The sequence below is a fragment of the Ambystoma mexicanum genome, chromosome 2q (genome assembly GCF_040938575.1).
Source record: "Ambystoma mexicanum isolate Mex_15411 chromosome 2q, UKY_AmexF1_1, whole genome shotgun sequence".
In the NCBI taxonomy this organism is placed as follows: Eukaryota; Metazoa; Chordata; class Amphibia; order Caudata; family Ambystomatidae; genus Ambystoma; species Ambystoma mexicanum.
The window spans coordinates 421,651,889-421,796,067 of NC_090924.1; the positions used below are offsets into that span (position 1 = coordinate 421,651,889).

The window sequence follows — 144,179 nt, forward strand, 5'->3', positions numbered from 1 at the left end:
TGGGTTCCATCGTCAAGTTGAGGATGATGATGTAGGTGGGGAGAAGGGATGAGGTTGATTGCAATTGCAAATGTTTAGACCTTGTAGGTTCATTGTTTAAAGTTGATATGTTTGAATTAAAAAACAGTGCAGACTGCTCCTTGAGTACATAATATGGTCACATCCTGGGGTTAGCCCGGTAATGAGTGGGCCTCAACTGTGCATACTCCAGGCATGGTAGAAACTGATATTACATTTATGTCGTGGAACATCCAAGGGCTCAACCACCCTATTAAGGCGTGAAAGGTCACTGCATACATGAACAGGCAGGCTCCTAAAGTTATGATGCTACAGGAGACGCACGCCATGGGGGCCTTTATTACTCATTTGCTAAGGCATGGGGCCCACAGCGCTGTTACACCAAATACTCGTCACTGCCACAGGGAGTTTTGACACTAATACATATATCCATACCATTCCAAGAGACCAAGCGTAGCATTGACCCACGGGGCAGATATGTCATTCTATGGGGTGAACTTGCAGGTGTCACCACTGCTCTGGTAAATATTTATGGCCCTAACGTTGATGATCCTCAGTTCTATAGCCAGATATTAGATATCCTACTGGGGAATCGCCACTCACACGTTATCTGGTGGGACTAAAACCTGATATTAGATTGTGTCATGGACAGATTGAGGGCTTCACAGCAGGACCTGACCAACGAGGGCCGGATGCTGTTAAATGTGTCAATGCACCTCGGCTTGATGGATGCATGCCGAGTGCGTAACCCAACCACGCGTGAATACACATTCTACTCAACAGTTCATGATGCACACACGAGAATAGATTACTGGCTAATTCCCACCTCATTCATGTCAGAGGTAGAAGAGTTAGGATTCTGCCCCACACAATTTCAGATCATTTCCCCATCATTTTGACACTGAAATGGAGCGGACACGCCACACCATGTCCACTTTGGCAAATGCCCCCTACATGCCTGGCAGACCCAGTTTTCCATGAGGAGCTGCACAGTGGGCGGTGGAATTTTTCAAAGGAATGACGGGACTGTGCGGCAACACGGCGCGGTCTGGGAAGCCTTCAAAGTATGCATTAAGGGGGTGGTCATCTCCATGGCTTCGGGGGCATTAAAGGAAACTAGGCGTGAAATGGGAAGGGTGGAAACTGATCTTAAAAAACTGGAAGTAGAATATGGTAACACAAAAGATCGAGCACTTCTTGGTTGCATCAAAGGGAATCTTTTGAAGTTCAGGGAACTTGCCGACAGGGAGGTTCAACTGCTCTATTATCCTTTATGCGCGAGAAGGCTTGGCGAGGCAGATAAACCGTGACGCCAACTGGTGCACGTGGTCAAAAATGAGATCAGCGGGCAACACATTACTGGAATTCTTAGTTCTACCGGAACTACCCTGAATACCCCTGAAGCAATGAATAACAAATTCTTTAGGTTCTATGAAACCTTATATTCCAAATCAGACGACTGCTCATCCATAGAACTCGAGGCATACTTAGATGAGATACTGCTTACGATGCTCTCAGTGGAGGCCCGACTGGCCATTAACCACTGATGAGATAATTGAAGCCTTTAAATTGCTTTCCTCTGGCAAGGCTCCCAGCCCCAACGGTCTAGGCATGAAACCAAACAAAGAACTGAGCTCCACACTTGCTCCCAACTTACTGCGCATATAGGAGGAGTCGCTTCATACTGGCAGACTTCCCCCTTCCCTCTCGGAAACAGTGATTACAGTACTACTGAAACCTAATAAGCATGCTGCCAACATGGGCTCATATAGACCATTGTCCCTAATTAACTAAGACACAAAGATATTTGCCAAACTACTGGCCACTAGACTCCTTCCACACATGACAAGGCTAGAGCACTCTGATCAGTCAGGGTTTATTCCCAGGCGGTCGACAGCATTTAATTTGCAATGACTTTATCTCACAACTCAACCCGAATGCACAAGCGGTGGTGGCCTCACTGGACGCGGAGAAAGCTTTCGATTCGGTCTCTTGGCAATTCCCGTTCTCAGTATTACGGCGTATGGGGCTGGGAGATTTCTTTGTTCAATGCATTCGCTTGTTGTATGCCTCTCCAGCTGCTAGGGTCCTGCTTGGACGTGGCATGAGACAAGGTTGCCCGCTATCCCCGTTATTGTTTGCACTCACCATAGAACCTCTAGCGTGCATCATGCGCCTCAAACATATACATCGAGGCTTACGCATGACCGGACCAACTCACATTATATCACTCTATGCTGATGATTCGTTACTATATATAGGAAACGCAGCTACAAACCTCGCCCCAATCTTGCACAAGGTCCGCAAATTCGCTATCTATTTGGGATACCATATTAATGAAGCCAAATCTGAGCTGTTTCCTTTAAATGAAGCCACCATTCCCCCACCAGATCTGGCAGGACTTAGATGAGTCCAGGATAAAATTAAGTACTTGGGCATAATGGTGACACGCCAACACCACTCATTATTAATTGAAAACCACGAAAAGTATATGAAAATACTGGCAGACAAAGTGAATTTGTGGGCTAGGCTTTCAATCTCACTATGCGGTAGGCTGTCCCTTTTAAAAATGATTGTGGTCCCCAAACTATTAAACTACTTCACTAATATACCTACTTGGCCGGGGCGCCCATTCTTTGATAAACTGCGGTCACTGGGTCTGAGGTTCATATGGGATGCTGGAACACTGCAGATGGGTTGGAAAGCCATGACCAGACCAAATGAACAGGGGGGGCTTTAAGCCCCGGACTTCGAGTTGTACTATGAAGTTGCGCAAGCACAGTACGCCAGGTACTGGTATTCCCCACATGATCGACCACTACACACGGGTTTGGAAGAATATTCCCCAGCTAGCCTACGCACAATAGTTTTGGCCAATCAACACACGGACACTTGCACATTTGATCCGGTTTGCACGGCTGTGGACACCACCAAGCCCTACATTGGGTCAATCTTGCTCTGGAATAGTCCATGACTCCCCCCGACTTATGATAAGACTATTCAGAGGGGGTGGGATCCTGATAACACTTTGACATTACATGATCTATTCCCAGAGGGATCCCTTGTCACACATGCAGACCTCTCTGAAAAACTGGGCATTGGTTCCTTTAAAATATATATTGCAATATTATAGAATAAACTCTTCAATGTTATAGAATAAGAGCAGCAATCAGGGGGTGCTGGCAAACATTTCTCAACGAACCTGAGTGTAAGCTACTGGGGACGGTGGTAACAGGCGGGAACCCTAGAGGGCTGGTCTCTAGATTATATAAGAAATACCAAGAAGCACTGAAGCAACCCCAGAAAGCCAAAGAAAAATGGGAAACAGATTTAGGTACTCCGTTGGACGATACTCAGTGGATCTGGTGGTGTCACCTAACTAAGGAGGTATCCCTCATTGCTAGACACAGACTCATTCAATTTAAGATACTCAATAGAACAGCAGCTGTATTAAGTTCAACGCAGATGTAGCCAATTCACATCATATGCATTGGAACTGCCCTCGGGTAGCCCAATTTTGCCAGGAGGTTTCTAATCGTTTACAGGAATTCACAGGTGTGCCCCCTTCTCTGTCACTCCCAAAATACATATTTGGAGATATAGGAAAGATAACTTTTAAATTGAGACGCCTCTTTAACCTTGGATGCTTAGTGGTCAAAAAATGCATATTGCTTAAGTGGAATTCTGGAACCGCTGCTGACATTGGTATGTGGGTCAGAGAAATGACATATGTTAATGAGTGTGAAGAGGCCTAGGTTTCACTTGTTACATCGAGCTGCAGACCTAAGGACATATGGGAGCCATTCCGAGATTACTGAAGTAAACGAAGAACTGTTCAATGACAACCATGCAGAGAGCAAATGTGTTAAGATATGTTGGTCGCACCATGCCTACATATGCGGGTAGTATAACCCTAGAATGATGTAAATACTGCAATATTGTCGATCATTGTCTCTAAGGATGTGTGTTCTGCCCTTCACTAAAATAAAGTATTTTTTTTTAAAAGAAGCTGTTCTTCTACCTGTACTGGGAGAGGAAGAGGAAGATACAGTACATTCCTTTAAGCTGGTACAAGTATGAACTGATGATGGTGCTTGGGTTTTGAGAGAAACACAGCAGTTTATGAAGAATTTGATGGCCTTCACTAAGCATCATAATCTCTGCTTAGAATGGGTCCCGTTTTGTGTGTGTGTATTGCATTTCCTGGAGAGTGCGGGTGAGTGGGGCATCTGCTTTATATTATTTCCCGTCCATCCAGAGTAACATCAGAATATTATCGACACACTTTTTATAGCTAAAGCAAATATAGTAGTTGATATTAGTCAAAGATTGGAACTCGAAGTGGAAGATTAGCAGGGTTAAAGGCGATTTCTAAAGGTCACGGAAGGTGATGGGGCTAATGGCTGGAAAAAGGGAGAGCGCGATCATTTTGAACAGGTTTTTAGGGAAAAGGGGAGCCAGTTCTGACAGTGTCCTCCTGGGTGTTGCCTGTGAACTGAGGGTGCTCAAGCACAATCTGGTGGAGGATAGTGTCAAAGGCAAGATAGTGCCAAAGGCCATAGGCCCAAAATGTGCTGCACTATTGCCTCAGAGGCATGGCATCCATTAATTTCCAAGTTCTTACCATTTCACTATAAAGAATGCAACCTGATGGATTATCAGTGAATACCATCACATGTTGTGTGCCCTCGTGGTAAAGTGATGAAGGTTCTCTCAGCTGCCAGTCCCAAGATGGCCACCTCTCTTTAGCGATTAACACCAGGTCAGTTGGAAGAGCAGTTCCTTTAGATCAGGGCCAAATTCTCTAGGAACCAAGTTTTATTGTGTCATGCTTCAGACCTCTGATCTATGTTGCACCCGCTCCCGCGCCAGATCATCTCCCACTCTATCATTCTGTTTTATACACGCCTGGTCAGGGACACCTCTTGCAGCTCGCCACAGGACTGAGCAACTGCTCTTCTCCTTGTGTCTCTGGCCACACTGTCACGATTCTGGCACCACTGGGTACACATGGAGTCTCTGAAATCAGTCGATTGCATGATACTGTGGCAGACAACAGTTGCTACTCATTGAAATGATTTCTGTCACCATGAGAGGAGGCGGGCACCTTAGGCAACCAAAGCCTTAAAGTGACTTCAAAAGGGCATCAAAATAGTAAACATGCATTGCATGTTTACAATGCTTTGGCAAGCAACGTTTACAATGTATTCCCGTGGAATTTGCCTGCTTTTACCTGGTGTAAAAAGCAGTCGGTCTCCATAAGAGTATAAAGCATTTACCCAGCATCAAAATTTCATACTGGCGTAACTGGCACGTTTGCATGGCAGAGGGTAGAGGGGTGGCATAAACGAGAATTACATTTCATACCCCCTCTCTGCCATGCAAATGAATGAAAATGGGGGAAAGAGTAAGAAGCATGCGTAACATTTTTACAAATGCATTTTATGCATGCTCTTTGCTCTACCCTGGAAGGTGCATGGCCCTTCATCGTATAAAAAACAAGTCATTCCGCTAATGTTCTAACATTCCTGAACAAAAGGCCTAATTTTATAGGTCGAGGTTACATGTATACGTGCAAACATGTCCCCTGTAGGCACTTTATTCATTTTGCACTACAAACTACAAAACAAAGGTGCAAATTCCTGGGTGATCACCTTTATAACATTTCTTTTCACTTCGTAGTGCACATTGAGTAAATTCTACCTGATATTGCGTATGACAAAAGGTGTTTAAAATTGATTGCAATCAAATATGCTTGCTTTTAGGGTCTGTAGAAAGCACCCGAGTTCCAGAGGAATACAAAACATGTATGCAACCATGAAATTGCAATGCTGGTGCACATGTCTGTGCATGTGTATGATGGCGTCGATGTTGGTGCTGACAATGCTAATTTCGTTCCATGCCCCCTCTCCGCCATGAAAATGAATGGAATGTAGAGTAAAAATCATGCATACAAATTCGATGCATGCATTTTACCTATTCACTTCATTCCACTCCAGAAGGAGCATCATCTCCAAAGTGTTCAGAGTTAGGATCAAGAACTTGTCATGTGCAAGGCCAACATCATGACTGTCGGAGATGGAAAATTAAAATCAAATACTGCCACCCCACTTGGTGACTTCCTGACACACTTCTTGCTTCTTATTTCTGCATCCTGAACCAGCAGTTGGACTTTATCATTATCTCGGCAGCCCCCCTCCAGAAAGGCTCATTATGTCACACACCCATTGTGGCACTGAGACGGAAGACACTCTTTCTTTCTGCCTCCTTTTCATATGCATTCAGTCTACTGCCACTAGCATCATTCACCTTTCCCTATGCTGCCACGTCTAGAACATGTTGCCTTTCTCTATTTCGAAGCATGTCGCCGTGTACGTGCACTGCGCAGTAGCAGAAGGAGAATCTGGTCATCCTGAGGGGGAGCAAGAGGGAGAGTAGGGCGTGCTGAAGGTGACAGGGGGATGTGGGGGAGTAGCATTCCACAGATGCAGCAGGTTAGTCTGTAAGGGTGAAGGTAATATCAGCAGGGTTTTAAGGTGGAACTATAGTTTGAGGTGGTCGCAAAGGAAAGGAAGAAAAGGAGAGCAGTGCTGTGATGCTGTGAGGCAGTTGACGAATATGGTCCACTTTCTGATTCACAACACTGCTGATTGATACCAGAGTACTTCTAAGATAACTCTTCAAAAGCACTGAGCGAGGGAAAGAGGTAAAGATCCCTTTAACTAGACTAACATATATATATATATTTTTTTTAATTAAATCTGTTAATATGCATTGGACACAAACAGTCTGCATTTTAAAGGCCTGTATTGTGTTGGGGTACCCCTGCCAACATGCCTGAATTGCCAGCAACTGATGTGTTTAATAGTAATCCACTCGCATTTGAGCATTAGTCCTGAAATATATGTCTCAAGCATACTACCTTTACCCATCGAGAGGGTCTACGTGCATCCGGATGAAGTGCCATCAGGGATTTCATTGAGCTGGGATCCCCAAGTACAACAAAGAAGGCCTTGGTGGGGGATCTGGGGGGCAGCTGCAGTGACCCTGGAGTGCCTGCAGCTGTTAACAGAGATGCCGCAAACCCAGCTCCAATTACGGAAAGAGCGGGCTCCAGGAGTGGATCCAGGAGCCCCGCAAGAGGGCTTGAGGGTGACCGGGCAGTGATCGGGTGATGATCAGTGAGGGGCATTGATGCGCTCCCTCCCCCTGGGGTCTGGCAGAGAGCGCTTGAAGAGGCACAATGTGCGGCGCTCTGCCTGCTGTGCGTGGTGGTGCGGTCCTGACGAGCCTACATGGGTGAGCGAGGTACGTGCCCGGCTACGGCAATGACAGACCGGCCTAATGGTATGATGAGATCCTGGTCGGGCATCTGTGGGGTGTAATTGAGGCCTGGCTGCTTCGCAACCTCAGGGTGGACAACTGGGGATGCAGGGAAGAGCTGACTCAAGATAAGACAGATTTGTGACCGCATCTGCCCTCACCTTTGCAAGCACTCACAAGCCAAAGCAGGGGCTACGAAAAGAGACCCTCACAGTCTACTCCAGTCTAACTGACCGCCTCAATTACAATTTCAGTAAGACCCACCACTGGCCCTGCCAGCTGCGACATGGTGACCACAGAGGGGGAAAGGGAGAGCTAATACGTCAGAGGGCAGCCTGATTTGATCCACCAGAGGAAGTTGTGAGACCCTCAGTGTCACCACTGTGCGTTGCAAATGGCATTCTTAGGAATAATTAAGCAATTGAAATACAATACAGTGCTGCAGGCCAACTTTTCTTTCTGGATTGTTGCTAACATCTTGTGACATGGCTGAGGTTGGCACTGATCTGTAGCTTTGTTCACTGGCCTACACACACACACGTATTGTCACACAGCCTGATCTTAAGAAGCTGTCCCTCTCTGCAGACAGGGTGCATACCGTACTCCTGGCGCTGGCGAACCCTGTCTCTTAATATGTAAATGCCAAACGATTCTCCCTCTTTAAGACCCAAGCAAATGAAGATGTACAATTTGCCACAAAGCTGTGTTGTGCACCGCAGTTGCTAGGTGCTGAGGGTATGGTGCTCCAAATCCAGTCACTAAGATTGGATGTCCTAGCTCCAATAAGTGCCTGGAGATTGGTGATTCAATGCACTTTGTGTGTTTTTGCAGCGGGGTCCGTCACACCTGAGATCTGCCTTCCTTTCTATCTGCTGCAGGAGCAGCAGGAGCCGCTTCTGCCTATGACTCCTAGCACCTCGCAACATCTCGGCTACATCCCACTCAGCTAGGAATTACCTGCCACCCTTCGCCCACCCCTATAATCGCCCTGTCTCTGCTTTTTCACCCCGGTCTGTGTGGCTGAATCATCAGCACACTGACAGGGGCTGCTAAAACCTTCTGGGAAGCAGTGTTTACCCCCCTAAAATTGGCTTGAAGGAAGCTACCCTCCCTGTCTTCAGCAACCTGGGATGTCTCATGCACCTGAATTGTCTGCAAATGTCTCGCTGCTAGGCCACCTGGTGAGTTTCTTGTGCATTGTGCATTTTCTCTGTACTTTGCAGTTTCTCCGTCTCTTTCTCTCTGTCCCTTTCCATCTCTCTGTTTTCTCCTTCCATGGTACTCTCCATCTCTACCATTTACTCTAACTGCTACTGTATCACCTATCCTACCTCTCTCAAAATGTGAAAGGAAAAGGTTAAAAAAACATCTCCTGGTCTCCAATCCAGGCCTGCCCATTGCTGAGACCTATGTCAATGTTTCGTCCAAGCAGACTGTCATAGACATCCTCTTGGTTGCTCCCGCGTCAGACCTATGGACTCCCCACAAGGTCTCTGTCCTCTCCAATTAATGATGGCACCAGATGGGAGGTAGTCTTGTCACGCTTCTCATCCTCTAGGTGCATCATTCATTTCTATCAAAATGGCACTGTCATGACCCAGGGCTCTTAGCCCAACCTCCTCCTTCTTGATAGGTGTCTTCCGTCTCTCACCAATGTCCTCCCCTCTCTTGCCACACCTCCATCTGCCACCCCTCCTGCCCCTTCTCCTCCACCAATGGGTGTATCACATATCTGTATACCTCCTCCGAAGACCTTTGAAGGTGGCAACCAGCTTCACCTAGCCACCCTCAACTATCCCTCTGTTGTTAAACACTCCTCTCATATCTATATCCTTCTTCAAGACTTTGACCTTGGCGTTCTTGCTCTCACTGAGACATGGTTCACTACCAGCTCTTTCACTGCTTTTGGCACACTCCTCCCTAATGTCTACAAAATCCTCTCTAAGCCCAGCCATATTCGACCTGGAGGCAGAGTGGCCTTGATCTTCTCTGAATGGGTTGCTGCTACTATCATTCCCACTCAGACCTACTCTTCCTTCGAATGCCTCATCTGCAGGCTTGGTGTCTCTCCAACCCTCTCGTGACTCTTGCCACTATCTACAGGGCCCCTGCTCTGGTCTCCCTCTTCCTCTCGGAGTGGTCTGACCTTACCTCTTCTTTTCTTGCCTCCATCTCCAAGCTTCTCTTCATCAGAGATTTCAACATTCACCTCGGCACTCTTGGCTTGGCCACTGGTCTCTTCCCCAGCCTCTGTGACTTTCTTTCCCTCAGCATTCATCCCTCAGGTCCGACACACTCAACCGGACATACCTTTGAGGCTCTCATACAGCAGACATCCCTATCTCCAACCCTCTCACTACACCTCTCTCCTGGTCTGACCATGCTCGCTTGTCCTCTCACTTGGATCTCTTAGGTCCCCCAGCTAAATCTCTGCCTGCACTACCAGTCTCCTTCTTTGTCATTCGACTGATGAAGCGAGTGTCAGTTGCTGCTTTTGACGCCACATTCATTCACCCGCCTGCCACAGACCCACACACTGACTCTGCCTATGCTAATCTTCACCCCTCTTTCACCTAACATAGTGTGTGGACATTCCTTTGTGGGGGCTTTGGTGAAACACAGTACTTAAGAACCAGCCTCCATCACCTCCTGAAAGCATAAACCTGGCTGTTGGTCCATTGCTACCAAATTGAGAGCCTTGTTGTGGTGTTCTGTGCCTTTTACTGAACCATATAGAAGGCAGAAGTACAGATACCCTCTCCAATCTTTACATATATGAATTTAGGAGGTATACCTCAGGCCTCAATAATACATCAATGAATTTAGGTACATTTTCCGTCACTCATCCAATGCCTCTTACAATGGATTGAACCGTTGGTAATATATCAAAGGCTTTATGTACTTTGGGCAAGAAGTAAATAGCTGGAATAGTGCGATGTTCTTGTATAAGACAAGATCTTTCATCATCCGTTAACATTTGTAACCTATACCATTCATAATTAATTCCCGTCCTAGTGTAATGGTATTGTTAAAAAAAATCATAATTGCTTATTTTATAACATCGTGGTATTGAGAGATATTTGTTAGCCATTAGAATATAATCCGTTTTGTTTAGGATAACAATGCTACCTCCCTCATCAGATTCTTTGATGATGATATCATCATAGGTTTGTAATCTTTGGAGAGCTAATTTCTCTGTATGGGAAATGTTAGATTGCGGACTGTGCACGGACTGTGCACAATATTATGCCCACCAGGATAGGCCCTATTCCTAATAGTGGCGGTAATCGCGCTCAATTAATATCCTTGGCACCCAGCACCAGCATATGGCCAGCTGGCTTTGAAGCATTCCTACCAGCAGTTCCACCACCGCTGGAACACAAGCGCTCAGGCATGCTACGATGCGCTTTACTGAACATTCGGTCCCTCGTGGCTCATGCAATGGACTCTTATGACCTTCTTGCCCAGGAGGATCTGGACCTTCTCTATATCACTGAGACATGGCTCAGGGAGACATCGGGCCCAGCCATTTTTCAGGCTCTCCCTGACAAGTAAGCCATAGCACACGTCGACCGTACAGCCCCCAATCCTGGGGTTGGGGTAGCCCTGATTTACAAAAGCATATATAGAACCAGGAGTTTAGTTCCTAAACACTCACTGAAAATGGAGTGCATTCTCACTTGTAACTGTATCTCTCCTACTTGTACCCTTACAGTACTATTAGTATATTGCCCTCCTGGGAATGACACCGCATTTTATACTGACTTCCCTGCATTTGTTCTGGAACTGCTTGTGAAATACCCTGGCCTAGTTACTCTGGGTGATATCAATCTCCCCACAAATCAGGCATCTATAAAATCTGTCACAAAGTTCCTTGTGCTTATGGCGGACCTAGGTCTCCCTCAGGGGGTCATGACCTCCACTCATAAGGGCGGCACTATACTGGATTTTATTTTCTCCCCGACTATGTTTTTTTAATATAGCGGCCCCTGTCCCCATACTATGGTCAGATCACTTTATGGTCCCATTTTCCACTGCTGAAAAAAGCCCTCCCATTGAGCCTAGGAAACCACTCATTCTGAAACGCAGCTGGACTAGGGTTGAAAAACCGGAACTCTGTGCAGCAGTAATGTGATCTGTACTTTATCCACATTGGAAGCAGCCTTCCTAACTACTGCCAACACCCTGGCCCCGATTAAACTACCAAAACAGCGTGACCATCCTCCTGAGCCATGGTTTTCCCGAGGCTTAAAAGAAAGTAAGCTTTGCTGCAGGCAAGCGGAAAGGAAATGGCACCAACACTACCTGCTTGAATGCAAGTTACTCTATCGTAATATGTGTGCCACATATCATAGCGACATAGTAAATGCCAAACATATTTACTTTGGTCAGTTGGTAGATAAGGCCATAAAGAAACACAAAGCCCTGTTCAGCCTCGTCCAATCTTTGTCCACACCTAAAACTGGACACAATGCGCCCCCCCCAGGAGCTATGCAACGCCATCTCCGCTTGTTTTGTGGAAAAAATCACTACCATCCGCAATACCATTAAAGCCGACGCTCAGCTAATCACAAAGGTCCCTGCGGCAACCATACCTCCCCATACGTCAGGATCCTGGTCCACCTTCCCTCACTTCTCCAATACGGATGTGTTATCCGCTATTCTAAAACCCAAATCTGCTTCGCCGGACAATGCCATACCTCTGGCCCTTTTGCAGGAGTCATCGCCTGATATTATCAATTCTATTACCTCTGCCGTTAACATCTCCTTCATGACAGGGGTGATACCAGGCTCTCTTAAACACGCCCTGGTCATCCCTCTGCTAAAAAAGCCCTCACTCGACCCTGAGGTGCTGGCCAACAACCGCCTGATTTCTCTCCTCCCTTTCCTGATGAAGGTTCTGGAGGCATTGGTGTCTCCTCTTCTCTCAGCTTTCCTGGAGTCCTCCCATTTTCTGGACCCTTTTCAATCTGGTTTTCAGCCTGGCAGAGGCACTGAGTCAGTAATTAACTCTGTCATGGACGATCTGCTCTGTTTGGCCGATCAGGGCGGTGTCAGGGCAGTCCTGTTATTAGATCTTCCGGCTGCCTTCGACACTGTCGACCATGCCCTTCTTATCTCCCAGCTCTTTGAGGCCAGAATTGATGGCCAAGTGCTAAAATGGTTCATTGCATTCCTGGCAGATCGTTCACAATCTGTGTCTCTCCGCCTTTCCTCTCTGTCCCAGTTCACCTATCTTGCGGCGTCCTTCAGGGATCAGCTTTGCCCCTATTTTATTTAATATCTATATACGATATCTCCTGTTCCTCATAGCCTCTCATGGGCTCTGCTTTTACTCCTACGCGGATGACACCCAGATTCTGGTTCACCTCGATCTTACCAAAACCGAAACGGCATCTCGCCTTAAGCACTGCCTTGAGGAACTTGGCATCTGGATGTCACAAAACTGGTTGAAACTTAACGGTAGTAAAACCAAGGTTCTTGTGGTAGGCACGTCCAATCCACAATCCTTCTGGACCACTGAGTTTTGGCTTCCCTCCCTCGGTCCTCTTCCTTTACCAGTATCATGAGTACGCAACCTTGGTGTGCGGTTCTCAGCTGCTCTGACTATGGACGAACAGCACAGTGAGGTATGTAAATCCGGCCACTTTAATTTAGGATCCTTCGTAATGTCCTTCTGTTTATCCCGGCCATTAACCAGGCTCCAGTAGTTGCAGCTCTGGTGCTGAGCGTGCTGGATTATTGTAACTTGCTTTATTTTGCGTAATCTGATCACCTGATAGGACGGCTTTATCTCATGCAGAATGCTGTGGCTCGTTACATTCTACATCCACCTTTTGGTGCCCACATGACCCCTTTGTTGCGCCAGCTGCACTGGCTGCCAGTTGCCCAATGAATTGTGTTTAAATCAATGTGCATGGTGCATTGGGCCTTTTATGGCGTTAGAGCCGAATAGTTGCAGGCCAAATTCACTCGTTATCAACCCACTCGTGCCCTTTGCTTTGAAGGGTTGTGTCGACTGTCGGTACCTTGCTTTAGATTTGCTCGCAAAGGTGGCCGTGCATTCTCGGTATCAGTAGCTAAGGAATTGAATAATCTGCATCTATCCTTGCGTGAGACTATCGACCATTTCACTTTTCGGTGCAACCTGAAAACGTTACTGTTTTAACTTAAGTTCCTGGTCATCTGCTGGCTTTCTTCTCCACCTCTCTCCTAGCGCCCTGATGCCTACGGGTGCCAGTGCGCTCTATAAATCTTAATAACATAAAATAACATAGCATGAGGTCAATTTATTAAACTGAGCTTTTTATTCCTATACTGTTTAAAATAAATTATTTATTTTCATCATCTCCTAATTAAATTTCCTGGACCCATACCAAAAGGGCCCAAAGTCCACCTGGCATTTTGACACTCTCTCCAAATCTTCTTTAAATTATACTAAATGCTGCTACATTATTGCCACATATAATAAAAATGTCTCCTTTTCTTTCTTTTTTAGTGAGTCATGTTCCTAAAGAAACACCATGTAGAGGAGGAGCAAAGTACCCCCACCCCAACCACTTCACCTATATTGCCTATCTGTTGGGAGCCAGAGTGTGAAAACCATGCAGTACCATTAGGGATACCAATACCTAGAAGATTCCTGGAAGCAAGGTTCCCATTGAGAAAACCATAATGGCCAAACAAGGAAATATGATGGGCCATTTGAATAAAATTCCAGAAGAAGCAGAGCAAATTAATGGTCAAGATGACTGGTGACATCAAACAGAGTCGAGCTGACGTGAATTAAGATGATGCAGAAGACAAGAGAATGAGGATATTCTATAAGGCATCAAGAAAGCAATAAGGATAAGTCACATCTCGGGCTCAAGGTGAAGAAGCTTATGCCACAGGAACAATGAAGATGTCAAGTTATTTTGCACTTGTACAGATGCAAAGAAACACAAGCAGACAAAATATTCTTAAGGCTATCTTATAGTGAATAGATTGCGGCAAGCGCCAACGTACATATATGTGTATGATCAAGTGAAGGAAGAATTCCACTATGCATTTTTGCAGTGCTGGACAATAAAAAGGAGGCCTAATTTCTAGTGTGTCACAGTTAAAAAAACACTGAATTACAAAATGAATCTCAGAAAGGCGAGACTGGATGAGCCCAGAAAGCCAAGGTCTTATCAAACTGGAGTAAGCTGACATTGGATACAAATCGTGTGAAAGAACAAAACTCCTGTTCAGAGGGCATAGACAAAACAAGAAGACGTCAGAGGTCTATTAAAAAAATAGTATTTGAATACACTGAAAGCTCGATTCCATGGTCTTCAGTCACGTGGAAGGATGAAATTGGAAGAGCTAGATGGTCACACCTACGTATGAGGGATGAGCATGCCTTCACTCCCCTGAATTCTCCAGAGCTAAGAACACTCTCAAGGACAAGTTCAAAGCCCTAATTGACAGCAGACCACTAAGGTGATGATGAACGATTATGTTAATTGGTGGGAAGCTCTGCTAAAAGCGAGCTCACCAGCACCTGGATGGCCAGCCTGCATACTGCTAGACCTAGGTGGAAAAGTACTGACGAAGGTTAAAGTGCCAACCAATTGTAGATGACCACGTAATTAGGGGGTCCTATAGTTTATGTAACCAATGGGACGTCGTACATTTAGTGACGTTCCTAGTGGCCATTTTGAAGGGAGGATTTAGATGCCTCACCTGATGTTGAGTAACCAATTACTTACTCACACTTTTTTAGACTAGTATAGAACACGTACTTAGATGTTCACTAAGAACCTATCACTGTTATGCGTAGGTTTTTGTAGTTTGCCGCAGAGGATGATGTTGGTACCACGTAGCTTAATGACAAGTTTTTAGTACATAAGCTAAGTTTTTTATAATACTCATTGAGTAAGAGGAGCAAGAGGATCGAGTGTGATCGTTGATGTTCCTTGTACTCCTTGTTTTAGATAATTGCTATTAAAACAGTTATCTTTTTGCCAATTACCTGAGTCATTTTGTTTATTGATGTATGAATAAAATCTCCATCCACATCCATCTACTGGGTAATTGCTACTCATCTTAAAGGAGCAAATCTTTTTCGTTTTTTAGTAGACACGGGTGCAACAATCTCGTGTGTACGAGAGGGGACATTTTCGATGTCTGGCAATGCCATGAGTATTCAAGAGTTCACAGGAGCTACAAGTAGAGATCCTTTCACTGAAGAATTACCAGTCTCTATAGGAGAGTGTGACATGTCGGTGCCATTGCTATACTTGAGGCAGACACCTGTTAACATATTGAGTCGAGATTTAATGACCAAGTTGAACATGACAATTTAATTTACTGATGAAGGCATAATGTGTTCAACTCCAGGAATGCAATATTTAAACATAAGTGAATTTATTATGGCATTCACAAGACAAGTGTCCGTGCGTGCAGTTCCATTGGAACCTAAAGTTTTCCATTATGGGGTACATATTCTGTTAACATGGCTACCAGGCCTGTGGGCAGGACTATGAGAATACCTGATGAGTTCATATTTCGACCCAGAATGCCTATGCTTGAAGAAGAGGGACGTGTTTTTCCCTTAGAATTGCAAGCAACCATAGTGTGGGGAGAAATAGCTTTGCTTGATGGAAATGACGATGAAGGCAGACGATGGTGTACGATTATTGCCATCAGGGCAGGGTGCAGATTAACTGATGTCACAGATGAAGATTTGTTCATTGATCATCCCTCTGATAGGTAGTGTTTGAAATGAGTATGACTTATTGGGTAAGAGCAATTAGATGAGAGGTTCCACAGAAAATTATGACAGCACAGAAACGTCCTGAGTATTGTGATGAAGGCATAGCTAAAGTGCCAGTGTGATTATGGACCACAGGCCCCTATGATGTAGGCCTGCTAAAGGGGGTTGGAGAAGATTAAATTGAAACCAGGAGCAATTTTACCTCGAGCACAGCAGTATCCGATGTCTCGAGAGGTAGATGAAGGCATTTTCAAGACAATGGGGGTCATTACGAGTTTTAAGGTAGCCATGGTGCTAAAAGCACCATGGCTGCCTCCAAACTTGTGTCCTGGTCCGTGGTGGTGCAATAGGGATTTACCAGGACATTCCGACCTTGGCGGACCTGGTAAGTCCCCATTCTGAATACATTCCCCATTCCCATTCAAGCCCCCATAGGGCTCAATGGGAATTGGAAAGGAGCAAATAACGGGCCCGCAAATAGCGGGCTCGTTATTAGCTGCTTGGTCCGTTAGCGGCTCCCGCTAAGGGACCTTGAAATGCGGCGGTAGGGGGTTACCGGTGCCGCTAACCCCCTACCACCATACTCGGAATGAGTCCCAATGTCTGCCATGATGGAGTAGGTAGCTTGGTGATGTCAGAGTCGCGATGAAATACAGCGGTGTACCCTATGAAAAAAATCTAAGGGGGGTCGTGGAGACTAATTCAAGATTGAAGGCTGATTAACCAGATTGTAGAAGCCGAGTTCCCTCTAGTTCCTAATCCGGCTACAATCTTGTGTAATATGCCTGTTGGCGCACAATATTTTACTGTGATTGACTTGAAAAATGTGTTTTTCTCAATCCCATTGCACAAAGACTCGCAGGATCTGACATCATTTACTTTTAGATAGACTAAGTTAAAAAGCACTCGTTTGCCTCAAGGGTATTGTGAGTCTCCATCGATTTTCAATAGAGTCCTCCAGATGGAGTTAAGCAATATTGATCTGGAAAGCATTGTGTAGCAATATGTAGATGACATTTTAGTTTGCAGCACCTCAGAGGAAGAGTGTAGACGTGATTCTGTTCATCTTATGATCACACTTGCTGATAAAGGATATAAAGTTGACAAAGAGAAGTTGCAGTATTGTCAACAAGAAGTGTTGTACATAGGGCAATCAATCTCACATGAAGGAAAGAAGGTTACTCCTGAAAGAGCTGAGGCGATTTTAAAAACAGTAAAGCCACAGATGATAAACACATGCAAAGATTTTTGGGATTATGCAACTATGGTAGAGCATAGGATTTTGACTACAGCTCGTACATAAGGCCTTTATTACAGGCTTAATGAAGGCACAGGCAACGCAGGAGAAAATTGTGTGGACTGAAAACATGGAGGAAGGGTTTGATGAATTGAAAAAAGCAATTTGCACGGCTCCAGTTTTAGGGATTCCCAATTATGCTGAGGAATTCTTTTTATTCTCACACACGGATGGTACTGTTATGACAGCAGTCCGCATGCAGAGTACCACATTGGGGTACAAGCCCCTTGCGTATTACAGTGGTATTTTAGACCCAGTAATGAGGGGTCATTTTCCTTGTGGACAATCTTTGGCATCAGCTGTGTTCGCCATTGAGAAGATTGCAAGCATAGTGATGGGATGTTCTATGATGTTATTTGTTGATCATGCATTATTTGCGCTTTTGAAGAAACCAAAAGGCACGTTGACATCTCAAAGGGCTTCTGCCTACGAGGTGGTATATCAAATCCGGCGATTAAAATAGTCTGATGCAGAATAGCGAATCCTGCCATGTTTATAGCTGAACCACTGGCAGAATGGTGACCCTGTGCACGACTGTGCAAATTGCAAAAATTTCTATGATGAGATCCTTCCAATAAAAGAAAATGCATTAGCAGGGGGAGAAATTGTTTTTATTGATGGTTCTTCAAGAATCGATCAAGATAACGGACTGAGATATACGGGTGCTGCTGTGGTGAAGCACACAGCCGATGGGAAGTTTTGGGTACTTGTGCCTACCCAATTGCCATCTCATTATTCAGCATAGGCTGCGGAAATATTGGTGATGATACTTGCACTCGAGAAACATGCAGATCATGATATAACAGTGTACAGTGATACCGCCTACTTGACGTCGCCGGTTCAACGCAGGTCTAGCACGTTGGAAAAGGAGGGGCTACCTCTGAGTTTATGGCACTCCAGTGCAGCATGCCACCTTATTGGATAGGCTTATCAAAGCACAACTCCCAGTAGGCATCACAGTCACTGAATGCGCATCTCACACTAAAAGGACAGATTTTATCTCACGTGGAAATCAAGCAGCTGATGATGAGGCCAAGCAGCTGCGCATTCAGATTCTAGTATGATGAATGTTGATACACCTTATGTAAATGAAAGTATGGTAGCAATGATGAGTATGCCCAAACATTATATTGATTTGTCTAGGACAGAGTTAATAGAGGTTCAGGGGGAAGCACCCCAAGATGAAAAAGACTTGTGGACGCAAAGGGGGTATTCTTTAAACCCCTCTTAACCATTGTGGCGACAAGACAGCACTGGTAAACCAGTGATGGCCGTAGCCTTATTGAGGGTGGCGCTGGAACAGCTACACTACCCTGCGCACACATCTAGAGAGAATCTCGCTGCAACTATTGCAGACGATTGGTTTGTACCAAATTTGTTAGAACACCTTGCATTCTATGTAGTGAATTGCATCATTTGCCAAAATGTTACCGCTGGGCACACACTGTGCACAATTAGGGGAGTTACTCCAAGACCCAATGGCCCCTTTCAGCATTTGCATATCGACTATGTTGACATGCTGCAAGTATGCAATGGATATAGATACATGATTGTAGTAGTTTGTCCTTTTTCAAGGTGGATTGAAGCTGGTCTGTGCACACACCCAGATTTCACCTGTGCAGCAAAAATCTTAGTACGGGAAGTGTTTCCTAGATGGGGAATATGTCAAGTATTGAGATCAGGTAATGGTTCGCATTTTGTGATCCAAATCTTTGAATGGATAAACGTGTTGCTTGGTATAAAGCACAAGTTTTCCTCAGCTTATCATCCACAAGGAAATGGAATATGCGAGAGGCTCAATGGCTTGCTTAAAGAATGAACAGCCAAGTTGAAGCTTACCTTGAAGAAAGGGTGGTTGCATTGCCTACCACTGGCATTATATGCATTGAGGAACCAACCAGGTTTGGACCACCATCTCACCCCCATGATATAGTGACAGGCAAGCGAATGAGGATACCCCTCACATCTCCATCCAGAGTAAGAAATGATGCCCAGCCGACTGCAGAACTGTTAGGAATGGAGTTACGTGATTACCTTACCTGCATGAGTTCAATTATCTCTGTCATTTCAGATCAGCTATGGCGAAAAGGGTGTGGGGCAGTACAGAACACAGAAGGAGATGCTTCAACAAGTGGATTGCAGAACTTTGTGTTCCCAAACTTTTCCCCTGAGATGCGGTCCTCGTGCGTAATTTCACAATAAAATGGTACGAACCCCACTTCACTGGCCCTTTCATCGTAGAAGACGTCACGCCGTCTGCACTCAAAGTGCAAGGCAGACGTGCTTGGATTTTCTTGGGTGACATCAAGATCTATGCTGGAGAAACCCCTCTACCCCCACGCCCATCGGAAGCAAGCATCAGGGAAGAACCTCAGCACGTACAGTCTAGGTCTATGATGAGGAAGAAGGACGCAGAAGCTGTCGAGTAAAGGCAAAGTGTTCATTGGACTGTGGCTTGTTTTGAACACTCTGTGCAGTCATTGAAGGGTTAAGGAAAGATCTTTGTTCTTAAGCCACAGAAAGTTGGTAGCTTTGGACTGAGGCATGCTTAAGCCTTGATAAGAAGAGAGTATGCCAAATCTCATTTTGTTTTCGACAACTGGAGGAGGGTACAATACCCTGACTCATTTATCACTGAGTTCCTGTTTCGATTTGCAGATGGTGGTTCCCAATGGCAACTTTTCACGGATCATATTTGAAGTTTTCTTATTTGTTCTACGCACATATCCTGCAATTGCAGCGAGAATTACTAGCGTTTATGTTTTCCTGTAAGATCCTAAGAATGGTTCGATCAGAAAGAGACTGCTCACTGTGATCATTGAGCAAGTTCTCCAGCTACTTGAGTACAGTGGGGAAAGTGCAAATGCCTCTATAAGCTGATAATGCAAATAGACTGGTCGGTTTGGTCTTCTCCTACTTGAATGAAGTATGCCCACAGCTTGTTAATAGACACACCGATGTCCAAACCTTCCTAAGGGATCCAATAAACAATGCAGCACTAAACGAAATCTTGAGAGACATCATACAAGTAAATACCTATTCCGAGAGAACTCTGAGGTCAGAGTGAAACTTTCCTTCGAGGGACAGATCGAGAGGTTGCTGGTTAAAAAGAACTTTTGTTTGATGCTGAAAGAAGTTCAGCATGTCATCTGGACTAAGACAGATTTGAGGCATCGACTGGGAACTGGTGTATGTTATTGAACTCATTCAGTAAGCAGACAGATTGGTCGAGGACAAGTTGTTGAAGCAAGTCAGCAGCATCCAGAAGCGGTACATAATGTTGCCATATTAAAGACAATGTTTTATTCCTTAGAAAATAAAGATGGGTAATATTAGTAGCAACATTGTCATGCCAGATCCTGAGATACATCCACGTTGTGTACAAAGTTGATGCTTTAAATTCTCTTACCTCTGTATTATCTATGCTTGCATTCTGTTCATAATAATACTGCTTTCACTCACAGTGTGTTTGTCCTATTATATAGATGTACATGGAGCTAAGATTCCTGAGAGTCTTCCTGAGCAGAAAAAGGATACAAAAGTGGCAACTACTAGGCAGCCTGGGCCCTATGTAGTTATCCCTGTCACAAAGATTGATGGAAAATCACCAGAGTCTGAGGTAAATGTCACTAACTATCGTACTCGTGCCAAAAGTGTCTTAGAGGTCATTTCTGGACACCAGAAACAGGCCCTACAGGAGAGACAAAGAAAAGGGTTGTTGAAAAGTGAACCTACTGCAGAAGTACACCTGAATGTTCCTATGATTGATCCAAAAAAGAATAGTTATGCTGACATACTTCATGAAATAATTATGGAAGGTCACAAGAGAAGAATGTGATCTGAGAGGGATGCCAGGGAGGATCATACTGAGTTAAATGATTACCTGAACAGTACAGCACATTTGAGGAATAACCTCTGTTATCAACATATGAAGGAAGTGGGAAAAAGAACAAACCTCAAAGGAGGAGTGCTTTGCGTGTGCACTGTTACCTTAAAGTATGAGGAAATCCAGGATTTTCATAGCCATTGAAAAGATGTCCAGACAGCACATTGTCTGTCGCATGTAGCACTTTGGTCCACAAGAGGCCAGTTCTTGGGCCAAGATGCCTATCTCAAATGGGCAACTGAATGGACAGATCCCGATGAAGATGATTATGTGTAATACTCAAAGACAAGGGACAGAGCTCAGACAAAGAATCATGTGATCAGGTACGAGAGGCCTGGAGTAAAAGGAGCTGGAATCAGATGGGAGGTGAACAGAATACTTGAAAGTCCAGGGGAATCTACAGAAGACATTTGAAAATAGAAAAACAGAGGACAGATGCAGATCTGGGGATCAGTGCTTTCTCCAGATGGATGGGAAGAAGGAGTGGTAGTATGCAGAGCCTGGGTAATAATTGGATTCTATAAAGAGACAGTTGACATAGCGCAAAATGTATGCAAGCCATTATGGCCAAGACTTGCTAAACTAATGACTTGGGTCAAAGATGGAGGAGGACCCTTGCAGATAGTACCGTTGGAGAGTGCAAAACTGTGCTTCAGAAACAATGGCACAAGGAAGATGGGAGAAAATCAGAACTGTGGACAAATCTTCGATGTACCAGGAATGCAGATTGGGACAGCAAGGATAATGGATCACTACTGGGCTTGTGGAGCCAGAGCTTATATAAGGTTGCTAGAAAATTGGGGAGGACTTTTCTCAATAGTGAATGTTCATGTTCTAGCTTTGGTGATTCCAAAAAGTGACCTGAATCTTGACAGTTTCCCAAAAGCAATTGCTCACATGAGAAAGAAGAGATCTGTGGAGATGATAAGAAGAATAAATAGAGAGAACTATTTCTCAGCAAAGTCTATAGAAGCTTTTGATACCATACCATATGAACACAGGCTGTTCAGCCAAACCTCATCAGTTTTTACAATAATCTTCATGCCGAGAATCCAGGTTGAAGCAAATACCAAATGGCTGCAGATTACCAGATGGGAATTGCTACAGACGATCAACACACCATAAAGGGATTCAATGCTATCAGAGAAGAGATGAGAGCCATATGACTGATGACACTCCACAACAGATATGTTTTTGGACATGATCACAGCTATGGATGGAGGTATTTGTGCAAAAATCGGAGAATCATGTTGCGTGTTCATACCTTCTCATGACGACGAGAATGGTACCCTGACGGATGTCATAGACATGCTGACAAAGCTACACGGTCAGATGATAGATGAAGTAGAAGACATTGCTGATGACTGCTGGTTCAGAACCCTTTTCTCTCGGGTCCCACAATGGATGGCAGACATTTTCAAATTCCTTGGAGCCCTGATAATAATGATATTGCTTAGATTTTGTATGATCAAGATAATAATCTCACAATGCAAAACGATTGCAAAGAAAGCCATAGGGATGAAGATCATGATCGATGTTGAACCAGGATGGAAGGCCAAAGACCTGACAGATGAAGAAATCAGAGACTTTGTGAAGGCCAGCATCCATGCACCTGAGGGGATGAAGTTCCTGTATCCAATGAATCATAAGAAATATTTGGGAAGATGGATTTACTGCAGTCCAACGGGACAATGCAGCCTCATGACATGGAACAAAGATGAGCATATCAAATCAGCAGGATGCCTGAAGGGAGTCAAAAAAAATATGGACACCTAAGAAGTGGTTCTTCATGAATGTTTGGATGTGAAGGATGATGAGAGAGTGGTGGATAAATCGTCCAGAGGGGGGAGTGTAGAGGAGGAGCCAAGTACCCCCACTCCAACCACTTCACCTATATTGCCTATCTGTTGGGAGCCATAGTGTGAAAACCGTGCAGTGGCATTAGGGATACCAATACCTAGAAGAATCCTGGAAGCAAGGTTCCAATTGAGAAAACCATACCTGCATACAAGAAAATAGGATGGCTATTTGAATAAAAGTCCGGAAGAAGCAGAGCAAATGAATGGTGAAGATGAATGGTGACATCACACAGAGTCGAGCTGGCGTAAATAAGAGGATGCAGAAGACAAGAGAATCAGGATATTCTATAAGGCATGATCCCAGGAAGCCATGGTCTTATCAAACTGGAGTAAGATGACTTTGTATACAAATCATGTGAAGGAACAAAACTCCTGTTCAGAAGGCATAGACAAAACAAGAAGACTTCAGAGGTCTATTAAAAAACTGTATTTTAATACACTGAAAGCTCAATTCCGTGGACTTCAGTCATGTGGAAGGATGAAATTGGCTAGACGGTCACACCTATGCATGAGGGCAGAGCATGCCTTCACTCCCCTGAATTCTCCATAGCTAAGAACACTCTCAAGGACAAGTTCAATGTCCTGATTGACAGCAGACCACTAAGGTGATAATGGACGATTATGTTAATTGGTGGGAAACTCTGCTAAAGGCGAGCTCACCAGCACCTGGATGGCCAGCATGCATGCTGCTACTGATGAAGGTTAAAGTGCCAACCAATTGTAGAGGACCACGTAATCAGGGGTCCTATAGTTTGTATAACCAATGGAATGTTGTACATTTAGTGATGTTCATAGTGGCCATTTTGAAGGGATGGCTTAATTGACTCACCTGATGTTAAGTAACTAATTACATACTCACACTTTTTTAGACTGCTATAGAACATATACTTAGATGTTCACTAAGAGCCAGTCACTGTTACTCGTAGATTTTTGTAGTTTGCCACGTAGGATGCTGTTAGTACCACTTTGGATAAACATCAGTAATTATGAGTTTTTAGTAAATAAGCTACGTTTTTTATAATACTCATTGAGTAAGAGGAGCAAGAGGATCGAGTGTGATCGTTGATGTTCGTTGTACTCCCTGTTTTAGATAATTGCTATTAAAACAGTTATCTTTTTTGGCAACTACCTGAGTCATTTCAGTAATGATTTATGAATATAATCTGCATCCCCATCCATGTCCAGGGTAATTGCTACTCATCTTAAAGGGCTGGGTTTTCCAATTCAACCACTTCATACTTCATTAAGCTTTATCCAAATTAATTGTCATCTGTTAATCAACCTGGATCTTTTTATGCGAACCATTACTGTCCTCCATGATCCGCCCTTTTTGTCTTATTTCCTTCAAGCATTTTCATTCTCCCTTCGATTATGGCTGCTTTTTAATTTCATTGGGGTCCCCTGTCCCCCCTCTTTGTTCATAAATATCTGTGGTCTAAAACGAAATTCATCACATATTCTCACCACTATTCTCCACTATGCCATGCAGCTATCTACAATAATGTGCTTTCATTACACCAATGAAGGCCACTGGTTCTACCAGAAATGTCTCATAGGACCTCTTGCCCTATACAAACCACTATAAACTCACCCATATTCAAATGGTGCATTCCCAAAGCAGAACACACTTTCCCTTAATCACCTAAATAAAATCATTGTGTTTTAGGCTTTGCCATCCAATCCAATCCTTTCCTCAAACACAGGAAGGTGCCTGTTGCAAATATACCAAAAATGCATTAGAACACACTTTCCTCCAGAGACTACTATTTCATCACAGAACAAGAAAACGGCATTTATAGTCTTCAACAAAACTCTAAATTTTTCTAATAATCATTCAATACCTCTATGTCTTTACTGCATGGACATACAGTCCTAATGTCCACCAATAGAACAAATATTGTTTTCCATTTGTCATATGAATTTTCTGCACTCCTTGAGGCTTAATGCAACTAACAATCTTGAACACGTTAACAGGCCGATTCATGGAATTAATGTACACTGAAAATGTCCGCGCAAGCGTACAAAAGCATGCGAAACCCGCGCACAGCGATTCATGGAAGTCCGTGCGTGTGTAAATCCATGGATGTGTGCTATAATCCTGCGTGGCGCACGCTGGCGCACACGTCTTCAAACAACGTGCGCTACGCGCACAGCGAAAGCACACATAGCGCAGCGCACACAACAAAAGTAGGCGTAACACGGGGCGTAACACGCGGAACGGGGAACACCGCCTGAAAATGTGGGCATCAAGGGGGAAGTACAGGAGGCAAATGCGCAGAACGTCCACACGCGCGCCCACAACACGTATTCATGGAATCGAACGGGGCTAACGAGTGCGTCAAAAAAGACGCACTAATCCGGAAACACGTACGCCAGCAGGAAGCAGGCGTACTGGACCCGCGCAGCATAAACGTGCGCGCAAACAGCAAACAAGCTCAGACGCTAAGATGAATATACCATTCCTCGCAGCAGTGGTCGTGGGATACCGCAGGAGGAGGAGGATAGTCAGGGCCAGAATTTGTACACCCAGAACCAGCCTTTTTGGGATGCCTGATGACCAGGTGTATGGGAGGTACAGGTTTCCACCTCACATAATACTCGACCTGGTGAGTGAGTGGGAGGATGACCTCACATCACCCACCCTGTGCTCCCAAGCACTGAGCCCCTTGGAAAAGGTGCTCAATGTACTGCACTTCTTGGCCACTGGTGCATTTCAGCGGACAAGTGCCATAGTGGGGGTGGGTGTCACAGGCCACGCAGTCACGCTGCCTGCACCAGGTGTTGGCCATCATGACTGCACACCCATCAGTCCGCAGGCACATATACCTGCCCAGAACACCTGCAGAAAGGCAGGCTGTCATCCAGGATTTTTACGGGGTGGCACACTTCCACAAAGTGGTAGGTGCCATTGACTGCACCCATGTGGCTCTACGTCCTCCCAGGGCAACTGAGCACATCTACAGAAACCGCAAGCACTGGCATTCCATCAATGTGCAGGTAGGATGTGATGCCAAGGGAATCATCACCTCAGCATATGCCAACTATCCAGAGTCCACCCATGACAGTTTCATTTACAGAATGTCAACCCTAAACCAGGACCTAGAAGCTGGGCGGCATGGCGATACATGGCTGCTTGGTGAGTATAAGTGCCCCTGCACATGCATGCATGTCAGAAACTGAGTAATGTCACAACCCCACTAATGATACCCATCATCACCTCCCCAGGGGACAGTGCCTACCCTCTGAGCATCCACATGATGACGCCAATTCGGAACCCCACCACAACACCCGAGGTAAGATACAACACATCCCACATTGCATCCCAGGGCATAGTGGAGCGCACATTCGGAGTGCTCAAGTCACGCTTTTGCTCCCTTGACCGCTCTGATGGGCAGCTGCTATACGTGCCCCGACTAGTGTGCAGGATCACAGTGGCAGCATGTGTCCTGCACAATGTTGCAACACGCCGGGGAATGCCGGTGGACATGGTGGTGCCCCCACATCCCCAACCACAAGCACGGCCGCTGCGCAAGGGAGGGGAAAGGGCACATGGTGAAGCAGCCTGTACGCAGCTGGTGGCTAATTACTTCGCCTAAAATCACACCCCTGTGGAGTGTACACAGCCCTGGCACATACCAGCTGACAATCAATGATGATGACATAAGGGACAGTCAACTGTCACAACCATACCAGCCTGAGATTGGTCACCTGGAAGTGTTACATTGTGTGCATCCCTACCTACCCAAAAACAACCAATGCTGTGTCATAGAAAGGCACACATTTATGCTGCATGAATGACTACCCCCTAGCAAAATACAACATTAAAATAGCGCCATGTCACCCAACCCCTCCCCATCTCCGCCACCCAACACACCATGGCATGTCCTGCAATGTGAAAGCAAACAAAGGAATGCACAACACATGACACAAGTGTCACAAAGTGCACTGTCCCAAATGGAAACAGGCCACAGACAATATACTCCCAGTAATCAATAACAAACAGCACACATGACCAAATACTTACCAGCAACACAATACAGCAACACAGCATGAAACATTGCCAGAATATGACAGTACAAACTCAAAGTAATGTAAGTTATACAACCTCAATAAGCCAGCACGTCGACCCCTTCCAACTCCAGAGTGTTGCTGTCAGGCAAATGTGTCAGTGTACTGCATACAACATGAACTGCATCTGCAAAGGAGATGGCCTTGTGAAGATATGAAGAAGGTACCTGCAGATAAGGAGGAAGACATGGATGCTCAAGCACATATCAATACACCATGCAGTGTTCAATACAAAAACAAACCCCACTAGGGATGTCCACACAGTTATGACTACAGACTGCCCACACAGCGCATGGGAGCCCAATGTCACTGTGTAAGTCACTGTCACTTGGTCACACCCTTTGCAAGCCCATGAAAACGGGAAGCAGGAGGGGTGTGTGTGTCAGGAACCCAAGCATCTAACCCAAACACAGGACAAGCCTGCATGTGCCCAGCCGGAATACACAGTGGATGCCCTCGGAAGCCGCACAAGGCAACACATTGTAAAAAAAAAAAAAAAAAATCAAACATGGCCATGTGGGGGCAAGGGGGGAGGCACCCAGGAGGTCTGAGGACAGGGTGCACACCAACACCCACCTGTGTGGATGTTGCAAAAAAGAAACACCTCCATGGGCTCATGGCCTGCACGGCTATGCTACTGTGTGAGAAGTGCTACTGTCGCTCTCATCACCCTCTGCTGCTGCATCAGGAGGGTGTGGTACTATGGGAGGCAGCCCACGCAAAGCCCTGGTGTGGTCCTCCATGGCAGCAAGCATGCGGGTGTGGAAGGTCTCGTTCTGGAGGATGATAGTACGGAGATCCCGATGCAGCACCTGACGGGTTGCCTCCATTTCTGCACGCATGGCCTCCCGTGATGCCCGGATTTCCTCCCAAGTTGCCTGCAGCTCAGCTGAGAGTGAATGTGTGAGCCGCTCCAGCTGCTGTTCTGTCCCCAAATTTGTGGAAGCCTCAAGTTCAACAAGAGTCTCCCTGAGGTTATGGAGTTCTACCCTCAGGGCTTCCCTGTGGCCCTGTGACTCTATAGAAATGGCTTCCCGCAGAGTCTCCAGTGCCGCCCGTCCGTCCCGGTTGGACGCCAACATGTCTTCCCTGTGTGATTGGCAAATGGAGTCTGTTGCCTGCTGTTGTTGCTCCATCTGCCTTTCAGGGGGGAGAATGGACGTGGCCACCCTCTCCATTGCCTGAGCCATCATTTCAACTGATGCTGCCTGTTGGGTTGCCATACCGTACATGGAGTTTTCCCATACAGTATTGCCTGGTGGCGTACGGCCACCGCGTCGGCAGGCACCATACCTGTTCGGGGCAAGGCGATCTGCACCTTGCTCTGCTGGCACTGCCAGAGGCTGCAGGACTGCATTCCCCCTCTGATTTGCTGGCCCAGGAACAGGATCAGATGTTGTGGGGTGTGACCCTGCATCCGTAACCGCCAAAGGCAGACTTACCAACACTGACATCCTCATAGAGGGTTCTACCCTTGGTGCAGGTGGGTTGGACAGAACAGAATCCCTGCCTGAAACACTCACCTTCGACGGCACATAAGTCTCATCATCCGATTCAGCACCTGAATAGAGGTCTGAGGAGGTGCACCCAGAGACACCCGTGGACAGTATGGTCTGCAGTAAGATTGGGTTTTCACCCACGTCCCCCACTGGTGCCCGGTCGTGCCTGAGATTCCTCCTGGGTCTGCACCATCTCCTCAACCTCAACAGCATCAAGTGCGTCATCACCTGCAAAAACATGAAAGACAAAAAATGGAAACAGGCATTAGCACCATAGCACACACATGGGTCTGACAAGCCAGAAATCCAGTACATGATTTACACATGTCCAACATGACTATAACCCTGGCATGCATGCACTGTCACTGAGTTGGAAGGGAAGGCAAAAAGCAGACACTGATGACACCAAGATGGAAAAGCAACACATTTGCTGCATGCTGGGTAGCACTGGCATCACACATTAGCCTGTGAGTGGCATGTCCAATACACGTCCATGACACATGCCAGCACACAGATGGCATGTAGCATAGCCATAGTACATTTGACAAGTACAGCCATATGTCAGTGAATGAGTACTGTCAGCCATCCATGTGAGATGGACATGATGAGATGAAACATGCTACATGGTGTGACAAAATACGCATGTGCCACTCACTGCAACACATCCAGTGTACAAGAATACAGTGATTGCAGGCAGATGTACACATCAATGGTTGGTCAATTAAACTTGACAGGAAACAACTATCATGTACCACATACAAACAGGCACCAAAAATCAATGTGAGCAGGCCAATACTCAATCAGCCTGAATGGTCTAATCATTCACATAACAAGGTAACAAATGTGGGCCAATGTGGGGTGTAATCAATGACAGAAGCATGTCACATATGTGACAATAGGGCTGAAAAATGCGTTGCAAAAGTGGGAGAATTGAAACAATCAGCCTGAATGAACACTGAAAAATTCTGAACAATGTTGTTGCAAGATGACAGTTCAAGGGCAACTGCAGTAATGTGGCGCTAAATGGCTACTGTGGGCAGAAGGAATACTGTCATACCCAAATCCAAGGCCCGTGAATGTTTTGGAGGAAGCACATGGGTGACCCATACCACTCAGGTGCACACACCCTCACCTGGTACTCAATCAGAACTTGTCACACACACCACATACACATGGATTACACACACATGCATGGGCACTCACCGGACAATGCGTCGTAATCTGATAGGTATCCCACGCCTTGGATCTGTTCCTCTGTGACAAAGGTTCCAGCAACAGACTCATGTTCAGTGAGTTGGTTGTCCCCTTGTGGAGACCCACTGCCAGTCACCAGAGTAGAAGCATGATTTGAGGCCAGCTTGTTCTTTGCTCTGCGTTTCAGGTCATTCCACCGCTTGTAGCAATCATCAGCTGTGCGCCTCACAAATCCAAGGGCACTAATGATGTCCGCGATGGTCTGCCAGTGTGCCTTACGTTGACCCGGTGTGGTCTTGCACCTGCAGTCACCACCATTTCGTGGCTATGTGCCGACACATAGGCCCCAAGTGCATCAAGTTCAGTGTCATTAAAGCTAGGCTTCCTTAACGTGCCGGAGTGTGTAGCTGTGTCTGGGGTCTCAGCCTGTAGTGTCAGAGCACCCTTCTTCCTCTTTTTCAAAGGGGGTGCGGATCCTGAGTGGCTTACGCCGCTCTGGTCAGTAGGGGCAGAAGCGCCGGTGGACTGGGCACTAGAAGTGTGCGAATGCACAATGACCATAGATCTTGGTGCAGGCATTGGCTGCAGGGTGATGTTGGCAGGGGCAACGTCGGTTTGATGGATCTGGACCGACACTGTCCCGGCTGGGAGACTCAGAGCTGGGGTGGATCGAGCTACAGCTGCCCCTGCAGCCTCCCCACCCTGCCTACTTGGGGCAGCAGATGACATAGCTGCCCAGATCCACGTGGCCCGGTAACACCAACTAGCACCACCACATGTGGCGTAGACTTGCTGACCTGGAAGTCAGCCTGGGAGTCATCTTGTGCCGGTACAGGTGCCACAATGGGCTGGTCCAACAAGGGCTGAGCTGGGATGGTGTCAGCTACATTTCCCACAACCATGGGGGGGCATGGGTGTCCCTGATTGCACCTTCACACATGGGGGTCTAGGGGCACCCTAAAAATCCTGGCCACGTCCCCTACCACGCCCACCACGCCCACCTTTTGGAGGTCGGCCACCTTTGCCCCCATTACCGCTTGGTCGCCTCTCAACCATGGCACTGATTTTGTTGTGCGTATGGGAGTAGCAGTAAACGTTGTCCTGGGCAATTGGGGGTGAAAGGGGTAGGGTACTAGATGGAATTCGTACCGTAGTGCTCTAGCAAGGCTTACCGTGACCCCTGGGGGAAGATGACGGGTCACGCAACGCACAGGCACCCCGAAAACAAAAAATAACGTGCACACAACCCCTCGTAGACCACGTGCGTGGAAAAATGAACCCGCACTGCGCTGTGGCACCCAGAAACACAAAAACAAGCGTACGCGTGTTACACACAGCCTACAATGACCTCTGAAGGTGTACGCGACACACGGGGCAAGCACAGTTGGTAAATGCGTGCGTGACTCGCCGTCTGCCTGGAAAAAGAACGTAAAAAAGACGCACGTGTGCGCGTTGGCAACACCCCCGCCAAAAGAAGAATTGTACGCTGCCTGAGGAGACAGGACAAAAGAAGAAGTGAACGCTGTTTGAGGAAAGAGGCCCAAAATCAAAAAATGTAACGCTGTCAGAGGTAACAAGGAGTACGAACTTGAAACGCTGTGAAGTAATCGCGCATGAACTGACAAGAAGTACAGAATTCACCCACTCGCTCTCCACGAAAAGCACATACAAGGAAATGGCATCCTACATGTACCTTTTAAACCGGCCCACACGTACAACGTCACTTACGTGTGTACGCGCTAAGGCCCTTTCCTCCAATTAAACGTGCAGTTTTTGCATGTGTACGATGAACATGCACCCGTGTTGAGGGAAACGCCCTTGCGTGTCACGTCACAGACGCGTAGACCCTTTCCTCAGATTACACGTATCCACACGCGGAAGTGCAGTTTCTTCACGCGCCCTGACCCACTATGCCCACATCACGAGGAAAACGCCCCTGCGCGTAACGTCACAGGCGCGCTTACGCGCTAAGGGCCTTTCCTCGAATTACACGCAGACGTGCAAGAATTTCACGTGCCAAATCACTCCGTATCAAGCTGGCCACGCAACAACACACGGAAGACCACGCTCCTGCCCAGAAGACCGAATTACTGCCCCCCAGAGCCCAGAGTACGCTCCCACCTGCCATCTGCTGCTGCCTGCCTGCTGCCCACGTGCCCTGCTATTTGGTGCCTGCACGTCAGCCAAGGTTCCAGTTGCTGTGTCCACCCCTGCTGGAACAGAAGACTCCCAACTGGGATACCATCACTACACCATGTCGGGGCAAACACCATCTGAGAGCACTTGCGACCCCCAGCCAGAGAGGCAGAGGGCCACCAGCTTCAGTGTAAAGGAAGTTGGTGTCCTGGTGGAGCATGTCCTGGGGCATTTTGATGCCCTCTTCGGAACACGCGCCAACAAGGAAGGACGGGAGAGGATCTGGGACGACGTAGTGGTTGCCATCAACGCGGAGGGGGTGGCAACCTGCGACATCAAGCAGGTCAAGAAGCGCTGGGAGGACTTCAGGTCCAGGACCCTTTCCAAGGCCCGGCGCATCACGGAGGGGGGCCGGGTCAGCATGAGCGACATCCAGATAAGGGTCCTGGAACAGGTATGACCAGCACTCCACGCCCAGATCCTTCGGAGGAAGACCCGTCTGGAGTTGAGCGGTAAGTGGCCAAGAATTGGTGTGTGAGACAATGCATGTTGCAGTGTACTGGTGGTCTGATACTTGCCTGTATGTGTGACATAGGCCATGTATGGATGTGTGTGTGCAGGGACATCATGGTCATGCATGTGAGACCAGTAATGTGTGAACCACATGGTTGGTGCATGTGTTACAATGCAACATGGGGAGCTGTATGCCAAATGCGCACATGAAAGCATGCCAGTCTCTGTTATTGGACATGGAGGGGGTGTGAGGGATGGGTGCTGCTGTCATGTACATATATGGTGCACATGTTTGTGTGTCTCAGAAGTGTGTGTGTGACTTTGAAACGCCATAGACGAATGACACATGTCTGTGATGATGTGTACATTCACTCATGCAGTGCGGTCACCATTGTATGCACTGTGTCTATCCACTGTGTCTGTGATGTACAAGCCATGTTGCATGACCATCCGGTGATGTGTGTGCATGGGATCAGTGTGAGCCATGATGCATGTGAGTTTGAAGGCAACATTGTGGTTAATAGAGGCCATTTGCATGGATGCTGATGTTGATTGCAGGCGCCTTGCCTGTTTTTGCATGTGTGTTGCATGCATTCTCCCATGTGCCGTGGAGGGACAGGATGGAAGTGACGTTTGACAGTGCCACTCATGTGTTATTGCTTCCTGTCTAGGGAAATATTGTACTGTACCCTGATGCTTGTGTTCTATGTCTCCCTCTACGCAGCGTCAAGTGAAGAAGAGGGTGGAGACGGCGCTGTGGAGCCAAGCGGCGGGGATGCCTCCACCGGGCGGCGACGCAAGACCCATCCACCCTCCCAGGACTTGCCATCATCCGGGAGCGAGGGGGCTGGTGCCGCGTCTGCCACTACGGCAGTGGCGGAAGGGCCGGGTGAGCCCCCACAGGGGCTTGCAATGGTGGAAGATGGTGTGGAGACATCCAGGTTGGGGGCCTCCACAGAGGAGGAGGAGCCCACTACTGAGCCGCACATGGGGCCTAGTGGGTGTAGTACCACTGGTGCAAGTGGTGCAGTCGAGGGCCAGGGTCAGGAGGCAGACAGGTCACCACGGAGGGGCCTGTGCATGTTGCTGTCCTTGACCCTGTGACTGCACCACCATGCAACAGCAGGGATGCCCCGTCCCAGGCCCGTCCGCATGTAGGGGAGAGTGCCATGTCATCTGCCTCTCCACTACCTGCAGACGAGAGGTCCCATGAACATATGGGCTCTGTCCTGATTGGTGTCGCATTGCGCACGCGTGACGTTTGTGATGATGTGCGTTCTTCCTGGGCGGAGAACGCACACCATCACAAACAGCAGCGTCGCGACGTGGCAGTGTTGGGAGGGGCCCTGGTCAGTGGGTTTCTACATGTGACGCGCACTCTGGCGGACCTCTCCTCCTCTGTGGAGACTATGCGCCAATCGTTCTCCCTGCTGTCTTCCGGCCCAGATTCCACCAGGGCCCCCTGTGGATCTGGCCTGACCAACACAGCCAGCTTGGTGGAGATCCCATCCATGCCACAGTCGGGAGTCGGCGGTCCAGCAGGAGTAGACACCACAACTGGAGACCAGCTGATGGAGGATGTGCAGGAATCATCGGACAGGGCACATGGACAGCAGCAGCAGCAGGAGCAGGATCTAGGTGGGAGCAATGATGGCTCGGGGCCATCGACATCAGGGGGGCAGGCATCGCCAGAGGGCAGGAGGACCCTGGAATGAGTGTGTCTTCCGTTTGGTTGCGGTTGGGCCAGCGTATAGGTGCGGAGCGGCGGCAGGCGGAAGAGGCGCGACTCACCATGGTCAGGGCGGAGTTCTCCATGCGTCGGGTGTTGAGGCGGGCAGAGTGCCTCGAGGCGACTCACAGGGAGTTGGAACAGGCCATGAGTGCCTCCCTGCGAGACCTCGGGGCCAGGACAGAGGCCCGCCTCCAGCAAATAGACATGGAGTTCGATGATGCCCTGGCCGAAAACATCACTGAGTGAGCCGCAGGACTTGCCCGTCGCCATTGTAAATAGTTTATACTGTTAGGTTTCCTTATTTTTTTTATTTTGGGGCTTTTGGACTGTGCCCCACACTTTTGTATATAGTTTTTTTGTTAGGTAGGTTATTAGATAGGTTTCATTTGTTTCGTTGGGCTCATGGACCCTTTAAAATTGGACATAGTTGGACGTTGGATTTATTTGGACATTTTAATTTCATTTCACCATGGATCAATGGATTTACCTTTTTGCATTTCATTTGGATTTGGTTTGGTGGACAGAGAGTTTTGGCCATTTTTCTTTTGGATTACTTGGGTTTTTTTGAGGAATTATATATTATTTATTTGGACATGTATTTCATTTCATTTTTGCCATTATTTTATGCTTTAAGTACTTTCAATTGGTTTTCTTGTTAATACATTTTGATCTTTTACTTCAATGTGTGGGATTCACTCATTGGGTTCATGCATGTTGACATGTGGGTTTACTCAATCAATGGCAACCTGTGTGTGTGACGGACATGTGTTGATGTACATAGTTGACTTTTGATTTGTGTCATGAGATGGGCATGTCACTGCTGGGTGGGTGAATGGGTGGGGGGGCATGAGTGGGACATGGGTGGGGGCCTGCTGGCAGGTGCCCCTCACTGCTGGGGGATGGGGGTGCTGGGGGACATGAGTGGGGGCCTGCTGGCAGGTGACCCTCACTGCTGGGGGGTGGGGGTGCAGGGGGAAATGAGTGGGGGCCTGCTGGCAGGTGACCCTCACTGATGGGGGGTGGGGGTGCTGGGGGACATGAGTGGGGGCCTGCTGGCAGGTGACCCTCACTGCTGGGGGGTGGTGCTGCAGGGGGACATGAGTGGGACATGAGTGGGGGCCTGCTGGCAGGTGACCCTTACTGCTGGGGGGTAGGGGTGCAGGGGGACATGAGTGGGACATGAGTGGGGCCTGCTGGCAGGTGACCCTCACTGCTGGGGGGTGGGGGTGCAGGGGGACATGAGTGGGGGCCTGCTGGCAGGTGCCCCTCACTGCTGGGGGTGGGGGTGCAGGGGGACATGAGTGGGACATGAGTGTGGGCCTGCTGGCAGGTGCCCCTCACTGCTGGGGGGTGGGGGTGCTGGGGGACATGAGTGGGGGCCTGCTGCCAGGTGACCCTCACTGCTGGGGGTTGGGGGTGCAGGGTGACATGAGTGGGGGCCTGGTGGCAGGTGACACTCACTGATGGAGGGTGGGGGTGCTGGGGACATGAGTGGGAGCCTGCTGGCAGGTGACACTCACGAATGGGGGTGGGGGTGCTGGGGGACATGAGTGGGGGCCTGCTGGCAGGTGACCCTCACTGCTGGGGGTGGGGGTGCAAGGGGACATGAGTAGGACGTGAGTGGGGGCCTGCTGGCTGGTGACCCTCACTGATGGGGGGAGGAGGTGCAGGGGGACATGAGTGGGGGCCTGCTGGCAGGTGACCCTCACTGCTGGGGGTTGGGGTGCAGGGGGACATGAGTGGGGGCCTGCTGGCAGGTGCCCTCACTGCTGGGGGGTAAGGGTGCTGGGGGACATGAGTGGGGGCCTGCTGGCAGGTGACCCTCACTGCTGGGGTGTGGGGGTGCAGGGGGACATGAGTGGGACATGAGTGGGGGCCTGCTGGCAGGTGACCCTCATTGCTGGGGGGTAGGGGTGCTGGGGGACATGCGTGGGGGCCTGCTGGCAGGTGACCCTCACTGCTGGAGGGTCGAGGTGCAGGGGTACATGAGTGGGACATGAGTGGGGGCCTGCTGGCAGGTGACCCTCACTGCTGTGGGGTGGGGGTGCTGGGGGACATGAGTTGGTGGTCACTAGTGCAAGGTGACATGTGGCCTGGCTGGGGGCATGCCCATGGTGGATGGACTGCCTGTGGGACATGACCAGGGGTGCTGGGTAGTCCCCTGTGGTGTGGTGTGGTTTGCCTGCAGGGTCCGTGGAGGGGGTAGAGGGCACACCTGTGAAAACCCACACTGCCAATTGACGTGTGTGACTCCCGCGCTCCCCCCTGGATACACGTACCGCATTCTGACAGCGAAAGCACGTGTGGAACTTCCCCCGTACCGCGTTATCCACATATCCCGCTCACACAGGGCCAATCGCGTGTGAAACTTCCCGTGCACCCCAGTAATCCACGTACCCCGCTCGCACAGGGCCAATCGCGTGTGAAACTTCCCGCGCACCCCAGTAATCCACGTACCCTGCTCGCACAGGCCCAATTGCGTGTGGAACTTCTCACGCACCCAAGTAATCCACATACCCAGCTCGCGCAGGGACAATCGCGTGTGAAACTTCCTGCGCACACCAGTAATCCACGTACCCCGCTCGCACAGGGCCAATCACGTGTGAAACTTCCTGCGCACCCCAGTAATCCACGTACCCAGCACGCACAGGGCCAATTGTGTGTTAAACTTTCCGCGCACCCCAGTAATCCACGTACCCCGCTTGCACAGGGCCAATCGCGTGTGGAACTTCCCGCGCACCCCAGTATCCACACACCCCGCACGCACAGGGCCAATCGCGTGTTGAACTTCCCGCGCACCCCAGTTATCCACGTACCCCGCTTGCACAGGCCCAATCGCGTGTGAAACTTCACGTGCACCCCAGTAATCCACATACCCCACTCGCACAGGGCCAATCGCGTGTGAAAATTCCCGCGCACCCCAGTAATCCATGTACCCCGCACGCACAGGGCCAACCGCGTGTTGAACTTCCCGCGCACCCCAGTTATCCACGTACCCCGCTCACACAGGGCCAATCGCGTGTTAAACTTCCCGCACACGCCAGTAATCCATGTACCCCACTCGCACAGGGCCAATCGCGTGTGAAACTTCCTGCGCACCCCAGTAATCCACGTACCCGCACGCACAGGCCCAATCGCGTGTGAGACTTCCCGCGCACCCCAATTATCCACGTACCCCACTCGCACAGGCCCAATCGCGTGTGAAACTTCCTGCGCACCCCAGTTATCCACGTACCCCGCTCGCACTGGCCCAATCGCGTGTGAAACTTCCCACTCACCCCAGTAATCCACTTACCCCGCTCGCACAGGCCCAATCAAGTGGGAGACTACCCGCGCAGCAGGGTACGTGTATTCGGAGGGGTGCGCAGAGAGTTTTATAGGCATTTTCGAGGTTGTGAGCTTGTGCGCCATGTACAGGGTTTGTGCACTGTACATGGCGCACGGGGAGGGGTTGGGGGCGTAACTGGCGCTGCTGCAGGGTCGCTGCACCACTCTGCGCCACGGCTGGTTTTGGATGTTAGAATCCATGAATACGCTGTGCGCGGAAATGGATTTTAGCGCATGCGGCTGGCGCAGGAAGTCGCACTCGAACACTGTGCGCCAGCCGCGTGCGCCACTTGTGCGCAGAATTCTATGAACTACCCCCTTAGTGTTCAGGACAGATGAGGCTGTCCCATTGTGAATGCATGTATACCCTTTTCCTTGTGGAAACATGTCTTCCTTTTATAATGACCTTTCCTAAGCTGCTGTACCTACTGCACTCCCAGCGCTGATGTCTGATACAATGTCTGATCCTGGGCAAACCCTTTCCTTGACTTGTGAGCTGTATACTAGGGGGTGTGCTGTCCCCCTCTTGAGAATTGCCCATTTCTGCATGAATCCTTGGCTTCTACACATATGTGCAAAGTGCCCTGACATACCTTATGTCCAACATACAGGAGGTCTCCTAATTTGCCCCTTTTGCATGCTTTGACTATAATTCTATGTTTTTTCAAACCCATCTTGGTTACTCTGGAAATGTCCCTGATTATTCTGGAAGCCTCTACCTCGGACGCCTCCCCTACCTTGTGGTATGAATCCATTATTACTTTGATCAAACTGCCTTTGGTTATTCACCTGTGGCATGCCTATTGTTCGCTGCGAACCTGACCCTTCCCCATTAGTCAGCATCGCCTCTTTCATGGCATATTTTGACAATTCTTTCTGCACTCATTTCACTTCTCTACCTTTTCTAGCATAATTTTTCTGTTAATTCTTCTCTTGCAACAGTCTGCAATAATGCGCGATGTTCAGCTGAATCTCTGACCATGGCTTCACTCCCATGCCCACTAATTTCCTTCAGCTGTTTCTCTACTAGATCTAGCAACCCTTGACATCATCATAACTCCCAAATCTGATGTGTTTGGATACAGTACTCTAAGCACTTTGCAAACTGCCGCTCTACAGTTATTGGATGGTGCGCCATCATGAGTGGTGCTCATTGCAGGAATACTCAAATATCCTACCGTTGACCAAATATCATCAGCCCTTTCCCCAAGAATAGCAGCTAGAAGACCTTTAATGTCTCCTATAGCCAATGAATCTCTTCCGCTCATTTTTTCTAATTCATCAATCCATTTCTCAGTGCCAGCAATTGGACTTTGGATGTTATACCTTAAATTGTCTTTATCCATTTGTAGCCATGGTGTATACAGCAGTCTACCTCGTCCTTTCTCTAGCAAGGGAAACTGCAAAATCTCAAACTCACATCTGTTCCCCATCGTCTATCTGTTCATAACAGGGACAATGGTTTCACTCCGCCTTCTACCTGGCAGCGACCTTAGCCTGTTCACATAAGGTGGCAAATCCCCGCTCTGACCATGGGATCGCTCTTTAGGTCAATTTAGCCACGTCAATGATTCTGACGCCAAAGATATAGGTACGTCTAGATCCGACCATCTCACTTCCTTATCCATTGAAAAACATCCTTCGGGTCCACATGCCTTGCCTTCTTCCTCCTCATGGAAGTTTGCTCTGTTCTTGTCTGACATATCCTGTCCCCAAATTGTGTGACTCTCCCCATTCTGTCTCTATTTTAAGTCAACCTGTCCATAGACCAGGCTCTTATGTTTGAGGCCGAACAAGCCTCTCATATTTTTAAGTTTGTCCATCTTGCATACAATGTGCGCTCTGTCATATCTACATGGGTGCAAGCTGTTGATTACAAATCCTGCTTAACACTTAATTCTTTGCCAGCGATGCACTCACGTGTTCGTGATTTGTGACTTTCCCCATTACTCCTGAATACTTTCTCTCTTGAATCAGCTTTGAGCTTCGCAAGCTTTTCCTCGAGCCAGCACAGAATGTGCGATATCTGCCAAATTCTTTTCTGGCGAACTCATTGCTACTCCTACTTGTTCTCACACCGCTTGCATATCTACTTCAAACAGTCTTTGCTTATGCCTGCAGTAAAATATAATTACTGTTCACGTACCCGCATTTCATTTTACCTCCTGTGTGTGCGTGTTTGTGCATGCATGCAAGGATTCATCATCTGTAATGTACTGATTGCCTAAAATCCCATAAAATCACGTGTGCACATATGTGTGTGCACTTACATGTGTGCATGAGTGTATGTGTGTGTGTGTGCGTGTTTGCATTGTTTCTTATGTCAGTGCATCTATATGTATGCCAACCCATGTTGGCATGACTTGTGAGCACTTCCTTCAATGTTTTACCGCTTCATTAGGCTACATTCAATATTTTTTCAATTTTGTCATGTATATCAAATAATTTACAAAACAATGTTTATTCTCATTTATTTCTCTCCTTTCCCATACCTATTTACTGTTCCTGGTCCAGCCACTGTCCACTGTCCACAATGGTCTGCTTTTTGCCACGTTTTAGCACTCAAAAGTACATTTGAATCTCCGCTACACCTGTGATCTTGGACACATTTTTTTCTGATTTTATCTCCAAAATTCCTCAAAGTTTGAAAACATAATATACAACACTAGAAACATCACTCCCTTGATTGACACCTGTCTACTGTATTCCAAATGTATTTAGTGCAACTTTATAGCTTTACATATTTTTGCACTTAATGCTATCACTGCATTGCAATACTTCTCTATTCTCAATTCCCAGTCCTAGGCACAATAAAAACCCATTGTATTCAAAAGAATAAATGCCTCATTCTCTTCTTTACATAGTTATTTCCCATACATGAAACCAAATAATTTATGGGCATTTCTCAAAATGCACTCATCAAAAGTATTCCTCACCACCCATCTAAAATAATTTCCATTAAATACTCCCTCCACATAAAATTTCCATATAATCATTCAACCTTTCTCAATTAAAAATAGCTCCTGTAATTCTTAAACAATGTGTCAGCGTGGCCTTCCCCACCCTGCACATGGCTTTACTACTGTGAAAATAGCCTTAAATCATAAGGCATCAACTTCAAATTAAACAATTCTCCTACAATCTAAAAACATCAGCTCCTTTCAACATACCAATCACTTAAGGAGTTAACTTGCTCCATTTTAAAACATGGAAATCCCTCATCTGCTTAATTCATTGGTCCTGTCCTTTGCATACACACATAGCCTTTAATTGAATTTCACTCAGAAAAACTTTTCACTGTGAACATAAATTAACTTAGCTGTGTCGGTTGCTATCTGTTTAAACAAACACTGTCCTTTTATTAGCGCACGCGGTCTCATCTTCATCTTGGCAATCTGTCAAGCTACGTACTTCATTTTTTTCCCTTTTAAAAGAATATTTTTTTTCTTCAACATTCTCATGTGCTGCGGTTTTCTTATCTGTATTTCTTTAAACTAGGGCAGCCTGTGTTGGCAGGAATACAGCTCTCTGTTTCCGTAGGCTACGCAGTCAGCTACAGAAAAAAAAAGACCCAATATTTTCACATTCTGTCAAGTTTTTGTTTAGCCTTTGTTTCTATCAAGACTAATGCAGTTTTTTAGCATGTAAGGTTAATTAGGTAGATTAACTTGTCTAATTTTGGCAAATACAAGAATTAACCCCGTATTTACTGTATTTTGGTTTTTGCACGGGTTCAAAAATGTCTACTTATTCCAACCTTTTCTACATTTTCTCACGAAATATTGCATTTACCATAATTTTTAGACAGGGCACATATATATGTGTATACATCGCTCATATTTATATCCTATTTTCTCCTTAATTGATCTCTTTAATTTCTGGCTTGGTGCCAAAATTATTTTAACTCAAAAATAAATTTTCTTAATTTTCAATACATAAACAAATATACAGTGCACAACACACAACACATAATACAATTTGACAAACATAACAGACTGTCGGCACATAAATCTCACAGTCTTCTCTTTTAAGACCTGTCTTACCCCTAAGAATACTCCTATGGAGTTAAAGTGCCCTCTTTAGATTCATCTTTAACTGAATCCGTCTCCTACTTCACCCGTCCATTGGGCTCTAGGTGAAATTTCTTCTGTTACGTTCTTTGAAATGCAGGCACTGGGCATACTCTTTATCGTGGTCTCTCCTCACAATACCTCTTAATTGCTTGGCCTCTCCTCAAGTCAATTACATAATACATAATAACTCAATTGCTTGGCCTCTCAAGTCAATTACTTCCAGTTACTTCTTCTAAAACTACTATATTTACACTTTTAACCCTCGATTTTCCCAAAATAAAAATGAAAAATAAAAAAACATTTTTCTAAAATGCCCACCAAAATAACCCTTAAAAAAGAAATAACTTTTCTAAGAGAGGTCCCCCACAATAATTTTTCGAAAGACCCTCCAAAAATGACCCCAATAATTTTTTGGGAAGATTTCCAAAAATAATCTTTTAAATAATTCTTCTAGGATAACTGCCAAAAAATAGCCCCTCTCAATTCCAAGGTGCCCTCCCATGCTATCAGGTTTGTGAGTCCCTTCTTCTTTAGTGATGTGTGGGCACCTGCGGTGTGCCCTCATGCCTCTCTCTCTCTCTCTCTTTCTCTATCTATCTCTCTCTCTCAATTCTGATAGCATGTTACCTGTTCTTCCAGATTCAGTTCATAGTCCTAGAGACAATCAGCTCAGGACTGTTGGCTTGGCTCGCCAAATGAAGAGAAGGTCCCATCACCCTCTCCCTGTGCCTTGGCACTCCAAAATCATGAAAGAAACTTTGAAGCACATCAGGACACTCAGACTGGTCTTCAAAAGACATCAGGTGTATTCTTTTCAGCATAGCATGAAACAAGTTACAGCACACCAAAGAACAGTCTTCAACTCTTAACTTTCCTTGCCTCTCAGCCCCTTTTATACACTCTAGAAAGGTGAGGTAATATAATGATGAATGTACAACACCCTTTCCTTCTTGTGATTAGTTGGCCTATCTGTCACTCAGAACTAGTCTAAACAGGTTTTACTTAGCTCATTCTACACCAGTGGACTCTGTATGAACTTCTATAAAACAAACTATCGATTGATGTCATCATGATTTAGCACAAATCGATCATTTTGTATCTAGCATCCATCTTAGAGTTGCCTGACTTGTCTTATAAATAAATGGCCGACCAATTATGAAATGCCTGACCAACCTATTTTTACCCAAAACTTGGTCCCTACTCAATTTCAAATCTAGATTTTTAGTAACTTATAATAAACATGTACTACTTGACATATTCTCGACTATACAAGACATTCTAACCCCGCACAATAGATCACTCTTCTAAGCGCTTTTCTGAAAGGCACTGCATTTCAGATTTTCGCAACCTTTAGAGTAATTGATCAACTCTACAAGTTTATCAGCATTCGGTTTGAGGGGGGTCTATCTCCAATACATTCAGTTGGAGGGGGAGTGAGGACTCATCCCTGTACAGTTCTGTACCCGAAAGCTCCACCAATCTATACATATAAAATGCTTAGGTATGTTTCCGTAATCAGCTAATGCAATTTCTCAGTGGTAGGTTGGCCTCTCCTGTCCAAATAGCAAAGCATCTCTGTGTGCCCTTCCACTTCAACAACAGCTATCATTTTAACAAACAGAATGAACAAGGTTTTACTTAGTCACCTTCACCTTCCTCTATTGCAAGCATTCAGAATAATTTCAAATTACTTCTTTCCACCCCCACTTCTCTTCACACAGAGCACAGCGGTTCCAGTATAAATGAGCAGTTAATTACTGGCTCAAAGGTCCGAAGAGCAAAACGATGTAGGATGAATGCCTCATCACGAGCTAAAAATGCGGAAGGACAAATGCCTCGTCACAAGCTAAAACTGAAATTATGTGCTGTAACTATGTTACTATGCAATATTATGCCATCACCAGCACTCTGCAATGGAACGAAGACACGTCATAGAGGCTGTATAATCAATGGAACTTAGATCCTGTTCTTATACCGCACATACCTCTCATTCCATCTGATGCAAATATGCCTTTCAAATTCAAAAGAAGACGTTACCAATATGTTTAGCCTTTTCAATGACCATTAGTAAGTCACAGCACCTTTTCCTGGAAGTGATCAGTAGTAATTCTGATTTTTAAGAAGAGGGACAGAAGTGACCCTATGAATTACTGACCGCTATTGACCTTTAAGATATGTTAGAATGGTGTATGTTACTCAGGGAAAGGCTAGTAATTCTAAAATGTTCTTGAAACTAAGATTGCAATATGGTTCCCATTATTCTGCTAAGTCTTTATCTTCGGTGTTATGAAAATTAGGGAATATAAAAATTCTTAACCCCCTTGGTATGTGTTCATTTTCTAAATAGTTAAGCATCATCACTCTTTCTATAGACCTTGATTGACAATCTTTCAAGCTGATGAATTTGTCTCTCAAAGCTTCTTGGGTAGATGTGTGAGTCCTAAAAGCGCTACTCGTACTTCCTCTTTCTGTAAATATAGCTTTAGTATGCTCATCCCTGTTGAGTCTGTATGTAGTCATTTTATAATACTACTGGCTGCTGTTTTCACCAAACAATTAAATATAATCTGACAGGAATGTGTTAAGCAAACACTTGTGCCAATCCCACTATTAAAGTATAAACATATTTGTAAGAACATCAAGCTATGGTTTAGATCACGCTGGAACTGACTGTGTTTGCTGCTAACACCCAAGAGCACAACATTAAGGTACAACAAAATAACACTCTCATGTACTAGAGTCAATTGTTTATGATCTTCAGTTTTTACTAAAAAGAGTATTACACGTGCAAAGACTGGAACGTGAAACAGCATGGCACAATGAGACATGGGACGTGCATGCATAGACTGACCATTGAGATGCCACATTCACAGGCAACACCACTGCCAGCATCATTACTCACACCTTTGCCCTTAGCCCTTGTAGGTGACTCTGGATAACCGCTGCTTCCCTGGCTGATGACCCCTCTGAGGAATCCTCAGACGCCGCAGGAAGTGGCATACAATAGGGCCCCTGTGATGACCAGGATGACCATCAATTGGCCTTTCGAGCTCTTGGAGGCATGTTTCAGATGCCTACAATGGTCTGGCGGTGCACTTATGTACAGAACAGAGAAGGGGGGGCAGATAGCCCTGCCCCCAGATCTGGACATTTCTCCACCAGAGGATGATGATGATGCAGCACCAGCCGCGCCCATGCACATGTGCATGCAGGCCAGGGATGGGTGAATGGCTCGCCAAGAACTGCTTGAGGACTTTTTTGTTTCCCCTCCACTCTGAATACCCCTTGGACCTTTGTAGTCATCATGCACCATCACAGTAAACACTTGTTTTTAAAAAAGGAATGTCCTGTCAGTGTTTCAGGTGAAAACTATGTACTTATTAACAACATGAATGCACACAAGCCCTACACCCCCTCCCTAGGCACCCCTTCACCAAACACACCCAGTGAAGCACCCAGTCAGTGTATAGTGTCAAATGTGACCTCTCTCTTGGGCATGGGGCACTTCACAGACTCCATTGGGGACCTGAGCGCTGTGAGCGGCACCTTGTGCTGCCATGCTGGGAGCTCTCAGTGGTGGTGACAAATGTTGCTGGGTCAGACCTCTGGCCCTGCATGTGTTCCAGGGTCAATTGTATGGCTACGGCATATCTTATGGCCTCAGTTGTGGCAGACGGAAACTCGTTGCCCTCATGCACTCTTTGGGAAAGTGTGAGGAGGCAGCAGTGGCATGGCCTCAAGACCTGGAACTCCTGAGGCTGGAGCTCTGCATACATTCCCGCATGAGTCTCATCTCTTCCAGCTGCTGTTGGGCATTTCCGGTGAGTTCTGTGTGTAAATTCTAAATTGCACACAGGCGTGCTTCAAGGGAACTGATGCTGGGCAGTGGCAGTGGAAGGGGCTGTGTGGTGTTGGGGGGCTGAAACATGGCGTCCAGTCGGACTTGTCATCCCCCTTCTCCTCCACAGTTGTGTCCCTGCCATGATGGCCTGGTGTCTGCTGTGCTGTGGTGGTGTTGAGGGCACAGGTGGGACAGTGGGGCCACTAACTACAGGTGTGGTGATGGCGGATGTCACATGCACTGCTGCTGCTGTGCCTCTTGCGGTGGTGGTTTGCAATGGTGATGATGATGGTAGTGGGGCTGCCGCAGCTGGAGGTGGTGCCCAGCCACTGCTCGAGCTGGTGGGGCTGCCGCAGCTTGAGGTGGTGGGGCTGCAGCAGCTGGAGGTGCTGATGGTGGCTGTGATGGACCAGTAGCCCTACCCTGCTGCCTGACACTGGTAGCGAGTGGTGTGGCCTTTTCAGGTCTGCCTGCAGCTGCTGAGCCTGATGATGGGGATCCAGGCTCATTGCTATCGGAGGACTGTGTCCCTGATGGGGAGAGATGCGTATGCTGTTAGTTTTCTGGGAGTCATGTCTGCGCGCTTTCATTACACTCATGCTACACTGTGAGTGTCCTGCTCTTGTCATGCATCTTCTTTGGTCTGTTTTCTATGATGTGTGCTTTTGCATGTTGGTGGTGGAAGTGCACATTGACAGTTGGTTTGCCAGGTGGGCCTATGATGCCTGTCCTGTTCTCCCATGGCACACATGGGCGCTCATCATGTGTCCATGTGTAGGGCTGTAAATTTTGGCAACATTGTTTGTGCATGGCTACATCTATCTGCATCCCCTGGCATGTGTGTGTGTGTGATATGGCCAGATGCTGTGACTGACATGTGTTGGACCTCTTCCCTTGCCCATGTGGTGTTTATCTGCCTGGGGATAAATGTATTTAGACTCAACATTTGCATTTACTTGGGGTGTGTTCTACCTACCACCATCAGCTTGGGTCCCAGCTCCTGCCTCTTCTGTCCCGGCTCCCTCTATTCCCTCCATGCACAGGATGGAGCTGCAACTCTCCTCCCAAAGCATGAGGTTTAGGGGTGCCACATCACTCCTCCTCTGGCAACAGATTCCCTTCTATTTCAATGAGGTTGCGGACCCTCGCGCAAAGGTCATCCCACTGTTTATTGCAGTCCCTCTAAATGTGGGGGGCAGTCCCCATGACCATCACTGTTTATGCCACTTCCAACCGATGGCCGTCTTCCTCTTCTGGTCAACCTCAACTTTGGTTTCTGCAAGTGGTCACCAGGGACTCTTGCTTTTTTGCTCCCAGCCATGTTTAGCATCCCCTGTAGCAATGCTTGACAGTTAGAGGTAGGGTAGTCAAAGTGGATTGAGTTTTATAGATGGCCCCCGGCAGGCTTCCCGTTCCGGCAGTGACGATAATTCCAGCGCCAGTAGTTCTGGTAATTTGGTTGCCGGTATCGGTATTGCTGGCACATTTCTGCCAGTAATACGGCCGGATTGATGCTGACTCCAGTAATACAGTCACGCCAGTATTGCCATTTTTGATACGTTAAATCAATGAAAAGAAGTTTATGAATAAATGTTATCTCAGACCAATTGCCATGGCCTTTGGCCTTGGCCGCTGCCCACTCTGCAACGATTAGGATAAAAGATTGTGGCTGGCTGGCCATGGCCTTAAGCCATGATTAGTGTCCACAGCCTATGATCGAATCCTATATCCCCCTCAGTGACAAATAAGCAGGTCCCACCAGCAATGCCCTTCAGCCATGACCCATTGCCACAACATCCACATTGCAACAATTGGGCTAAAAGACCATGGCCCACTGACCTACCCAATCTCACTTGCTAGTAAATTACCAGGTCCCACTGGTGATGGCATTTGGCCATGGCCTAAAACCGTGGCCACTGTTCAGGTTGGAATAATTAGACTAAAAGACAGTGTCCTCATGGCCCCTTTTTCAACCTCACTGCATTCATGCAATCTTTTCTCTCAGACATTTCCCTTGGAAACTTTACCACCATCACTGTGATGCTATCTTGTATTGCCACAAGAATCCTTCCCAAGGAAATGCAAATATTTTTTGAATACTGTGGTTATGCACCAACACTAAAACATTTGAAAATCTCCATCCCTACTGCCACCTCCCACTTTGTATACCCCCCACACCTTTTCCCCACTATGGAAATCCCACATGATCCCATCCAATTACCCTCTTGTCCTTCTTGCACTCATGATGCACTTTTTTTCCTGAGAATGGCCTTTTTTCCTTAGCATGGCCTGTGGGATTCCTGCGGTAAGACCAAAACAATCTGACTCAAAATGAGCTCTCAAGCCCCCTCAAAGTGCCCAACTAAATGTATGGCCATCTTTCACCTTCCGCACCATTACCCTGATATCAAATCACCAATTTCCCTCTTCCAAATATAACTCTGAACACTTTTGTGTTGTGTTCCCACATGATTACCGCAGGAATAGCTTGAATCAAGCAAAAAAAAGGCAGAATTTCATTTCTGAAAAGCCTAAGTGTTGCAATGTAGAAAACCATAGGGATATATCAAAGTTGTTTTAGTACAGGGCCACCACCTTCTCCATCCAGTTTTCTATATATCCCTAATAGATAGGTAGGAAGAGAGATAGATAGATAGATAGATAGATAGATAGATAGATAGATAGATAGATAGATAGATAGATAGATAGATAGATAGATAGATAGATAGATAGATAGATAGATAGATAGATAGATATTCTATAGTAGCATAGAGACCTTTGACAGGGGAGTTTGTGGTGGTTTTGATCAGACATGAGGTAGACAGATCTGTTGCTATTTTAGTACCAGTTGAAGCACCTTGTGACACCAATTTCTGAAGTCAGTAATCTCTTACAAAACGTCCTATCAGGGTTAGGATCATTGAGCTACTGGAGGCGGAAGGACAGGGAATGGTATTATCCATGGTGTATAAACTATAGTTTGCCCGTTAAGCAAAGAAAAACTCGAATAAGTCAATAAGTTTCCATTGCATCGCTTATGATGGTTGGAACCGTTGAAAAAAACAAACCATTTATGAAGTTTAAAAAAAATGAAATTGAGCTTTTATATCACTCTTCATGCTTGGGAAAACTCTCTAAGCACAGGGCAGAGAACCTGTGCCGCTATGCATTGTCTCACTTGCAAGAGGAACATATGGATCCTGAGCTTTCCTTTCACAACCAGTAATGAATACTGAAGGTAGGCTCAGAGGGGAGGATGGTGAATACAAACAAGAATGTGGCATTTGACTGACAAAGGTCAAAACGTCCCTGGGTGGCCCTTAAGGTGACCACTATATTGGGGGCATATGGAAGTGGGTGGTCTCTTCTACGGGGGCTTATCCACTATTAAAATGTCCCTCTAGTATTAATAGTAGCTGGTTGGTTGCACCCTTTTTTAAAGCCAAGTCAGGTTTGAGTATCTTTCCTTGACTTTGAGACTAATTTGTTCTGTGCCTAATGTTCTGTGTATGGGTATTATGGGTGGAGTTGTGGATGGGTGGGGGCACCAGACAGACTGGCCCTCTAAGAACTCTCATGGGATCAGAAAACGTTTCCCTCTTTAAAAGCACATGCTCTTTTCATTTGAAATACTGAAGTGCATATGAACAGAGTGGTTGCGGCCTAATATCAACGCTAAATCAAGTTTTAGTATCTTCCTTTGCTAGGAAAAATTATTTCTGTGTCTACGTTTCTGTGTAAGTGAACATGCTATGTGTTTGCATGTAAGAGTGCTGGAGGGACAGCCTGGCATTCCCCGTCTCGCTACACAATGAAGATATATTGTGCCCTGTTTGGTTTTCATGCCAAGCTCCGACCATGGGCAGCATTTGTCTATGGAAGAGAGCGTCGCTGTTGTGTTGGTGGCACTTGCCTCCAGTTCCTGGCAGCAGGAATCACCCCCGCCATGTTCAGGAGAGTCATGGCTATCTCGCTCATGTCCCCCATGCCTGGTCTAGCATATAGAATGTGCTCTGCTCGTGGTGCTTTAGTGCAAGCCATGGGCCACCAGCTGGCCTCCCAGTCTCAGGTAGGGGCCCTGCCAAAGCTGCGCTGATTTCTCTCACCTTCGGAGACCACGTGCTCTCAGTAATCTGCTTGATCCCTGGTCTCCATGGAGGCTCCAGTTGGCCTTTGGGGAAAAAGGAACATTCCCGAAGTGCAGGCCTAACATGCTAGCGTAGGCCTCTTGCATTGGTCAAAGCAGAACAGTGTTTGGTCAAAGTTTTGACCAGTGTTACAGTCCTCAAAATGCGCAATTTGCAACATGTTTTACTACCATCTCATTGGGCAGTGCTAAAACCGTCTGTCAGAAGAGGAAAGGAATTGCCATTTGCCACTTTTTATTGGAAAATAATTATTTTCATCTTTTGTTTGTCTTCTCAATAGGGGGTCAATAGTGGTAATGTAATATTTAATACCAAATGAAGACTAAAACACTAGAAACAAGCATTTGTTTAGCATTCTACTAGTGATCGACTAGTATTCAGCATGCTGAATAGTCTTCAGGTAATATGCTGCTTAAAACGAATACTGTACAATATACTCTAAAAAGACAAGTTATATACCAAACGTAGTATTCGACTATGGTAAGGACCCTGGTCAACCCTTTCTCTCTGTATTCACGCACTAACAAGATGAGGATTTGGGTAGTGGTTTAAATGATTGGAGGAGGTGAGTGAGTGAGCGAGTGAGGTTCTGTTGTGATCCAAACAGCTTCAGTGTGCTACAGTCGAGTTGGTGAGGTCCTTTCTATAGGCTGAAGTTTGTGAAACAAACCACTGCAGTAGAGGCCTTCCGCGATTGTCCCTCCCTGGACCCAAGCTGTAAACCAGTTAGGGAGCTAAGGGGGTCGACATTGCAAGGAGCACACCCAAGACACAACGCCCCCACAGAAGTGCAGCATGATGCAAAATGGACGGAGAAATGGCCATACACGACTTGGAAGCTGGAGAAAGCGGGCCAGGTCGTGCCCCTGGTGTTCACCTCTCTTTGGTGTTGCTCACACGCCCCCAGATCAGCGTGTTCCCTTTCGCAGCCAGGCTTTCGCTAGCAGCCAATGGGGACGCGACAAATCTTTGGCTCTGAGATGCCGGACGCGGAACAGGAACACAATTGTCTAAAAAACAGACTTAGGAGAGGTACTCAAATTTGCCTATGGCATCAATCAATCAATGCACTTTTGGAAACGTGTTTCTTTCTCATTGTTCGCGGCGCTTGGCGCTTCTGAGGCAGCCTCCCAAACGCTGGGCCCTGCAGGTGCATTCCACGGTAGAGAGAGGGTGCAGGGGAGGTTTGGGTGTCGACGGGGGAGGAGGGGTGACTTCACAGGAGGCAGGGCATCGGCGATTATACCAGGCAGCGTCCTCCTCCCTTGGCTTTCACATCGCCACAGACGCACACTCGACAAATCTCCCTGCGACAGGTGTGAGCGAGACAAACAGGTGAGCATCACGCGTTCCGTGGCACCAGCGCAGCAGGCGCGCTTGGACTCTGAGGCGCAGGGGGTGCACGCGCACACTGGTACCTGCTTAGCGTTATATGGGACACGCTGCATAGCTGTCCCATGCAGCTATGCAAAGGGTCATCAACCTGTCAGCTGGCCCTGCTACCCAACTGGCGCAGCGTGCTGGGAAGTAGCCATTGCGACACTCGCGCTTCACAGAACTTTAAAAGAAACCAGGGTGCATATCTCCCCTTAAACAGGGCTGGGGCGAGGAGGGAAGCACTAGAGCAACGGTCGCGCATGTCTTCCGCAGAACAATGGTGTGGGTTAGTGCAGGGGTGCACTGGTGACCAAAAGAGGCCCTGGAAATAATTTTGAAAGTGGACCATTTTTAGTTAGCCCAACCCTTCTCCTATGAGAAAATGTGGAAATAAAATAGCTTTACACAAAAAAGGGGCCCAGGGTGCAGAGGCCTAACTGGAAATCTCCAGAGTTCCCGAGGCCAGTCCACCACTGGTATTGCCCTGTATTTTTAATATCTTAGCGTGGATTTGTAAGCATCTCACGCAGCGAGAATATGTAGGACACATCCTTCAGAGGAGTGTAACGCTGGGTGGCTCAAGGTTCATATCCATGAACTTTAAGCCCCTGAGCTATCCACCCTCCACACCTCCTCTCGGGATTTCTATGATGCGGCTCTCATGTGGTCAGTTCAGAGCCGCTGGGTCTCCTTTCAAGCAGCCGCGTCACCCGGAAACCCCAGACAATCCGTGTTCGGAATTCTTAGCTCTGTCCTGTCGTCTTTTTGTTAATCTTTTTTTGGGGGCTCTCTTCAGACGTGCACCTAGCATTACATTTCGGGGGGAGGCAGGGCTAACCCTATAATGTTGGGAGAAGCGCGGATCTCCAGAGACTGTGTGTGGGGTGGGGGGCAAACATACTTGCGTGGAGGCATCTAACTTCTTTACACATTCTGTTACTTTTCTAGTGCAGCTTCAATGTTACACGCAGTTAACATTCCCTTTCCCGTCTGAAACCACACACTTAAGGACTAATGTGAGAATGAGCTGTCTCCAGCCCCCTACCCTTCCAGTCACTCCACTGATCGACACGTATTTGACATGTTCTGTCCTACTACGGCTCTGCGACCCCTGGCGACCCCCAAATGACATCCCTGTGGCTGTGTTGGTTTTCTATATTTGTCCTTTTCCAACTCTCAATCCCAACCCATTGAGACACTAGGTAACAGTCACAGTTAGTGGGGAGCATGTAAACGTGCTGAGAGGGGAGTATCAGGGGGCTGGTCTTCATAGAGTGCAGGTCAGGCAGTGTACTGAGCAGTAGCGAGGAAGCTTTTGATGCCGGGTGGGGAAGATAATAGGGCGGGAGCAGGAGGCACCAGTGGGGCGGGGGTGGTGGCCGCCCTATGCTTCCCCCCAGGCTCCGCCAGTGGTACTGAGTTTGGTTGTTTGGGGGGTGCATCATGGGGTGTGAAGAAGATGCTCATTGAAGAGTAGGGTCTTTGATTCTTTGCTGTACTATATGAGGGTGGGTGCAATTCCGATGTTGGGTTGGGTACGAGATTCCATGATCTTGGGGCGTCGAAGGTGAATTCTTCTTTCCTGGTTCTTTCCTTCTGGTGCCATTTCTGCTGCTCTAGTCTGGCCAGTTCCTGACTTCTGGTGATGGCCTGACTTTTAGAGGTGGTTTTTCTGTCTTCCGGGTAGAGGAGAGCGCAAAGCGACGGCTTTGTAGATGATGCAGCTGGCTTGAAAGTGATCCCTGCGTGTAGAGTCACGCAGCGATGATGGATGAGTGTGGGTGACCTGTGCTTGTATTTGCTGAGACCTTTGAGGAAACAGGCATTGGGGTGGAGGATGCTTCTCAGGGGTTGTAGGACGTGGACTTGAGTGTCCTGCCCTGCTGGTGTTCAGCGGGTCCTCTCGTCTGTCCTGCTCCTGTCCAGGGCAGAGGCAGGTTTGGCTACCACTGATCCTGGAAAAGGAGCTTAGGGGACATCACGTTATTAGCATGAGGTATTGTACCAAGAATCACACATTGCAATTTCCATGCTAGTGGTGAAGCTGTGATTAAGACCCAAATCCCTTGGATCCACAGTCGAGGCTCCCCTGCAGGAGACTACGGCTTCTGTTGGCACTCTGCACTCTAAGTGAAGTAGGCGTTGAATAGTTCATGGCTTTTTCCACGGACATGAGTAGACCCGGAGCACAGGGCGGATTGTTGGGATCACGTGCACTGTCACAGGGAACTATAGACTTGACTTCCTCAATCCCTCATCTTTCACATGCACTGAAGATCAAGTGCTTAGAGAAGGATCAGATCACAATGATGACGTATGAGTGAGGTCTGGTTCTTTATTGCGGTGCAGCGCTCCGACACTAGTTCATAATAGCAATACATGAAAAGTAATGCAAAAAAAGTATTTCTGCGCCCCACTCCCCGCCACTTCCTAGTTATCTTTGCCGCTACCCCCAAAGTTTACATCAGCCCAATCATTTTAAGAGTTATGGCCAGTGGGTGGGAAGCTAAGGGGTATGATGTTCCCTTACTTTTCAGGGAAATCTGTCATCGTTGCCTTACTTTATTTGAGCCAGAGTACCGTCCTGAGATGGTTGGGAAGGAAAGCTTCATTTTTATTTTTAACTTCTTCCCTGCTGGGGATTCGAAGCTGGGCCCTGCCAGTAACAATCCAGTGTCACATCTAATTGTCCATCTCGCAGGTGCTGCATTGGCTTTGTTTATTTCCGCAGACTGCTTGTGAAGTAAAGCCCATTCCCAATCAGTCAAAAAGCCCAGCTCGGCAGCGATTTGTGAATTGCTGTAGGCATAGTGGTGTTTGCATGTAATGGGAGGGGGGAGGGGTGTGCGTGCGTGCGTGCGTGCGTGCGTGCGCGCGCGGCTATAGACATGGACATGTCCCTTAAGACTTAAGAGGTGCAGGTGGTGGGTGAAGGGCAGGGGAGGCTGCATAAAGCTGCATGCTGAGGGGAGCAAAGACACACTAAATGGTGGCCATTTAAATGCATATTCTTTCACTGTGTATTCTTCAGTCTTGTGAGAACTGTTGTAAAACACAGGGTTCTGAGATGGAGTGGAGGAAAGGTAACACCCAGGTATGGGGTTTGAATGGGTGGAGGAGACAGTGAGTGAGGGGGGTGGAGGGAGCAGAACAAGGGGTGGGACAGAGGGAACATCTTTACACTACTTGTTTTCTTTACACTTCAAACACTGGACATGATGGAAGCGGCATTAAGGGCCTGATTCACAGAGCATTTTCCTATGGGATTGTGCCATTATAAAATGCTTCTGTGATTCGGCCCTTAAGTTGGGCGTGACCCCCACAGCCGGTAAGCTAGGATAGTTAAGCGCTCACATCATACTTCCTGTTAACCAGGAAAATAACATTGGGCCTCATTATAAGTTTGCTGGTCTGGTAACAATGGTACTGGTAAGCTTGCCGGTACCTTTGTTACCGGACCGGCAAACTACGCGTTCTGCTCGCGGGTGCCTTACCAACCGCCAGGTCTGACCCGGCGGGCGTACCGGCACCTGCAAGAGGAGCATGTTGCATGCACCGGCACCATTCACGAATGGTGCTGGTTCATCCGACCTCCCCATTCCCATTTAGCCCTATGGGGCTCAGAGGGAGAGCCTTTTATTCCAGCGCACGAAAATGGGCAATCACCGGGGCTGGCAGGGCCATAATGACCCAGTAATTGCCCCTTTGCGGGTGCCGGAAAAATTCGCAAAGTTCGGCGCCAGCCTGCCGGTTTTACCAGCAAGGCTACCGCCAAACTTGGAATGAGGCCTGTCGTTGTGGAAATGCAATGACTGTGCTGTCTCCACACTGCCAGATTGTATTAATTTCCCCCTATCATACGTCATTTGCCTAAAACGTTTCTGTTGCCGTAGTGTTTAATGTGCTGTGAACGTACATGTAATTTTAACTCTCTGCTTTTCATGTAAGTATCCCGAGGCCTTCATTTAAACCACAATGCATACATACATACAAAAAAAATCTGTGTGCTCATTCACTGCAGTCACCAATTCACAACGCGGCACGGCATAATCAGCCCTTCAATTTGCCTACATCAACACATTCAGAGCCAGTATGTTAGGAATAATAGCAGAAATTATCACAGCACTTATCATGCAAGAGGAGTCCTGCATGAAGCGCTGTATGAAAAACTTTGATTAATACAGTACAAAGGAGGAGGTCCCAGGGGCACAATGAAACCTGCATTGCAGGTGGGAGGGGCTAACTGGTAATGAGCGGGACCACTTCTGAAACTGGGCGCGGCAAACTTGGTGGCTCCAGCCCCTCTGTTCTACCCTAAGGGTTGTCAAGCATCAAATGGTAGCGGTCCAGCATTATACTTAAGCGTATGCACACACACACACACACACACACAATCACACTTTCCTTCACTCATTTAAACATCCCATTCACCAGGCACTCGCTCATTTACATGAGCACCCAGCCCCCATGCATCATACACTCATTCACACACGCTCACTCTTTCACACATACATTACATACACACTCCTGGCACACATACATCCATACATAAATACATGAGCTAACATGCAGCACCCTTTAACACTGCTAGTTTCAGAAAAGGCTGCCATCTCCTCTCTGCCTAACAAAAATCAAGTGTGCACATCAGCCCCCGCCGCTCGGATGTGGAAGAAGACATAACTTGGTAATATGTTCGCTCGCATCCTTTGGGAGGAGGGTGATGTGTGCATTTGATTGTTATTAGGCAGTGAGGTGAGGGAAGTCTTTCTTGAAACTATAAACTTTAAAGTTTTGCTGCGTTTGTGCAAATACATTTTTCTGCACCACCACCATAAGACGTTAAAGTCGCCGCTATGTGTGGAAGCCCCGCTCCTCAGCTCACATTTTGGGCGGAGAGGCTGAAGCCCGTTTAGCTCAACTGCGTAGCACGCCTGAGAGGGTCCCATTACGAAGGTAGAGGGCAAGTAGGGGATGCATATTATTTTATTTAAAGCATTTAAAAAAAAGTCACCAACAGTGCACAGGAGCGTTTCCCCAACACATGTTCATGATGCCTTTTCCCACAATATATGCAAATATCACCTATCATGCTTAATCTAAAAGAGATGCCCCGTAAAAATGCCATGTCTTCCTTCTGGGCCCCCCAGCACCTTGCACGCATATAATGTGATAATGTATGCATGCACTGTGCTGGGGTCCCAAGGGGCATGCATGGTATTTTCTTTTACTAGGCATCTATCCCAGATTCCCTGTAAAAGAAATGCCATGCCTGCCCCCTGGGCTCCAGTACCTTGAACTGGGTGCTGGTTTTGGCCAGTCTGGAGGTTGGTTGTGCAACGACCCTGTCACACCAAAATCAACTCCACGGCCCAGCACAAACACATGTGCACACATTCACAGAGCATTCACAAGCGCATCAATCATCATACACTCGCTCATTACACACAGCACAAGCATACATGTATACATACACACATTTAAATTAACGTACCTTCTGCCCTGGTCTGAAGTTTCCTCCCTGCACTCCAGCTCCTGCATACCACAAACAGGAACCAGGAAGCAAACAGTGCTTCCTGGTTCCTGCACCTGTGTGCAAGAACCAGAGCACTGATGAAGAAGCCTCCCACTTCGTTTGTATGTGCAGGGAGGTGCAGAAGCACCTCATCCCACATACAAATATGCAGTTCACCAGCCAGCATCCCCAATGGGCCATGCATGGTTGGGGAAGCAAAACCCCCCTAGCTTTGCATTGCACATTGGACATGCACGGCTGGGGAACAGAACTGTTAAAGGGAAAACCTGATTTCCCTTTGACAGGTCAAGCCAGAGCAGGAGCGCTCCCTCAGCTGCATAAAGTAACTGAGGGAGCTCTCTGTGTTTACACTGGCTGGCTCCTCCATAATGGGCAAGGAGGCCCATGTGTCGGTGCCCCATCGCCCTTTATGGAGAGCCGCCACTGGTACACTCTCAATGAATTTATGCACTGGGTCAGTGTTGAAATGCTGTTGACTTTTGGTAATGCAGCGATTTTTAGCACATTAAGGGATCCATAGACACACCCTACAGTAGAAGGCTAGCAGGGTAGATCAGCAGGTTGAGTAACTATTGCAGAGAGTTTATATATTTAAAACTGGCTGTAAATCGTATGACTTTTCCAATTCCTTTAGATTAAACAAGTGCTATAAAATGTGGTCAGCCAGGGGATGGGTTGAGCTGGATGTTTGCTTATTTTCAGGGCGGGTGTGGGGCAATGTCTGCCCCCATAGTGAAAATCAAAAGTTTGCACTCATGAACCCACAGTTTCATTTTTAATAACTGCTGTCAGTACAATAGACGCATTTATTTGTGATTAAGTAATTTGGCAAGCATATAACTCTTTTAGACATGTATACTGTGATAAAACACAAAGGAAGAGGCACACAATCACAGGATATTCATGTGATAGACACACACACACACACACACACACACACTCTCTCTCTCTCTCTCTCTCTTTACAGAAAACTGGTGGCTGTAAGTTTAAAAAGCATGTTTCAGTTTGGATTATTTTTTTCTTTTTTTGTTGAACTGCCATTTGGAAGACAAGAGTGTGGCGAACATGTAGGACGCCTGCTTTTAACAGTGATGGCACCCCAGTGATATTCATGACCCATTGTTTCCTGTGGAGTCCCTTTCAGGCCAGAAGAAAAAACACAGGCTTAGCAAAGAACTTGCACACGTGCTGAAGACGGCGGACAGCATCTTTAAGGCACCTGGAAAGAGTTATTTGCCAGAGGGAGGGCAGGCCACCAATTAGGGGGCGGAGGGAAAGCAGCAAATTGGGACGCCTATGCTTCCCAGTGTCCACCTCTATGCCCTATGGTGTGCTGGGGTGCTGTGCCTTCCTTTGGTGCTGCCTGGGTAGGTTCGGGAAATACTTCCTGGAGGGCCGAACCAAGGGTGGTAGATCAGCTTTTTCTTAAAAGCTTAAAAGATGTTTAACCCGTTTTAACATGGCCTGCACCCTACCCTGTGGCGTCCTCTCTGCACATTCCTAACTGTGGCGAGACAATGGGCATACTTAGTGCTGTAACCCAGCACCCGTTCTCTCTCACTGCACATTCCTAACTGTGGCGAGGCACAGCACCGTTCACTTAGAAACAATTCTTGCTCCCCCCTCCCCCCGCCTCCGTCTCTCTCTCTCTCTCAACACTAAATCCACTTAAAAACAGCTCTCTCTCTCTCTCTCTCCACTAAATCCATCGTTGCCTGTCGCAAACAGCCCTACTACGAGCAGATTTCATCTTCTGTTGCTGGAAGGAATGAAGGCAAATGCTCTTCATGGTGTGGTCTGAGGCCTGTAGCTGCTGAACGAGGTTGAACGCATCTGTAAAGACAGTCACTAAGGAGTGGCTGCTATTAGCCTGGAAGCTGGCTGTGTACAATGACCCCAAGGCCCAACCCGCCCAAGTCAGCCTGGAATCGACCAGGTCTCAGTGGGGCCTCCGGTCACGCTTCCATCTTGCACTTTCTTTGGGGCACATGTACCTCACTTGTCATGTGACTGGGGCAATGACCCACTTCACACTCATCTCCGTGCTGGAGCAGTGACCAGATTGGCTTTGTTAATAGTTCCAGTGCAATTGCTACATATGGCTGAGTTTCACACGATCTGCACCCCTGGAAGCATTTGAACCCCCTTCCTGGCAGCGTTTTGACAGTGCAGTTGGGGTCATTGTACCTGCATTGCTCATTGAAACTACAATTACCAAATCTGGCAGGTCCTAGCCCTGGTGTAATTATTACATATGCACCAGCATAAGTGCTGGAGCTAGCACCAGCATAGAGGTGGTTATAGCTCCTAGCACGTGTGCAAATCCTTTCAGTGGGCCAATGCCTTCGAGCAGCGTTATTCTGGATCTATAGACCGAATTACAGAGATGCCATGAAAGTAGTCCCAGATGCAAACTTCTGACAGCCATGATATACTCCCAGTTTACCTTTGCTCTATCCCGGCCTAAGAACCACATATCATGGCAGTTCAGGATCATGAGCTGTGATGTTGTGATTTATCATGGTATGTCATGCTATATCATGCTATGTTATAAAAGGTCAGGGTATGATGACATGGCATATATATGTTGTGTCAACACCCCTGTAGATAAGTAGCACACCAGGCACGTTTACTCCCAAAAACTCAATCATATTTTTGCAACAAAAAAAACACAGGATTAAAATATACCCAACAAAAATAGCAAATAAGGGACCCATAGGAGAATGCCATCTGGTCCAACCCATACAGATCAAGGGATATGTTTGGATTGGTGGTAACAGCACAGCAGTGCCACAGAAAGAACCTCTAACATTTATACTTCCTGATCTTTACACGTGCATGAATTATTACATACAAAAAGTATAGATTGCAAAATTAAACTTGTTTCAGTGTTATAATGTATATTTTGCACACCTAAAACATCCCCATTGGCATTGGAAATATTGTTTTACTCCCCGAAGATTCATTGTAATCAAAACTTCACAAAATAGGGAATTAAATGCTCCCACTTCAAAATTGTATCTGGAGCTCTGAGTGCCATGATATGTCATGATATGCTCTTCTCTGTCGTGTTATGTTATGCCAGGTAATGAAATTGTATTATATGTCATATCATGGTATCAAGTTATATAATATGTCATGTCATGATATGTCATTTTGTGTCATGATATTGCATGGCATGGAACGACATGACAATATATCCCAGAAATGTATAATGTTGACATTCCCAGTTTCCCAGTAAGTAACCAGTTTGGCATTCCCAGTAAGCAACCAGTTTGACATTCCAATGAGCTTGACAGTCCTAGTAAGTTCTCATTCTGAAATTCGAAATAAGCTCCCAGTTTGACATTCCCTGCAAGCTTAACATTTTCAGTAAGGTTCCTCTTTGACATGCCCAGTAAGTTCCCCAGTGGATGTTCCCAGTGAGCTGACATTTCAAGTGAGCTCTCAGTTTTAACATTCTCAATTAGCTCCAATTTGTTTTTCAATTCCAAATAAACATGATCTTGCCTGTAAGAAATCTGGTTGATATTCCCAACAAGCTTGACATTTCAAGCAATCTTGACATTCCCTGCAGGATCTCAGTTTGATGTTCTCAGTAAACTCACAGTTGGATAGTCCCAACAAGCCTGCCATTCCCACCAAGCACCCAGTCTGACATTCCCAGTGACACCCTTGTTTCACATTCCTAGCAGGCTACCAGTTTGGCATTCCCAGTAAACTCAAGCTTCACACAAATCTAGCATATTACCCTGAAAAATCCCAAATCATTCCAAATGCCATGATGAGCAAGCCACAGTTGGAAAAATCCAGATTGTACAGTCCAACCGAAGAGGCACAGAAGAGACCCCCATTCCCATTAGAAATGAATGGCAAGCAGTGGGATGAGGTTTGGTACCCATTATACTGATGCATGGGTTTACACATACCTTGGGCAAATTATTGACAAACTGCAATCACATAGGTAGCACTATTAGGGAATTGAGATTCCGGGTGAGATAGCACGTTAATACTTTACAAAGAGAAGACATGAGGCTAGCCCTCGCTACAAATTGGAAAATTAAACACCAGATGGGAAATAAGGCAGGGATTAGATTTATGGGTCTAAAAACAGTTCCCAAGAATCCAAGAGAAGGTGACAAATAGAAAGAACTCTGCAAATTGGAAGCTAACAAGATTTGCAAGTACAGAACAGCGTTGAATGGTTTAATTTCTGATCATGAAATGGGGGTCTTTCTTTGAATGTGCAAGGCTAGTTCATGAAATCAGAAGCAGATCTAATTTAGAATGGGTTATGTGTCCAGTTCTTGTCTCATTTGGTTTGTTGAGTTTTCATTTATGGTCTATCCATGTCTCTATCACTTTTGCTTCCTCCAATTTGATTTGAAGATCCATATTGGAAAAAGGATGCCACAGGATTCAATATTTGATTTGGAGTATAAGTACCATGGTTAAAAGCAACTGTGGATGCAATTTCTAAAAGCAGGAAGGAGCATTAGCAATTATACATTAGTTTAAATTATTGGAGAAGACCGTAAATTAGCATAATAAAAAAAACCTAACACTTAAGTGAAATGAGGAAGATTAAACCTTTAGGCAATTGAGGCTAATAATTAGTGAGGACTGATTGGTTGAAGATGATTTTCGGGCCTGATTAGCCTGTAATATTGCAAGTAGAAGGGCTTGAGAGATTAGTGTCTCCGAGCGCCACATGCGCATTAGACGTGTTTGTGCTTGCTCCATTGGGGTTTGAGTATGATTTCCAGTTACATGCTTCATGAATTGCTAACAGGCTTGTAGCGGCTGGCTTTTCAATGAGGTTAAATTAGAGCAATTTGGAGAGCCTTTTAAAAAATAAGGGAAATATATTTTAATCCAGACAATTGCTGAGCTAGATTGAAGGAAAAACTATTTTAATTTAGAAAAAGGATGGATAACAGCTCAAATGAATTCAGGGAAGCCAGAACCATTGGGTCTGAATGTATTTTGTGTTAAACCAGACCGTAATGTAAGAAATCGAATGAGCACTAGAGATTGGTGTTTCTTGAAAATACGCGCGCATTAGTAGGCATGTGCAAGTGGGTATTGTCTCCCGAATGCACATGCGCGGTCTAAGCAAGGAGACTGGCGTCACGACAGGACACATGTGAGAAATAGGGTTGGTTAATTGTTTGTAGCTATTCATGGTGCACACTTGTGAGAGACTTGTGAATTGCTAACAAAAGCAAGATATAGGTAGGAATGGTTGTTTTTTATTAGGCGTATTGTGTGAAATAACCAAGCTCTAGGGTTTGGGAATGGGCACTCATTTCAATTCTATTTTTGCCCAGTTACAGTATTGTGGAAGGGCACTGGAATTAAACAGTCAGTGGGAATTGTCCTAATTGTGGACACAAGCATTTAAGGAAGGTAAGAGAAACACCCTTAAAATGTTTTTTTTTATTTAAATTCAGTAAGGATTAGGCAGTTAGTGGGTACTAGGTTGGTATTCATCTTATATTGCCCTCCATACTTGGACAACTGTCCTTTCATAAAAGATCTGCCATAACGTGACAGAAAGGTAACAACACCCACAACCAGCACATACAGTAGACACATGCATGGCCCATTAACCTCTGAATACAGGCGGCCTTAGGTTGTGGAGAGAGATGGGAAAGCCATTGTGTGATTAGTGGTTTATCGTATGGGTGCTGGAGACACGGATGTATCATGGCTCACCTTAGTAGCGGTTCACTGTGAAATTTGAATCCTATAAAGTATTCGATATTTGAGGCAAAACACATGGAGTTTGATGCATGCTGAACACAGACGTGAAAACAGGAAAGTTAAATGATTTCATTTGAAATATAAAATCTCTTTATGTGTATACATATAGTATATATTTTTTCTCCCTGTCTTCGATTGAAATTGTAACTCATCCCCCTGATGTGGAACGACCTCTGATACACATACTATGCAGTATTTACCATTTCTTATGATGGTATTTGGATCATCATTACTAAACTCCATAACATCAAATGTTGGATGATTTATGTTTTTCAATGTTGATAAGGAAATATGTGAATATGAAGGTGATTTGTTGGCCCTGAGGAAGACCTGTAGTAGAAGGGGGCGAAACACATGTTGACATCAAATAAGATAATCACATGGCAATTACATATATGGCAGCACCTGGCTGGTTGGGCCCAGGCATGTTTATCCTCAATTTGATGAATGTCCTTAGGAAATGTGGTATTAACTCTCAAAGGATAAGCTTACTGGTCCCTTTAAGACTGTGCCTATCATACGGTAGCAGAAACTGCATGCGCGAGACTGTTCCTTACATCCTGTAGCATGACTATTCTAGGGTAATGAGTCATCGGCGTATAGCGCTTAATAAAACAAAATAAATACGCATTAAATGGCATATGATGGTATTCCTGGGGCATTTGATGCTGCACTTTGATGACAGTGGCAAGGCCTGCATGCATGACTATAAGGTGGGATGCTTGTATTGCTCAATGGACGTTACACACGTATGATGTGTGAAAGGTTCATTGCTCAATACAAGAAAGTGAAAGGGGCAAGATGGGCCAGCGGCAGAGGAGGAGCAGTAAGTGTGGAGCGGGGAAGGGCGCAGGCAAGGTCAGGAGTGGAAGTCAGCAGGGGAGCGGGAGGAAAATGCAGAGGACGGGGTGAGTGGCAGGGTACCCCAGATACCGGCAGCAGGGAGCAAGGGAGTGAGGAGCTGTGAGGATAAGAGCAGCTGTTTTCCACGGGCTGTTCCCCTGAGGGTCAGATGAGGGGAGGGGAGGTGGCCTGGGTCAAGGGGAAGTTAAGGGAGATACTTTTTGCAACTCCTGTTGTGCAAAGGTCTAAGCGCAATGGGAGATGCGAAACAGATCTTTTTGCAAACATCACATAGAAAAAACGATACCTTGCAAAGGATCATCATTCCTTGATGTTAGATTATAATTGTCAAACAGTGTCAATAGCTGGCTATATAAGGCTGTACCGAAGACAGCGTCCAGGTTATCCAACGCCCTGACCCACAGTGGTGCTGCTGGGATTGTACCTGAAATATCATGACTGCATCCATGGCATAGAAAGGCAGCATCCTAAAAAACATATGCTTTTTCACTGAACTAGCCTGTTGTCTAATTTAGTAAATATTTCTTTTAATGGTTCTCTAATGATTAGTTTCCCCATTAATGATGTCATCAGAGTCAAAGGCCATGTGTCATCACTTTACTTGATGTCACTGAAATCATTCTGTGAAATACTCTGGTGTGTGATGTCACATCCTATACTCCTGGCAATCCACCCCACAGAGACATCTTCTGCATACAGCTGCCAAAAGGCAGTTACACACGTCAAGAGATAAAGTGACACGAGAAGAGCCAACCTGTATGCAAAATGCCTGACAGTCAGTCTCAAGTTTGAAAAAGGGGGATATATTTTATTGAGACATATTGGCAAAATAGATGGGGATTTATATGTAATTATGCCTATTGGGGGTAGCAGCACAGCCTGTGTGCAGGCCTGGTGGGGGGACCTTGTGTGTTTAAGGTGTACGCAATGGAGTTTGTCATACAGTTGATCACATTTCAATTGTGTTTCATTTAAGCTGTAACAATTGCTGTAGCAGCATTTGACTTCAAAACAAGTGAGCTCATTGCTCAAGGATATGTATTCCAAGCAACCATAATCTGATCCAACAGCCTACTTGTGTGTCTTGCCTTGAATGGCAATTTGTTAGTAATGAAATTTGGATAAGTGCTGGTTTCTACAGACCCAGGGTGGTGGCACTGGGAGCACTAAGGCACCTTCAACATGTAACCAATAACACTCATCAATTTAAGCAGGTCAGGAGACACTAGCACTCATCCAAAGCTCAGCCCTGATGAAGTGTCACTCTGAAACATAGTGAGCTAAAGACTCTGGGTAAGGCTCTTGTGACCAGGACTAATGTCTGGCAGAGGGACTTCCCATGACCCCCCTTGTTATTTGCATATTTTAAGTAACTTTGGGTCTCACCCTAAGTTACTAGGGGAATCCAGACGTGGATGGACCCCTTACTCACGATTCTTAGAGAGGCACAGCTCCACCTTACTGATGAGGTCCAACCAGACTGAAACACGTGTCTGGGGATGCTGTTGGTACTCTTGTTCAGAGGAGAATTGCCTACCATTTTGGTGCTGGACTACCTATGGGTGGGACAAAGACTGATATGTGTATGGAAATGTCCCCTCTGTCGAAAGCATAGTGAGCTAAAGTGTGGTTAAGATCCTCCCAGGGGCCATTCACCCAAGAACAGGTCAATGGGCCATGTTCATACCATTAGAGGATTTCCCAGACCTCTGTATGCAAATAATGGATACTTTGGGTTCTCACCCTAAGTTACCAGTGGAATCCAGACGTGGACCTCTTTCTCACTGTGCTTGGAGAGGCAGAGTTCCACCTCACTGATGAGGCCCGACTAGGCCAAAACACGTGTCTGGAGTTGCTGTTGGTACTCTTGTTCAGAGGAATTACATAGCATTTCGGTGCTGGACTTCCCCAGGGCAGGACAAAGACTGATATGTTTTGGATATTTCTTCTCTGTGAAAGATAGTGAGCTAAAGACTCTGGGTATGGCTCTCGTAACCAGGACTATTGTCTGCCAGTGGGACTTCCCAGGACCCCCCTTGTTATTTGAAGTGCCACTCTAGACATGAAACATGTACATACTGTGAGATCGTATTGTACTCGTATGAAATGAAGCCATTGGGGGAGCCAGCATGGAAGCATCTTCACTAAGGCACCCAGACAGACACGCAGGTGAGCCCTTGTTCGCCACCCCCCCCTTGCCAGATCGGAGGATGACCAAGTGCAATGATGTACGAGCTAGCTTGGTTCCCATGCGACCGCACCACTTCTCTTGCGGGGCTCAGCATGTCTTCGGGGTGGGCAGGTCGAACGGTCCTTGGAAGGTGCTGAGTATCCCTGCAAGTGGGGGCGTGGTGGACAGCAACGCCAGGACCTCCATCCTTCCTCAGAGGCATCCAGTAGGGGAGAAAGAGGACAAGAATGGCGATTATGGCCCATAGAATGGTAGAGTTGTGACCGCAGCTCTGCTTTGCTCGTAGGATCTAGGACAGCATGTGCCTATGCATCCGAAACGGATCTGATCGTCACAGCATCCCACCTGACTACTCATGCAAGTCTTCATGTTGGTTGCAGCCAGAGGAAACTAAAGGGCCTCCGCAAACAGCTCATTTCATAGCCCCTTCTGGAGAGGTGGCACCTGCTGGTGACCCGGAGGGCAGCTGAAACTTGATCTAGTGGCTTGACTCTGTGCCAGATGTCAAAGTTGTAATAGCAATAGCTTCTTATTTTGTTTTGTTTTGCAAGAGAGGGCGCTGCGTGAAAGCGACAAAAAAAATGGTGCATGTATATGGTGTATGTCACACTAATTCCCTACAAGTCTGAACATTCCATCTACTATTCAGTGGCATAGTTTTACAGCAGTATGGACCGTATTCGGAGATGACAATTGTGTAATGCAGAGGAATGCTGCCGATTCTGGACCATTTTCCCTGGCCCAGGGTCTATGGGCAGGTGCATAGGTTTTCTGTAGAGTATAATGAAATTCCACCCACTTGCCTTCCAGGTGGAACACTTCCCAAGCCTCTACTCCTATTCTCTCTTGGGCCGTTGGTCTCACACTCGTGTTTATTTTGCATTTCAGACGCCATGCAGAAATATCTTGTCTTTGTGGCCCTGCTCCTCGTGGGCGTCTGTTGCAGTATGGCTCAGGAGAAAGGCTCCCACAGGAAGACGAGGAAGTTCCCCCAAACCATGGCCAGAGGTAGCGTATGAACATCGCACACCACCCGCATGCAGACATTGGTTCATTGGGAATGAATGAGTAACAAGCAGCACCCAGACACACTTTCATCTGAACACAAGGGAACCCTGGGTAGCGGGGAGGAAATAGATGTGAACGGGACAGGAATTGGTAGAACGCAAAGACCGCAGTGAGCTTACTTTATTATTTCTGAGGGAGCGTTGGCTGCCTGCTCCCTTCCGGTTCTGTGTGAGTTCTGTGTGAGTGAAACTGGCGTTGCTTTTCATCATGTCATAACAGACCTTTGGGTGAAGCTTGTGCTGCAGCTGCTTGTCTGTCCTATGCACTGGGAGATGATGTCCCCTTTGGTGTGTGGGAGAGGATGGGCTGCAGCAGTGCGGATTTTGAGTGGGAACAGAGTTCCTAATGGCAGGGTCTGGAACTACGAATCCCCGAACTCGTGGATGGTCGCTGCTTGCATGGTGGGCAACCCCGAGCAAGTTGTGGTTTGGGAAACCCACGGGGGGCCCGAGAGCCCCAAATGGGAAGGCAGATTTAGGCAGAAACACTGCAGCATTTAGCATTTCCCATTTGGGGCTCTCGGCCCCCCCGTGGGGAGCCCGAGAGCCCCAAATGGGAAATCAGATTTAGGCAGAAACACTGCAGCATTTAGCATTTCCCATTTGGGGCTCTCGGGCCCCCTGTGGGGAGCCGAAAGCCCCAAATGGGAAATCAGCTGTAGGCAGAAACACCGCGGCATGTAAACACAACCGTGTTGTGTTGCTGCCTGCCTTGGCTTTCACTTTGGGTCTCCGGTGCTCCACCGGAGACCCAAAGTGAAAGCCAAGGCAGGCAGAAACACAGCGCGGTTGTGTTTGAAAACGCTGCGGTTTTTCTTTCCGAGTTTCTCAGGCTCCTCCGAGCCGGAGGAGCCTGAGAAACTTGGAAAGAAAAACCGCAGCGTTTTCAAACACAACATTGTATTTATGTTTGCGGCCGCTTCAAAAGCGACCGCAAACATAAATACAACGTTTTTAAAGCTGCGGTTTTATTTCTAAGTTTCCCGGGCTCCTCCAGCCTGGAAAACTTAGAAAAAAACCGCAGCTAGTGCTTATTTTTTAAAAAAAATAAATAGCACTTACCGAGATTCAGCTGCATCTTTCCTGCTCTGGTCTCCGGTCCCCGTCCTCCGCGTACAGCACCAACGAAGGAAAAGCCACCCAGCGGTAGTTTTTGTTTACTACAGCTGGCTGGCTTTTCCTTCATTAGTGCCGCAAAAGCAAAAGCCAGCACAGGCGGGCATCCATTTCACAAAATGGATGCGCCCATGTGCTTGCTTTTGCGAATTTTGAGCTTGAATAGCTCAAAATTTTACATAGGAAGTTTTAAAAAAAAAAGTTCTATTATTTTTTTAATGTTGCCTATCTATTTTTAAAATATTTTTTTTTACTGGACTATCCCTTTAAAGAATTTACATAGCGATACCAAAACATAGGTTCCCCTATAAATTTCAACGATGTTTTCGTACACGCAGCAATCATGCAGATCCCATTAGCAATGGCAATTTGCATCCCATTAATCCCTGCCAATGCTGTCCTACCCTGCTTTTGAGGGGATGCTCAGTGATGCATTGAATAGTCACAGCCACTTTCTGGTCTCTCTTATAAGACAGGAACCATAAAAAAACTTACTAGGTGAGAAATAAACTGAGACCAACCCTACCACACTCATGTGCCGGGGCCAAACTGGTAAGAAACAGATGACTGTCTTCCAATCTGTGGCCGAGTGGAATTCATTACAGTGAGGTGTGTCCTTAGAGCCAGGCAAATGATTGAGGGAGTCTGTCTGATTGTTAGTTCTGCTTGTATATGTCTGTCATCTCCACCAAGGACGGCAATTCATTCTGTCTCCCTTTCTTCGTTTGCTGTAGGGTGGGGTGACAGTCTTTTCTGGATACAGACCTATGAAGAGGCCCTCCACAGAGCCCAGACCAGGTAACTGACAGCCAATGAGAAGGCCCAACTGGCGCTCTTAGTCCACATCTGAAGAACTTTCGTGAATTGTATGGCTAAGCGCAGTGCAGAGCAGACTGCCATCTCCTGGGTGGGCAGCTAATCATGTTTACAACATATTTCCTTCATCCTAACTGGTGCCCTCTGATATTCTGCTAAATCAGATTTACAAAAATGAAACTCATTATTGTTATGATTGCACGTGGGCAGAAGTATTCATCATGAGACTTTGGAAAACACAATGAGCCAGACAGAATCAAGATTGCCCCATCAGAGTACCCGATAATCAATATATTGCCACCCAATGGGCACCTCCCACTCCAATTGGACATGCGGGATTCTGAGCAACCAAAGGCTAGTGGCTGCAATGCCCATGGTGTCCCTTACTTGAGCTTTCTGGCAAAAGCTTTGGGTTCTCTGCCCATAGAGGTCAATGCAATTGCAAGGTGTTTTCTTGCAGAGGAGCGTCTGCTGTGATTGGAAGGCTATTGTGGTGCTCCAAGGTGCCCTGCTACCATTGAATTATGCTGTGCTTTTCTTTCTTTACAGCAACAAGCCGTTGATGATTATCCACCATCTAGAGGACTGCAAACATAGCCAAGGTAGGGCACCCCTCAGCGGCGGCGGGTATCCAGAGACTGAACATTGGTTTGGGGTCAATCGTGCCTTCCTTTTAACAGAATCATGTTATATGTTTTCTTGTTTTGAACCATATTCTGGAAAATACAGATGATATAATGATGATGATAGGTTATGTCTGTACATTTTTGTGTTTATTTATTTAGTAAGTTGCTTGGTTGAGTGTTACATGTCATCTTGTGGCCACATCAAAGCAATTGTCCATATGACAGCTGGTGTAAAGGTGAAAGTGTAGACATCATGAATATCTGACCGGGCGATGGATATTCATTCTGAGCAGTTGAGTTTCCTGGTTGGTCCCACTCTGGCAACTAAGGGGGCAAAGACTAGGCTTTCGTTGCAGATCTAAAAAAAACTTACTTAGCACTTACACGCACATCAACTGTTCACTTTAAGTGCTGCCTACATTCTGCGGATGAATATATTTCCACGGGCAGAGATAAGCAATAGTCAACATCTCCAACAGAAGCACTGCTTCATTACTTCGATGATGGGGGGTCGAGACCCAGCCACATGATGAGCCTCAAGATGCATTTTCAGGTGCTTCGATGGGCATGAGCACCTTGTGGATGTGTTGCCTACCCTAGGCCTCCCACAACTTTGATAACATGGATGAAAAGATGGGTTTCTAAGCTCGGAAATGCACAGCAGAGGATTCTCCTCCCTGAATGGCCATTAACGGCCGGGTTCAAAATACATGCACGCGGGATATACTGAAAGACCTTCCCAAGTGACGTAGGCCTCGGTCTGCAGCTGCCCCGTGCAATGCCCTGAACCTCATGGATCCGAAACGCCTGAATTCTGATAGAAGCCTTGCTGGATTGGCTTTGCTGCTGTATCAGGTTCATGCCCTCCAGGTTGGGACTGCTCTTCTTTTAGTTATCTGCATATGACGGCCATTTCCATCCTTTCGTGGGGGAGCTGCAGTTAGTATTTCTTGCTAGAAGAAAGAGTGCAGGAAGGGGATCCCTGGGCACTTAGGAACACTGTAAATCAGTTTACTGAGCGTCGCAGGGTGGGGCTACCGTGTCATTTCAGCAGCTGCTTCGCATTGTGACAGCCTCAAATGTGCCTTGTCTGCAGCTCTGTGTAAAACTGAAAAAGACCAATAGCGGGTTGCCATCCACCCACAAAGCTCATTTCCTTAAACAAAACAAAAAAAAAAACAGCAATAGGTGCTGTGAATGTGCAGCAATGCATGCATAGGCTCGTTCTTTTTTTCTGACGTCACTGACAAGATAGAGTGAAGACACATTTGAGGCTCACGCATTGCTATGTGGCGGCCTCAAGCACACGATCATCTGCTCTTCTCCCAGGGGTAGGCAGGTGGACTGTTATACCACGCTGAGCCGCTGCAGAGAAAGGGGACACGTAACAACAATGTTCCTTTGTGTGATCAGAACATTTGGTAGAGTGGAGAGTGGAAAAGAAATTGTAATTATGTGGGTTGGCAATGCAATACTTTGAAGGACAGCCTGAGAGTTGTGCCCAAGTGGAGGAGAGAAACCTCACCAGAACATTGCAATACAGCATCCGTGCCTTCAACCTACCTCATTCCCCAAATGTAATGTCATGTAAAGTTATCTTGCAAAGCACACTTTTGCCATTTTCATAGCCTCCCTGCCCATGTAAAGTAATGGAAAGTGGTCTTTTAGAGCGCCTTTCTGCCAATAATGTTGCCCTTGCTGTGCAGGACTCTGTAAGAAACGAGGACAGGGTGTGTTAGTTGGATAGTTAGTTAGAAGGCAGATGCAGAAACCTCTGGTGTTGATGGATACAGGTGGGAAGTACCTGTTACCTGTGGGTCGATATGAACATCTCTATGTTGTATGTGTTTTTTTAAAAATAAAACATTTTTATTGTTTTCAAAAACAAGCCCTACAACTTACATTCACCTTTCTACAATTGCATGTCCTGGTTGTGGATAGACCACTTAACAATCTCATACATAGTTACATTAAATCACACCAAATCACGTCATTACATTCCCACCCACTCGTCTCGCAATGCCCACAAGGTCCTCATTCCCCTGCCTCCTCCCATTTCCCCCATATCTTATTAGCTTTCGTTGGACAGCCCAGTGCCGTATATATTTTGGGTTCCGTTGCTGCACATACATCCATCTCAGCAGCCCATTAAGCCAGGGTCGTGGACTCCGGTGTGCCCCATTTCTGGGCTATATTGCATTTTATCAACGCCACTTCTGTGGATAAGAACAGTTTTTACCACCTATTAACATTGTTTTCATCTGGAATACCCAATAGCAATACTTTTGGATCCAGTGATATAGTTCCTCCCAGGACCTCTGTTAATTTGCCACAGCATTGTCTCTAGAAGGTTCTGATCCGGGGGCACTCCCACAGGATGTGTATGAAGGTGCCCTCCCCCTCCCGGCACCGTAAACAATTTGGGTCTGGGGCACGCTTCCAGCCATACAATGCAACCCTGGGATGATAGACTTGATGAAGAATTTTAAGTTGTGTCAAGCGAAGCCTGGAGGCAATCACAATCTCTCGTGGGTACATTAGAACCTGTATCCAGCCTTCCGGTTTGATAATACCTATATCCGCCTCCGAATTTAGCTTTGAGACTGGCCAGTTCTGGGGTAGCAAAGGCCGTCATGGCATTATATAGGATGGAGATGACTCTGGCGGGGATGTGCTCTATGAGGAGGTTGCGCTCCTGGGGTGTGAATTCGGACGCATCAGTAAGTGTTGGCAGGTGTTTCCGCAGGGCATGGGCTAATTGCATATAATGGTAATGTTCAGTCTCCAGAAGCCCAAATTTCTGTTGCAGTGTTTCGAATGGGGCTATAGCACCGTCTGTAAGGATGTTGCCCACCTTATGTTGTATGTGGTTGATACCGATCGGGCAGGTTTGCCATATGGGCAGCCTTTGGATTGTGGAGTGCAACATTTGACAGCATGGTTGTTGGTAGAAGATGGATAGGGTCTGAGTCTGTTGTAAGGATACACAGTTTTAAGAGTTGGTTGAATCAGCAGAGGTTCCATGAATCAAATTGTTTTCCCACAGATCTTAATGCCAAGAATTTTGAAAATTGCTTGTCGTAATTTAGCCCAAGTTTCTGGTGCTTAGTTTTTAGTCTATTGCTATTATTTCTCATTTCTTTCCAAGTGGTTGGTTCAAAAGCGAAGTCTTTAGATCTTTCCTGAAAGTCAGGTGGTTCATTTTCAGGCAGAGAGGTTTGGGTAGGGTGTTCCTTAGTTTCGTGGCCAGAACTGAACGAGAGGATCCTACATGCTGTTTCCTGTTGCAGTAGTGAGCTGGTACTAGTGCAGCACTACTGGGCCTATGTATTCTGGAAAGAGTGCAGCGTTGAAACTAATTTCTGGAGGAGGAAGGGTCTCTGCCATTGCATGAGTGATGGTCGATGCACAAGATTTTGAAATTAACCTTTTTTGATGGGTAGCAAGCATAGACTATGTGATGCTGGCGTGATATGTTCAAATCGCTACATTCTGAGTAGTACTCTTGCCGCTGCATTTCAAACTCTTTTGGAATGTCCTCATATGGTAACCTGGGAGTCCAAGATAGAGGCTGTTTGCATAGTGTTGTTGGGATAATATTAGAGAAATTATGGCCAGGGCCCTGTGGGTGAATGTTAAGTAATGTAAAATGTGGAGTAGCACGCACAGCTGGGAGAAACACCTTCTGATGATGGCTTTCACCTGTGGATCAAGAGTGAGGGTGTTATCCATTGTTGTTTCAAGATTCCTTACTTTGGTTGATGGATTTGAGCAAGGGCCCATCTCATCAGGCCAAGGGATTATGGTGTGGCTAGAACCTGTAGGATTACATAGCATCAGTGTGTGTCATCCACATAGTTGTAGCAGCAGATTCCAGATTTACTGACAATATCTAATACGGGTGACATGTAGATTTTGAAAAGTAGAGGTGAGAGTGTGGATCCTTGTGGTACTTCTGGTACAGTTTATTTGATAAGAGTATGTTTAGGGAGAACCATTTGGTGATTCTTTTCTGAAAAATGTGAATGTATATTTGGGGAAATAGTGTCAAGGGTCACTGATATCCTGATATGAGTTTCACTAAGCAACTCTTCTGATGTTTCATTCTGGTATCAAATCGCTAACTGGGGTTTGGAGGCTTGATGTATTTAAAGGAGCATGTCCAGTTTAATTCCTTTCCATGACCTAATTTATGTTGGGGGGCTTTGACCGACTATTGTGGTGGTGATGTTAGGGTGAACATGCTGAAGGCGATGGAGGGTTGGTATCTCCAAGATAAGAGAATTCAGGAGGATCCAGTGGTGAAGTTCTTATTGCAGAAGGCACCATCCAATGTGTTTACAGATGTATGAGTTTGTTCTTTGACTAGCGGCTCGAGGTGCAAAGCACCACTATTAGCAGAGACTGATTTTGTAGCTATGTTGATTTACTTTTCCAGCATTAGATTTAAGTCTCTCACAATGGTGAGGTGTTGGCAGTTTACCGTAAGGCCAACAACTGCATCCAGGTTATTGGGGGACTTTGATCAACTATTGTGGTGGTGGTGCTAGGGTGAAGATGCTGAAGGCGATGGAGGGATGGCATCTCCAACATACGAGAACTTGGGAGGATTCAGTGGTGAAGTTCTTGTTGCAGACAACACCATCCAAGGTGTTTAGAGATGTGTGAGTTTGTTCTTTAAGTAGCTGCTCGAGGTGCAAGGCACCATTATTATCCGAGACTGATTTTGTAGCTATGTAGTCTTCCTTTTCCGGCAATAGATTTAAGTCTCCCACAATGGTGAGGTGTTGGCAGTCTACCGAAAGGTCAACAACTGCACCCAGGTTATCTGTAAACCAAGGGAGGAGGTGGAGAAGAGTGGGGGAAGGGATTTGCAGCATGGGATATTGTCAGAGATTGGGATATTAACACTTCAATAAAGCATTTATGTACACATGCAATTCCTCTTCCTCATCTCTTTCTCATTCTGTAGGTGCGTTTAATCTTGTATCTTGTGGTGACTGCTTTGTGTTTTACTACTACAGAGTCCTTAGTGATCCAGGTCTCTGAGGTAGATAGTAGGTCTATGTTGTCAGTCAGCCAGTCAGACAAATAGCTTTATTCAACACGTCATATAGCGTATATCATCTATCTATATTTATAAAAGTGAACATTTGTGGGTTTGTGGCTGGGTTTGTGGCTTGACGAAGCGCTGTTCCTTATTCAATTACACACCGTTTAACCAATCTGCACCAAATTTTGCATAGTTACCTGTTAGGACCCTCCGGACAATACTGGCTACATGGCATTTGGACACCCAACCCAGTTCCCCGGATTTCAGCAAAGGCAAAATTGGTTTGTGGGTTTGTGGCTTGGTAAATCCTTGTTCCTTAGACAATTCCACACAGTTTTTTACAATCAGCACCAATGTTGCATAGTTTCCTGTTAGGACCAACCATAAATTACTAGCTACATGACATTTAGACACCCCAGCCCTTTACCTGGATTTCAGCAAAACTCTAAATTTGTTGGTGGGTTTGTGGCAATTCTACGCTGTTTCACCAATCTGCACCACATTTCGCATAGTTACTTGTGTGGACCCTATTTAATAGCTATCCTGTGTGCTTCAACCTGGTATAACAATTTGATAAACCTGGTAAACATAATTTGATGTACGAGCTCTCCTTTCTATTATACCATGGGCAAACTGATTTTAGACCTACATATGAAACATCCATTAAATTGAACTAATGGTGTCTAAGGTAAAGGTCATTGTGAACTTCTTGAACCATCTTCTTGTTAAAGTCAGTTATTGTGACTGCAACTCTTAATTAATACACTTAAAAGATTCCTATCAATTGATGGTAACAAGGTTGGTGAAATCTAATATTGTATTTTATTTCTCATTACAAATGCAGGCTAGGTGGTCTTTGTGGATTCACACCAATTCCCATCAATTTTCCTTACAGAACACAGGTTGACCGTTGTGTGTCTCCTTTGATTTACCACAACTATTTGGGTCACCTCGTGTTCAAGCTAGTTTAAAAATTAAAGAAATATAGAAAGCACATTTCATTATAATATTTAAACACAGAAGTGTAGAATTAGTTTTCCAAATAAACATTAACAGTTATTATACGTGTCTCAAATTGCAGATGTGTAACAATCATACTTTACATCTTGCTTATTGTATGTGTTCTGAGCAAACAGATCATTTTAATATTTATTCTTCTCTTCATTCAAGCAATTTGAGATTCCAAATGCTTCCAAATTAGATTTTTGTCCGCACTTTTAATATTTAATAAAATCACAAAATGCTTTCATCACCCTCCTCTGCCTATATCCTGCTCCCTTTTTGTCCCAAAGCCATGTGTGTGTATCGACAACTGCCATCCAATTTTTACTATCTTTGCATCCATTTGAAATTGAGGCCCAAGGGCAAAAAGCGCTTTATAAGAGATTTAAATACACAAATAAATAAATGCTTACTTGTCATCCTCTATCAGATCTTATCTTTGCCCCTAGAAATGTAATGAGGAGCAAGGCCACAGTGTCAGGGCCAAAGTTGCAGGCACACATGGACACAGAGTCTAAAATGAAAGAAAGTCAAGATCGCTCTTCATTCATTACCTTTGGGCATTGTTATTAATCCTACAAGCACCTTTCATTAGCACCATGGGCTGGGAACCAACCAATCAGGTTGCTGAAACTGCTAATCTCAGTACATTCCGAGGTAGCTTGCTGCCTGCTTCCCCCACTCCGCACCGCCATGTTGCCTCCTACCATCCCTTCCTTTAAGTTTTCTTTTACCCCCTACTTACCTTTTATTTTGGCGGCGTCAGGAAGCTGCCACCCCTGCTGCGGCCGCCGCACTCCCTCCAGGCCACTTCAGAAATGGAAGAGGGGCTCCGTAAGGAGCCCTGCCGTCCATCTTCATGGAAGCCATCTTAGTACAATATTTTGTTGGAATGAATGGTATGTAGTGCAGCGTCTTATTCATTTAAATAAAAGATGCTGCTCTCAGCTCCCTGGGTTACCAAAGTGGCAACCCAGGGTGCTAATAGCATTAATATCCTCTCCAGCATGCCCAACCAGGCGTTATCGGCCCGGGCACCCTTGTTATACGCCCTCGCTTCACTCAGGCCTTTAACACGGGCCGGAGCTGATAACACCCGATCCAGCCCGCCGGATCCGAAGTTAATGATTTATTGTTCTTTGGCATGTCTCTCCTTGGTCACATTACTTTAAGGTGCAGCATTATTTTCTATTAGGTTATTTGAGTATTAAGTCTCTGATACCAGAGCCATCATGGCTTACCCAGAGACTACTGTTGTGTATCTCTTCATGGCCCCTGGTGGAAACATGTCTTCTTCGTATCATTTATTCATGGTCAACAGACCAAAATACTAACTGTGATACCATGTTCCAGACTTCGTTAGATGTATTTGTGTCTACTTATAGCCAAATTTGCTCATGTTTGCTTTCGTAGCAATTATTAATATGTCACATGTATGCCATTTGAAAAGATCGCTCCAAAGCTTTTTGTGTTTCATGTCTCTGGGTGGCTGCACCTCCTCCACCCCCCCACCAACACAAGGAAACATTCAAGAGCAGGAGCTGCAGACAAAGCTGAAAAAGGTTGCGCGCTGGATCTAAGACTCACCCTTCCGATAACTGTGGCATTTAATAAGATGCTTTAGGAGCAGATAAATGATCAAGTGATTTCGATAACATACAATTTTGAACACTAGATGCTGATACGAATGTGCAGTAACAAAGACCCAGCTGTTACTGCTATTTAAACATTGCAACAGCGGCCGGGGGCAGAGCACTCAGCAGAGTTTGCTCTATAAGTACTGGTACTCATCAACTCACTAGAATCAGTTGGCGTGTTGTACGAATCAAGAATGAATGTTGTCCAAATAAAAAAGAAAACCTCAATACTTGTATATCTTTGTGTTGCATGGTTGCCTTGTGTCCACATGTTGCTTGTGATAATGCGAATTAAAGAGGGACCACCACTTTTCCCGTAGAGACATAGCGTGGCAGTGTCACATTAAAAGACCCCTGGTTTTCATCACATGCTGACCTCTACTATAAAAGAGGCTTGATGGAGCAATACGCATTGAGTCTAGATCTCCAGGGACTCCTTTCCTGCATATCTAGCGCACAATGCAATTTCTCTAGAATCAATGAGGTTCACAGCATCTCACCATCTGCCAAGTGGAACTTTGCCAAGCATTGGCCTCAGTGTAACTCTTGTTGGCACACATGAAACAAAGAGCGCATAAGCACCAATTACACTGGCAAGGGGGTAGTGGGATTCGTAATTCAGTGGTACAGTTAAAAGACAAGGGGCCTCATTACGACCCTGGCGGAAGACCATGGTGCTATTAGCACCATGGTCCATGCCGGTAAGTTACCGACTCTGCCATGGAGAAAGGGGGAATTACCACCCCATTCCAAGGTTGGTGGGACGGTAATTCCCCCTTCCTCCATGGTCCTTCCCCATTCCCATTTTCGCCCCATAGGGCTCTATGGGAATGGGGAGGGCGCTAAGTACGGTGCCGCAAATTGCGGCACCGTAATTAGCACCAAGGTCCCTTTGCAGGTCCCTACTTTAACGGCTGGTCTACACCAGCCGTTAAGGTCGGGTCCCGCAAAGGGACCTCGTAATTAGGCGCTAATAGGTTAACGGCGCCGCAGCCTTTTACAGTGCCGTTAACCCATTAGCGCCTGGGTTGTAATGAGGCCCAAGATGTCCGTCTCTGCCGTGATGCCACTGACAGGCCACATGTTCTCTTTTTTCTAGCCCTGAAGAAGGTGTTTGTTGAAAGCGAGGAAGCCCAGAAACTGGCAGAAGAGTTTGTCCTCATCAATCTAACCGTGAGTACAAGTCCATTGATACTCCTCAGAAGTGGGTCGGAGGTAGAAGGACAACAACCCGTATTCAATTTTTTTCAATTACAATGCTTAATAACAGTCTGCGACGACTGGAGACTCTGACTCGGCAGTCTAATGGCAGGTGACTTGCATTTTGCTGTCATTAGAAAGGCAAGTCAATCAGCTGTGAGCATTCCTATATAATATGTAAAAATAAATGTGAGCAGTTTATGGGTAAATTATGATGGCTGTGCAATACAGAAATCCCAACTGAGCTGATGTGATTTGAAAAGGTAATACATAAGCTTTGATAAATTAGCTGGTCACGTAGTGAATATTGTAAAAAACCCAAATCACGGGTACAGGGAACCAATATCTTTAAAAAGGCGCCAGAAAAGGCAAGGCATGCAATTCAAGAATGTCATGCAAAAACCTAAACCACATCAGATTGTGGTATTTATTCTTACAGAATAGCAACATCAATTTAGCAGAGGACTTGAATTGATGGAATCCGGCTGGCACTGGTTCAAGGCAAGTGATGAACCTCTTGATTGCATGGAAACAAAATGGCAGAGGAAGAGGAATGCCCACGAAGAGGACTTTCATGTTACAGTAGGCATGATGTGTCATGAAGAAAGGCTTTGGAACTCTTTGGCAATGAGTGGATGGTGCTAGGGTAGACTTTGGCTCCCCAGATGGTTTGAACTATAACTCCCATCAGCTCCAGCCAGTGTAGTCAATGGTAAGGGATCATAGAATGTGTAGTTCAGAATATCTGGCGACCGTCAGGTTGCAGACCCTTGCCCTAGGTGGGGACCTGTGATTCCTGCAAGAAACCGAGCACCACAAAAGTGGAAGCACACCTTGTGGTTTACATTGTCAGAATTTAAGTTCCTATAGATAAATAAATCTCATGCATGATTTCAGACTATAGAAAAGTAATTTCCACCACAATGATAATGAGGGCTTCACTGATTCCTGTTTGATGTTGCCATTTATTAAGGCTAAACACAGAATAATTTTGAAAAATGTCGACATTTCTGGACTGATGAGCATGTCTCCGAACCAGAACATGTGGAGTAGGGATAATGCTGCTCACCTGGAAATACAATTAGTAAACATGGTACAGCCGTCTTGCAAATAACGTGTTAGACCAAATGGCGTCCTTTGCATTATTGTCCACATACATTGTACAACACGGTGTAGAAAGCCAGGACGCCAACACAGGTGAGGCAAATGTTTTGCATGAGATGAGAGGCGTACTAGGTGACCATCACGAAGTCACTCTTACAGAAATGTTGCACTAGTCTGCCCGATTCCACAGTCAAACCAATCTCATGGTCCAACTAGAGCTGTATGACTCTTAAGATGTCAGGATCACTCTCTCAGGTGGTGATAATGATCTCATTATGCCTAAAAAGATGTTCCCTGTCATAAAAGGTCATTTGAACGTGTGAATCCATGAAGCGCACATTCAAATGCCCTCTTCTACCCCCATTTCTGCACATTGTAAAGTGCATCTTGTATCCAAAGATAGGATGTGCTTTAAAATGCACAGAAAATAAAGACATCCCCCCTCTGTTTGCAACAGTTGTAAGGGGGTGCACATTGCATTACAGGGTCAGACCTGACCGTGTCAAGCATTGTTTTAATGGGAGCATCAGCTATATGAACTTCTGCTCTCCCACTTGCATTTTCATCCCTCATCCCTCAAGCAGCGATAGAAATGCTTTTTTGTTTTGATTTGTAGGGCCTGCCACTGTGAAATGTGCTGGGTGCTATGACCCTCCCTGTCATACATCAATGTTGTGAGCGAACTCACTATACTAATGTATGCACGAGGGCTGGCAAGTGCATCTTTTGTACTGCTGCCCAGCTCCCAAGAAATGTGCAGGTCACCTTTGTGGATAAGGTGATCTGTGCATTTCTACAATAAATGCAAATGAAAAAATCGCATTTTCTGTGCAATCTTCATTTATGTTCATTTTTAAGAACCGACCCCTATGTATAGGCGGTAAACCAGTGTGCCACCTTTCAGTATCCATACCAAATACTAGATGTTGTTCGTTTCAGAGAAAACATCTTATATTTCTTGGAAGGAAGGACGCAATAATATTCTGTGGCTGCAACTGAGTCAGCAATGTGTCAGCTTTCTGTGCCTACTGAGAAGTGACCATTTTGAGTGACAACATGTCCAGAGCACCTAAAAGTGTCAGGGGAGAAGGAGGCATACAGACGATGTTTGTTCAAGTTCAAGTTCAAGTTTATTTATACATATAGCAAAACAAATGCTTTGTATAACAATTAACAATTCATCACCACCTATAAACACAAGTTAAAAACCAACACATGTCAGCGTAAGATCAGTACAATCTGTTTATAAAAAGCAGTCATAAAATATATCAAATTTAAGTCATCACCACGCAAGAATTGGAGCCATAGGTCTTCAATTTCACTAGGATCATAATGATTATTGTAGGACTTCATATGTTTGTATCGTACAGCATACAGACTTTCACATATAATCAATAAGTGATGTAGTGTCGACACATACGCTTCGTGCACGGTAGTCCCATTTGGGCTCCTTGAGTGTCGAGCGCCACTGATCTATTAAATTTGAGTATGAGATATACTCGGACAGTTTGCAGACTTGGATACGGATTGATATAACCTGGTGTACATTTTCTGGTTATACGCTCTTGACAGTAAAATCCGCTATGCAATTTAGTGGCAAGATTGATTAACTGTTGTTCATAACAGATTTCTTTCAGTACTCTTTTCAATATTGATTTTATGCTCAGGATGCTAAATTTGCTTTGTATGGGCAATACCCCAATCCTGTTGGAATGCAATTTTTTCAATTTGCCCATAATTCCAAATGAAGCAGACCCATCCAAACTCATTATGGCAGCAACATAAGGTACAATTATGGTATCAACATTTAGACGGTTTAGCTTTTCATAATTTAACACACAGTGACTGATGAAGACATGTGATATCCCTAGAAGGTCAAATTCTAGGTAGATATACTCCACACTGATGGTGGCTGGTAAACGGAATAATGTGCGTAGTAAACTAGCTTCAATCTGTTCCATCAGCTTGATGATATTGTGTCCCCAAATAATTATTGCATACAATAATATGGCTCGAATTTTAGCTCTATATATGGTTAATGCTGCAGATACAGAATAACCACAATTTCTGCCAATAAAAATATCCAGGGCATTAGTCGCAATAGTGCAACGACTTTGAAGAGATGTCCAATGTGCATTCCATTTCAAACGGTCATCCACAATAACGCCCAAATACTTATAGGATTTTACTTGATCGACCCTTTTGTTATTCAATTGCCACACATATTTTTTTGGCTTTCTTTTTTTGGTGAATGCCATCACTTTGCTCTTATCGATATTAATATGTAAGCCATTATCAGAGCAATATTTTCCAAGGGCGTCTAACATATGCTGAAGTCCAGCGGGAGTATAATCTAACAAAATAAGATCATCTGCATAAACTAGCCAGTCGACAATTACCTCAGAGATCTTTACTGGGTTGGCCTTACCTAGGCGAAACGCGAATTGCATATCTGCCAGATATAAATTGAAGAGCACTGCAGCAACCATGCACCCCTGTTTTACTCCACTAGTTGTTGGCATGGTTGCTGATAGTTTGCCTTCAGCATTTAAGCGTATCTGTACTGTTGTATTAGTATGCAGCATCATAAGCATTCGGAGAAGACCCAGAGGGATTCCCCAGCTGTGCAACTTCTGCCACAAACGGTTTCTCTGCACCGTATCAAACGCTGCAGAGAAATCGATGTATGCACACTACACATTAAGATTACGTCTTTGCCATGCATGCTCGACCGCGGTGGATAATAACAGTAGGCCATGCATTGTGCCCGACCCTTTTCGAAATCCGATCTGGTTGGGAGGAAGTATTTTTTTTTCTGATATCCATACATTAAGTTCCTGTAAAAGGACTCGAGCAAAGATGTTAGATGATGTATCCAGCATGGCTAGCATGCGATAATTATTGGGGGAGTCCCAGGCACCCTTTTTATGAACCGTTAGCAGGTGGCTAGATTGCCAAGAATGGGGGTTCAATCCGGTTGCACCAATCTGTGTGAACAAAAGATGTAGGGCAGTTGCCCAAAGTTCGGGTTGTTTTTTTATTAGGAAATTATACACACCACCTGGCCCTGCCGCTCTCGAATTTTTAACTTTATGGTAATCGCAGTTATGTCTAATATGGATGCCTGGCAAACCCAATGCTCAGATGGAGTTTGTAGTATATTGTCATCGGTGACAGGACGACCCAAAGTGCTACTTAGATGACCACACCATTGTTCTTGTGTTATGCAGTTAATGGTAAGAGGGCAGGGATGTGAGTGTTGGAGTAATTCCCATATACTAGTGGTATCACCATTGCTGGCTTTTTTGGCAATTTGTTTCCATAGTTTAACGCTGCACTCCAACTTATGGTGTGACAACCATTTCCTATAGTTTCTTCTAGCCATTTTAATTAATGATTGAACAACCAATGGGGATGTGCAAGAAGCATGCTCAGCTAATATCATATGTATGTCTTTACGCAGCTTTCTTTTAGCCTCGCTTATGGCGGTGTCAAATCCCTCTCGGCGAGTTGTAAAATTGGTATATTCTACACTACTAATATATGACCGTCTTTGAACAACCTTTTCGCTTATTTTCAGCATCATGTCTGAAAAATTCGACAGCCTAGCTTCCGCTTCATTCACACCACCAGAACCAATTTGTATGAAATTTGATAACAATTCCGACGCAGCGATATCTGCGTGGATAATGTTACGTTCATGCCATCTGATTCGATTCCCACCCTCATTTAGGGACAATTGGCCATTTCCGTCATATTCTACGGCTGTTTTTGACTGCCGTGGCATCTTTAATAGCCAACACAACGGAACATGATCACTTTCATGTCTAGTGACTGTGCACATGTCCATTATGAAGGGTATGCCTTTCCGGTTTGATAGTGCATAATCAATTGTGGAGGCCGATCGACCCTCAATTCTAGTAAAGGCCATATTGTGATCGTCGGGTGTCAATCCATTCAATTTCACTATCACTATCCTGTGTGCTGCTAACATGGAGTGCCACATAGTCCCCTGCTTATTGGATTTCCCCGTGGATGGTTCCACCGAGGCAAGTTCGGAGATACATGTTTGCTTATCTCTGGGGTAGAAGGGTGTGCATAGTTAGAGATTGTATCTACTGATGAGCTGGGAGTAACAAGTGGAGAAGTGCAAGTTGTGGCAACTTCTTGGTCTCTTTCACTTCCATCCAAGTCAGGTGATATTGATTAAATATCTATCCGACGCGAGAGGTGCTGTGTGCCAGATCTACTGGACCTAATGGTGAACAAGGCTGTCAATTGAGTCCTCAATCAGGTCTGAAGGACACCTTGCACCATCTGGTTCTTTTGTGTCAAGGTCTCACTGAATTAAGAACCAAATGGTTGGGTAAATTTATCATAGAATTTCTGTCGCTTCCTGCTGAAGAGTGGTGGAGAATTCTGTTACAAGGGGAGAGACTGTCAGTGACAATTGCTTTGATATCATTTTTAAAGGAATGTAATTGAAAAACTCTCAATTTAATTGATTACATGAGAAACATTTGGACATTATTGTATGGAGTTAGGAGGACCTATTTCTTGAAGATTGGATAATTGTGTAAATGATAACAGGTTTTTCTCAAAACCACATGTCAATGCAAATAAATAAATAAATAAATAATGATGAAGATGATGACTAAAATGAAAATGAAGAAGGAGATCCATCTCAGTGAGGGGCCCGGATGTAAAGGAGGATAATGGCAATGGGAGGGATTCAGTTATACAGTTAGAATGGACAAACAAAGCTACTCTGCCATTTTTTTAACAGGGATTTTCAAAAACAGACGGTCAGATTTTAAAGTGCACAATATGTGGCAGCCAAAAAACGAACTCCACTACCCCCAGTAGCTGCTTCCCAGCCACAACAGCACAGAAGGACATGCATCATTTCTCTAGCAGAAAAGACCAAAGGTTTGCCATGCTACAAGAGAAAGATGGTTAGCAGCTCACCCCCTGCAGGCTGCACAATACAACTGTGTGTAGCGAAACATTTGGGACAAAGTTGGGTACTACATTTTTGATATGATACAAAACCATGCACAAAACTGCAATGAATGCAGGAGACCTCCACTGCAGCCCTCTCATCATCAGTAGCAAGATACCAACTCCTAGGGCCTCATTACGAGGTTAGGCAGTAGCCATGGTGCTTTTAGCACCATGGCTACCCCCTTACTGCATTCCGGGTCCAGGTTGGCGGAATAGGGACTTACCGAGTCATTCCAACCTTGGAGGACCAGGTAAATCCCCATTCCGAGAACCATTCCCCATTCCCATTCGAGCCCCCATAGGGCTCAATGGGAATGGGAATGGAGCTAATAACGGGCCCGCTAATAGCAGGCCCGTTATTAGCTCCCTGGTCCCTTAGCGGCTCCTGCTAAGGGCGCCTGCTAAAACCAGGCGCCCATTGAGGGACCCGCTAAGGGACCTCCGAATATGGAGGTAAGGGATTACCGGCACTGGCACCCTTACCGGTGCGGTAATCCCTTACCTCCAACCTCGTAATGAAGCCCCTAGTCTGTACTTTCACCCCAGAAATGGTGCTGCTATTGAGCTATTGCTCTGGGGACTTACTATAGTGGAGCCGGCTGACTAGCTATAGATGACATGAATGCTTGTGCTACTACCATTATGTTTGTGAGTCCTGTTCCCTCTGTTTTACAACCAAAGTAATGCTTAGCGATTAATGTTCACACAGTAGTATCGCAGGACAATGTTTCCAGTTCTCCTTGTGAAACAAAAGGTACAACAATGTGAATGTTTGGCCTACTGATTTCCATGTTTGACGTGAGACGCCAGAGGACAGGCACACGTAATTCATTGGATTTCTGACATCTGAAGATGTGATGGCCTTGTCCCAGCAATTTAACCTTGTAGAGAACAACCAACAGTTGGACCCTTCATTTCGTTTTGGTATGGATTAGCCCCTTTAATGACAATCGACTCCTTAATTCCTTTCTCAACATGTTCACTACCCTTTCATATCTGCGGACAGGGCTCTAACTAAGTGGTGTATGCAACTCATTGTGACCCTCTCATACATTTGGAGAGTCACTCCTACAATAATTGGGGAACTCCCTTCCATCTATCCAGGCTGTCATTCTACCTGCCATTGTTCTGTCCTCTCGCCCGCTGTCCATCAGTCAGTCACTTACAAGAGGGTAACGTGGTGTCAGAGCATGTCCCCTTTCATGGCATCTTCCAATGCCATTCTTTGGAGCTTCCTCTGACTGATGGCCGTCTGGCAATCCTGGCAGTATGAGCCAGCATGATGCATCATTTGCTCCTTTTGTGCCTGGCCAAATTCAGTACTGCCAGAAAAGTTCTGCAATATTGGTGTTGGTACCTAGGAGTGGAAACAGTGCCCTGTTTTCAGATGGTTTCGATGGCAGAGCATGCAGGGTGGACATATAATTTTGGGTAGCTGAGAGGGGGTGAAGTATGAGGGCTGCTTGTGCCGGCATGTCTGGGACCAGAGACAGGCCGCTGTGTCGACACTGCCATCCCTCCATTGGATTGCGCTTTGGTGGGAGAGGGGTTACTGGGAGGTTACCTGCATGCAGGGCTATTCATGCCGTTCTTCCATTTCAGGTGCTTGTGCATCAGAGAGATTTCCATGGAGCAAACCTTCCTTGATATACTCTAGTTTACTGGTGCGCTGGATAGGTTGTTTAGGACTGTGCCTTCCGGCCTCCTCACTGCCATTCCCTCCAGCAACCTAAGGTGCTCCCAAGCACATGACGAGAAGGGCACTGTCTGGGCCTTTATTTCCCCTGTTCCACATGACACCTGAAAATGTATTCCATCAGGTACATGCTCAATGATTTTGCCTCTTCCTATTCCTGAAACATATGCTTGTGTAAAACAGCCTCTGTCTCCTCTACTTCATGCCCGGCCATCTCCACCTGCATCACTACCTTTGCCACCTCCATGTCTTGCTCTGGCCAGCCAAACCCCTCTGATGCACCCTGCCCCAAACCCTCTCCAGCCCCCAAGAATGTTATGGCTTTGCCCAGGAATGGCTCAAGGGGATTTGAAACTACAATAGCACTCTCCTACATCAAGTCGAGTACTGCCTGCCAGTCCTCCCCAGTCACATCCAACTCCTGTGTCATAAGGATGCCAGACCAAACCTTCTTCAACTCTCCCACTCCCCACGTCACAATCTCCTACTGTGGCAGTGGCACAATGTGTAACGTTTAGGTGTGGCCAAAGAAAGCATTAGCTCTCTGCCAGAGCATTCAAAGATGGATATTGGAGAACACCTCTCTTCTCTAGTCTCAATATTCTAACTTCAAATAGTTATTTGTGATAAAATGAACCAGTTTCTTTAGTTCTTCCAGGGAGCTCTTTCACCTTCAGAATCTCCTCTGTCATTCTTAAAGCATGGTTCCTTGATTTATCAAGAAAGGGTCTTGACCCTTATTCCTTTGGGAATCTTGCAGTGTCTCTTTCTTAGTTTTTATCCTTGATTTGGTTTTCAGCCATTTTCTGGGCTGAATGTATTGGGCCTCATTCCGAGTACGGCGCTAACCAATGGCGCTATTAACGCCTTGGTTGACGCCGTACCCGGACCGGCAGCGCCTTGGTGGATGGCTGAATTACCGCCCCATTCCAAGGGTGGCGGGGCGGTAATTCCCCAATCCCCATTTACCCTTCCCCATTCCCATTTTTGCCCCATAGGGCATAATGGGAGTGGGGAAGGCGTTAATTACGCCACCGTAAATTACGGTGGCGTAATTAACATCAAGGTCCCTTAGCGCCATGGTTTTTAACACCTGCTAAAAGCAGGTGTTAAAACCTCCATGGCGCAAAGGGAACTCGGAGTATGGCGGTAAGGGATTACCGCCACCGCTCTCGTTAGCGGTGGCCGCTATCCCTTACCGCCATACTCGGAATGAGGCCCATTGGGCCTCATTCCGAGTACGGCGCTAACCAATGGCGCTATTAACGCCTTGGTTGACGCCGTACCCGGACCGGCAGCGCCTTGGTGGATGGCGGAATTACCGCCCCATTCCAAGGGTGGCGGGGCGGTAATTCCCCAATCCCCATTTACCCTTCCCCATTCCCATTTTTGCCCCATAGGGCATAATGGGAGTGGGAAAGGCGTTAATTACGCCACCGTAAATTACGGTGGCGTAATTAACATCAAGGTCCCTTAGCGCCATGGTTTTTAACACCTGCTAAAAGCAGGTGTTAAAACCTCCATGGCGCAAAGAGAACTCGGAGTATGGCAGTAAGGGATTACCGCCACCGCTCTCGTTAGCGGTGGCCGCTATCCCTTACCGCCATACTCGGAATGAGGCCCATTGTCTTTATAAGGATTCTTCACTATCTTTACAATATTCACTCTCACTGGGCTGGCTGTTCTGAGCCCCTCTGTACTCTTCTCTTTCTTTAAGGTTTTCACAACCACTGGAATTAAGATGATAAGTCCCTTTATACTCTTCACTTTCTTTAAAGTATTCACAACATCTGGAACAAGTATGATGAGTCCCTTTGTACTTCTTGCTTTCGTTAAGGCATTTACAACTACTGGGACGATTATGATGAATCCTGTGGTACACTTCCTGCCCTGTTCCCCTCCCGTTACCTTTGTGTTGTCAGGTTGGCATCACCCATTCTTACTGGGGGTTTAGGCTCTCTCCCATAGCTCCAACGCTTCCAGCCTCTCCTCTTTCTTCCTGCTTCAACGTGGGGCTTCATGAAGCCCATTCCACTGCGGTCTCAGTGTCATTTGAGGACCAGACAATCCACCTGCTCTGAGTCATGCCGCTGCCTCGGCTTTCCTCAGGCATGCATGGATTGACTTCCTGCCCTCTCCGTGTCTCCTTCCCTTCTTGGTTGCCAGCGTCCCCTGGACTGAGGACTTCTCGGACTCTCATAGTTTCTTTCTCTCTTCAGCTTTGAAACTCCTGGGCTTCACCAACATCATCGTACATTCATCTTTTTTTTTCTTTTATTAGGAAGTGCTGGGTGCTCCTCAGCATAAACCTATAGTCCCTTTTCTCTCTTGCTTCAGCGTTCTTTTTAACCTGCTCAATATTCTTCGTCTCAGTATGATTGGATTCTAACCACTGAGTAATCTTCATTTCCTGCACTCTTCTTCTTCTCAGTATGTTGGTTTTATTATTGGTTATTTTGTGTGAGGTTACAATAACAGACATTGGGCCTCATTGCACGGTAGGAGGTAGCCATGGTGGTATTAGCGCCATGGCTACTCCCTTACCGCATTCCGGGTCTGTGTTCCCGGAATAGGGACTTACCGGGTCATTCCGACCTTGTAGGACCCGGTAAATCCCCATTCCGGGAACCATTCCCCATTCCCATTCGAGCCCCCATAGGGCTCAATGGGAATGGGGATGGAGCTAATAACGGGCCCGCTATTAGCTCTGAAGTCCCTTAACGGGTCCCTTCCATAACGCCTGAGGAAGGGACCTGCTAAGGGACCTCGGAATAGGGTGGAAAGGGATTACCGGCACCGGTGTCCTTACCGGTGCTGGTAATCCCTTACCGCCTACTGCATAGTGAAGCCCATTGACTTGTTTGGGATGGTTCTCATGAAGCTCTGATGGTATAAGTGGCTCCTCAAAAAGGTGCTTCGGGAGTTCCTTGACAGAACTGAGTCCTTGTCCCCAAGAGTGGAGTCTGTACCTGTGAGGTCCCACTTGCCGCCGCCCACAGGGGGAATGTTGCGCAGCAGTGTCACATCCCTAGCCTCACAGGGAAGGGCCTCCCTCTAGGGAGAATTGACAACATCCTGAGAATTGTCGCAGAGGATGCTGCCTCTGATGTCTTAAATAGCTAGACAATAATCTTTTGTATGTAGATAAGCAAGAGGTACTGAGGTAAGGTTTCTGTAAACAGCGCTGGCATCAGTGAGCAGGCCATGATGGGATGAACCTTACCATGCATTTGAAGAGAGTAAAATAGGTGGAGGATTCATAAATAGAAAGAGACAGTGGTGGAGTGAGTAATATTAATAGTAATTTAGCATTTATATAGCACTACGAACCCTCGGGCATCTGAGCGCTGCTTATTATTACCCACGGTGTGTGGTGCTCCTAATGTGCAGATGCTGCACCAGGTAGCTAAACTAAAAGGTATTCTGGGGGTTGGGAGTGCTAGAGTCCATGTCTACAATGGCCATATTGCAGGGTCCTGGTAGGTGTTTCATGTGGAGCAGCCGACTGAGCCATTCTGCTTCAGTGGACCAATAGACCAGACGCCAGCAGTGACATCACAAGCAGCTATTAGGGCATATTTAAATTCTTTTTCAAAACATGTTGGGCCTCATTACACGGTAGGCGGTAAACCATGGTGCTATTAGCACCATAGTTGCCGCCGGTACCATACCAGTACCACCATGGAGGAAAGGGGAATTACCACCCTATTCCAAGGTTGGCGAGGCGGTAATTCCCTCTTTCTCCATGGCCCTTCCCCATTCCCATTTTTGCCCCATAGGGCTCAATGGGAATGGGGAAGGAGCTAATTACGGTACTGCAAATTGTGGTACCGTAATTAGCACCAAGGTCCCTTTGCGGGTCCCAACTTTAACGGCTGGTCTACACCAGCTGTTAAGGTCGGGTCCCGCAAAGGGACCTCGTAGTAAGGTGGTAAGGGTTTACCGGTACCGGTGCCCTTACCGGTACCGGTAAACCCTTATTACCTACCGTGTAATGAGGCCCTTTGATTATTTAAATGCAATATAAACCTATGCAAAAAACCTATATCACATTAAAGAATTATTATTATTATTATTAAATGCAATGCTCAGGAAAAAAAGATCACTGAACAATGTTTAGGAACATGCATTTATAATTTGAAAACTACTCATTTGGTTTGTCAAAGAAGTCTCAAATCTTCACATTTCCCAGGTACTGAATACCTATCAGCCCCAGAAAGCAAGTGTTTAAATTAAATATTCCTACACAATTACTTTTGTCACATAATTACTGTCCGGGATGTTCCTAAGAAATGTTTTTATAACATCAGAATACAAAGGGTTTATTTTCTGTCGAATCCACTGATTCCCGTGTGCTCACTGGTTTATCTGTTTGGTCCCACAGTATGAAACGTCGGACAAGAACCTGTCCCCTGATGGCCAGTATGTGCCCAGGATTATGTTTATAGGTGAGTTACATACCGAATCAACATGATAGCACTGCAACAATAATAATGTGTGTTCATAAGATAGCGCTACATGCCAAATTCCTCCCACTTCTTAGAGCTGTAATGTCAGTACTTTGTATCCTCATTTAATGGTAAGCAATGTATTTCTCTCAATACAATAAAAAGCCTGTGTTGTCCCTGGACTCTGTTTGAGGTGGCAAAGTGCAGTATTGCCCAATTCCAGAGGAGCAATTAACTCGTAAGCTACCCACCCAGACGAGGAAAATATCCAGTGGAAAGGACAGGACCTATGTGAAATTGTATCCACCACTACCAGGAAAACACACATATATTTTTTTTAATCATTTTAAATCATTTGCTTTTTAGTTTTGGCGATTATATAGTGCCTAATTGCCACCTAAAAGCTGAAACTATTATATTGCAGTACAGATTGGCGGGCGATGACAAGTGAGAAGAGAGTTCTTTGGTTATTTATCCACCCATTGATAGCACATTGACATGCTAATCCCTAAGGTCATTCTCACCCATGACATGGCCTTCCCTGTCCAAAACCCATGCTCGTGGGAACTCTTTGAGCTAGCTCGATCAAGCAGTAATATCAACCATTGGCCTGCCAGTGTTATTTCTATCCAGTTTTCTGAGAACCAATGGCTCACTTAATGGTATTAATGTGCTACGTGTTTATTAAAAATGTCTTAGACAAGTCTTCCCTCTAGCACTTGATTTATAGCTGTTCCTTGCACTGAGGGCCTGTTAAAATCAAGCATTGACAATGCCAATAGTTTTGGCTTGTGTATATGTTTTAGATCAGCATTTCCCAGGCACTGCTACCATCTGCCCAGATAATCACACGATGTTCCAGCTGTTGCCAGCTCATGGCCAGGTAATTCCATTATGGGGGCATTGTCTGGCAAATTCCTATCCATGTCTATATGAAAGTCAAACCGTTGGCATTGCCAGCGCTTTTTCTCCATAAAGGCACGTAAGAGATAGTAAAATGTTGCTTTTTTTTTTATTAAAAAAACCAGGCCCCATCTGAAGTGATGCATGGGCTGAGACGGGATCAGTCACATGACAGATTCATCTGATATATAACTGACTCCGCTTTACACTTCTTTGCCTTTTTTTCTTAATAACTAATAACTTATTTTGTTTAAAGATAAAAGAGAATTTTCTTACAGTTTTCCCATATCTTTCGAAATGTGCCGTCCTATGTGCAAAGTCTGCTTTGCAATTCCTGTAGATATGTGCAGTGCTACTGTTCCAGCCATGTCCAGCCATGTTTAGTGTGGGCAGATTCCTCTGTAGCATTGCTGGTAGAAGCGCTGTGATCGTGCACTCCATGTGAATACGTGCAAACCCGTAAACAGATCGGTGGGATGCGCTCCCTTTGGCGATGGCCTTTCTCAGTGGTCTAAGCAATGGCCGTTCCATTCAAGGTAGTGGACCAATAGATTGGTGCAATCCTACCTCCACCCACCATGAACAAAACAAAAGCATTTCCGGATGCATGTGTAGCTCGCAAATGAGCCTCTCAGGCGTGCACAGATGAGTGCAGGCATAAGCAAGTCAACGAGTGGTAATTGTACGATACCATGTCACCCTAACTTTGTTGTGTTATGTAAATGGTTAACATGATGATGATGTGTAACTAAGCTGTAAGTCTTCTTCTGCAATGCGCCCTTATACCTACGGGTCTGGAGCACAATACAAGTAATAAAATACAAAATACAAATACAAACGAGCACAAATGGAACCCAACTGCTCAAAGCTTGAAGGCAGCAACTCAGACAGTTAAATGCTTGGATGCTCTCACGTTGACTGTATTCCCTTTAAAAGGCTCCAATCCTCCAATGGCACTCTCATTTTTCCAGTCAATGATCTATATATACTGGAAAAAGTCTTTTAGCACTGGGTCACTAAAAATGGTCAACATCAAGCCAGGAAGCGATCTACTCAGTTACCTTTGCAATCAAAGTTTTGCAGCACTTTGCTCAACAGAATCTATTCCAGCCAGGAATAAACAATATGAGCAACTTTAATTGAAGGGCATAGGGAACCCGAAAGGATGACTCTTTTGGGATGAACCGGAAGAGGAACAACATACAACACCGGAGTGAAGCGCGGTTTTTGTAATGGGGGAACTTTGTGCACATTCTCTGGGCCATATTCTCCAAACATTTTTGGGCGCAATCCACAAAGGCTATCTGACATTCAGATGCGCTCGGTTTCCCCCTTTGTTCATCTGCGAAAATAAGTAGACAAGTCTGCGCCTTATAATTTGCATCCACAAATAGGATGCACTTAGAAATGCATAGAAAAATAACCCCATTTTCCTGTGCCTGAGCATTACACGCACAGGGGGATGAGCAAGCAGCGGTAGACATGCTGGGCCTTATTACAAATCAGGCGGCCCGGAAATAACGGTGGCGGTAAACCCGCCGCCACTGTTGTTTCCGGACCGCCTGATCCCGACTCCTGCAGGCGGGAGGTGATGTTCCCGCCAGGTTTGACCTGGCGGGTTTAACACCGCCCGCCTGCAGGCGGACGAGGAAACAGCGGCAGCATCACGAGATAGGACTCATAGGACTCAAGGGGAATGGGGATTAACACCATTCCGCCTCCGTGATTCCCGGGAAACCGGGGTTGTAATGCCCCGGTAATTCCGGGAATCACGGAGGCAGAATGGTAATACGAGTCCAGCGGTAACCAAGCGGTTTTACCGCCTCAGTTACCGCCGGACTCGTAATGAGGCCCGCTGTCTTTTTTTTTACATTGCACTGTGACAGGCCCATCAAGAGCTATTTCTTTAAAGTGTATTTCCAGCAACCACGTTGGTGTAGGGAGCGTGCAGGGAGGGAGACTGCCCTCTGCCGAGAGTAACGTATGCAAATGCTGCAGTCCAACCCCACTGAAATGCACAGGTCACCTTTTAGAATAAAGTGATGCGAACATTTCTTTAACAAGCAGAAATAAACAGGGCACCTCGTCTGTGCTTTCTTTATGTGTGCTTTTGTTTAGATTCTTTTGCAGCAAATTAACAAAACATCAAAGCAGCGCGAGTGGTCTTTTTTCCATATAAACCAGATTCCTTGCATATGTGTTTCTTTATTTTGTATGCTGTCACATATGCCAGCTTGCTGTCTCATCAAAACACTTGTTTTAACTAATAACCATGTGATTAACAAATGGAGCAGGATTCATAAATCAAAGAAGGGTGGCCAAGTCCTCGGTTAAGCATCAGAGCTATGTTCCGGGTTCGAGATACTGTGATGAGAGCGATCTATAAGCCATCACATTAATTTTATGCTGAAAGAAGAACGTAAGCTTAAACAGTCCCAAATATCACCTTAAAATCCAAGAGTTTAAAACACCAACACTAACGTTTTGGTTGTCGTGGACTCTACAAATACGGTGGTGAGCAATGGTCGAAGTGTAAACAAAGAACCACTTGCACTTTGGCCTTGGATGGGATGGACTGGGAGGAGAGGGAAAGTTGAGTGGTGTGGGAGGGACTAAAAAAGTTATACTTACTCTTTTTTTTGGCAACCTTTATCGGTTAGTTGGGTCAACTGTTCTCATACCAGAGAGACAATGGGCATCATTACAAGGTTGGAGGTAGCCATGGTGCTGCTAGCACCATGGCTACACCCTTACCGCATACCGGGTCCGGGTTCTCGGTATGGGGACTTACCGGGTCATTCCAACCTTGGAGGACCTGGTAAGTCCCCATTCTGAAAACCATTCCCCATTCGAGCCCCCATAGGGTTCAATGGGAATGGGGAAGGAGCTAATAACGGGCCCGCAAATAGCTCCATGGTCCTTTAGCGGCTCCCGCTAAGGGAGGCTGGTAAAATCAGCTGGCCTTACTGGGACCCGCTAAGGGACCTCGGAATGCGGTGGTAAGGGGTTAACGGCACCGGCATCCTTACTGGTGCCGTTAACCCCTTACCGTCGCACTCGTAATGAGGCCCAATGTCTCAAATTCGTCCTACAATCACAGACACGTTTCCTTCTAATTAGGGTTTGTCACAAGTATGATGTAGCATGTTTCCACTGAACTAGTATTACATTCAAACATGCAACACCTCTCAACGCCTTCAATGTAATTCCTTTGACAGCCTACTAATGAGCAGTGCATCATCCACAAGGCTTTCTGGGGCCTGGGACCCCGCTACATCCAACTCTCTCTCCCTAAATACCTTTCTGCTAGAGCCCTCTGCTCCTCTAGCTCCAACTCTCTGCAGATCAGATGCTTTTCAAAGCAGAGAGTGGGGGGGTATATCTCTCTCCTCTGCAGGTGCCTCCAACAGGAATGGCCTCCCTGCCCCTTTCAGAATTGAGACAGATCTCCTTAAGTTCCAGAAGCTTCTCAAGACTTTCCTTTTCTCTTCCACCTTTCCTCTCCCCCTCCCCTGCTAATGTCCTCATCTGCCTCTTGACGGGCTGCTCCTTCAGATTCTTACAGGGCATCAGGCCCTCCTTGTCCAGTCTACCCCTGCACCTGGTCTCCCATGACCTCCCTCCCCCACAACCTGCACTTGCCTTTCCGGGTCCCCTCCCCCTGCACTTGCCTAGTTGGTCCTTCATCCCTTGAGCCCTTCCAGCCCCTTACCTCCCACTTAGCATGTGGACCTTCCCTCCCCTGCACACTCTGCATTACCCTGCTATCTACCTGGCCTCCCCTGGAACTCACTTAGCCCACAGGCGCTTCCGCCCTGACCTGCACCCCCCTTACCTCTTCCCTCTCCCCCGCACTTACTGTTACTCCTCTTGCACAATCTGTTTTTGTCATCCCTGCCACCGCCTTGTCTTGTTGCGTCTTGAAACACATTTTGTATAGGCACTTTATATATACACCCAATAAATAAAATAAATACATACATTTAACTATCATTTCGACAGCTTAGCAGCTTAATGTGTCTTGTGATGAATAGAGGGACTTTGTCCCTTCTCCCTAAGAGGGAAGACACTGCCAATGTGAGGCTTGGGAGGTGAGCCCGCTCCGCAATACTCTCCGTAGGGGTAGAGGCAATTGGGAACTCACCGGGAGACACTCCCCGTTTGGGGAAAAGGACTGCCGTTCCTGTGAGTAACTCACTCCAGCTGGATATACCATGGCCTACATGGGATGTTTTAAAATATCAGAAAACATGATCTGTCAGAACTGGGATAAGGACATTCCTAAGGGATCCCGTTATCTGAGGAGAAAAGATCATGTCCCTTTAAATCAGAGCGCCCACTTTACTGGGACAAGCACATTGAAGAGCATACATAAAGCCCAAGATGAGAGAGAAGCATGAGGAGAGAGAGGATCACGTACACAAGATGGGGGAGGCCCCACGCTGTGTAACAACTGGTGACAACAAGAACCAGGAAATCTCTGGGTTACAAACTCGCTTGTAAGTGCTACAAGGGATGCCAGAGTTGCTGCAATCCTTCAATCCAAGAAACTGGCAGTGCAGAAGCCCAACGGAAGGTGGTGGTGAGACCACAGAGAGGATTCCAGGGTGGGCAGGCCATCCGCAGAACGTCACTGATACCACCGGCAACCAAAGGTTTCAGTGTGCAGCCGAGCACCGGGACACTGTTAGAAGACGCAAGCAAACGAGGAGACGAACACCAGGGAGGGAATTATACCGGCTTTTCAGAAGTCGAAAGAGAGTCCTCGAGAAGGAAGTTTTCCAAATACGTTCTCCCTCTAGAAAGAAGGTAACGGGCAGGACGCGAAGTACAGGCAGACTCAAGGGAATCATTATACCACGCAGCTAACTTGTCACAGTAGAAATTGTGAAACAAACTCAAAACTGAAGTCAAATATAAATAAAGGTTGTGAAGCAAGAGAAAAGTTGGATGAAAAGCTGGGCAATGAGAACTAGAGCCAGTGGATGAAGATACCTTGGGAAAAGGGGAACATAACAAAAAAATATAAAGGTTGTGAAACAAAGGAAAAGGTTGATGAACAACAGTGTAATGAGAAAGAGAGCAAGTGGATGAAAACACCCTGGGAAAGGGGAAAATAACTTGCTATCCTGAACATGAACAATATAGTACAAAGAAAGACATGGCCATGAGCCTATACGCATAGGACAGATACAGAATCAACAGATTCAAGAAAGTTGGAACTATCATAGCATAAGAGTGAAAACCACTCAAGATCATATTCCCGCAAAAGGTCACACTGACATTTCTACTATTAAGAGACAGCCAAAAGTGAGTCCAAGTGAAGAAAGAAGACTAAAGTTCTCCCTCTGGGAACTGAAGAGATTAATACAAGCAGTCACAAGAGACTAATTGCGAAATGTATATTAAAGATTGGTACTAGAAGTACCCTTGGGAGAAGAGAGTCATTCTCCTAACTTAAGTTAGTTTACTTAGTGGTAGGGTCAGTTAGGGTCGTACTTGGACAGCGTGCATATTTCTTTGGACATTCACTACTGACAAACGAGCACCTTAGTGAAATAGGTAGGGAACACACATAGAAATAGGGAAAGATAAGCCTTATAGCATTACTTTAATAAAAAATTGTAGATCATGTCCTCTGAGAATCTGAGACCTTCTTCTGACTCGCCGCAGTCTGCTGTAGAGATGAGCTTGTACTTTGTAATTCACAGGTTCTAATCCCAGTACAATTCACAGGTTCTAATCCCAGTACAATAGCTCAGGAGATGCTCCTGATGCAGAGATATTTATGATCAGGTCACAGGTTCTAGTCCACATAAAAGGGCAGTTAGAGGTAGACGTCGCAGTAAGATATTGCCTCAGATTAATGTGCCACCTGCAGTGATCAATGTGGGACATCATTCTCAAGAGCTCTGATTCCAAATGCACATGTTGAGTGAAAGCAGTATGGCTGTCAATTGCAGTCTGTTGGTGGTTTCTATTGTTTGCAAGGTGGTGCTTTAACTTCAAAACTGCCTACACCTCGTGGAGCGAGGGCGGAGAGGTGTCGAGTGGAAGCAGTCTGGCAGGCTGGGAAGCTGGGCTGCGGTGCTGCTAGCACTGTTACCCTGAAAGCCTCCTACAATTCTATAGATCCTTCACTCACAAGGAAAACCTCCACGCGCTGTTTTACCCCCACTCCTGCTGATCACCGACACTCGACTGAAGGAAGCTAAGAAAGTGAACGAACTAGTGAGTAACCGGAGACCCCGGCCACCCACTGTTTACCTATTGTCTACACTAACCGGACCACCTGGCCGGCATTGGTCTAAACTCTTTAACTCTTCTTCTACTGCGGGCCCCCCACCCCCACGAAATACATTCCTAGTGTAAACTATCGTGGCAGCAGGGGTTGTCTCTTTCAACTCCCACCTACCATTTCTCCCGCTGCTCTCATCTTGTCTAGCCGAGAATAATGAAAAAAAGACATTGTCATTGAAGGGTCCTTGTACTCATAGGAAGGGAAGGTGGTGGGAGGATCCTATAGGGGCTGATGATCTGCATATTACAACTGACAGATTGGGGGGGGAACCGCGATCAGGGTGGCATCGACGCAGCCTCTAAACTGATTTTTCCACCTACTGACACCATCACCATCACATCGGTGGAATCAGGTAACCAACAAACAGCTAGACCTGCTTCACAAGGATCTGTTAATAAAGAGATCACAGAACCAACACTAGAATTGGAAGCTGTGCATCCTAAAGCTTGCATGCTAAACAGAGAGAAACATCTTTGCCCTTCATCTCCTCGGGTGTTGGCGCCGACGTCTCTGTCCTCTCCACCCACCCCCCTCTGAGGTAAGGATGCTACTACCGTCGGTCGGCACATCAATCTGTACAAGCGATATACTGAAACCGGCTAGGTTAAACGAGAGGGATTTAACCAACTCAACTGTCATGGAATCAGTGAAAGAGCTAATACACACCCATTCCTCTACCCCCTGGCTGGACTGCTAAGCTATGCAGAGGAATATGTGGATTTGGAAGACTATTTCCTCGTCCCGACTCCCCTGATTATGTGCAAAACACATACTCCAATCAAAAAGAAATGGATAGCTGGATCAGTCGTTCGCTAGACTGTCTAAAAACACAACATGCAGCTATCGCAGCAAGACTATCAAAAGACATTGCAGAAATAAAAACGACCATGGAAAGCCAGAGGCGCTTAAGTGAGGTTTTCAAACCTTGTTCACCTCGCATACTCCTAGATAAGTCTAATAATCAAGAGGAGACCCCCTGAATCAAAACAGGAGAGAAGGCTGGGCTAGAGGTACATTCAAACAGGCCTTTACTTTCTGACCCTACAGTTGTACGTGAACAGAATATCCAGAGCAACTCCTCTGTATTCTCTATAGAGTCTGAATCACTTGAGCATTCTCCATGCCGCCACTACGGTGCTTCAAAGACACAATCTGAAAGGATGATGGAGACCCAAAACATCCAGGTGCTCATTTTGTCCTGACTAACCATCGCCCTTAACCCTTTCATTAAACTATAAAAACCTTTGAATGACTCAATTAAAGATCAAGCCCACTTACTTGCACCATCTCAGTCCAAACTTGTGGTGTTGGAATCTCTAACGGAGACCATGATGGGAAGATTGGATAGAGAGGCTTAAACATTGTTAAAATGGCAGGAAATATTGTCTGATTTGGCTAGAGGGGAGGCCAACGAAAAAAATACATTGATGTCTGCTATCCTTGAGACTTTGAACTTGGCAAGAAAGACTGAGGATCGTTCTTGTTCAGAAAAGATGGATATCAATTCCTCCTCGGCCCATTCCAGCAACCCTGGATCCCAACATCCACCGGAAGGACAACAGGAGGGTTCCGGGGAGAGTAGTGAACGACAACCACAAATTCAAACAGCTAGAGAAAAATGGCCAAAGCATCTGAAAGATGATGGTCATGACGGTAGCCAAATAGAAGCCAATATCCAATTAGGACAAGAGAAAGAATCTCCAGAGTTAAGAATCTGTGAAAAGAGCTTCCAACAAGAACGGAGAACGATGGCAAGCCTTCCTCATGATCACCTCACTGAGATAAATACCCTGAGACCAGATGCGAAGCCGTTTTTGATCTTTGATAAATCCAAACCTGAAGCTCAGGTGCCCATGGGCCAGCCCACCATAAAGATGAAGACCAATAAGCTGCTGAATATTAATAAACCAAAATCCGACGGCTCGAGAGCCTTCCTGTGGAAACTAACAATGCCTCCCTCTGAGCCTTCAAAGCAGGAAAAAACATCAAAAACAAGACTATTATTCGAGCTCCAAGAATAGTCTCCAATTGTGTGCCTGATGGCGTACCAGACAGATTATATGCAGTGATGGACGAGGAAATGCTTAAATGTTTAGACCTATCTACATACTCCCTTGGAGAGGGGCTCGAAGATGAGATTATGGAACTTTGTGATAAGGATGAACCTGGGTCGGTGCAGCTCTTCAAACCAAAATTGTCAGCTGACTTCACTTCACCCGCTGGAACATTTTTCACTTTGAAAGAAAGATGAAACAAGATAGCCATCCACATAAAGAATCCAAAGGAATGGCCTGGAAATACTCCTCAAACTATGTCTGAGAGTCCGACTAGCAATCATACAGTGGTGAAAGAGCCTTCCAGTGGTCACCTGACCCCCAAGGTCACAATAGAAAGACTCTTGCCCTGTAGAGGTGGTCTAATTCTTAATCGGGTGAACCTTCTAAAGCTCCTTCCCAGTGCACCAAAGCTTAGAAATATAAAATCAAACGATCTGAAGAGCTTGCAATTCATCACTGAGAGGAGGACAGATTGGGTTTCCTTACAGTTTCACTTTAGCTTGGTGCATAATCTGCTCCTAGAAGCAGCAACAGACCTGCTGCCACGTGGATTCACGTGGATTCGAGATCACAGTATTGCCCTTTCATGATCCAGGGAGAGATAACCTATTTGGCTCCACCAACAAGGAGAATCCGAATCGAAAAGCAGAGAAAAGCACAACAAAGGATATAGTCTCCCTTGACCACCCGGTACCTTGCGGCCATCTGTCCATCTTGATCAGAGTTGATCATCATTGTGCAACACGGGACAAAAGGACTACAAAAGTTGGAAAGAAGGTACCATTGATGGAAAATACTAATCATGATTGGTCCTAGTTGGCACGCTCTGCCATGAATAACACTTAGATCCGGTAGAAAGGACGCCATATCAATGGTGCTCCTGGAACGTAAGGGGTCATAAACACTTATTCCTGGAAGAAGGGTTGGTTTTGAAAGCATTTGATGAATCTGTCTTCAAGAGACTTGGCTGATTAGCCCCCCTGCCCTTCTGTGATATATTGGGTTGTCCCCCTTCTGGGCTTCTTACGTTGTTAAAACTGGGGCAATGGCTGAGGGTTTTGGAATTCATAAATCTAAGTCCATTTGTGCAACTAATCTATGTGTCCTGGGAAAGAGCCTGGGGGCTTCTAAAGATACCCTTGTTTTATTTTTAAAATTTATTGGAATGCTCTCGCAGAGAATGAAGTCTCATTTGTTGATTTGATGACTACATGGATAGATAAGATCCTTGTAAAAGAATCAAACCCATATCTTAATATTTGTGGCAACTTAAATTTTAACTGTTTTGATAATAAAGGAAAACTACTCTCTGGCAAAAGTATGCAAAAAAGGGATTCTCTTTGGCAACAGGAATTGAAGACGAGGGATATTGAGATGCTAAATGGCCACACAAGGTGATATACCCGACAAGTCCAAAAGGTCTAGAGGGGTCCAACAATCTTGTTTGGATTACTTCTTTAAGTCCTCCAATATAAATAGCTGGGTAACTGCCTTCAAAGTTTTTCCGATGAGCAATAGTGATCATAACTTGCTGAAACTCACATGGAAGGTAGGCGGAACAACAGTTAAAACCATAAGAAGTGAGAAAATTCAGGTGAACCAGGCGGGTAATAGTTATTTTTTTCTAAAACACAAGATATGGCAAAGTGGCCTGAACCAGCTGATTAGGGGTGGGCCCATGGCATACGAAAAGCTCTTTCAACAGTTCAAATAGTCCCACACCCTGGGATATAACTCTAAGACAACAAGGGTACACTATTACAATACTGATCTGGTGGAACAGAAAAAACGTTATCGGGTCAACATAAGGCAATCGAGTACGTGGAATTTGCCCGATAGAAATAAACTGATTAGGAAGCAGAAACAACTATACTGCAATTGGCTGCTGTCTTCTAAGGCTATGAATATTCAGCGTGATGCTGAGGTAATACTTAATATAATGGTGAAGAAGAACAGCAGAGACTTCCGTGCTGTGCTTAACAATAATGATATCCACCAATGGGCTAGTCTTTGTCCAATAGTTCCCGAATATAAATGGGTTGAGCACTTCCTTTCTCTATTTGCCAAAGGTCTGCCACAAAAAATGGTTTCTTCCGAGCATAGATATTTGGAATTTACCTGGGCGTTAGAGGGTGAGAAATGCTTGTCAGTCACAAATAACTCTGACTCAAAATGGGATAGCCAATTTGATAAAGATGACATCATCTACCCTATCAAAAAACTAAACTTCTCCAGGGCTGCTTGCCCTGATGGTTTTAACAATAACATCTTAAATCAAAACCCGGAATTATGGGCCTAGTTTCGTTCTATATTGTTAAAACAAGTCCTAGAACACAAGGATGTGCCTACTTCCTGGAGGACAGCATCGATTATGCCAGTGTTCAAGAAAGGTTGTAGGGAAACACCTTCAATATACCGTCCCATTGCATTGCTCAATACCCTAGGAAAGCTGTTTGCCTCTCTTCTACTACACCATCTAGTTGCATGGGCCACCAAGGCCAGGCAGCTCCATTTGAGACAGACTGAATTTGTGAGAGGGGTGGGGACGAGTCTCAACCTTTTCCTGCTGAGCATCCTAAAGGCCAGAACCCGGCGTTCTAATAAAAAACTGTATGTCGCCTACATTGACCTTTAGGCAGGCCTTTCACAACATCAGTAGGGAAAGGTTGTGAGGCAAGCTGTTGGACAGGGGGTGCCCGAGAGACCTGCTCGAAGCCATTATATTCCTTTATTCTAACACGAGTATGAGAGTCAGACTCTCAACTCAGGGACATCTCTCCAAAGAAATTTAGACCTTTAGAGGTCTTAAGCAGGGATGTTCTTTAGCCCTCGTTTTGTTCAACCATTTTCTGTCTGATATCGAAGACATCTGGGCATTCCCCCATCATGCTCTACCGCCAGAATATTACCTGGATTCTCTATGCAGATGACATTGTGCTCTTAGACCAGACTCCAATCGGTTTACAGCGGAGAATCAACGAGTTGGCAAAATATTTGGAACAGAATGATCTAAGAATCAATATTAAAAAAACTAAAATCATGATCTTGGAATCAGATATATCACTGCTCCCAACCCCTCCTGACCACTTCGACCACTGAGAATGGTGCCATTTCATAGCAGATAACAGCATCCCACAGTATGCTCCATTTTTGAAGCACCCACGAGTGTGTGTGTGCATGCACACAAAGCAAAGAACAAATGCTTGACCAAATGAATGAATGAATGAAAGAAAAAACGGATCACTGAGTAAAGGGTTACAATTGGAAATTAATCAACCTCAATATAATGCTTGGTTGGCGTATGGGGTGCAACTGGAAATTCAAAATATATGACTCATGACAAACAACAGTACTAGCATATCGATTAAATGATTCATTGACAGAAATAATGTATTCAAGACGACAAGAGCGCACTATGTGAAGTTTAGTGTTTGAGAATTTGCCATTATCCTGCATTTTTAAAATGTCTTTATTCAATTTGTTCACATTTCCCCAATGGCTGAACATCTTCAAATTTCCAGCAGTTGCTAGCCCACCATGTCTGGTGCCCCAAGAACTGATCCATTTACTAAAACCTTGCATGACCTTTTGGAACCCATCCTTCCTGCACCGGTGATAGCATCGGGGCAGCATCGGGGGCCGCAGCAAATGTATTATTCCTTTAAAATACTAGTCTGCAGCCCCTCTCACCCCATTCTGCTGATTACAACCTCTAAATATCCGCCTCCTCCCTCCCCTCGGGTAACACCCCAACCCAGTTGCCACTCCCATCTCTAGAAGCACCCCTGATTTCTGTGCTCCCTTTACTCTCGTGGTCCTTCTCACCCGCCCAGTGGACTGGCCCTATCGTCTTTATCGCGTCCTTTTTTACACTCTAGAATACTTGTGTCTTACATTCCCCCAGCCAAGTCTCTAAGAAGCCCTGAGGGTCCTTAAGTCTGAGGTCAGCCCAGGCTGCATGTGAGATTCCCACAAGACTTCAGTGAAGGGTGGGGGTTACCAGTAGCTAACCCACCTGGGCTCCTCATGACACTTAGCTGGGGGAGAGGAGATATAGCTTCATAAGAAAAGTTGAGGAACTCGACTTGCTTGGTGTAAAATCCTATTCCTCCAAAGGGCAACGACCAGTACTGCTCATGTTTCTCCGGTCAAAACACAGTCCAATTTATGACATGTAGACAAAGCACATTTACCAAATGTATTACTCTGTGTTGGTTTTCAAAAAAGGCAATTGCCAATCAACCCAACCTTGTATGTAGATTAAGTGCCATATTCAAGTCAGCCTACCTAGGACAAGCTCAATTACCCTTTTTTGCAGGGACTATCATCCATAGTTCACAGGTGTGTTTAACGACTATGTAGAGTTGACATAACTAGTGTACGCGATCAAATTCCTCATGTTATAGACGTTCCTCGTACATTCTGCACCGTTCACTTACTTGGACCCGTTATCTAGTTGACAACTCATCTCCCTGAGGTTCCATCTTTACTTTATCGGTGGCCCACCAGGGATATGTTGTACAATCGAGACAAATCTAAACCAGTCGGGAGACCCCACTCATTTAGCGAATTTAGGCTTTTTTAAACACAAGATCCCAACATCTATATGTAATGAAAATTCTTTAATTAGCTCTGCCTACTAGTTCCACCTCTGTGTGGTATCTCTAAGAAGCTTTCCTCAAGGCTATCAATCAAATCTCCCTGCCGTAATCTGACATCATGTGCTTTTATCCAATTTCAGATCCCTCCCTGACTGTGCGAGCTGATATCACCGGGCAATATTCCAACCGCCTCTATGCTTATGAGCCAAAGGACCTGGATTTGCGTAAGTAACAATCACAGACATTTCCCAGACTCTGCTCTTTTGAACAGCAGTGACTGAGGAATAGTTTAACCTCTTCCGGGCCAGAGTCACTGGATCAAGTCCATAAAGGGCATCAACCTTAAAAGTGTTCCAATTAAAAAAACAAGTACCTTGTCCCTCCAGGATGATCTTTCCAGGGTTCTGAAGTAGTTTGGCTTACCAGGCTTGCAAAGAGTGAACTAAAAGGTGGGAAAGCTACAGCTTTTGAATGCCTGGACCCTGCTGCTTTATTTCGCCAGTGGTTGCAAGGGATCCTCAACAAGGTGGTCTGTATTACACTATATACAAAACCCAAGGTGGGAACCTCAACAGTCACTGGCACCTTGAGGTAAGGTCATACACTAAAGCAAAAAGTGGTGCCAGGAGGGCGAGACTAACAGGAGAAGGAAGGCAGAAAACTATGAAAATCAAATCATTATTTTAATTTTATTTTGATTTGAATATATAAAAAGTCATTAAACATTTTTAATCAATTTTTATAATCAATTTATACAATTTTTTATAAATATAAAAAAACATCCTACATGCCTTCATACACTCATTCAAACTAAATAAATCCATAAAACATTCAATTGTTTTAAGATAGTGAAGAAAAATACAATTCATTTTCATTATATAGCTAATAGTTGTTCACTCCAGACAAAGTATTTCTTCAATATCTTAAAACAATTGAATGTTTTATGGATGTATTTGGTTTGATTGAGTGTATGAATGCATGATTGGTAGGATGTTTTTTATATTCATAAAAAATTGTACAAATTGATTATAAAAATTGATTAAAAATGTTTAATGACTTTTCATATATTCAAATAAAAATAAAATAAAAATAATGATTTGATTTTCATAGTTTTCTGCCTTCCTTCTCCAGTTAGTCTCGCCCTCCTGGCACCACTTTTTGCTTTACTGTATTACACTATAACCACCACAGGATCTGCTGTGGGTAACAGGAAGGGTTCACTCAGGATACTTACATTAGACACTCACTGACAACAAACCCCTCACGTGCTCCTAATCCACTCGCTCCCAAATCGCCTCAGATTTAGGGAAATGTTTAATAGTAGGGCACACTATCAGGACTGGATAGATGGGGAGGCCAGGGTCTCCATTAGAGAAACATGGCACCTGTGCAAGTGCAATATTGCATGGTATTAGAAGTACGGCAAACATTATCCTAGTGTGCCTCCTTATTTTGTCATTGCATGTTTGCATCAGGGTAACATTTCCCCTGTGCTTATGCCACGTGCAGTTTCTCTCAGTCCGCTTCAGCATTTTGAGGCCCTGCATAATTGCTTCCTTCAGTAACATCCACAGCTAGATGTCCACCCTTCACCTATCTAGAGTACTAATTCCCAGGCATGGATGGCATAAGCAATTGGATAGCAGTTGCCAAAGTCGGTTGTGGGAGTCATTACATCAGACTATGCCATAGTGCGCATTAAAAAGATGGGTGCGGGGGGTTATTGGGGTTCACCCCGAAGAAGCATCTGATCTATCAGCCCCTTACAGGTCCTGAGGAGAGCAGGAGAATTAGGAAGTCACAGGCAGTGTTGTTGCATGATATGATATGATATGATGTTTTATTTATATCGCGCTCATACACAAGTGTTTCAGAGCATGACCAAGCAAAGGGAGGGGAACTGGGGAGAACAAAAATTGCGATCTTACTAGGCCCAGTAACATTAAGAACACGCAAGTGCATGGAAAAGGGAAAGGGGGTTGTTTTGAAATAGAAATGTAGGTGTGTTCTGAAATTCAAATTTGGGCTGAAATTCAAATTTGGGTGTGTTTTGAAAGTCAAATTTGGGTTTGACTTTCACGTTACTTTTGTGCCCTCCACTGTAACCTGCTAGCCCAGTGATTTTTTCTTACCGCTTTCTTGTATATTCCTCCTACTGCCATTCTCTCTTTACTCCAACTGCTTCTCTATCAACTATTCCTCCCTTCTCACTAAGTCTGGTAAGAAGAAATTCAAGCTAGGAACCTCCGGACACAGGACATTGCCAGTGGAGTCTGGCCTCAGCGTAGCATGGCAAGCATGTGCGAGCTGACCACCAGTCAATACGATTCCGATGGCAAATGTGTTTCCAGTGAGTTGATAATTTCCCCTTACAGGTAAGGGAGCTGATCAGGCAGGCCCCATTCCCGTTTGCCACATGCATGCGCGTGTGTGAGAACCTGTGTTCGGGGGTTGGGTTCCATAATACCGTAACGCAGAGCAAGAGCCACATTTAGCACCAGTGGAGTTCAGGTTCATGTTCAGGAGCACGTGACCACATTGTTTATTGCAATGAGGCAACGGAGGTCAATGTTTATGAAGTCTTCACGTGAAGAAAGGCTTCCTTTGGAAAATGAATTAGGAAGAAAGCTATGCCCCGTTGCCACAGTGAACACAACCTGCCTCATGCACGCTCTCAGGAAGTTTTAAGTCAGACAACCCACGGATTTCTAGGGAGAATGGCGATTATATATTCCCACCCTTCAATGGCCATAAGCAGACACCCTGGCGTCGCAGACACATCTTTTTTCAGCATTAAGTGTGTTTTATGCCCATTGCCGGAAATGTAAAACATGTACCTTGGGAATCCACCTGTGTTTGGGGTGAGTTGCTGGAGTGATGGGGCATGGATCTGTGTAGGCTGAAGGCAGGTAAGTCAAAGTCTTGTAAAAAAAAGCATTAAAACACTTGGCTAAAATACCATTGGCCTGATTCATGGAATTATTTGCGCCGAAAAAATGGGATTTGTGCGCCATTCTGCCCGCAAATCCTTGTTTAATAAATGGGGATTTGCGGGCAGAATGGCACACAAATCCCGTTTTTTTGGCGCAAATAATTCCATGAATAAGCCCCCATGTTTTATAGATATATCTGATAACATACATCAATCACGTGATACACCAACCTGAGAATATGCAAACTGTTATGGGAATATTTTGAATACAATGAGAGGGAATTCAGCTTCATTAGCCACGCCCTGAATCAAAGCATGCAATTATCAGCCTGTAAGTAATGTGAGCCTGAAATGATCTGCGTTTTACCAAAGCCCTATCAAGTCTTACAGAAACATTTGAAAGGGAAATGGGTGATAATGTCACCTACATGTAGCCATTGTTTAACACAGCGTGCAGACTTTTGCAACCCTCTCTTTTAAATGCTCTGATGAAAGAATTAATGTGGTAAAGGCAATTTTATAGACCCTAGGGGGCCCCCTGTGTACTCTGTTAGATTAATGTACTTAAATGAAGAAAACAAAACAAGAAACTGGAGTAGAGCTCTCCTGAGCTCGAACATTTGCTGCCGAGTGCTGGGAACATCCGATCACTGCAGGTGCAGTTAGGTATGACAGCTAAAGGGGTCCGGATGCAGGGAGATGCAGCCCCAGAACTGCACTGCTTATGCCTGGAAAAGGGAGTATCGTGCACCAGTAGAAGCCAGGCGTAATTCGCAAATGTGTGTACACCGGGCTCTAAAAGCAATCATTAACTTTTCTCTGGACATACGACTCAGCTCAAATTTTATGTTGCGGTGTCCTTTGTGACATGAAACTGTGAGCATTTCTTGATTGCAACTGATGCAGTCAGCGCACTCAATCTTCTGGAATGGGTGTATCAGGCAGTCTGCCAGTGAGTTTATAGGTCGTTCAAGGGGTATCTCGCCTTAAAAAAGTGTGTCTTAGAAAGTATCCGCAGGAAGTGACCACTATCTGCAAAAGCCCCCTATTACTTAACACACACGTATAGTTTAAATGTGGTGTGAAAAGTTGAAAGCTAAAAAGGTTTCCTAACAAATTAGGGGATGTGTGGAGAAAGTGGCGCTATCTATGCCCTGGAGACATATTTTGTAATGTGAGAAACACATCTTTTTGAATTGGGGTATAACATGTTTTGTTTCACTGGGTGAAAGGAATGTGCCTGCCCCCATGTTGCTAACAGTGGCCTTTTCTGTTTCTTTTCCAGTGATTTCCAACATGCACAAGGCTTTGAATCTACTGAAGGCCGAGCTGTGAGCTGGGAACAGAGGTCTTCTATTTCAGCTTTCTCCTTCCCCTGAGAATTGCAGCTCACAGAGCGGCGTCCCTCCCCCCCACCGGCATTATTGGGCTGGTTACGGGTATTTTATAAGTCACCCTGGTGCAGAGACGAGGGAGGTTGGAGGGCAACCAAGCGAGGTTGCAGAGTGTGCCCGGCAGGCGTCTAATCAATAAAGAGGTTCTGCTAAGGAATCTGTGTTGGAGTCTCCCTTTGCCTGATGTGTGTCTGTTACTCATACCTTGTATCTTGTACTCATTTCTTGAACTAAGCACCAATGCAAACAGCAGCAGTCAGAGGGCATTATTTACTGTAATGTGACCCCTTTATGTGCACTGATGCTGTTAATTATGCACTAATGGATGAGAGAAAAGCTGGGTGAATTAGACATATCCACATGGGTTGATGTTACCACAGATGAGAACTGGGCATTCATTTGTAAAAATCAATATATATGGAACGCAGGATAGAACAGGGGCAACGCGCTGGTCTTTGAAGCAAGACCACACAGAGCAACAGAGGTTTGAACCCCGGATCCGTGCTTATGGGGTTGCACTCGTAGCAGGTCCCTGGTCTTCAAGATGAATGGTAGCATCACGTACAGTATTTCATTTCACCCCGAAAGGAAAGGCTACCACACCATTTTGGAATTATACAGGCCACATTTTATTAAACATTCTACAACACTTATGATGGGGCCCAATAGTTCTGTTACATTGTTCTTCATCTGTTGCCCATGACCTTGACCCTCAGCCCACCAGCCAGATGCCTGTCTGGCCTACTGGCTGTCTAAGCTGTCCCAGGGTTATTTGTAAGACGGAAGTCCAATATCCAGCCGGACAGTCTAAATGCCCAAGCCTGGGCTAAAAATCCACCCAATGGGCAACCAAAGGGGCCACCCCCGCCATCCTCGCCTGCTTGGCCTATTGGACGCGAGTGGACCCATCAACCCACAATCCGGGTAGCAAATCCATGTTTCTTCTTTGTCATAGTCAAAACATTTTTACACTCCAATTGTTTAGGTTCCCGTCCATTGCGCCACAAGGCTGATTGGCCTACCGTTCAATGGCCCTCCCCCATTGCTCGGGCAAAGGTACCGCTAAATACCCCCCAAAATATCATGGATGAATATGTCCACACCCTCCTGAGAGAGATGCACACCATTTGTATTAAATAATTCAGGGGATGAGAGTCTTAACAGGCCATGCCTAATGCCCTGCAGTCGGGCCATGCACGTGAATTTTTCCAACTCCCTGTTTAATTTTCTCACTGATAGGTTCATGGGGAGGAGCTAACCCCCGTGCCCCAACCCTGCCTTGAAATAATTTCAGACCAGACCACGACTGTACCCTGGAAAAAGTGCACCAGAAATGCCAACGTATTCACCGTAAACTCCCTCACCGGCCTCCTGCCGCACCTGGCTAAGTCGTTTCCTCCTACATGCAGTAACAGAACCTCAGGATGCAGCACCTGCCCCTGCTCCAATGTCTCAGACAATAATTTCCGGAGCTGCCTGAGGCGCAAGCCCCCTGCTCCCAACCAGAAACACGCAAAACCCCCAGACATCTGTTTGTCACGACACACTGGGTCTTTCAGCCTCACCGCTGCTCTTGATACAAAGGAATAGCCGCACAGCCAGGCCATCCCTGGCGTGGGCCTCACTACTGCAAGAAAAATGTTTGCAGGCTTAATGCAGGCTCAATTACTGCTGTTCAAACGGCCCAAGGGCTGGCCGCTCATAGCTTTGAAAACAAACAGACCTCCATCTCTATATGAGCTGCAAGGCCTGCAGGGGCAGGTCCACACCTGCTGCCTCAGTGGCTGCGCCTATGCGAAATGAATGGGACGAGAAACCCACCGGAAATAATCCCACTGCCTGACATGCCTTCTGCATTACCCTTCTAAACTGGAACTGTGTTAATGGAACCTCCCCACCCAGCGTGGACCAGCAAGTTAGGATGTCCGCCTGCTGGTTTTACCATTATGTAGCACCCTAGCAATGCTTTCGGGCACCACACCGCACCCATGGCGGCAAAAAATGTTATCCAGGCCCCTTTAACCAGCTGGTCTGTTTTTGACTTAGGAAGATACAACCTTACTGGATCGGGCAGGAGAAGAGTGTGGGCCCGCTTCATTCCACCCACCTGGTCCCTCCCAGACGCAGCCACCAGCTCGCTTACCCTAAAGGCCCTGAAGAATGCCAAATTATTTGCTGTGGCAAATAGCACACCCTCATAAACAGAATCACAAACAGCTGGCAGGATTACCAACATACCTTATAAAATGGCCAAGGTAACCGTCCTGTGTGTGTCGGGCGGTGTGGGGACTGCTCTGGCCGAACCCTGGAATGCTTTTCTTATTGCAAAGTGAGATGCGAAATCCGCTCCCCCTTGCAGTTTACAGAAAAACTGATGACTGTGACATGCTGTCTCGCGTAGGACAGCGACCGGCCCTGATCCTTCAAATCCTTCAGATAAGCGGCTACATTGCAACAATTACCGATCTCACCCAAACTGTTTTTGCTGCAAGACCCCACATATGCTCCTACTGCCGCCTCATGAGCCCTCTTAGTCTTCAGCTGGACTGCAGAGCCTATTGATGTGCCGAGCCTTGGGCTCCAATGTTCCATAAATCCAAAGGGAACTTCGCCATTTGCTCGTCCGCCATCGGGCACCACCTCTGAAACTCCACCATCTTAAAACGAGACAAAGCTGCCTTTTGAGGGCCCCTGGAACATGACATGCCCTAAACACAATCCCATATTGCAAACAGTACATTATCAGGCGTTTCAAGATGCGGAGCACCATCCCTCATTTTGCTGTCTTACGGTTAATCACAAGAAAACAAAGCATACAAATGAATAGGTCCAAGGACACTATGCTCATAACAAAAACTCCCAAGGGATTGTGGACCTCTGCATTTATAAAGAAGGAATCACTCTTCAGTATTGTATTGTAGAAATAGATTTGTGTGAATCAAGATATAAATGCACAATTCAAGATAAATTAAGACATCAGAATGGTTTGCTGAACCAAAACAGAACGGACAGCTGCAGGCTGTGCAGACCGCTGGCCTGGGGCTCCTGGACCCAAAAACAAAGCACCCCTATTGAATGTGGGCAAGAACATTGACCCCTGGTTTGTGGGTGTAAAATGGGGCCCCTGTGGACCGCAAAACGAATTAGGCCTGTTCCACCCGTACATTGTTTGAGGAAATAGCACATTTGGTCAATCCAGCACCTGTGGCCCCGGTGCCCCACCTGAAGGTGCAAGTGCAAATACCCTCCCCTCCCCCATGGCGGTAGATTCACCAGTCATTGATCTTTCGCTTGGTCCTTGGGCCGGACGCCCAACTCATTCCCTGGCAGGAGTCCAGGTTGAGCCACCGCTGGCGCCACCACAGCAGGTATGGCTGTGACTGCCTCCCCTGAGGGTCCAGCCAACATGGCTTCCGGAGCTCTTGCAGCGTTATTAGGTTGTCTCCTCTTTTTCGCAGGTGGCTTGCTGCTGCAAGTGGCTTGCTGCTGCCCGGCACAACCTGTGGGACCTTTGGCTTTCTCTCCCTAGCACTAGGTGCCCTAGCAGGTGGCTGCTGCACAGGTGCTTATGCCACAGGGGTACGATCTTCCAGCATGTCATGGACCCACTGCATGCCCTTTTACTTGGCTTTGTCAAAGAACCTGGCCATTGCTGCCACTCCGTGCTGTAAAAGCGCACCCTTTTACTTTTTCTTGGGGCATATTACTGACCAGATTCCTTCTTCCACCTACCTAGAAGAGCAAATGTGGAGGACACTATTACTCCTGCTCCAGCGTGCAATCAAATTTCATCTTGTACTGCCCTTAACGCTTATAATGCGATGGCTAACCCTATGCTCCTCCTTTGTCTCCCCTTTGACTCTGATGCCACTTCACCTGACTCAAATATACATTCAGTGAAATTGCAGGCCAAACCCTGGCACAATTGCCCCCCCCGCACCCTCACCGTAGGATGCATGGGTGGTGGTTGGTCCCCACCACCTGATTCTCCTGCAGTATATACACAACCCACAATTATGCTGTGCATTGTTACGTCCGTAGCTGACGTGCGCATGTGCGAGCCTCGTTTCTGGCCACGCATGCGCGTTACAAATAAAAACGGTCCAGAAGGCAGATGCTGTCGGGACCCTGGAACGACAAGACGTGTGTGCTGCTGTATCATTGTATGTATGCGTGTGAGTGTTTAGTAGAGGGCGGCTCGATGCACGGGAAGCCCCACAACACTGTCAACGAGGGCGGCACACGGAGAGAAATGCTCGGCAATGTGTGTCATTAAGGGTATTTCATCTCACGTGTGACACTATCCTCACACGAGTGACGGCGGCCATTTTGTTTTTTCATGATTACGGCAGTTGCGGCCCGCGAGGGTGCTCGTGCGCTGTCTGGTCACTGAGGCAAACGAACCTTACATTTTTGGACACCCTGCAGTTGTCCCAGGAGGGATGACTGCGATTTCTGCCTAACCAAACGTCAGAACAGGCGGCAAAGAAAGAAGAGACACCTCACATCATCACAGTGGCTCTACCCCAAGAAGTCAGGCACGTCGGACACGAAGATAGTCAGGTTTGCGGCCTCTTCAAGGAGTGAGGTGCCTGTGGGACCTGTGAACATGACGGACAATGATGGAGAAGCCCCTGCGGTGGCGGGAGTGGTGAGAAGGCAACATGGCTCATTGCAACCAATGCAAGAATTTGACACATCAGGTCCACCCTCGAAATTGGGCCCGAGATGGCTTTTGTGGATTAAGAAACTTGACATGTTTTTCGCTGCCACGGGAGAGGTACTACGCATATATGAATCTCTCAATTTGCCTGTAACATATGCGGCCATTAAGACAGCACTGAATGATCACTTCATACCACTCTCCAACGTCGACTTTGACAGATTTGTCATGTGTGCAGAAAAGCAGCATGAAGAGGAGTCACTTGATCAATTTTGTGCACGGCTGAGACAGCTAGCCACCACGTGCAGATAGACAGATGCAGATTTAATGGTCCGCCATCAACTGATCCAAGGGTGCAGCTCCGGCAAACTACGGAGACAGGTTTTAAGAGAGCCAGGCATGTCGCTAACACAGATTCTGGACAGTGGAAGAGTCTATGAACTTGCTGAGAGTAGAGGCGCCAAGATGGACGCAGCTACATGCTCAATCAAGCACGAGGAAGCGTTTGCAGTTGGAAGACAATCTCAGACTAAGTCAAGGCAGGAGTCTACACCAACTCAAAGCAATGCGGTCATCTGCCAATATTGTGGATACGACCTGCTGCATGCAGAGGAATGTCCAGCGAAATCGAGGACTTGTGGGCGATGCAACATGCCGGGGCACTATGCCCGAATGTGCAGAGCTGCTGCCTCAGTTGCCACACAGCGAGGACTCACGAGGGTGAGTGGTGGATACAGAAAACAACGCAGCGTTGCTGCCGTGGAACAGGAGGTCCGAAATTACAATATTGCAGAGGAGGAGGAAGAAGATGAGTACGTTTTCTTCATCTCGAACTTAGCTACTGGGACAAAGAAGCGCAGACATGTGTTGTAGATATTCAAGGGGTCCCCACGCAGGTACTCATAGACACAGGAGCCTCGATATGCGTGTTGGCCACTGAACATTATGAGGCCATTCCAGGTCCCCCTCCATTGGACTGGTCAACGGCAAAAATGTTCACGTTTGGGGGTGACACTCCCCTTCCCATCAAAGGGGTATTCGTAGCTCCTGTAACACGTGAAGGAAAACATATCAAGGCAAGATTTTTTGTCACAGATGTCAGTCCACGGTCTTTGTTGAGTTGTGCGGCCTCAGAGGCACTTGCCCTGGTTCAGTTTGCGTTTGCAGTATATCAAGGGGACGTAAATTCACTGCTAGAGCGTTTTGAGAGCATATTTCAAGGAATTGACCGGCTGAAAGCAGAACCTGTACGGCTCCACATCGATGAAACCATTTGCCCGACTGCACTAAAACACAGACGTATTCCGTTCCACCTTCGGACTCAGGTTGAAGAGGAGCTCAAAGTTTTGATTAACATGGACATTATTGAGAAGGTAGAAGGGCCGACACCATGGGTCTCACCAATCGTGGTGGCATCGAAGCCCAAACAACCGGGCAAGGTGCGCATATGTGTGGACATGAGGTTGCCCAATGCGGCCATTAAGCAAGAACGACACTTGACTCCTACGATAGATGATATCATCAATGAACTGCAAGGAGCGAAAATATTCTCAAAACTACACCTAAGAGCAGGATATCACCAGCTGGAATTGCATGCAGACTCAAGATACATTACTACGTTTACAATGCATGAGGGTCTGTATCAATTCAAACGCCTCAGTTTTGGAATATCATCGGCCGCGGAGGTCTTTCAAAATGCCATCCGAGGCGCATTAGCAGGTCTAAAGGGAGTGATAAACATGAGTGACGATATCCTGGTGTTTGCAACTACGCACTCTGAACACATGAAAAGTCTAGAAGCTACTTTACAGAAACTGAAAGACCTGGGACTCACCTTACATCGTGAGAAATGTGAATTCTTCAAGGATCGCATTGGGTTCTTTGGGTTTATATTTCATGGAAATGGCGTATCCCCAGACCCGGAAAAGGTCAGAGACATCCGTGAGGCTGTGGTGCCCCAGTCACCAACAAGTCCGCAGTTTTCTGGGGATGGTCAATTATTGCGGCCGTTTCATCAAGGGGCTGGCATCCATTTCGGAACCGCTCCGAGCCCTCACAAAAAACGATGCGGTTTGGGTCTGGGGCATCAGAGAACAGGATGCGTTCAGTGCAATCAAGAGGGCATTATCCGACCAGGACACAGTGGCGTATTTTGATCCGGCAGTTGAATCTGAAGTGGTTGTGGATGCAAGTCCCGTGGGTCTGGGGGCAGTATTGATGCAAAGGGATGTGAGAGGTGAAATGATACCCATTGCATATGCAAGCAAAGCCCTAACTGATACCGAAAGAAGATATTCCCAGATAGAAAGGGATGCCCTTGCCATCTTATGAGGCTGCAAGCACTTCAGACTGTATATCCTTGGGAAACCAGTCACCGTCATCACGGATCACAAACCCCTTCTCCCAATCCTGGCAGGTGTATCTTCGAAACTGCCTCCCAGGATAGAGCGGTGGATGCTCGCCCTCATAGAATATGGAGTCAAGTTGGTGTATCGGCCAGGGACGAACAACCCGGCGGACTATTTGTCGCGTCATCCCAACATGGTGAAGGAAGAGGATCAAGGAGATGTGACAGAGTGCCAGAAATTTGTTTACAACATTGTGGCATGTGCCATGCCGGTGGAATTAGACAGAGAAGTGATGGCCCGAGAATCAGCAGATGATGAGGTATTTCAGATCATAAAAGAGGCTATTCTGAGTGGTGACTGGAAAGGGGACCTGCAGCACCATACAAGAAGAGAAGACAGAGCGCAGAGAGACCTGCAGGCATTGTGGAAAATCCGTGACGAGCTGTCCCTGTTGGAAGACGGATTGCTATTGAGGGGTCGACAAATTGTTGTGCCACAGTCGTTGAGAACCAAAGTCATAGAGCTAGCGCACAACGGACACCAGGGAGTGGCCAAGACGAAGGCAAGGCTACGGACAAAGGTATGGTTTCCTGACCTGGAGGCCCGTGTTGAGCTGCATGTGAAGAGATGCCTACCGTGCCAGGCTGCAAGCCCAGTGGAAAGAGCACCACCGATCAACTCAATGGAGCTGAGCGAGAAGCCAGGGGGTGAGATACATACCGACTTTGGGTCCACCGGGAAGGGGATGTATTTCCTAGTGGCAGTGAATCAATGGTCAAGATATCCTGAAGTGGAGCTAGTTGATTCAACTGCCACGGACCATGCTATCCTCGCTTTGGATAAAATGGTTGCCACGCATGGCCTTCCTGAAATTTTATGCTCTGACAATGGGCCGCCATTCACAGGAAACAAATTCTCTCAGTACTTACGTGAGAAGGGCATTCAACATCGGAAGGTATTGCCGCTTTGGCCCAGGGCGAATGGAGAGGCCGAGCGGTTCATGAGGACCCTCAACAAGGTTTTTCGCATTGCCGCCAGCAGTGGAATGGAACTAAAAAGAACCCTGTTTGAATTTCTCCGAGAATATCGGACGACTCCGCACCAATCCACCGGCATAGCTCCAGCGGAGGTGTTGTTTGGGCGCTGCCTGAGAGGACTCATCCCGGAGGCAGAAGGTCGTGAACCAGGGGTCATTGGCAATGACAGGGTAAGACAAGAACGAGAAGCTCATAATGCCAAAGAGAGCGAGAGAAGAGGACTGCAAGAAAAGGAAATAATGGTGGGAGACTCTGTGCTGGTACACAACTGAAGACCCGAAGGGAAACTGTCACTACCATACGAACCCCAACCGTGGGTCGTTACTCATGTCAAGGGATCTATGATCACTGCGGCGAATGCGGGAGGAACCATCACCCGCAATCAATCGTTTTTTAAGAAGATTGACAGCCCCTCACGAGAGGATGTTCTGACGAGACCAGCACCACAAGATGAAGAGGCGGAGGTTCCCGAGGGTAACCCACTCTCGGATACATCCTGCACAGTCGGGACCCCACCGCCGGCAGAGCGGCGGTACCCGGCGCGACTAGGCCGCGCCTTACCTGTTCTGCTCAAAGACTACGTCCTAGATTCAGGGGACTGAACAGGTGACTGTATCAGACTTGTTATCCATCGTTTGAACTCTGTTGTATTTGCACATGTTTTATGTAATTTGTATTTGTGCTGTTCTTTTGTTTAAAGAAAAAAAGGGATGTTACATCCGTAGCTGACGTGCGCATGCGCGAGCCTCGTTTCTAGCCACGCATGCGTGTTACAAATAAAGACGGTCCGGAAGGCAGATGCTGCAGGGACCCTGGAACGACAAGACGCGTGTGCTGCTGTCTCATTGTATGTATGCGTGTGAGTGTTTAGTACAGGGCGGCCCGATGCACGGGAAGCCCCACAACATGCATGTAACATTTAACGTGCTATTTTAAAATGTACTGTCCCAATCCCTTGAAATCATCCTCACTTCACTCTTGCGGGAGACTGCGTAATGCCATGTTCATATCTACAAACGTTGCTGCCATGGCGTTATAGCCAGCGAGCGTAATTATCCTGACCTTCTGCCTGCTATAATCTCGCACGGTCAAATCCATGCGACACGCCCTGCTCCACGCCTCACCGGAGGCCAGGCCGCACGGCGGGCACACAATCCTGACCTCCCTAAACCTCATCCTGCAATGCCCTGCAGAACCTTACACTTGTTATGTATTCGGATCGATCGCCACCCCACGAGTCCTTCCTGCACCACAACACTAGCAACTTAACTGTATTACAGCCTCCGTGCCTTAGCCCACAGGCCTGCGCTACTCTTAACAGTATTGCAGTAACCACATTGCCTCGCCAGCATGAACACAGCATTTACAGTAACCCCAGCGCAGCCCCTCCGCCCCCTTTGCTACGAAAAACGTGTTACCGTATATTCAGAACTCTTGCCAACCTTAATAAAGTATTGTGGTCACCCCTGTGCCGCTATGCCACATAACACAGCGTTACGGTAACCATAGCACTGCTCCTCCGTGCCCTCCACAACCGCAACGTGTGACTGCATATTCAGAGCTCTTGCCTGACCCTATGTGCTGCGCTCCCTCAGCCGCTCCACACATCAAAAACGGTCCCTGTCCCCTTATCATTCGAATGCTGGAACCGGCACGCCTCACACGACCCAACACCAACAACGACCGCATATGGACCGGCACGATCAAGGAACCAGGAATGCGACGTGAAGCTTCACAAACTTCCTTCAAGAACGCCAAACAGGATACTAAACTATCTCCCAAGAATCCTGCAGCGCACGGGACACAGTGGTGGAGAAGAAAGAGAGGGCTTCTAGGCTGGACCTGCCTTAAATGTAAGCTGGCCCCCCCCCCCCGGATGCAGGTAAGGTGTAAACCCTGCGCTTATTTTAGCCCGTGCCCCTAACCCCTGGAAATCTATCCCCTTCACCAGGACAAAGAAAAGATACCCTGCCATGGCCCACGAGGCAGCCCCTAATTGCGCCACTCCTGCAGGGCCATGGCAGCGCCTCCTGAAACCGAACTCAGGTATGGTATTAGGTTAATAAAAAAACAATTAAATAAATTAAATTACAACCACAATGCTTCGTATACAAGCTCATATCTATAAGCACTACAATACCATAGGTCACACTCCTGCCATAGGTCCTCCTGGACTACTGTGCCAGCATCGACTTTGGTCTCCTCAACTATGCTTTATATCGTCTCGACAAAATCATTAGTTTCGTTACCAGTACTCTCTTTCAACTCCCTCACTTCACACCTACTTCCTCGTACCATCACCAGATTGTACGGCTGACAACAGGGTCCGACTGGTACAAGAAATAGCCCTGAGCACCACCAAAAAAGTGGCCCTCATCTGTGAATCTCAGAAATTCATGACTTTAGAGAATACGCTATTTAGGGAAGTTATGGGGGGCTAATAGTTGTTGTTACATTTATTTGTGAGTTATCACCTTGGAAAACCAAGTAAAGATAATATTCCTTCAGTTCTGTAAAAAAGACAATAATATCATCAAGCGGTTACAGGAATTGGGGTGAAATGGCTGACCTTTTCTACCCCCATGTTCTTGGGGCAGCGCCCAAGCTTCTAAGTGCACAGCACACTGTACATTTAACGGAATAATACCAAAATGTTGCCCCCAAAAATCCGACTTGTTAAAATACTGATCCCCCCACTACACCGGCTAATGGGAGCGGGGGTTGCAGGGGTGTCCCCCGGCATTTCAGACCCACGTTAGTGGGCGTGAACTGTTGCCGCAGGGCCGGAGGAGAGACGGCGGCACACTTCACGGTATGCCACCGAACAGGTAAATGTGTAATAGGGGGAGGCGGTTATGGAAATGCAGGGCACAGTGGTCTATGGGATCACTGCGCTGCGCCATAATGAGAGCCGTCAATTTATTTGTCGACATTATGGGCGGCACATGTGATCACATAGATTCCGTTTCACATCTTGGAAGGAATTCAACCTTAACAGTATGGATCTACAGCAGTAGATAGGGCTGAGGGAGGAGAATTACAAATAACTTTAACAAGGAATGCTATGAATTTATATTCGGAGCAGCTTTCTGTCAAACACATATGCATAACTAACCGTGATCTGCTGAGACCATTACATTAATTAAACAACACTAACATGTAATGAGGAAACCTGTTAAGGGATGAGCAGTTACTGGTGACGTTCTACAGCACTCATTGGCTTTGCTGCTGCATATCTTCACTTTTTACACACTATACGTGGGCAGAAGCAAGGCAGAGACACAATGGTGGCATATTTATGGGTACAGACTTTTATTAATGAAGAAATGGTTGGAAAAGTCCTCTGTCCCTAAAGCTAAGAGCGGTTTCCATGCCTCAAAGAAACCTTACACGGAGGTTCAAAACTGTGCCCCTGAATACTGAATCGAATATCAGAGGTTTTTGGAACACCCTTGGAATACCCTTCAATGCACCATTTCTGGGATGGAAAGCTAAAAATCACATGATCAGTTACTGCAAGCCAAAGTATCACCTCAGCACCTCCCTTCTTAACTAATGGCTGTGTCTCTCAAGTTCCCCATTATTAGGATGTTGTCTATTTTCCATTTGAAGGTAAATGTCTGACTGAAATGCAATTTAGTAAAACACCACATGGGTTCCTAACCAATATGAACATCCTGAGAGTCATCAAATGGGTCCTAATAAAAACAACTTAAACCGACTGTGCAAGGATAATCTCTTCCCAAAGTGAAGTGTTCTTGGTAGTTCCAGCGAACAGAAAAGTCCTCAGTCTCTCCGGCATAGCTTTCCAAGGCTAGGGTTGTTTTCTTTTCCCCTAGACTTTTTCTTGTTTCATTCCTTTTGGGCTTCTGAGCCCTGTATCCTTTTCCGTAAATGTCACTCAGCAATTAAGAAGGATACACTTCTTAGATTCACAGTTCTCATTTCCCAGCAACTTGGCACACCTCTCTACCAAGCATAAGATTGTGTCCTTTTCACTCTCTTATTCTCAGCTTCTTATGTGGGTGTGGGTCCCAGACTCACAAGGATCTGAACAGCTTGATTTACTCTCCTGCGAAGCCATTGTCCTCTAATGGACTGTCTCTCTTTCTCTTACCGGGTCCCAGACCCTCTTGTTCCTTGTTACTTCAGGTCTTTGCCTTTCACGTGGGTCCCAAACTCACAATATAGGATTTTATCTGCTTGGTTTACTCTTCTGCCAACCATACCATTTTGTCTTGTTTGCTCCTTTTTCACTCAGTGTTCCAGACACTCGTATTCTTGACTTTTCATATGAATACGGGTCCAAGAATCACACTTTGTTGTTGTATCTTTTTGGTTCAACCTCCTGCCAAACCTACAGTTCCTCTCTCTTGGTTATTTTTGGGGTCCCAGACCCTATTATGCTTTGACTTTGATATGGGTGTGGGTCCCAGACACACAATGTCCCCTGCGGTCCCAGTCCCTCTTGGTCCTTCAGGGTCCCAGATCTTCTTATCCCACGAGGTCCCAGAACCACTTATGGTCTCGCTTTCATACGGGTGTAGGTCCAAAACTTGTAATATCCCTTAAGGGTCCCAGATCATCTTATTCCTCAGAGTCCCAGACCCACTTATGGTTTGCGCTCTTCTGTTTGCGGGTCCCAGACTTGTAATGTCCCTTCAGGGTCCCAGACCCTATTGCTCCAGACTCTCTCTTCATCCCCTTGCTTCCCCAGACCTCCAATGCCTCTCGGGCAACCCACGTACCTATTAACTTCTGTGTTGTAGGTACCAGCATTTCCAGAGCAGCTGCGTTGTCCGTTAAGACTACGGTAGCATTTGGATAAGTGGCGGGCTCTTCAGCAGCTCTGCAGACCTCTCACTCTGCCTGCCTTTGCAACCTTCCTTGCAGGTGCTTCACCGGGGCCTGAGGTGCCCAGAGGTTAATCACGGAAGCAACTTGAGTGGTCCTTCCAGCACGGACCAGGTTTGTGTTCTCACCTTTCTCTGTTCACGGCTTCCCGTTCGGTTCCTGTCTGCTCGAGCAATGCACAGCTCCCACAGCTCTTCCTTGGAGGATTGTTCTCAATTTGACCTCCAGCGCTGGTTTGCTGCTTTTTTCAGCACAATAACATCTTGTGAGAAGCTAGACTGCTCACGCTGATCCTTCAACCTGATACTTGGAGTCCCAGTCATCGTCTTCTCAGTACTTCTTTTCAATCTGGGTGTAAAATACTTGGTTGGCATTTCAGTCTTGTCAAGTATGATATTTTGACTAATTTAACAACAGTATTTATTAGCTCTGGCTAGAGAGGGAGAAAGAGGTCTTGGCAATGGAGAAGGGTTTTTTGGCACTGAAGCAGCAGGAGCATACCACATCTTCTGGTAATAGTCATGCCCAATCCCACCAAGGGCTTCGTTCCCATGTAACCCTGCCCCAGTCTGCCACCCACAGGGGGATTATTGTACTGTGGACACACTGCCATGGCCCCATGTGAAATGTATCCCCCTAGGGGAGAAGGAACGGCCTCCTCAGATTTGTCACAACACACACAAAAAATGATCAAATCACCTCTTTTCGTCCGTCACTGCTCACTTTCCTCTGATGCTGCCAGGTATCTATATCACTCGTGGTGGACTGGAGCCTCGCTTTTATGCCTTTTTCTCGTTATCAGACAGGCCTTCATTCACAGCCTGGCCACAGGCCTGAACCATAACTGTATTTTTTGCTGAGATATGCCTAACTTAAGATCATCGCGTCACTCATTCAACGATCCCATCATTGAGAGAGACACTGTCATAATGACAACCACGAGTAACAACAACAGGGTAAATTCAAAGCCGTACTGGGAATCAAAGAATGCCTTCCCTAACCATTAAACAAACAGTCCTGTATCACACCATAAACAGTCTTTTGGGAAGAAAAGGATTTTCGTGAACTCAACTGTCACGTGTTCGGAAAGGAGCAATTGGGAAAACAATGTACTGACTGTCCCTAGAGGAAGAACACCCTGACCCTAGCAGGAGTGCCTGGTCCTAGGTAGTGAGTGGTGCACGGCCTATCTATCCCTTTTAGATACATTATGACAGTCACTCCACCGCCACACCATTTCCAAGTTCGGACCCCCACCCAACACAAAATCCACAAGCAGTCATGAAAGGCTGCTTCATCAATCTGTGTGGGGGTGCTCTAATGAAGGCCAGGAGTGGCAAAATCCCGTGTCAGAGGGTTCAGCACATATGTTCCAGCTAGGGTTGTGTAGGAGGTGGGAATACTTTCAGCAAGTTAACAGCCTGTCCCCAGTTTAGCAATCATGGAACAGCTGATAAAAGAAAAGAAACAGTTCCCAGACAGGCAAATACATTGCCCAAAACAAACATGGAGGTTGAGGAATTCTAAATTAGAACAAAGGATGGCTATTCTGAAGAGAAGAAAGTTTGAATAAGAGAGAAAAATGATTTCAAAATTAATGCACAATCATCAAATCTTAAAAATGTGAAGGTTTGTTGATCATACATTTGTCTTTCTTCAAAGGACATACATGATTGGTATTATTTGCTTTCTAAAACTAAGTGCAGCAATACAAGAGAACCAGATCCAGAGCTTTTGTGACTTTACTTACTTTTTACTATTGATGTGTTAATGATGTGAGAACATGCCGGCCATGTGCATAACATATGCCTCCATGAGTCTGGCAGGCCTCCCTCTCCCGTGGTTGCCCACCTGCTGCCTAAGCCTCCTCCTTCTCTGCCTCGTGTTGACTCTTTTTAACTCAGAAATCCAATCCAATTTTGCTGGCTGCACCCAGCAGCAAGCACATGAGCAGAAGCAGCAGCAGCCCGGCTCCGGTAACAGCGTGGTGTGAAATTCAATTTACATAAAATATAGATTTAAAAATATCAAGGGAGCAGGATGATGGCACCACAGAAGCAAAGGGGGCTGGGGCTGTTACTGTTTTGTTCAAAAGTACATTTAGTGTAAAAACAAAATGTAACAAGTTGGCCCCGGCCCACCCAGGGAGGTTCCAGACTGGTGTCGTAGAGAGCAGAGATGAGCACCAAAAGTTGAAAATTACACACACATGCAGACGGAAGGATGACAAATAAAAGTGTTAATAATGCAGACAAATAGAGAGTTTAAATTCAGCCAACAATCATTGAATTATAAAACTGGCCCACACAACTGGAATGTCAATTGGCAGAGGGCCGAAAGCCTGACAGGCCAGTCCACCGCTGGCAGACAATGCAAAACAGGACCAGATTTAAATGTCTTCTCCTGGTTCACACATTTTTGCATGGTAAGGCACCAATGTATCTATCCTCCTCTATCCAACTCTACAAGCCTTCTAGTAATCTCTGCTCTGCCTCCTTGACTTCCCTTATGACTCTTTGCCCTGCCTGTGCTTCATCTCGCTTCCGCTCTTACTCTCTTCTTGCTCAACTTGCATGGACTTCTCATCCACTGACATCCGAGAAACAGTCCACATGTATTTGTTCAAAACTAAACTAAAAGCCTCACGTCTCTCTTAACCTACCTCTCATGTGCCTGCTAGCTAACATGTTTCTTTTGCCTATAACCTGCCTCTGTCCCTCATTTTGTCTGCCTCCAGTATAGCACTTCACCCATCATGCTATGTATGTCCACTTAGGTATTGTCCCTGGTAACTGTTCCATTTACTCCCCTCCACAACCGGGTCAGAATGTCCCTCAAACTTAACCCATTGTAAGACAATCACCACTTCCCATTAAATATGATTTCTTATCTATTGTACATTATTTTGTGATCAAAGAGCATTGTTCCTATTGTATATACATATATCAATTATATAAATAAATAAATAAATAAATAAATAAATAAATAAATAAATAAATAAAATAACTTGATGGAGGAACACATTTTGGACCTGATTGCGATCTGTTATGCAGAGTTTCAAAACTGTGGTCATGAATACTGAATCGAATATCAGAGGTGTTTGGAATACCCTTCAAGGCACCATTTCTGCGGTGGAAAGCTAACAATCACATGATCAGATACTGCAAGCCAGTTTTATCATTTTTTATTTTCACCAATAAAGTTTGCAATACAATTAGAAATAAACAAGCTTCATAAAATTACAAACCTGGTCACAAGATTGAGTCCAAAAGAGAAGAAAAAGAAGAAGAAATCATCTCATAATGCATAACACAACATAAATAAGGAGAAAAAGTAGAAGAAGAGAGAACATTGAAAAGAGACCAGAAAAGGAGAAGAGAAAGAAACAGAAGAATATCTAACTGTATCATTTGGTAGTACAATTTATAAATAATCAATAAACACATCCCCACGTAACATGGCATGATCTTGGCTAGCATAAGAGCAAATCAGAACACATTTCAGGGTAATAGTGAATTTGGACAAAACACACCAGCATATTGAGTCACCATGAGACTTTAACCATACACGTTGAGAAAGATCCCCCATATGTCCATAAACTTTTCAGTCTCTCCTTTGAATTTGCAAATTGCCTTTTCATAGGTGGAGATCGTAAGTAACTCATCCACCCATTCATCGATGCAAAAAGAGCTGGATGACTTCCAAGCCCTAAGAATCATCTTTTTCGCAATCATACAGGCCCTAAAGAACCACATTTTCTTTCTAAAGTCAACATCCTCTAACAATGACACATCACCCAGTACTAAGAGAGACGCAACCATTGGAATGGTGCAGCTCGACACCAAACCTAATCTCTCACAAACTCCCTCCCAGAATACCTTAGTATTGGGACTGAACCAGATCTGATGACTTAAGGTACCTCATGCTTGTTTGCATTTCCAGCACGGAGCATTTTCCAACAAGTGTCGCTTTAACAGACGCACTGGCGTCCAAAAGGCCCTAAATAGAAGCTTGGTTTGCGACGCTCTTAAGCCCCAGTCCATGCTCGCAAGCTTCACATTACCACAGCAACGCAGCCAGCATTTTTGGTCAATCACTTCACCCAGCTCCTCTGTCGAGGCATTCGCCGTTTCTAAGTTCCCCTTATGACATGTTCTCAGCACCTTGTACATAGTTGCGGCTGGGTGAGCAGCATGTTTGCATGTCTCTAAAGCTGCCCAAGCTTTGCCCTGGACCGCCAATTATGCGGGATCCATGTTTACGGAGATGATGCTCTTCAGCTTTCTATACTCTGCGTAGGTGCATTCCGTTAGATCAAAAGTGCGGCAAAGTTGTGCAAACGGAATCCATTCCTCATCTTCAATTAGGTCTGCAATATATTGGATCCCTGCTAGGAACCATGCTGGCCAGAATAACACTTTTCCATGTAGCTTCAAAGCTGGATTGAGCCAGATCGAAGCCTCCGGAAATAAGAAGGAATTGGTTCCAATACAGTTAGACAGGTCACGCCAGCACTCCTTCAAAAAAGCAGTCAGGGGATTTTGCCTTTTGGACTATTTTGACACTGTTGATAATAAGGCCCTGGGGGCCAAATGAGACGATGCATTACTTTCTCTCAGTATGTCGACTGTTGGCTCCCCATCAGTGTCGATACATTTACACAGATGCCTAACCGTGAAGGCCAAATGATATTCTGAGAAGTGAGGTAGATTCATTCCACCATACTTATGAGGTAGCTGCATTTTCCATAGCGCAAGTCTTGGGGGTTTCCCGTCCCATATAAATTTCGGCATCATTCTATTGATCTCTTTGAAGTAGTGGTTTGGCACTTTGATTGGAAGCATGGAAAGAAGGTAATTTACACAAGGTGCGAGATTCATTTTAATACAATTGATTTTCCCCCATGTTGACAGTTTCAGGACTCCCCATCTATCCATGTCCGACTGTAGTTTTGGCATCATCACATCAAAGTTCATTTTTGGTTTCTTCACCACCTCTGGCCCAATCAAAAACCCCAAATATTTCAATCTGTTTTGACACCAAGTAAACTGGAACTGACTACATATGAATTGCATGCACAAGTTCTTGATCGGGAGAATTTTCGACTTACCCCAGTTTACCTTATATCCAGACACAGAAGAAAATTGTTGAATGTCTTGCATCAAATAAGGTATGCCGAGTGCTGGATCCTGTATAGCCACCAGCAGGTCATCTGCGTATAACCAGATTTTATTTTCATGGTCATCTTCTATTATTGGGAGGAGATTGGCATCAGATCGAAGTAATACTGCCAGCGGTTCCATTGACAAAATGAACAATAAAGGCGAAAGAGGGCACCCCTGTCTGGTACCACTGGCAAGGTTGAATGATTCTGATATTAGACCGTTGGTGATTACACTGTCCGATGGATCCTTATATAGAAGGCACACCCATTTCAGAAAGCCTTGACCAAGTCTAATTTTCTCAAAGCAATTAAAAAGAAAGGCCCATTCAATACGGTCAAACGCTTTTTCGGCGTCTATAGATACCACAGCTGCAGCGGTCGCCTGTGCATGCCCATGTTCAATTGTTAATAGTAAACGCCTCATATTGTCAGCTGCAGACCTCCCGGTGACAAAGCCGACCTGATTATTATGGATCAACGATGGTATCACAGGCTCCTGTCTTTTAGCTAGTATTTTAGCCAATATCTTACAGTCCATATTGATTAAGCTGATTGGCCTATAATTGGCACATCGAGTAGATGACCTGTCTTTTTTAGGTAGCACAGTTATCAAGGCATGCCGCAAAGCATCTGGCAGGGAGCCAGCGTCAAAGGATCCATTGTTCACATCACACAATAGCAGCAGTGCGCTGTCAGGCAATATCCTATAGAATTCTGTGGATAGTCCATCAATACCAGGCGATTTGCCTACACTGAGTGTCGAAATAGCCCACTGAACATCTTCTATGTGTACATAACCCTCGAGAGTCCTTGTCTGTTCATCAGGGGTAGTCCATCAATACCAGGTAATTTGCTTACACTGAGTGATGAAATAGTCCACTGAACATCTTCTATGTGTACATAACCCTCGAGAGTCGTTGCCTGTTCATCAGTTAGGCAAGAGAGTTCTGTGGAGTCTAGGAAGGACTTTATAGCATCTGGCTCACAGCTCAATTCCGACCTGTAGAGTCTTTCATAAAAATCATGAAACAATGCATTGATTCCCTTTTGTTGCTTTTCAAATCCCCCTTCAGGTTTTCGGATTGCAGTGATGATACGGTCACTCTCAGCCACTTTCAGCCTGTGGGCTAAAAGCCTACCTGCCTTTTCACGATTCTCGAATGAAGTTTATCTTGTGCCTAAATAAAGCATAATCTACTTGGTCCGACATGATTTTGTTCAGTTCATACTTCGTCTCCCTCAGTTGGGTTTTAACCCCTTCATGACGGCTCATGACAAATTGCTTTTCCAATCGTTTGGCTTCAGCAGGTAACGTCTTCATTTTTTCTTCCTTCATCTTCCTGAATCTACCAGATTTCGCCATTAGCACACCTCTGATAAAACATTTAAATGCTTCCCAAATGGTAGAGACCGCCAGGCCTTCTGTCCTGTTGTTTCAAATGAATTCTTCAATCTCATCCACAACGGCAACTCTGGTTTGCTCATCTTGCAAAACGTTGGAGTTCAGCCTCCATCTTGCTGATTTGACCAAGGTACATTGAAGAGAGAGGCATAACAACACAGGTGCATGGTCTGAGATGATGATCAGACCTATCTTGGAATTAAAACAGTTTGGTGTCACCTGACCTGAGGTCAAGAAAAAATCAATGTGTGAATATGAGTCATGGCACTTGGAATTGAAGCTATAGTCTCTCTCCAATGGGTGTTCCAGACGTCATATATCATCCATGTGAAATTCGGCGATCAAACTCTCTAATGATCTCTTGCTTTTTTGGGGGTTTCTGGAGCAATCACTGTTAGATCGGTCAAGTAATTGATCCATCACCAAGTTGAAGACGCAGGCCAACACAATTGAATCAATCTTGCAGTTTTGGATAATTTGTGTAAGTGAATGAAAAAATAGAGGATCATCTGAGTTTGGACAATATATATTACACAAAAGTATTATATAATTTTGTATCTTGACTGTAACACAGACAATTCTCCCCTCCATGTCTGTTTTGCTGGCCAGGACTGTCAGAGGCAAACTCTTCCTAATAAGTATTGAGACACCTCTTTTGCTGCTTGAGTGTGTCGAGAAGTAGGTCCGACCAACCCATCCTCTCTTAAGTTTCTCAGCTTCCTGATCATCAAGGTGTGTTTCTTGGAGAAACGCAATGTCACAGGGCATAGATTTTAAATGTTTCAGCACCTTGGTTCGTTTGGCAACATTATTAAGCCCATTAACATTCCATGATACCATGTGAAGATGACTAATCGATCTAAGATTCATTTTGTATACCACAGATTGGACCGACAGGAGATATATTGATGCAGGAGGGAATGAGAGATAAAGGAGAAAGTAGAAAGGAAAGCAAGAGAAAAAAAAAAGAAAAAAGAAAACACTCCCAATTGGGCAAAACAGACCAGACAAAGCTGGCAACAGTTACAACAGACGGCTTACTGCTCAGATGTAGCACTGTATCAGAGTACAGAAGCCTTCAAGTAAGGTAATAAAAATAAAGCACTAAAACGTACCCAAACCCCGGCCCCCACCCATCGTAAACATTCCCGGCTGACATTAATAATAAACTCACTAATTAAACAAAAGCATCCAACCCCTTTAGTATATTCACCTATCCACTGTAGATTATCACTGGGATACTACAAGCCAAACTATTACCTTAGCACCTTCTTTCTTAACTAATGGTTGTATCTCTCAAGTTACCCATAATTTGTCTATTTTCCATTTGAAGTTAAATGTCTGACTGAAATGTAATTTAGCAAAACACCACATGGGTTCCTAACCAACATGAACATCCTGAGAGTCATCAAATGGGTCCATGAGCCTGCTAAATGCCACACATCTGGGTGTCATGGTCATCAGCTCTGATTAGAAAGATGAACACATTTTGTGAGCTAAAAAACAGGACGTTATAGACATAAGAAAGCCAAATGCTGCACACTGAAAAACTGTGTTAATCAAAACCAGAATGGCTGAGCTCACAAATAAACGTTCTGATAGATAAGATTAATTGGTTTATTTTAATCCCACCTTGAACTGAGATATCATTAGTCTCTTTCACTGCTATTTTAGAGTTATTTAAAGTAAAACATTTCAGGAGCAACATGGACAGTTAAACCCTTTTTCTGAGAGATGTGGGATCTTTCTCTGTAAACTACTGCATGCACTAATGATAATACCTTCTGATGGTACAGCTGAAACTTTATTAGATCACTGGGTCTACATATATTTTCCATGCCTTCCTCACCTTTGCACCAAACCATCCAAGTTGCAACCTTCTCTCTCCTTTATACAGGTTCCTCCTTTTTATTCAATTCAATCACACCTCTTCCCTCTTTTTCATCTGTCCCTCTACTTGTCTCTCCCTCACACCTGCCACTCTTAGCAGTCATCACCAGACCTGTATCCATCCACTTCAGGAAAGTGCCATGGGCAGGATCTAGTGTCAACCACTATTTTAAAAAGTGAGACATTTGCCTATTTATTAAGATGCTTTTTGGTACAAGTGGATGTGGCATGAACAAATGGGACGTTTCCACAAAAACCGGTCATAATAGAAAATTGGTACTCCCCCAACACGGCCATAAAATGAAAGAGATCAGGGAATCTCCCACCATTCGTTTGAGAACAATTAAACAGTAATTTTACGTTAGGCAGAATCCTGTGCAGTTCCCTTAGGGAGCACTACAGAAGATTAAGACTACAGGTATGAGCAATAAATCCCCTTTGGTAACAGTCTGTACCACAAAGATTTAGTTGGTAGCTGTGGCTAAGCAGTCAGACTTATCTCAAGAGGGAGATGAGAAGTATTCATGATTTACACAATAGGGCCATGATACTATGGCACAAGGAAACAATGACCAAAGCTTTGTATTAAAAAGAATATATATATTTATTTTACACACTTCTAAGTTAACACATTAATCACAGTTATTAAAGCAAGTTAAAATCAGTCAAGAAAAGTATACACAACTTCCTAGTTAAATTGTACACACGTTTGAGCAAGAGTGAAAACTGAGCAAAACGGCACAGTCAAAACCAAACACAAATGGCACACTAGCAATTTCTCACAAGGGAGGGAAAGCACAAGTTATACAGGAATATATTCTTAAACACCCTAGCAACACTTCCCATAAATTTGTGAACAAGTTTAGGCAAGGCAGTACTTTAGCATGTATAATACTTAAATGAAAACTGAGCAAAATGACACTTCACACGTTTTAAAAGTGGGAAGGAAAGGGTGGTTATAAGAAATAGGTGCACCCACACAGTTCTAGTTGAGAAGCAATCTAGAGAAGGCAGTTCTAACAAATTCAGCCAGAGTCAATAGGCCTGTGCCAGAGTCAGTGGTACTGGGCAAAGAGCCCAGGAGCAAAATGTTCTTGTAGCTGCAGTCAAGTCTTTGTTAAACGATTCGAAAAGGTGGATGCAGAAGGTGAAAGACAATGTTAGAGGATAGGTGTGGCCAACCCAGCAGTTAGCTAAAGGATTTAAAACACCTTTATCACTACCACACGAAAAGGGAGGCCTGGCGGAACAAAGTACATTAAAATGTAGAAGAGGCTCCTGTGGTGGCAGCTGTTCCTGGCAGTTCCTGCAGTTCGGGAGATCCAGCAGAGAAAGAGAGACTCTCGTCATGGAAGAAGGTTCAAGTTACTGCACTGCCCAGGGATGAAACCAGCCGCGGTGCTGCCCAACGAATAAAAGGTATGCTCCTTTAAATCACGGGCCGGGTAGACGGGTCCCTGGCTATCCGGTCTCCGAGTGCAGGGCACTGGTGATTCGACCACGGCAGGTCTGGGAAGGCGATTTGCAAACTGGTTGGCCCCACCAGCTCAAGGGAAGAAGGTTCTTGCAGATGAAAATCTCTCGTTGTGTGGAGAAAAGTGGTGAGATGCTGCAGCAGGGCTTCACCGGTGGTTCAGTCGTTGCAGATGTCTTTGGCTTCTCTCCTCTTTGGTTTCTTAGTTCCAGTGGTGACGTCTTGTTCTTGCAGTCCTCAGGTTCCTGCTTTTATGCAAAAAGATCCCCATTCATACAGCCTAGCTGTCACTCACACAGTGGAGTGGTCATCCTGGCGGGAGACCCTCCAGCCTATCAGGGCAGAGTGCGACATGGGTTACTGAGGCAACCCTGTCCAGGGGTCCTACTCCCCATCCCACACAATGGATCCACCCCAGACTCATTGGCGCCCCGAAAGGAGGACTTCTTGGCAGAAGCCCGCCAAAAGGACGAACAAAGGATCCCCAAACTGGGTTAGGAGTTTAGAGAAAGACACGAGAAAGAATTTATATAAAAGTTCTGGCAAAAAAAACCTACCGGAGTAAAGTTAATATTAAAATAAACCGGCGGTATGTTAGAGGCTGTCCGTAAATGTGGTAGCCTCCAACAATGGGAAAATACCTTAGGGAAATATTTGCAGTGGAATATTTTTGGTAGTAACCACTGCCACCAGCCAGACACTTTTGAGAGAGGGACTGTACGTTACCCTCTCGAAAATGAACGTAAGGGCAAAATGATTAACCCTTGCCAGTACCTCCATAGTAAGATGGTTTGTACTGGTTTTGTTGATCAAAATTGACTGGTAAAGTCAATGGGGACTTTACATGCCCTGGGAGACAGGAGTCAGTCCCAGGGTATGGAGCCTATGTTTGGGGGTCGCTACGACACACCTGTGTCACTGCACGGAGGGTGCTGTGTAACACATGTGGATAAAGATGGTTCCTATGGGGGTGAGATAAACCCCATAGCCATTAAACACAAACAATAGCCTAGAACACACATAACAAATATGCCTAAGAGTGGGAAAAAGAGTCAAACTCTTAGCAGGAGAAAAAACCAAATCCTTCAAATCCAGCAAAGCTGCTGGGGGACTCTATAGGTAAGGGAAATTAGCCATAGAATGAGAATTCTCCCTAACACTCGCCCCCCCAGACTAAGGGACAGGAGGATCTAATCCACTCCTGGATGAGTCGCTTACCTCTAGTTGGTTATAAACATCCTAGAGAGACCATCAGCATTTTGGTGGTGACATCCTGACCTGTGCACAATGGTAAAATCAAACCCTTGGAGGCAGATTGACCATTTTAGCAGTTTTGGGTTTTCCCCTTTCAATTGCATCAACCATCTCAAGGGCTGGTGATCTGTTTGAATAATGAAAGTAGATCCATACAAGAATGGTCTAAACTTCTTCAAAGACCACGCCATGGCAAAACATTCTCTCTTTATAGTTGCCCATCTTGTTTCATGGTCCTTACGTTTCCTACTGATGAAGCAAATGGGGTCCTCCCTACCTTTCTCATCCAGTTGACTGAGGACTGCACCTATACCTATATTGGAAGCATCTGTCTGCACAATGAAGGGTTGGTGGCAGTCAGGAGCTCTGAGAACCGGAGCTTGAAAAAGGGCTTTCTTCAGGCTTTCAAAGGCCTGATTGCACTCTTCATTCCATTTGACCTTTTTAGGGAATTTTGGAGAGGAGATTACATTCAGAGGAGAAGCTATGGATCCATAGTTCTCAATGACATTCCTGTAATACCCAGTGAGGCCTAGGAAGGCTCACACTTGGGTTTGAGTAGAAGGGATTGTCCAATTTTGCACAGCTTCAATCTTGCTGAGCAAAGGCCTTATTTCTCCTCCTCTTACCTCATGCCCAAGGCAGACCACTTTACTCTGACCAATTTGACATTTACTTGCCTCTATGGTCAGATGGGCCTGTTCAAGCACCTGCAAAACATATCCTAGGTGGCCAACATGTTCTTTCCAAGTTGGGCTGAACACTGCAATGTCATCCAAGTATGCAATGCAGAAGTCCTCCATCCCATTCAGAACCTGATTAACCATCCTTTGGAATGTAGCAGGTGCATTCTTTAGTCCAAAAGGCATAACCATGCAACTGGGGTGGAGAATGCAGTTTTCTCCTTGGCATGGTCAGTCAGATCTATTTGCCAATAGCCTGACGTGAGATCAAGTGTGCTGAGGAACCTGGCTGAACCAAGTCTATCCACCAGCTCATCTGTCCTTGGCAAAGGATGGGCATCAGTCTTAGTGACTGCATTTAGGGCTCTATAGTCCACACAGAATCTCAACTCATTGGATCCTGCCTTGGTACTAACACAACTGTGCTAGACCATGGACTCTAGTACCCCAAGATCAAGCATCTTGTTGACCTCTCTTTTGATGTCGGTTCGTACATTCTCTGACATCCTGTATCCCCTGCTTTTGACACGTAAACAGTCACCAGTATTAATATCATGCTGGCCCCAAGGGGTCAAGCCTGGTGCTAGAGAAAACAGGGGCAAATTGATTTAACAAAACTTTGCACTCCTCCTGTTGTTCAGGTGTCAGATTAGAAGAGAGATTAACTCCTTCCACTTTCTCATCTAAAGGTTTGCCTCTGAGGAGGTCAGGTAGAGGTTCACTCTCCTCCTCCTCTTGATCTGAAGCTAGAAGCAAAGCTCCCAGTTCTGGTCTCGAGACATAAGCTTTTAGACGGTTGGTGTGAAAGACTCTAGGAGCCTCCTTAGGATTGCCTAAATCCACCAGATAGTTCACCTCTCCAATATTTCCCACAATCCTGTAGGTCACATCCATTTGTCCTGCAAGGCCCTCTGCCTTGTTGGTACCATAACAAGAACTAGCTGGTCTTGAGCGAACTCAACCATGTTGGCTTTCTGGTCATGCCAATGCTTCACCAGAGCCTGACCTGCTTTCAAGTTATCACTTGCTTCAGCCATCATGTGTGACATTCTCCTCCGGAGTCCTATCACATAGTCAGTGACTCTGACTGATGTGGGGGAAGGAGCACTCTCCAACCCCTCCTCGATCAGGGCCAATGGACCTCTGACCGGATGGCCATAGAGAAGTTTGAAGGGACTGTAACCCACTCCCTCCTGAGGGACTTCTCTATATGCAAAGAGAAGGCATGGCAGTAGAAGATACCACTTTTTCTTAAGGGGGTCCTCTAAAGCTCCTATCATGCTCTTCATGGTTCTGTTAAACCTTTCTATTAATCCGTTTGTTGAGGGTGGTATGCTTTTGAGAACTTGTAGGTAACTCCACAGTTTTTCCACATGGCCTTCATGTACTGGGACATAAAATTTGACCCCCTGTCGGATATTACCTCCTTAGGAAACCCAACCCTGGTAAAAATACCAAGGAGGGCCTTAGCCACAGCCTGAGCTGTAACAGTCCTCATAGGAATTGCTTCAGGGTACCTAGTAGCATGGTCTACTACAACAAGTATAAACCTGTTGCCTGAAGATGTTGGAGGGTCAAGAGGACCAACAATGTGGACCCCTACCCTTTCAAATGGTACTCCCACAACAGGAAGAGGCACTAAAGGTGCCACGTTCTTGGAGCCACTCTTACCAGAGGTTTGGCAAGTGGGGCTACTCTTGCAATACTTATCTACATCAGCCCCCATTTTAGGCCAATAAAATAGAGAGAGAGCCTTTCCTTGGTCTTCTTGAAACTGAAGTGACCAGCCAAAGGTATCTCATGGGCTAGCTGCAAGAAGTGGAGTCTGTTTTCTTGGGGCACTACAAGTCTTTTGTCGTCTCCAGGGATTGACTCTGTCGGTTCAATATAGAAGATGCCATCTTCCCAGTGTAACCTATACTTCCCAGGCTCTTGCCCTTCAAGCTGAGAAGCTGCCTGGTGGCGAAGACCTTCCAGAGTTGGACATTCTCTTTGTTCCCTTAATGAAGTCTGCCCTGTTGGGGCCACCTTCTGCCAGTAAAGACTGCAGCTCAGGATGGTCCACAGGGTCAAGATCTCCAATGAGTTCCTGGCCTTCCACTAGATCTGAGTCCTCAGGCTCTAGTTCAACCATACAGGGTTGTACCTCACTCTCAGCCTCAGCTCGAGGAGGAATCACAGGTGTGATTTTTGACAAACTAGGAGATTTCCTGGTTGGAAGCACTGGATTGCTTTCTGCTGGTTTTTTCTTAGAAGTCTTGGGTTTCCCCTTTGCTTCTGGTGCTTTTGAAATAGCAGTTAGTAACTCCAGTGGTGTTGGAGTGATCTCCTTATCCATCATCTCCTCAGGAGAGCCCCTCAAGGTCCTCTCTCTTGCAGGTCTGGTGAGCTCCTGCAATCTTTTGCTGGGAGGTGTGGGTGTATTTGACACTACGCCCAGCTCCTTAAGGTCATTCCCTAAAAGAACCCTTCCAGGCACTTCAGATTGCACACTAACAGGTATCCTCACAGTCATTTCATTGCACTGGATGAGAGCTGGTAATTGGGGAAGCATCTGCACAGGCCCTCCAGCTAACTTGGTGAGGCGTTTGGGTGCCCTAGCAACATCCTCCACCTTGAAAAAAGATTAATCCACCACAGTTATGCTGGCCCCAGTGTCTCTAATGTCAGGGGTCTCCTGACCATTTACTAGCACACTGTCTTTATAATACTCTTTAGTATTAGGAGGGATAGAATTATACACATCTAAATTCTGTTGTTCCCACAACCATAGGGATACTAAAGATACACTAGCTGAGACTCTGAGGGGGTCTTCAGCTAGTAGTTGAAAGTTTCCACTGGCTATATGTACTTCCTCCTCTGGAGTGAAGGCTAAGGAGACAGTATGGACCCCTGAAGGTTTACCCTTACATCTGGAATTCCCTTTCACATGATCAGTAGAGCCACAAACATAACATTTCCCAAATGTCTTTATGAATGGTGGCTTGTTCTGACCTCCTTCTGGTCTGTCACCAGAAGGTACACTAGCCTGATTTGGTTTCCCTTGGGGCTTACCCTTAAGATTTTGCTTGGGGGCCTCTTTGGAATTGGAATTATTTGAATTTTCTTTGTTGTCTTTCTTAGGCTGCTTTCCCTCATCTTTTTCTGAGTGACCCCTGAATCCTTGTGAGGAGCCCTGTTGGCAACCCACAAGTCAGCAGCCTTAGCCAGTTTCTTAGAATCTAGTTCTTTTGAATCAGCCAAGTGCTGTCTGAGCTCAGGAGAGCAGGCATCATAGACAGACTCCAACATTACAAGATTTCTCATTCCTTCATAAGTGTTAACTCTGTAACCCTTAATCCATCCCTCTAAGTTCTTCAAACACACATTCACCCAAGTAGCCCAAGGGGTACTATCATGCTTTTTGAGGGTCCTAAACCTCTTAAGGTACTATGAAGGAGTCTTCCCATATCTAGCTATTAAAGTGCAACAGGGGGGAGCCTAGAGAATAACCAGGGGATCAACTGATTCCCTGTGATATCCTGGAGCCCATGATTGTATTCAAACATAGCTAACCAATCTAATACATCCAACTTCGGTTCATACATACCCACAATCTCTTTAGGCATCTGGGGTCTTTTTGGACTGGAAGATCTAGAGGATTCGGGGAGAGAAGCATTTTCCAAAGACAATTTCTTCATCTCAAGCTCATGATTGAGCTCCAATTCTTTGAGCCTTAGTTCTTGATGTCTCTTTTCAGTTTGGGCACTAATTCTTTTGAATTCTAGCTGAAGTCTAATTTTTTCTATAGGCCTTTGAGCAGGCAGAGGGCCAGAGGGGGTGACATTGTTATCCTCCTCATCTGGTTCAACAATAACATCATCAACATTATCAACCTCAATGTTTGCTACATTTGCTGGAGTAGTAGGCACTACAGCACCACTATCCAGACTTTGTTTTTCTAACAGTCTATCAATCATTTCTGATTTCTTGCCTTTGACAGGAAGACCTTTCTGTCTACACAGATCCCTTAGATAATCAGTAGTATTAGTAAGGAGGGTCTCCTGGCTGTAACTTCCCATACTTTGACTTTGTTTAAAATAAACTTTTTGTGATTGTTAGCCTTGTGGTTAATTGAACCAAGGTACTAGCAGCACACTAAAATGTAAATCCAATACTTTGATCCTCACCGCTGTACACCAGTGGTAGGCAGAATCCTGTGACGTTCCCTTAGGGAGCACTACAGAAGATTAAGACTACAGGTCTGAGCAATAATTCCCCTTTGGTATAAGTCTGTGCCACAAAGATTTAGTTGGTAACTGTGGCTAAGCAGTCAGACTTATCTCAAGAGGGAGATGAGCAGTATTCAGGGTTTACACAATAGGGCCATATTACTATGTATGGCACAAGGAAACACTGAACAAAGCTTTGTATTAAAAAGAATATATATATATATTTATTTTACACACTTCTAAGTTAACACATAGTGTCCTTAGTTAAATTGTAGACAAGTTTGAGCAAGAGTGAAAACTGAGCAAAACGGCACAGGTGAAAACCAAACACAAGTGGCACTCTAGCAATTTCTCACAAGGGAGGGAAAGCACACGTTATACAGGAATATATTTGTAAACACCCTAGCAACACTTCCCATAAATGTGTGAACAAGTTTAGGCAAGGCAGTACTTTAGCATGTATAATACTTAAATGAAAACCGAGCAAAATGACACTTCACAAGTTTTAAAAGTGGGAAGGAAAAGGTGGTTATAGGAAGTAGGTGCACCAACACAGTTCTAGTGGAGAAGCAATCTAGAGAAGGCAGTTCTAACAAATTCAGCCAGAGTCAATAGGCCTGTGCCAGAGTCAGTGGTACAGGGCAAAGAGCCCAGGAGCAAAATGTTCTTGTAGCTGCAGTCAAGTCTTTGTTAAACGATTCGAAAAGGTGGATGCAGAAGGTGAAAGAGGTTAGGGACGGCCAACCCAGCAGGTAGGTAAAGGATTTAAAACACCTTTAGAACTACCACATGAAAAGGGAGGCCTGGTGGAACAAAGTACCTTAAAATGTAGAAGAGGCTTCTGTGGTGGCGGTTGTTCCTGGCAGTTCCAGCAGAGGAAGAGAGACTCTCGTCGTGGAGGAAGGTTCGAGTTACTGCACTGCCCAGTGATGAAACCAGCCGCGGTGCTGCCCAACGAATAAAAGGTACGCTCCTTTAAATCGCGGTCCGGGTGGATGGGTGCCTGGCTATCCAGTCTCCGAGTGCAGGACACTGGTGATTCGACCAAATGCAGGTCCCGGAAGGTGATTGGCAAACTGGTTGGCCCCACCAGCTCAAAGGAAGAAGGCTCTTGCAGATGAAGATCTTCTCTCATCGTGTGGAGAAAAGTGGTGAGACGTTGCAGCAGGGCTTCACCGGTGGTTTAGTCGTTGCAGATGTCTTTGGCTTCTCTCCTCTTTGGTTTCTTAATTCCAGTGGCGACGTCTTGCTCTTCCAGTCCTCAGGACCCTGCTTTTATGCAAAAAGATCCCCATTCATACAGCCTAGCTGTCACTCACACAGTGGAGTGGTCATCCTGGCGGGAGACCCTCCAGCCTATCAGGGCAGAGTGCGACATGGGTTGCTGAGGCAACCCTGTCCAGGGGTCCTACTCCCCCTCCCACACAATGGATCCACCCCAGACACAGTGGTGCCTAAAGAAGGGCTTCTTGGCAGAAGCCCGCCAAAAGGACGAACAAAGGATCCCCGACCTGGGTTAGGAGTTTAGAGAAAGACACTAGAAAGAATTTATATAAAAGTTCTGGAAAATAAAACCTACCGTAGTAAAGTTAATATTAAAATAAACCGGTGGTATGTTAGAGGCTGTCAGTAGATGTGGTAGCTTCGAACAATGGGAAAATCCCATAGGGAAATATTCTCGGTGGAATATTTTTGGTAGTATCCACTGCCAACTGCAAGAAACTTTTGAGAGAGGGACTGTACGGTACCCTCTCGAAAATTAACGTAAGAGAAAAATGATTAAACCTTGCCAGTACCTCCATAGTAAGATGATTTGTACTGGTTTTGTTAATCAAGATTGACTAGTAAAGTCAATGGGGACTTTACATGCTCTGGGAGACAGGAGTCAGTCCCAGGGTATGGAGTCTATGTTTGGGGGTCACTACGACACTGCTGTGTCACTGCACGGAATGTGCTGTGTAACACATGTGGATAAAGATGGTTCCTATGGTGGTGAGATAAACCCCATAGCCATTAAACACAAAAAATAGCATAGAACACACATAGCAAATATGCCTAAGAGTGGGAAAAAGTGTCACACTCTTAGCAGGAGAAAAAAACAAACCCTTCAAATCCAGCAAAGCTACTTGGGGACTCTATAGGTAAGGGAAATTAGCCATAGAATGAGAATTCTCCCTAACACTTTATCAGCCCTATCAATCTGCCTGACCATATTATGCATTTTTTAAACACGAAATTGGAATGCACGCTGGATATCCTGTACCTGATCAAAAAGCAAAACAGATATTGGGCAATATGTTTTTTAAAAGGGACCTGATCTGCTGAAAAGAGAGGGAAGAAGACTATAAAAGGTGCAAATGTAACAATCCTCTGGATGTAAAACCAAAATGTGGTATCTGTACTGCAAACAAGAAAAGACCAACAGACAGAGAGATGAGTATAAACAACAACTTTTTTTCGCTTTAAGTGGGCTCAGGTTCTACCCAGCAATAGCTGGGCGGAAGTGAGCAATTTACAGAAAGAAAATCACATCCTTTTATGCATCCCAGTTTACATGAGTTCTGCTATGAAATGCATGTCATAGATAGTTTATTGCTCCATGCTACGTGTAGGATTTTCTATGAAAACATCCATACATTCATTTTGTTAGTGATTTTCATGCTTGTACGTTCTAGCTTTCTGACCTTACAAGATAACAGACTGTTCTGACTGAAAGGAAAACATCCCTACCAGAATTATCTTTTGTTTTCATGACCGAGGGTTACTGTACTATGTAGCGGCATGTTTTTATAGTTTGTTTAGGATAACCCTTTCCTGGTAAATACAGATCAGAACATCTCCTATGTCATAAACTATCCTTATTATTTGTACATGCATTGAGATGCAGATGAAAATATGTCATCGTGCTTGGACCAGCCTGTGCAAGATCCAAGGCTATAATAACAATGAGCTAATTTCTTTGCAACAGCAAACTCATTCCGCATGTGCGGCGACACTTTGCAGCTCCATAAAGGAGATTTTGCTAGATGGAGTGAGTGCATGAAACAAAATGGCAGAACTTAAGGCTAACCTGAATAAATGCATTTTCACAAACGCTCCTTTTAACCTAAGCTAAGCCATTTTGTTATACATCATCAAATGCATGTATATCGCTATTCATAAATTTCTGAATTTCCATATCCTGCATAATTAGAGCATTTGTCATATTCCCAAGCGTTCAGGTTGTAAGTGTTCCAAAGTTCTTGAATAGCACTGGCATAGCATAGATCCTAAAGTAGGTAAGTATTGCATGCAGAAACAACAGCAGAGAATGGCAACAGCGATCAGAGCAAGGACAGACAGTATTTTCCAACTGTGACGAATCAACGTCCGAGGTATCAGTGGTCCAGGGATGAATATAGGTTTCTAAACCATCAATCAACCCCACACCTCTAGTACACCAGAAGGGATCTGAACAGATTGGAATACAAGTGAATTATAAGACTTCCTTGTCCAATTTTTGGTAACGGCAAGAACGGCAGGTTTATCTCTGCAAGGTCGTAGATCTTTGGTTAGTTGCAACACAGCGAGAATACAATTATTACCCAATGATAAAAGGGACTGTCCAGTCAAAGTTGTATAAAAATACCTACGTTATTATTACTACAACAGAGAGTTCCAGCACACTACAAAAAACAGCACACCCTTTAAAGGAACATAGAGGACAGGCAGTTTCATGAAGGAAAGGGATTCACTCGGGATACTGACAGGAGGGTAGTTGGAAAAGTAATTAGTCTTACTGTTCAAGATTATTTGGTTTCAGCACTAAGGGGGCAAAGGGTCCTAACTGTCCCTAGGGGCTTTCGGAGAAGGACCAAGTGGGCAGAACCACAATGTACTTGGTGCTGAAGAGGTTTTTGGTACTCAAACAGCGTTGAGGTGGTTCCAAGGTGCTTTGCAGCCATTGAGACAGAGTTAGTGGCAGGAAACCGCTGCGGGTACCAGGAGACAAGCAGTTCGGCAAGCAAGGCTGGGTGGACATCTGCAGGCTGTCCGGCGCGGTGGCTCAGGGCCAAGAATAGTTGTCTCTGTGCTGGTTGGCAGATCTGCAATTATGGATGAGGCATTTGGACGGATCTGGTGACTGCGGCGTGACAAAAGTCAGCGGTGCAGCTGGATGCGGTTCAAGACTCAACTGTCTCGAAAATGTCCATAAAAGAGGAACACTGTATGATGCTTGTGTGGCACTCCTTCTAGCTTCTTCGCAGGGCTCATGTCCTTTGAAGGCAGATGGCCCAATGCTCAGGAGAGTGTTCGCAGGCAACAGCCTTGTCCTTACTTCAGATACTCTGTGGAACTTCCCACCTAGGAAGCTTGCTAGCAGAACCTAGCAGGGCATGCTGTGTGCTGGTTGGGTACCAGTTCTGGAGATGCTGGACGGGTCCTCTGAGTCCGGTGTCTCCCTCTGTTCCCTGGGATATGTTTAGTAGAGGGATATTGCTTCCCTCTTGGAACTCCTGGCCTTCCTTCACTGGTGGAAGATGTAAGGTAAACTGTACCTTCAGCTTAGGTCCAAATGAATCCTTCGTCTCACTCCTTTCGAAGTCTTCAAATGATCTGCTAAGTGAGGGGGCTTGCCCTCTTCTAATGCCAAATGGGCTAAGCTACCTTAAAGAAACAATCCTGGGTCCCCACCAACAATCTTCTGCTATGCATGAGGTCAGGACCATAGTTCTCTGCAACAGGACAGACAAGGGGGTGACAACATATACCTAAGTCCCAAACATCTTCCTTTCTGTTGTAGATCAAAGTGTCTCTCTGGTTAACTGAGCCCCTTGTGACTCTTAATTAAAGCCCAAAGTACCTTGGAGTTTGTGCTAGCAGCAGACTTCCTGTCTCCCCAAAACCACATATTTCTGCTCTCCGAAAGGGGTTAGCTCTGCAGGGGTTTGACTACAGTAAATAGTGGTACCAGGCATGCATTTCACTGCCTTTCATACAGAGGGGTGAGAACTAGCTTCAAGTTGACACATTGCATACCAAGAGGGGTGTTAGCTCCACCTTTCCTATTGTCTATTTCAGCAACCAAGCCCCTGCAGGCTTGCTTCAATTATCTCTCATTTGTATGCACTGCCACCAGCTGGGGGAAAAAGGAAAGCAGACCCATGGGGCCTTTGATATTTAAATTAGGCTGCCCATGGTGCAGGAAGATGTGCCTTCCCCCTCCTTGAGATGCTTTGATGTACCCGGGGCTGTCACTTTCCAGCTGAATTTGACAGTGGAAGATGGGGCCTGTAGGCTGTGTCTTCCCGGAGTACATGTGACTATGCGTTTTGTGTGGGAAGCAGATGGACTTTTTGTTGAATGGCCTCACACAGTCCTCGGAGGTTGGTCTCCCACCATTCCTTTTCATTATTAAAAATCTAAAAAGCCCAGATGACCACACTCTCTAATTCCTCACACCAACCCCATGTGGTAAACAAATTCCAAGCCCTAGTACCAATGTCACAGCTACCTTCGTTAACATGAATTTCAAACCCCAATCCCCAAGGATTTTTGCACTCCAGACCTAATGGGAACGGCAACATTATTCATGAAAACATGGCCGCCGCGTTGTCCGAGATGTCCCCTAGACCAGCCTTACTCCAAGAGTGACCAGGGATGCAGATCGCCAGATGGTAAAGCTGGCCTCACTCGAAGGCCGAAGTCAGAGGCTTCTGGAGCTCTCTGCCCCTCACCTGCGTCAGGAGTCTAATTGGAGCCCGCCCTGTAAGTTAACCATTCAGAACAAAGGATTCTTGCACTCAAGACCTGATGTGAACTACAACATTATGCATGAAAAGATCACCGCTGCGTTATCGAGATGTCCCTACAGACCAGCCTTACTCCAAAAGTGCCTTCCGATTGGCCAGTAAATGGCCATGTGACCCAGGATGCAAATCGCCGGATGGCAAAGCTGGCCTCACTGAAAGGACAAAGTCAAAGGCCTCTGGAGCTATCTGCCGGTCCCCTGCACCAGGAGCCCCCTGTAACCACACAGAACAAAGGATTCTTGCACTCCAGACCTGATGGGAACTGCAACATTATGCATGAAAAGATGGCCACTGCGTTATCCGAGATGTCCCTACAGACTAGCCTTAATCCAAGAGTGCCTTCCGATTGGCCAGTGAATGAGCCCACCGTCCCATTTCCTGCAGAAATGCCACCCTGATCATCATCCGTGTGCAACCCAATATATGGCTCAAGAGGGGGACATGCCCTATCCACCCCAAACTACAGAGAAGCTAGCCACCCCCGCCTCAAAACCACTCATGCCGACCATCACACTACCAAACCGCTGGTACCCCAGTGCTACACTACCCAACAGGTATTAAATTCCTTCGCCCCTCTACTCATCCAAACTGACATCAACAATGATATGATATGATATGGCATTCATAACGCGCCTATACACAAGTGTTTCAAGGAACAACGAGGCAAGGGAGGGGGAACAGAGGGAAGACAGTCAACAATCCTACTAGGCCAGGTGTCATTCAGATTGCGCAAGTGCATGGGAAGGGGAGGGTGGAGAAGTGTGCGTGGGGGATGGTGGGAGGACAGTGCAGTACATGGGATAAGAAAATAAATAAAAAAGTAAAGGTACAGCCAGCCGGTGGCAAGTACAGGGTAAGTGCAGACATCAGGTGTCAAGTGCTGGAAGTGGAACTGTAGGGATGCAGAAAGCAGTCCACAAGTGCCGGGCTTGCCAGGAAGGCAGTGCAGGAGTGCGACTGGCGGGGGAGGGGACCTGAGCCCAAGATCAAAAGGTGGCCAGGTAACCAGTGCAATTTCAGTGTCAGCTAGGAAGTCAGCAAGAGAGAGGGGGAGAAAAAGCA

At 45.9% G+C, this 144,179-nt stretch overlaps 1 protein-coding gene across 1 annotated transcript; it reads left to right on the forward strand.

The window, feature by feature from the left end:
* Positions 1-50,811: 50,811 nt before the first annotated feature.
* LOC138569463 (anterior gradient protein 2 homolog) lies at positions 50,812-108,502 on the forward strand. Its single transcript, XM_069647444.1, has 8 exons — positions 50,812-50,992; positions 66,277-66,396; positions 68,306-68,369; positions 68,937-68,989; positions 77,805-77,878; positions 90,094-90,157; positions 104,160-104,243; positions 108,237-108,502. Exons 2-8 carry the CDS (start codon positions 66,282-66,284, stop codon positions 108,284-108,286), a joined length of 504 nt encoding a protein of 167 aa, XP_069503545.1. The 5' UTR covers positions 50,812-50,992; positions 66,277-66,281; the 3' UTR covers positions 108,287-108,502.
* The last annotated feature ends 35,677 nt before the right edge of the window (positions 108,503-144,179 follow it).

Coding starts and splice junctions, on each gene's coding strand:
- LOC138569463 (XM_069647444.1), top strand. CDS start 66,282: ATGCAGAAATATCTTGTCTTTGTGGCCCTGCTCCTCGTGGGCGTCTGT. Junction 66,397..68,305: donor CCCCCAAACCATGGCCAGAG/GTAGCGTATGAA, acceptor CGTTTGCTGTAG/GGTGGGGTGACAGTCTTTTC. Junction 90,158..104,159: donor GCCCAGGATTATGTTTATAG/GTGAGTTACATA, acceptor ATCCAATTTCAG/ATCCCTCCCTGACTGTGCGA.